The sequence below is a fragment of the Muntiacus reevesi genome, chromosome 15 (genome assembly GCF_963930625.1).
Source record: "Muntiacus reevesi chromosome 15, mMunRee1.1, whole genome shotgun sequence".
NCBI lineage: Eukaryota > Metazoa > Chordata > Mammalia > Artiodactyla > Cervidae > Muntiacus > Muntiacus reevesi.
Genome location: NC_089263.1, coordinates 1591098 through 1735276, shown reverse-complemented (window position 1 = coordinate 1735276; position 144179 = coordinate 1591098). Strand labels below are relative to the sequence as shown.

At 38.3% G+C, this 144179-nt stretch overlaps 1 protein-coding gene across 5 annotated transcripts; it reads left to right on the top strand.

Annotated features, from left to right (window-relative positions):
• The first annotated feature begins 50740 nt into the window (after positions 1–50740).
• On the top strand, positions 50741–143751 carry UBE3A (ubiquitin protein ligase E3A). Of its 5 annotated transcripts, none has more exons than XM_065906848.1 (13): positions 81042–81105; positions 83626–83745; positions 86985–87029; positions 87283–87391; positions 112385–112689; positions 119248–120494; positions 128588–128732; positions 131261–131466; positions 132043–132207; positions 133639–133794; positions 133890–133963; positions 140683–140826; positions 141833–143751. In XM_065906848.1, exons 5-13 carry the CDS (start codon positions 112500–112502, stop codon positions 141951–141953), a joined length of 2448 nt encoding a protein of 815 aa, XP_065762920.1. In that variant the 5' UTR covers positions 81042–81105; positions 83626–83745; positions 86985–87029; positions 87283–87391; positions 112385–112499; the 3' UTR covers positions 141954–143751. The 5 variants fall into 5 exon arrangements, with proteins under 5 accessions (XP_065762919.1, XP_065762920.1, XP_065762917.1 ...); XM_065906845.1 differs by lacking the exon at positions 87283–87391 and adding an exon at positions 85292–85487; XM_065906844.1 differs by lacking the exon at positions 87283–87391.
• The last annotated feature ends 428 nt before the right edge of the window (positions 143752–144179 follow it).

The window sequence follows — 144179 nt, the reverse complement described above, 5'->3', positions numbered from 1 at the left end:
CATATCTCGACAGAAGCCCGAAAGTGGCTCCAAGGACAGACCCCCACAGAGGTCTTAGATGTACAAGGATAGGTGCAAGAAGCAATGCCAGAGATGAGGCCTGAATGGAATTTCAATTACCAGAGAAGGACAAGGAGCCCTGACCAACTGCCCTTCTACATGGACTTTGCGCTGGAGCCTAAAAGCCCACTAAACTAGAATGATAATCCAAAACCAGATGAAAGCCCCACCAATTTCTATGAAAGTCTGTGCAAAGCACTCTGAACATACACCCAGTTTGACCTTGAGACACCTGAGAATCAATGGATGATTAACACTGCCTCTGTGGCTCAATCCTGTGCAGACATTTGATGAAAGCTCCAAAAGCTGTAAGGCTTCACTGGGATGAATGCCACACAGCTCCTGAAGGAGGCAAACAAGATCTTTGTAAACTGGAACCACAAAGCTCAAAGAGAAGCAGAATGAAGAATGAAGCAGAGAACAGCCCTGCTAGCAGCAGCACTGGGGAACCCAAGTCCAGTGAAATAGACTGTTCTCTCACTGAAAGGGGATGCCAAGAAGAGACCCCACTATGCCAGTATGCCTATTGCAAAGAGGCTGGCCACTAGAAGAATGAATGCCCCCATTGCAGAGGGACGTCTGAAGGGTTGAAGAAGTTCAGTCAACCCAGCAAGGAAGGTACTAGCCTGAGCCAGTTGTCCAAGACCTTATCGACCTGGCTGGAACAGAACTGGACTAGGGAGGACGGGGCTCCCTGATCCTTGGGCCCCCAGGAGCCTCTGGTCATGATGAAAGTAGGGGGCCAATCAATTACTTTTTTGGTGGACACCAGAGCTGAACACTCCATGGTAACCACATCCGTTACTCCCCTCACAGGCTGAACAGCAACTGTTATAGGGGCCACAGGGAACATGGCTACCCATTCATTTTGCAAAGCCCATTCATGCCAGCTAGGGGGCCACCTAGTGACTCATGAATTTGAACTTACCGGAATGCCCCATTTCCCTGCTGGGCAGACTACTGACAAAGCTGGGGGCACAGATCACCTTTGTCCCTGGGAAGCCAGCAAGCCTCACCCTGGGGAGCCAATCAGCTCTGATGATGGCTGTAACTGTGTCCAGGGAAGATGAATGGCACCTCTATTCCTCAAGGAGGGAACTAATAAATCCCACCAACCTGCTAAAAGAATTCCCTGCTGTCTGGGCAGAGAAGGGCCCCCAGCTTTTGCCAGACACCAAGGGCCCATCGTGGTGGACCTGAGGCCAGCAGCCATTCCTTCAGACAGAGACAATACCCAGTACCACAGGAGGCACGCCTGGGAATTCAGGACCACATCCAGCACCTCTGAGATGCCAAAATCTTAATTGAGTGTCAGCCTTCCTGGAACACTCTGCTCCTACCAGTCAAGAAGCCTGGAGGGAACGACTACTGCCCATCCAGGACCTCCGCGCCGTCAACAATGTAGCTATCACCGTCCATCCAGGATCCCAAGCCTTTACACTCTCCTGAGCTCTTACCCTCTCAAGCAAGCTGGTTCACCAGCCTAGGTCTCAAGGATGCATTCTTCTGCCTCTGGCTGTCACTGGCCAGCCAGCCCTTGTTTGCCTTTGAGTGGGAAGACCCACGAACTGGGAGAAAGGCACAGCTGACTTGACCCGACTGCCGCAAGGCTTCAAGAACTCACCTGCCCTGTTTGCTGAAGCCCTGGTGCCTTTCCGAGAGAGACTTTGAACTGTATCTTACTCCAGTATGTAGATGATCTGTTGCTAGCCACTCTCACTCAAGGGGACTGCTGGAAAAGCACCAACGCCCTATTGGCTCCACTCTCCACCTCAGGATACAAGGTGTCATGGAAAAAGGCTCAGATCTGCAGACAGGAGGTCAAGTACCTTGGATTTGTCATCTCATAAGGGCATTGGGTGCTCAGACATGAGAGGAAGCAAGCCATCTGCTCAACACCTTGGCCAAGCACTGAGAAGGAAGTCTGTGAGCTCCTCAGGGCAGCTGGATTCTGCCAGATACGGATCCTGGGTTTCTCTGAGATTGCCAAGCCATTGTTTGAAGCCACAGCAGGGTCTGGTAAGGACCTCCCAGAGTGGGGGCCTGAACAGGAAAAGGCCTTCAGGGAGATGAAGAGACCCTTGACTGGCGCTCTGGCATTAGGGCTGCTGGATGTGACATGGGACATGGGACTTCACACAGGAGAAAAGTCACACTGCACTGGGGTCCTCACACAGAGAGCTGGACCATGGGAGCGCCCAGTGGCTGCCTGTCCAGCAGCTGGATCCTGTGGCTGCAGGATGGTTGCCATGCCTCTGGGCATTAACTGCCACTGTGTTACTGGTCAGAGAAGTAGATAAGCTTACTCTGAGACAAAATATAAATGCAAAAGTTCCCCATTCTGTTGCTGCGCTGATGAAGAGCCATGGGCATAAGTGGCTGACCAACACCAGGATGACTTACTATCAAAAACTGTTTTGTGAAAACCCACGGGTCCAACTCGAGACTGTGCAGACGCTGAACCCCGCCACCTTCTTTCCTGTGGTAGCGGGAACCCCTGATCACATTGCAAGGAGGTCATAAGTAAAATTTACTCAAGCAGGCAGACATTCTCCTCCAGAACCCAGAACTGAAACTGTTTACTGACAGAAGCAGTTTCATCCAGGATGGGCAGTGCATGGCAGGCCATGCCGTAACAATAACTGATGAGATAGTGAAGGCTGAGGCCTTGCCGCAAAGATGGTCAGCACAACAGGTTGAGCTGTGGGCACTCATGCCAGCGCTAAGGCATGCTGAAGGAAAGTGAGCCAACATCTATACTGACTCAAGGTATGCCTTTGCTACTTTGCATGTTCATGCAGCCATTTATAAAGAAAGGGGACTACTGACAGAGGTGGGTGGGGGGCAGGGAGGAGATAAAAAACAAAGAAGAAATCCTTCAGCTGTTAGAGGCAGTCTGGAAGCCTTCCCAAGTGGCAATCATCCACTACAAAGGCCATCAAAGAGGAACTGATCTAGTCAGCAAAGGCAATCGGTCAGCTGACCAGGCAGCCAAGGAGGTGGCAACCCAACCGAGCCCCGCAGTGTGCCCCGAGTCAATCTTTAAGGTCCTCTCAGCACCAGAATTGCCTCCGTCCCTGAGATACACCAAGGAAGAAGATCAAGGGGCTTTAGACGAGGGAGGAACAAAACGAAAAGAGGGCTGGTGGAAGTTCCCAGACCAAAGACTCTTTGTGCCCAACAACATAGCCGTCCAACTGGTGAAACAACATCATCGGACAACTCGTTTAGGAAAAACTGCCCTTGAGCCACTAAGTATTTCATTCCTAAGCTCCCAACTCTGTGTGCCCAGATCACTGCTAAATGTGTAACTTGCATGCAAAACAACACCAGCCAAGGATCAAGATCCAACTCAGGAGGGTAGACAGCTGGGACACAGCCCTTTGAAGATCTAGAAGTGGACTTTACTGAAGTCAAGCCCCATAGGGCTATAAGTATTTACTTGTGGTAGTCTGCACCCCTCGGGAGGGGCGGAAGCCTACCCCACGTGCACTGATTGGGCATGAGAGGTGGCCAAGGCCCTGCTAAGAGACACGATCCCAAGATATAGGCTGCCTCTCTCCATGGGGCCTGAAAACGGCCCAGGTTTTTTGTCTGAGATAATCCAGACTTTGTCCAAGACACTGGGATTCAAATGGAAGCTTCACACCCCTTACAGGCCACGGAGCTCAGGGAAAGTTGAGTGCATGAATCGGACCCTCAAGACTGCCTTAGCTAAGCTCTGTCAGGACACCCAGTTACCTTGGGTCAACATGCTACCCCTTCAGTTCAGTTCAGTTCAGTCGCTCAGTCGTGTTGGACTCTTTGCGACCCCATGAACCGCAGCACACCAGGCCTCCCTGTCCATCACCAACTCCCGGAGTTTACTCAAACCCATGTCCATTGAATCAGTGATGCCATCCAACCATCTCATCCTCTGTCATCCCCTTCTCCTTCTGCCCTCAATCTTTCCCAGCATCAGGGTCTTTTCCAATGAGTCAGTTATTCACATCAGGTGGCTAAAGTATTGGAGTTTCAGCTTCAACATCAGTCCTTCCAATGAACACTCAGGACTGATCTCCTTTAAGATGGACTGGTTGGATCTCCTTGCAGTCCAAGGGACTCTCAAGAGTCTTCTCCAACATCACAGTTCAAAAGCATCAATTCTTCTGCGCTCAGCTTTGTTTATAGTCCAACTCTCACATCCACACATGACTACTGGAAAAACTATAACCTTGACTAGACAGACCTTTGTTGGCAAAGTAATGTCTCTGCCTTTTATTATGCTGTCTGGGTTGGTCATAACTTTCCTTCCAAGAAGTAAGCATCTTTTAATTTCATGGCTGCAGTCAATACCCCTAGCCTTGCTCCAAGCCTGTTGTACCCCAAAGTCCTCAGGCTATTATCCCTTTGAGATCTCATATGGAAGAATATCCCCAGTGATAGGAAAGCTCAAGGGAGACCCCCAATAACTAGCTGACCTGGAGATGTCCCGACACCTCCAGGCACTGGAAAAGTCTTCTGCCATCTCACCCAAAAAACCTTAGAAAGGACACCCATTCCTTTGGGCAACTGGACTCATCCCTATCAGCCAGGAAATGAGCTATGAGTTAAAGACTGGAAAAGGAACCACTTCAGCCAGTTTGGACAGGCCCTCACATGGTTGTCCTGGCAACCCCTACTGCTGTTACAGGTGTCACCCCCTGGATCCACCACACCAGAGTCAAGACGGCAGCAGCTTCCTGTGACATAAACACCCGGAAAGCAGTTCAGGACCCTGAAAACCTCCTCAAGGTCCGGTTCCAAAGACAGCAGCCCTCATGCATGAAGTATGCTGAGCCCTGCTCTAGTCACTCCACAAGCTGACTAGTCAACGCACGGCAGAAACTTGAGGATTCTTCAGCCCTGCTCCAGCCACATGCCAGCAGCTGGCTGGGTAACACATGGTGAAGCTTGAGGATCTGGCTATCAAAATACCAGTGGACTTTCATTGTCAACCCCGGCCGACCCTCTCCCTAATCGGTATCATTGCTGTATTCTTTGCTACAGCATCAGCTTCAGCTGCACTCCAGGACTCGAATTTAGGTCAGAGGCTGCTGTTAGCTTCTGTTACTGCACTATAGTGGGAAGCCTCATTCTTATCAGATATCTCTTATAATCAATCCTTCCTACTAACCAAACTACTCACAGTATAGCTGATATGCCCCTCACAATAGGTTCAGTTGCTATGGCCACGGCAACCCAAAGATCAGGAGGAAAACTTTTGCTAGTGTTCAGTTATCTGTTATGGTGGGCTGCTTTGCAGTCTTTTGGTGTTCCTTGCTGTAACAGATGGTGCCACTCCTTACCCACCATGTACCTGTTGGCAATACCTCATTTAGCCAACAATTAGATCACTGCATTAGGGAAAGCCACTTCTATGGACAGACTACCTACTGTCTCCATAACCACCAAACATTTGTCCAAGGACGCAGCCAGAATGCTGTATCTGCTATCCTGCTCTTCCCCCAGGTAAGCCTGTCCCTGCTCCTGTTACCTTTCCCCCTAAAAACCCAGCTCTGGCCCAGATGTTTTCTTCTCCCAACACCGTGGCATTGCCTTTATGTCTCTGTGCCTCTATCTGCCCCCAAATGTCATACAAATGTTATGACTTGGAACAAGTTTTTGCCTGACAAAAAGATGGGAAGACCTACTGCACAGGGAAAATAGTGTCGATGGGGCTAGTTGGACCAAACTTGCCCCAGAGTTCCAGGCCCTGCCTGTTGGAAAACTGACCGAGACTACAGGCCACTACCAAGAATAAAATCGAATGATGCTTACAATTTGGACCCCGACCTGCATCAGATTCTCAGTAGAACTCTGCGGCTGCTGCTAAGTCTCTTTAGTCGTGTCCGACTCTGTGCGACCCCATAGACAGCAGCCCACCAGGCTCCGCCGTCCCTGGGATTCTCCAGGCAAGAACACTGGAGTGGGTTGCCATTTCCTTCTCCAATGCATGAAAGTGAAAAGGGAAAGTGAAATTGCTCAGTCGTGAGCGATTCTTCACGACCCCATGGACTGCAGCCTACCAGGCTCCTCCATCCATGGGACTGTCCAGGCAAGTGTACTGAAGTGGGTTGCCATTGCCTTCCCCATCAGTACAACTCACCGCCTCCTTAAAAATCACTAACCCCCAGCTGGCCAAGGATTGTTGTCTTTGCCTATCCTTGGAGGCCCCACATTATTTAGCTACACCAGTACCATTAACTAATGTGATACTGATGGGACCTCCAACAAATTCACGTGTACCAGAAGAAATGTTGAAACCACGCCCGAGGAAGTTGTACTAACTCTAAAGTCCCCTGAGTGCTTTACAGAAAATGGAAGGACAGTTCCAGAAGGCGATTTAACTAAGGACCAATGCAGTCAAGTCTTAAAAGAAGAATGGCCCACTCATCCTCCCACAAGCACAATATGGAGCCGTCTCCACCAAGGGCTTTTCTTTATATGTGGAACAGACGCCTATTTATGCCTACTAGTCAATTGGAGGGGGATCTGTACTTTAGCTTTCCTTACTCCCCAACGATCAGACTCTCACTGTTCCTCTGGCAGCACAGACACGATCGAAAGGAGCCATCCAGCTCATACCCCTACTGGTCAGTCTGGGGATAATGGCTGGAATAGGTATGGGGGTAGGAGGAATGGCCTCATCAGCCACCTTTTACCATAAATTATCCAGGGACTTGACAGATGCTATTAAGAGAGTCCCTAAATCATTAGTGGCCTTGCAAGATCAACTAGACTTCCTGGTTGCAGTGATATTACAACATAGGAGGGAGATGGACTTACTGACAGCTCAGAAGGACAGACTCTGCCTCTTCTTGAACGAAAAATGCTGTTTCTATGTAAACCGAACAGGAATAGTTAGAGATATGGCCCAGCAGCTAAAGGAACACATTACAAAAAGGAGACAAAAACTAGCTGATTCCTGGAACGATTGGAATGTTATCAGGAGTGGAGCATCGTGGCTTCTCCCTTTAAGCAGTCCTCTCTTCATGCTCTTTGTGGCACTCTTGTTTGGCCCTTGCATTCTCAATGCAGTTACCTGGTTCATAACCTTTTGGATTGAATCCATAAAGTTACAAATAGTAGTAGCTCATTACAGACCCCTAAACAATGATGAGCTCAGTATGTCCTCCTAAAACGTGAGGTGATGCTTTCTACAATGAGTGACAGAAGCATCAAGAGCAGGGATTGAAGAGGAAAAGTTAAAATTTACAATAACTTCCTGCTCGTTCTGCTTCTGTGACTCCGCTTGCTCCTCACAAAGTCTGGATCACGTAGGTCACATAGTCTCAGAAAATGGAAACTTTCAACAATGCTAGGAATTGAAGCTTATCTCACTCACACTCGCCTGCTTTTGCAATTGCCTAACCCCTGTAATCCTGCTTAACCAGCCTGTCCGTGTAAAGGTCAGGCACCCCACCTCCCTACCATACCCCCATCCTAACTGCTGTTCCAACATAGGAGCACGAAACCCCTCGTTTAAACCAAGTCATTAACAGTTAGTGTTGTCCACTGTAGTCTAATGTCATACACGGTCTATAAAGCTTTGTAACCCCTTTGTTGAGGGCTCAGAGCTTGGAGTGGTAACTCCTCTGCAGCACTGTTTCTGCAGAACTGTCATATGGGATCTCTGTGCTCACAGGGCCTACCCCCAACGACGGCCTCTGCCACTGCTGCGCTCATGCTCCCTGCCAGTCAGTGCAGAGCTGTGAGGGGGACTGGAGCTCTCTCCTGCCTCTGTGTCCCTGTGTGCTACCAGCCACCCGTTCCGGCAGCTCTGCTTGTAGCTCTTCCTGCAGCCTCAGGCTGCCTCTTTAGTTTGGAATCCCATCACTTTGCTCCATATTGTTTCCTGAATAGTCCTAACTCCAAACTCTCCTTTTAACCTGTCATGATTATCACCACTTTCCTCATACCTCTTCTCCACTCAACAGTCTGGGCTTCTTAATTACCAATGTTTGCATCTACATAATAATTTCATATCATAAAGAAAAAAATTAATATTCAATCATTTTGGACCAAATACAGTTGGTTTTTTTGCTGTTGTTGCAAAGATCATCCTGTCCTCTCTGCAATACCTTTACTGATTTAAATAACTTAAGGACCTGGAGAAGCTCTGCTATAAATATGCTGTATAAATTGTATGGGTATTATGCTTGTCTTTCAACTTAACTATTTAACATGCTATTGTTCATTATTGAATCATCCAGTTTGAGATATTTTGAAACTGTTTTATCAGGTGCATACATGTTTAAAACTGAGATAACAAACTGGTATGTTGAAATTTTTGCAGAAGCAGTGACCTTTCGGGCTTCCCTGGTAGTTCAGCTAGTAAAGAATCCGCCTGCAATGCAAGAGACCCTGGTTCAATTCCTGGGTCAGGAAGATCCGCTGGAGAAGGATAGGCTACCCACTCCAGTATTCTTGGGCTTCCCAGGTGGCTCAGATGGTAAAGAATCCGCCAGCAATATGGGAAACCTGGGTTCGATCCCTGGGTTGGGAAGATCCCCTAGAGGAGGGTATGGCAACCCACTCCAGTATTTTTGCCTGCAGAATCCCCATGGACCAAGGAGCCTGGTGGGCTACAATCCACGGGGTCACGAAGAGTCAGACACGACTGAGCAACTCAACACAGCACTGCAGTGACCTTTCCTATCAAATAATATAAAAATAGGGTTTAAGACATAAGTATTAGTGGGATTGGAGAGGGTCACTAGACAATGTGTCTTTTTCATTCTTACATTTTCAACTTATATTGAAAACTTTTATTTATACATCCATGTATTTTTTCACTGTAATTTATTTCACTTACATTTATTTTATTATCAATTTGAACCTATATAGTAGACAAATGCCTTGTTCTGCAGAGATCCACTCTCATATTAGAATGTTCTTTGGGGAAATCCGATCTAACAAAATTTGTTTTTACAGTCTGTGTATTATTTTATTTCTCTAACACATTTTTCATTATTTTAATTTATGTCTCATTTTGAGGGGGTATTGATGATTGCATCTCCTCCACCATCCAAAGGAAAAAAAAAAATTGTTCTTTCTTTTAGAAAGTGAATGTCACTCAATTGTGTCTGACTCTCTATGACCCTATAGACTATACAGTCCATGGAATTCTCTAGGCCAAAATACTGGAGTGAGTAGTCTTTCCCTTCTCCAGGGGATCTTCCCAGCCCAGGAATTGAACACAGGTGTCCTGCATTGCAGGTGGATTCTTTCCCAGCTGAGCCGCCAGGGAAGCCCAAGAATCCTGGAGTTGGTAGCCTAATCCTTCTTCAGGGGATCTTCTTGACCCAGGAATCAAACTGGTGTCTCCTGCACTGCAAGCAGATTCTTTACCACTGAGCTATCAGGGAAACTGGGAAGAATTTTAGCACATATTCAAATATTTCAGACTCTTCACTCCTTATGCTGGTAATACCTAGATTTAAAATTCATAGTCATTAAGATATAGTTTTTCTTTTTCTGTGATCTCATTTTTAAGGATGATAAATTTTACCGAGAATGAAATCATTTGTTCCCTCGTAAATCTCCTGTAGCATCTCCTAGACATTTCTTTCCACTTATACAAATATTTCCCGCTTGTTTCCAGTGCGGATCTTTGCCAAACCTTCCAAGACCTTCTGTGTCAGGGAGTATCTTAACATATCTCTGAGTCTGAATGACAATTTATTTGAATATAAACTTTTAGGTGCTAAATTGTTTCCCTTCACTATGGGGAATATCCTACTTCACTGTCTTCTTGAAACGAGTTGATAGTGAAAAACAAATGATGTCAATCTGATTCTTGGGCCCATCTGAGGTTTTCTTTTTTTTTTGTCTGTGAAGTCTCTAATTTCTTTGCCTTTGATATCTTATGTTTTACTATAATGTATGTACATGAATGCTTTCTTTAACTCTCTTTGAGGGCACACTATGAGGCCTTTGAAACAAAGATCTTTCATCTTTATTTGATTTAGGAAAATTTATTTCCCATCATTCCTTCAAATATTTCCTCATCTCCATTTATATTTTCTCTTTCTGAGACTCCTATTATCTGGACATTGGCACTTCTATTTCTCTCCTCCATACATGTGTATGTGTATATATATATATATTTTTAATTGGAGGATAATTGCTTTACAATGTTGTGTTGGTTTCTGCCATACAACAACCTGAGTCAGTCATAAGTATATATATATATAAATATATACATATATGTGTATATATATATATCCCCTCTCTCTTGAGTATCCCTCCCACCTCCACCCCCCATCCCACCCCTCTAAGTCATCACAGAGTATCAAGCTGCGCTCCCTGTGTTATATAGCAACTTCCCACTCGCTATCTGTTTTACAGAGTAGTGTATATATGTCAATGTTACTTTCTCAATATATTTTTTAAAAAACTTGTTTTGGTTTTTCTCTTGAAGAGATTTCCTCAATCTGTCTCCTCATTCATTAACTCATTCCTCAGACATATCCCATTTAATGTATTCTTTAGTGTAAGTATTATTTTTTATAACTAATATTTCTGCTAATTTTCAGACACTTTTATTCTTGTTTCACGTTGCCAATTTTGTCTTTTGTCCCACCGAGTAGATTTTTTTTATTTATTTATTTTTTAATGAAGGATAATCGCGTTACAGAATGTTGCTGTTTTCTGTCAAACCTCAACATGAATCAGCCATAGGTAAACATATATCCCCTCACTTTTGAACCTCCCTCGCACCTCCCTCCCCATCCCACCCCTCTAGGTTTATACAGAGCCTCTGTTTGAGTTTCCTGAGCCATTTAGAAAATTCCCATTGGCTATCTGTTTTACACATGGTAATGCAAGTTTCCATGTTACTCTTTCCATACAGATGTCTCTGATGGAATGATTGAAATTGTTCTTCATTCGTGTGTATAACTTAATGTCACTTCTGGGGCTTAGGACTTTTTAACTTAAATTCCTCTTCCTTATCATTTGTTCACAGACTCCATCGATAATTATGAGCATCCACCTGAAGCCAGGCAGTCTCCTGGGTGCTAAAGACACAGCACATGGAAGAGACAAACTTTCAGCCTCCATAGAACCTGCGATAGAGATGGGAAGATAAAAGTCAAATAATGAAATAATGGAAATATAATGGAACTAAAATAATGGACATTATGGATGTAACTTATAGTAGTACTATAAAAAATATAATGGAAATTATGGATGTAACTTAGAGTGGTACTAGAAAAAATGTACCAGAGAAAAGAGGTAGAAATAAAAGTGTGTGGGAGGAATATGATTTTGATTTTTACAAGCCAGGGGAGGCTTTCCCTATATACACTATGAGGTGATTTGCTCATTTTTTCACCCTAGTAAGTAAGGTTGGTCAGACAAACTGCTTATTTTCACTAGATTTAAAGACTGTGCTTTATTCATAGTAATTTTACATATTTGTCGGCAAAATACGGCCCTTGAGCCAACAACTTGTTTCCTCAATGTCTATGAATGTTCTAATTCTACAATGACAGAAATAATTGGGACAGAGATCAGCTGGCCCAAAAGCCTGAAATATTTACTATCCAGGCCTTTACAGAAAAATTTTGTTGATTCCTAGCTTGGATGATTGATTTTCAATTCCTTTGTATTTAAAGCCATTAATTATTCTTTTAGCTTTGCTTTAGTTGCATTTAGCTGGCTTTGATATGACCTACACGTTACCACTCATTTCAAACTATTTTTTAAGTAGTCACTATAACATATCCTTTTGAAGAAGAAAATGGCAACCCACTCCAGTCTTCTTGCCTGGAGAGCTCCATGGACAGAAGAGCCTAGCAGGCTCCAGGCTATGGGGTCACAAGAGTAGGACATGACTTAGTGACTAAACCACCATACTGTATCCTTTTAGTCATTTATTTAGACATGAGTTGCTTAATTGCTAAACTATTAAGGATGTGTCTATTTATCTTTCTGTTCTTTATTTCCAACTTAAATTCAAAGTTGTCAGAGTGCACATCTTGTTTTTTAATTTATTTGAATTTTTTTTTAAGATTTAATTTAGGGACCAGCATATAGTATGCTTTTATTTTTCTTTCACATAGTATACTTGGTAACTGTTCAATGTGCACATAAAAAGAAATACTGATATGCAGCTGTCAAGTACAGTATTTCACATAGATAAATTGCATTAATTTGATTAATTATGTTTCTCAAATGTTTTATATCCTTGGTGATTTTTTGACTGTTGTTGTAATACTTACTGAGAGACAAGTATTGAAATCTCCAACTGCTATTATATGATTTTATATCAGTTTCTTCTCCTAGTTGTGTTAATTTTGCATTATATATTCTTTAGTTATTAAGTACACATAGATGAAACATTAAGTGCAGAAAATTTTAGGATGGCTACCTGTTTAGTTGATGCTTTTATTATTATAAAATGTTTCTGTTTGCTTCCTTTTTGTGTGAATTTTTGTCTTAAAGTCCATTAATTTGATATTACATACAAATTATCATCTTTCTCTTGGCTACAGTTTATATGACATATTTTTTTTCTATTCTTTAACTTCCCATTTAACTGTGTCCTTATATTTAAACTTCTTCTCTTATAAATAGCACACACTCAAGTCTTGGTTTTGTATCCAGTGTGACAATCTCGGTCTTTAAATAGAATGTTTAGTAATTCATACATGATGCAGCTAATAAAATAAATGGGTCTAAGTCTCCAGTGTTGCTATTTATTTCTATCAATACTATCTGTTATATGTTTCATACTTCTTTTCAGCAAGCTTCTTTTGCATTAAACCTATTTATTATTATATTATTCACTTCTATTGCTATTCTTGAATATTTTAGTAGTTACCTAGAGATTCAATATTGGAGAAGGGAATGGCAAGCCACTCCAGTATTCTTGCCTGGAGAATCCCAGGGTCTGGGGAGCCTGGTGGGCTGCTGTCTATGGGGTCGCACAGAGTCGGACACGACTGAAGCAACTTAGCAGCAGCAGCAGAGATTCAATATGAATCCCTCATTTACTTCGGTTGACCTTAAGGGAGTTATTTTTACCACATTCTGAACAGTGTAAAAACTCTGTAACAGTTTTAATCCATTTAATATTCTCATTTATTGTGCTATTGTTGTCATATATTTTTACTTATTCTGCATGAGGTTGGCCAATCTTTTTCAATTTGTGGGTTGATAGCTTTCAACACAGAGAAGGCAGTGGCACCCCACTCCGGTACTCTTGCCTGGAAAATGCCATGGATGGGGGAGCCTGGTAGGCTGCAGTCCATGGGGTCGCTAAGAGTCGGACACGATTGAGTGACTTCACTTTCACTTTTCACTTCCATGCATTGGAGAAGGACATGGCAACCCACTCCAGTGTTCTTGCCTGGAGAATCCCAGGGACGGCGGAGCCTGGTGGGCTGCCGTCTATGGGGTCGCACAGAGTCGGACACGACTGAAGCGGCTTGGCAGCAGCAGCAGCAGCAGCAGCTTTCAACAACTTGAAGAAATTATTGCTATTCTATTTTCAAATGTTCATTCTGCTTCATTTTTTTTTCTTTTTGGCTGGAATTCACATTAAACATAAAGTAATTAGTTGCCCATTTAAATTATTTGATTACTTATTTCGCATTTATTTCATGCTCTCTTCTTTATTTCCACTCTTCTTCTCTCTGAACTTTAGTTTGATATATTTATTGACCTATTTTCAACTGTATTGTTCCTGTCTTCTGCTATGTCTGATCTCCTCTTACATCCATCCAATGAGTTCTAAATTTTAGATATGGTATCTTTCATTTCTAGAATACACATTTCCAAATATACATATACATATATATACAGGTGTCACAGTGGTAAAGAATGTGCCTGCCAGTGCAGGAGGCCCAAGAGATGTGGGTTTAACCGTTGGGTGGGGAAGATCCCCTGGAGGAGGAAATGGCAACCCACTCCAGTATTCTTGCCTGGAAAATCCCATGGACAGAGAGCCTGGTGGTCTACCATCCTTGGTGTCACAAAGAGTGACCCACTGAGCACACATATACACACACAGATACACACACACACACATATTTGAGTTTCAGGTCTCTGTTGAAATTATTCCTCCTATAGTTTCAATTCTCTGTTGAATATCTTCAATATTCACGAATGTTGGTCTTTTCATCTCTTACTTAAAATATATATATATATTGATCATAGATTATCCTCCCAGCCTCTTCAGAAACTGTAAAATTTTTCCATCTCCTCAAACCTAGAAATTTTTCCCTTTGTAAGTTTTGAACTTATCTGTTATTTTACCCTGTGCAGAGACAAAATCTGGCCAATGTCATAAGGCTCAAAATCTAATCCAGTCATCTGTTTATTGAAGGTCTCTCTAATGGAATATAAACCATGAGACCATGGGAGATTGGGAGATTCCATTCTGCCTTTCAGGCTCAAGTTTCCAGCCGCATACCTTGCCTCATAAATCAGCAACTGTCCTGTGAGGAAAACCGATATATGTGTCAATTAGGTTGGATTTGCTAATTGTCTTATTCAAATCTTCTATATGCTTATCAATTTTTGGTCTCCTTATTTCATCTTACCGAGAGAAGTATATTAGCATATTCCACTCTTATTGTGGATTTGTCGACTTATTTTTTACCTTTGTTTTTGCTTTATATGTTTTGAAGATCTATCATTAGATACAGAACTATTTAGACCATCTCTGCCTTCTGGGTAGCTTGAAATTTTATCATCATGAGGTATCCCTCTTTATCTCTATTTAGGATTTTGCCTTAACATTTATCTTCTCTGGTGTATGGTGATATTAGCTCTCTTTTCATTAGTGTGTATGATTTTTCCATCCTTTAACTTTCTTCTACTTTCTTTTTTTTGGTAACTTTATCTTTAAGATAATAGGTAATAGTTAGGTTTTATTTTGCTCAATATGACCATTATTTCCCTTCTCTGAAACATTTGGTCTATTTTCATTCATGTATTCACCAATGAAATTATTTTTGTTCACCCATCTTTTATTTCTCTATCTTTCTGCTTCTGTTTTCTCTTTTTACTTGTATTCTATTGATTAGCTTTATATTTCATGTTTTACTCTAAATTTTGAAGCTTTTTTCTACTGTCCTATAAGTAGTCATGATGGAAATAATCCAGCCTCCTTGCCTTATAACTTATTTTTTTGTTTCTGTCATTTTTCTGGGTTCCATAGGAATTGTGGAATGCATTAACTCCATTGACCCTCTTCAATCCTATAGATATTGTTGTCATGTATTCTATTTCTATACATATTTTTTAAACTACTAGATTTTATTATTTATTTATTAATTCATTATCCATTTAGATTTGCCACTTGCATTATATTTAAATCCTTCCTAAGGATTCTAGTCATCACAATTAAATTTCAGGCTTAACATTTTATGAAATGTCTTAATTTACTTATTTTTGCCTATATATATGTGTGTGTGTGTGTAAAGTTCCACCTTCAGGGTCTCATCTCAAAGCATGGTGACTCCATTCATGATAGGCCCCAGGTTCTAACTTTTGTCTCCTGGCTCACAAGTCTTTAAAATAAATGATGTTTATTTTCAGTCACTTCTGGTATAAAAGGCTCCCTGATAAGAAGTTCCAAGTGCTAATTTTACCTCCCTAGATTTCTGTTTATTCCAAGATACTTCTCAACTCTCTGATGCCTTCAAGAATACACTCTTCCACTGGAGAAGAATTTGGGGAGACAATGAAAGGGGTTGGAGATTATCAGAGGAAGCTAGGGAGAGAGCTTCTGGTGGGCTGCAGAGTGTTGCTTCCCACTCCACCATAAGTCAAGAGACAAAGCTTAATGTGTCTCCTCAGAGTCTCAAAGAGTGACCTGGTAGCTGATTGCAATGCATTGAGTTATGTTCCCTCCAAAATGAATGTTGAAGCCCTAAGTCCTAATACCTTGGTGTGTGACCTTATTTGAAAATAGGATCATTTCAGATATGACTGTTAAGATGATATGATACTGGAGTAGAGTGGTCCTCTGATCCAATATGACTGTTGTCCTTATAAGAAGAGGACCAACTGAAGACAGAGACACAAAGGAAGAGGTCATTTGAAGACAGAGGCATAGACTGAATGATGCTGTCACCAGCCAAGGATCACCTGGGGCCACCAGAAGCCCAGAGATTTAAGGAACTGTCTTCCTTTAGCAGCTTCAGAAAGAGTATAGCCCAGTCAACATCTTGACTTTAGATTTCTAACCTTCAGAACTGTGAGAAAATATTTTTTTATTTTAAGTCACTCAGCTTATGGTACTTTCTCATAGTGACCCTAAGAAGCTAATATGTCAATTCATATCTAAAAATTTTTAAAGGGAAACTAGTTGACTAGCACTCTGTGTGGCAAAAAAAAAAAAAAAAAAAAGCGTGACTGGATTGGATGACAATCAAGCCAATATTTTTCAGGGAAGAAAATGGATAAACATTTACCAGGGATTAGGCATGAAGCCACAGTTAGAACTGGACAAGGATTAACAGACTGGTTCCAATAGGAAAAGGAGTACATCAAGGCTGTATATTGTCACACTGCTTATTTAAATTATATGCAGAGTACATCATGAGAAACGCTGGGCTGGAAGAAGCACAAGCTGGAATAATGATTGCCGGGAGAAATATCAAGAACCTCAGATATGCAGATGACACCACCCTTATGGCAGAAAGTGAAGAGGAACTAAAAAGCCTCTTGATGAAAGTGAAAGAGGAGAGTGAAAAAGTTGGATTAAAGCTCAACATTCGGAAAACTAAGATCATAGCATCTGGTCCCATCACTTCATGGAAAATAGATGGGGACATAGTGAAAACAATGTCAGACTTTATTTTTGGGGGGCTTCAAAATCACTGCAGGTGGTGATTGCAACCATAAAATTAAAAGATGCTTACTCATTGGAAGGAAAATTATGACCAGCCTAGATAGCATATTAAAAAGCAGAGACATTACTTTGCCAACAAAGGTCTGTCTGGTCAAGGCTATAGTTTTTCCAGTGGTCATGTATGGATGTGAGAGTTGGACTGTGAAGAAAACTGAGTGCCAAAAAATTGATGCTTTTGAACTGTGGTGTTGAAGAAGACTCTTGAGAGTCCCTTGGACTGCAAGGAGATCCAACCAGTCCATCCTAAAGGAGATCAGTCCTGGGTGTTCATTGGAAGGACTGATACTGATGCTGAAACTCCAGTACTTTGGCCACCTCATGCAAAGAGTTGACTAACTGGAAAAGACCCTGCTGCTGGGAGGGATTGAGGGGGCAGGAGGAGAAGGGGATGACAGAGGATGAGATGGTTGGATGGCATCACCGACTCGATGGACATGGGTTTGAGTAAACTCCGGGAGTTGGTGATGGACAGGGAGGCCTGGCATGCTGCAATTCATGGGGTCGCAAACAGACACATCTTCTGTGATTCTATCCATGTGGTTTGAATGGTAGCTTCCATTTTCATAAAGATCCTATTCTGTTCATCACAGACACAAGACATGATGTAAAGCAATCGTTGTATTTTATAGTCCTGAAGCATTAAACTAGGACATGGATTTGAGACCTGAATTAGGATAATCAGGGACATTTTTCTGTGATTTTTCAAACTGAACCTCAGATAAAGGATTTCCGATTTCCCTTCAGAAGTAGGTGTCTACGCCAGTCAGAATGGCTGCTATTCAAAAGTCTACAAGCAATAAACGCTGGAGAGGGTGTGGAGAAAAGGGAACCCTCTTACACTATTGGTGGGAATGCAAACTAGTACAGCCGCTATGGAGAACAGTGTGCAGATTCCTTAAAAAAGTGGAAATAGAACTGCCATATGACCCAGCAATCCCATTCCTGGGCATACACACCGAGGAAACCAGATCTGGAAGAGACATGTGCATCCCAATGTTCAACGCAGCACTGTTTATAATAGCCAGGACATGGAAGCAACCTAGATGCCCATCAGCAGACGAATGGATAAGGAAGCTGTGGTACATATACACCATGGAATATTACTCAGCCATTAAAAAGAATTCATTTGAATCAGTTCTAATGAGATGGATGAAACTGGAGCCCATTACACAGAGTGAAGTAAGCCAGAAAGATAAATAACAATAGAGTATACTAACATATATATATGGAATTTTAAAAGATGGTAATGATAACCCTATATGCAAAAAAAAAAAGAGACACAGATGTATAGAACAGACTTTGGGACTCTGTGGGAGAAGGCGAGGGTGGGATGTTCTGAGAGAACAGCATTGAAACAAGTATACTATCAAGAGTGAAACAGATCACCAGCCCAGGTTGGATGCATGATACAGGTGCTCAGGGCTGGTGCACTGGGAAGACCCAGAGGGATGGGATGGAGAGGGAGGTGGGAGGGGGGATCGGGACGGGGAACACATGTAGATCCATGGCTGATTCATGTCAATGTATGGCAAAAACCACTACAATATTGTAAAGTAATTAACCTCCAACTAATAAAAACAAATGGGAAAAAAAAAAGTAGGTGTCTAATCCAGTATTCATTTTCCTCTCCATGATGGAAAAGGACAAATATATTGTATTGCTATGGGGTAACTTTTGCCTTTTTGCAGGTCTCGAAGTTGTTCAGTTGTTTTTTGCTGTTGACAGTTTACGCACTTGTTACTAATTACAGCATAGAGCTCTGGTAAGGATAATTTCATGTTGTTGGGTCCATACCCATGCTGGCTGATTGTCGATGAGTCCACTGAGGAAGCACTGAGGCAGCTGAGGAGAAGGGAAGACTGACTTCTGCAGAGCGGGTTGCTGTGCTCCCCAGGTTGTTGACAGCTGCTCCTGTGCTAGTTATCAATTTACTACCTCTCAGCTCCAAATTTACTCTTTTTTGCATGCTCTATGAAAATGGATCTGGCCCCTTTAAATTTTCTTTCTTTCTCTTCCTGTTATTTGTTTTTAAATTAAGAAAGATTTTTTTTTTTTTTTTTTTTTGCATTCTGGTGCATGGTGAGCTTTGCCAATAAAGGAAAGGGTATTGAAGAGATGTTTGGGGAGGACAGGGGCCTCGTGTGCTGACTTGATAAGCTCCTGCCCTGTGTGCAGCTTCTCCTCTCTCCAGCCCCTTGTGGTCGGCAGCCAAGCAACTAAAATCAGCATCACTCTCCATTAGGCTGTGCCTCTAGTGAGACACCCTTCCTGAAGAGCAGAAGTTCCCATCGCCACAGCACCACAGCAGTTCTCTGCTCTCCAGGGAACCATGGCCATGCCATCTCTGACAAGGTCTGCATCTCAGCTTCCGAACTCTTCCTCAGCCCAGGTTAAGGAGATCTCTGTATCCAGTATCCCTGCATTCTACAGTCTTCTCTTTATCTCCAGTTAGCCAATCTCTCATTACATCAGCCCTCTATATAGTTAATTGCTCTTTACACTAAACTTTCTGTGTTCTAATTATTAAATGGATTCTCCCTTGATTGGACCCTGACTGACACACTGCATCAGAAGTCTCTGGCCGCATTGACCTGGGACCCTAATATGCTTGCAATGTAGGCATGTTGTGAGAGTTCTACCCTCACACCAAACGATCTTGTTACCAATGTATCCATGTTGTTCCTTATAAGTCCCCAGTCATCTAGCTGTCCCTTAGCCACTGTGATTGGCAATCTAAGTAGAGGAACAACTCAATGAACCACTCAAGCTTCTTTTCACCTGAAAGATTTATTCCCCACTAGTCTTCAAGGCCTCACTGAAGTAGAGATGAAGAACTGCAATGATTAATCATTTCTAGGTGGTGAGAGTATTTCATGCAGACCAACTGTGTATTATTGTTGTCTAGTTGTGACCCCATGGACCAGGCTCCTTCTGTGCATGTGATTTCCTGGGCAAGAATACTGGAGTGGAAATTTTATCCATTACCAGGGAAGTGGGTTGCCATTTCCTTCTCCAGGAAATCTTCCTGACCCAAGAATCAAATCTGTGTCTCCTGTATTGCAGTTGAATTCTTTAACTCTGGGCCACCTGGGAAGCCCCAACTGTGTATGAGGCTCAGACAAACTGGTAATGGTAAAAATCTCCATAAGGCCACAGGTGAAAGTTGAATGAGGATGGCAGTGTGTCAAGAATTGGCCTCCTGGCCTCAATTGGTTTGATTGAGGCAGTTAATCAAGCAACTTAACAAACTTTCATGGCCTGCTTGAACTGCTTGTCCTGTAGACCACTCACACAATAATAGTGAAGTCGCTCAGTCGAATCCAACTCTTTGCAACCCTATGGACTGTAGCCCCCCCAGGTTCCTCTGCCTGTGGGCTTTTCCAGGCAAGAATACTGGAGAAGGTTGCCCTTTCCTTCTCCACGGGATCTTCCCGACCCAGGGATCAAACTCAGATCTCCTCCATTGCAGGCAGACTCTTTTACCATCTGAGCCACCACCCACTTGGTGGAACTTTATTGCTCAGTGGTCCAGGTAACACCTAGTAGAGGAAGGCTACTCAGAATGCATGGACATTTGATGTCATATCTACCTAAGCTCAATTACAAGAGAACTCTTCCTGGAAGGGAAATATTTGCCAAAGAGGACCTAGCTTTATTTCAAAACCCTGGGATCTTTACCATGATTTTCTAATTGTGACTTGTCACAGACTTCATGTGGTAAGTGAAGTAAAAGTCTTTCAGTCATGTCCAACTCTTTGCAACCCCATACAGTCCATGGAATTCTCCAGGCCAGAATATGGGAGTGGGTAGCCTTTCCCTTCTCCAGTGGATATTCACAACCCAGGAATTGAACCAGGATCACCTGTAGTATCTAGTCAGTCACAGGCACTTCAAGCTTGACTGGACCCATTGACTCTTATAGACTAGATGGCAGAGATACTTTCTTGAAGCTTGCTTCAGCTAAAGAGCCTTCTCTTGCCCAAGATCACTAGGAGCTGGCAGTCTAATAGACTCCCCAGTAAACTGTTTGAAACAGCATGCCCAAATGCAGCATATGTTGCCTCTAAAACCCAAAGAAGCCCAACAACCACTCTTTCATCTTAGCCCTTCCAGTTAGGAGACTCTTTTCAGAAAAAGTAGTTAGCCAATAAACATATGAAAAGATGTTCAGTCTCATTAGCAATCATAGGAATGCAGTGTTACAACAATATATAACTACTACCCTGCCAACTTGGCAAAAATATTTAAGTATAAAAAAACAAAAATTTATAAAGCTGTAGACAAATGAGTATTTTCATACTATGCTGTGGGGAATATAAATTGGTAAATTACTTTGAAAACTGTTCATCATCACCTAGTGACATTGGATACATAACACAACCTATGAATAAGCAATTCTACTCCTGGTTACATATCATAGAGAAACTCTTGCACAAGAAGTTTGTAACAAAGGGCTTCCCTGGTGGCCCAATGGTAAAATATCTGCCTTCCAAAGTAGGGATCACAGGTTCAATCCCTGCTCATGTAACTGAAATTCTACATGATGCTGGGCAATGCTCTAGGGACCATGCAATAAGATCCACCTTCACGCTGCGACAAAGACCCAGTGGAGCCAAAATAATTTTTTTAGAAAAGAAGTTTATAACAAGATATATGTATAAGAATGTTCATGGTAGCTTGTTTGTTATAATAAAAATGTAGACAATAACACAATTGTAAATCAACAGTAGAATGGTAAGTAAATAATACAGGTACAATGGAATAACACAATTAAAATAAATGAAGCATAGATGTCATGTTTAGTGCAGTAGGCAGAATTCTAAGATGGCCCCAAGATTCAAAACCCCTGCTATACACACAGTAATCCCCACCACTTGAGTGTTGAAGGGACTTGTGAATATGATGGGATAGTCACTCCCTTGATTATGGTGTGTAACATGAGTCCACTGCAGCAGACTGGTGAGAGATTCTCCTGCTGACCTTGCAGAAATGAGCTGCCATATTGTGAATGGAGTGACACGTACAGCAGTGATATAAAAACTGAGAGTAGTCTCCAGTTAGCAGCTCATTAAAAAGAGAGAGAGAGAGAGAGAGAGAACCTCAGTGCTATGACTATAAGGAGCTGGATTCTGCTAATAACCAGTGAGTGTGCAAGAGGATTCTGAGTTTCAGATGAGGCTGCAGCCCTGGTTGACACCCACATGCCAGCCTGGTGAAACCCTGAGAAGATGACTCAACTAATGCAGATGGTCTGACCCATGGAAACTATGCAATAAGAAATGTGTGTTTTTAAGCCATTAAGTTTGTGGTAATTAGTTACAATGCAATAGAACACTAATGCATTAAGGTGAAGAGAGAAATCACAAAGCAAAATATATAGTATGATTTTATTTATGTAGTGTTCAAAATATCATGTATATTCCCTGGAAGCCCTATATGGATAACAAACCTATAAAGAAAAGTAAAGGCATGATTGTCATTTGCATGCTAGTGCTAAGTCGCTTCAGTCGTGTCCGACTCTGCAACCACATGGACTGTAGCCCTCCAGGCTCCTCTGTCCAAGGGATTCTCCAGGCCAGAATACTTCAGTGGGTTGCCATGCCCTCCTCCAGGGGATCTTCCTAACCCAGGGACCGTACCCACGGCTTCTATGTCTCCTGCATGGACAGACAGGTTCTTTACCACTAGCGCCAGATGGGAAAAGTCAGCATAGTGATTCCCTCTAGCGTAAAGTGAAGGTTTACCATTTGAGAAGGGCATGTGTGAAACTTCTAAGGGTCTAACATTAGTTCATACATTACCTTGTGTAGAGCTTACATGAGGGTCACTTTCTTATCAGTGATGAAACTGTGCTTATAGATTTTATATAGTTCTCTGGCGGTATGACGTATTCAACAAATACAAATTTTAAAAAACAAGAGAAGGAATGGAGGGGAAAATGAGGTAGGAAAGAGAGAGAAGGGGGTGAGGCAGATAACCATTCTAGGAACAGAATTGAAGTCACCATCTGACTAGACCTATGATAATCACAGTGTCACTCTTTAATATCCATCTGATTTTTGCACAGAACAGGCAAGTTAAGTGGGAGATATGATAGAAATCAACACTTCTGTACCTTTGTAGGGTATTGGTGGTAGCACTAATCACCAACATTCCCATTGTAGAATGGTATTAATTTGTTTGTTTGTTTGTTTTAATACAGGGTAGGTGCATAGCTTAATAGAACCCCACTTCATGGATCACAGAGCTGATGTGAGGATCCTGCCAGATGAAAAGCATGCCCATTATAACTGACATTCAAAATCCAGAAAATTAATCACAAGATGGTTTGTGGGCCTATTGGACCTACTGAGAAATGATGCAGCTGGTGCTAACAAGTCCCCCTTCTGATTGTGGCATCATGGTGTTCTTTCTGGAAAGTATGTTGTCTCTATTGAGAGGACATCAGTCAAGCGTTGTTTAACCAGAACCAGAGTTGTACTGATCAAAAAAGGCATAGTGGACTACACACCTATCTCAGTCCTTGTACTTTCTGTGTGTGTGCTAAGTCACTTCAGCCGTGTCTGACTCTGTGCCACCCTATAGACTGTAGCCTGCCAGGCTCTGCCAATGGAATTCTCCAGGCAAGAATACAGGAGTGGGTTTCCATGCCCTCCTCCAAGGGAATCTTCTTTCTAATTAACCTCTGTTAAGTGTCTAAATGTCTATGTAGACCTAACCATTCAAATTTCTACTCTAGCTCTTTTATGAAAGACTTATCTTAAGTTAGACTTTGTAAATGTCACCTAGGAGACTTCTTAATGATATGGACAAAGAATCTCTCATTTCATCACAGTCTTTCTTTCAATAACCACTTACATCCAGTTGACTGTAAGACATCATTTAAGTAACTACTCGGTCACTAGCTGCCATGGACTACTGTCCCATTTTCTAACAGTATCTAGATTCTAACTGCCTTCAAACCAGTCACTTCAGACACTAGTACCAGATTTCTGTCTCTTTGAGGATCTTTTAGGATCAATTCTGTGTCAGTAATAGTTCTCAGTTGGAGACAGCAGAATACACTGTAACCAGTTTAGGCAGGTGTGTCAGAGTTTCCCTCCACTGTCCTCAGGCTCGATGGTTTGCTATCCAATTCAAAGGACTTCAGAAAAGCCATGGTTATACTCATGGCTATAGTTTATTATAGCAAAAGAATACAGATTATAATTAACAAAGGAAAAAAGGAGATGGGACAAAGTCCAGGAGAAACCAGACACAGACTTCCAGATGTCTTCTCCAGTGCATTCACATGGGGGTGTGCTAAAGTCTACCAGCGATGACATATGACAACACATGTGAAATATTGCCAACCAGAGAAACTCATCCAAATGTTGGCGTTCAGAGTTTTTACTTGGGGTCTTCATGTAGACATGTCAGAGAAAGCAATGGCAACCCACTCCAGTACTCTTGCCTGGAAAATTCCATGGATGAAGGAGCCTGGTAGGCTGCAGTCCATGGGGTCTGGAAGAGTTGGACGTGACTGAGTGACTTCACTTTCATTTTTCACTTTCATGCATTGGAGAAGGAAATGGCAACCCACTCCAGTGTTCCCTGGAGAATCCCAGGGATGGCAGAGCCTGGTGGGCTGCCGTCTATGGGGTCACACAGAGTCGGACATGACTGAAGCGACTTAGCAGCAGCAGCAGCATGTAGACATGTAATGCAGAGTGTTACAAAGGCTCAGAGATAATTTCCCAGGGTTCCACTCAAGGGCTAGTCTTGAAGACAGTCTTTTCTTTAGAATGTGCAAGATTCGAACAACCCAGGTTTGTTGAGGGAAACCATTCCTGGCCAGCAATTCAATTCAGTTCAGGTGCTCAGTCGTGTCTAACTCTTTGTGACCCCATGGGCTGCAGCACACCAGGCCTCCCTGTCCATCGCCAACTCCCAGAGTTTACTCAAACTCATGTCCTTTGAGTAGGTGATGCCATCCAACTATCTCATCCTCTGTCGTCCCTTTCTCCTCCTGCCTTCAATCTTTCCCAGCATCAGGGTCTTTTCCAATGAGTCAGTTCTTCGCATCAGATGACCAAAGTATTGGAGTTTCAGCTTCAACATCAGTCCTTCCAATGAATATTCAAGACCGACCTCCTTAGGATGGACTGCTTGGATATCCTTGCAGTCCAAGGGACTCTCAAGAGTCATCTCCAACACCACAGTTCAAAAGCATTAGTTCTTTGGCCCTCAGTTATCTGTATAGTCCAACTCTCACATCCATACACAGCTACTGGCAAACCACAGCTTTGACTAGACAGACCTTTGTTGGCAATGTCTCTGCCTTTTAATATGCTGTAATTAAAAGTTTATAAAGAAATATTGCAAAGATCACAGTGAACTCAGAAGGGATGAAAGGCCAGCCTCTATCTAGGTTGTGTTTCTGTGAACATTTCTCAGAGCCATATCATAGAACTGTCCTGCTGTCCCAGACAAGACTGTTTTTGCTACAAATAGAAAGTTATCACTGTAGAACAGATAGAACCTAAGTCCCCTTGCACAGAAAGACAAAAGCCTGAGGGATGTAAGACTGCTTCAATTCCACTTTGGCGAAGTAGAATTCAAAATGTGAGAAGACATCAAAAGTGATGAACGGGGGGCAGCCATTAATAATTAATGGTAGATATTCTTTGAAGTGGGCTGTGGTTGCAGGGGAACCTAAGGGACGAGAATAAGAGTGTGTCTGGATAATCACCATTTAGGTGATTTACCAAATCATCTAAAGCATTTGGTAAAAATTCAGATTCCTGAGATTATCTACGACCGACTTGCGTGCTTCATCGCTAAGTCAGATCTGATTCTATGCAACCCCACGTACTGTAACTGCCAGGCTCCTCTCTCTGTGGGATTTCCCAGGCAAGAATTCTGGAGGGGGTTGCCACTTCCTCCTCCAGGGGATCTTCTCAGATCAGGGATTGAAACCACATCTCTTGTATCTCCTGCATTGGCAGCGAAATTCTTTATCACTACTCCACTAAGACCTGCTGAATCCCAATCTATGATGCTAAAGCTCACCCATTCCCAAATATTTTAGTAAGCTCCCTTTGTTAGTTTAGTACTACAGTGCTTGAATTTCTGACTTCATAAATTCCCTGCTTTCTTTCATATATGTATAGCAAAATGATAAAGCAGAGGCAGAGCAGCAGCAACTTACTGCCAGAGATAAGCTGGGAGTGGAGCTACAGTATGCAACAAGGCCAGAATGACAGCAATTCTTGCCCTCCAGGGGTACTTTGGTATTGGCCAATAGATCACAATGTACATAAAAGAAAAATACAGGTGCAATCCATGAAGCAGTTTTTTTTTTTTTTTTTTTTTTTTTTTTAGTATGTTTGATTAGTTTATTTACTTTTGGTTGCCCTGGGTCTTCGTTGCCGCTCGTGAACTTTATCTAGTTGCGGTGAGTGGGAGTTTCTCTTTCTGCAGTGCACAGGCTTCTCATTGTGGTGGCTTCTCTTGCGGCGGGGCATAAGCTCTGGGCACAGCGACTTCAGCAGTTACAGCAGGTGGGCTCAGTAGTTGTGGCACATAGATTTTAGTTGCTCTGTGGCATGTGGAATCTTCCCAGACCAGGGATCAAGCCCATGTCCTCTGCATCGGCAGGCAGATTCTTATCCACTATACAGAAGTCCCATGAAGCAATTTCACTTAATCTGTATCACAAAAGGAATTCTTAGCTGGGGAACAAATACCAGGAAGATTCAAAATCCTTTACCAAGTCCCAAGTTGTAATTAGTTCACAGACCCAGAGCCCCTTGAATGAAGTGGAGAACCTTGAGGAAGCAATTTCTGATAATATCATGAGTACTAATAGTGATTTTATTCTTCCTAACATTTCCCAGTCTGAGTTGTAGCCAGTTAGAAGTCCAGTTGTGTGCTGGAGAATGAGAAAAACCCAGGTCTTCTGTGGACACTTCGAACTAACTCTGTGGTTCACTAAACAGGGAGGAAACACAAAGGGTAAAAAGAAAAGAAGATTTTGAGCCTATGTCAGTCAGTTCAGTTCAGTTCAGTCTCTCAGTCGGGTCCAACTCTTTGAGACCCCATGGGCTGCAGCACGCCAGGCCTCCCTGTCCATCACCAACTCCCAGAGTTCACCCAAACTCATGTCCATCAAATCTGTGATGCCACCCAGCCATCTCATCCTCTGTCGTCCCCTTCTCCTCCTGCCCCCAATCCCTCCCAGCAGCAGGGTCTTTTCCAATGAGTCAACTCTTTGCATGAGGAGGCCAAAGTATTGGAGTTTCAGCTTCAGCATCAGTCCTTCCAGTGAACACCCAGGACTGAGCTCCTTTAGGATGGACTGGTTGAATCTCCTTGCAGTCCAAGGAATTCTCAAGAGTCTTCTCCAACACCACAGTTCAAAAGCATCAATTTTTCAGTGCTCAGCATTCTTCACAGTCCAACTCTCACATCCATACATGACTACTGGAAAAACCATACCTTGACTAGACGAACCTTTGTTGGCAAAGTAATGTCTCTGCTTTTAAATATGCTATCTCGGTTGTTCACAACTTTCCTTCCAAGGAGTAAGCATCTTTTAACTTCATGGCTGCAGTCACCATCTACAGTGATTTTGGAGCCCAAAAAAATAAAGTCTGACCCTGTTTCCACTGTCTCCCCATCTATTTCCCATGTAGTGATGGGACCAGATGTCACGATCTTAAGTTTTCTGAATGTTGAGCTTTAAGCCAACTTTTTCACTCTCCTCTTTCACTTTCATCAAGAGGCTCTTTAGTTCTTCGCTTTCTGCCATAACAGTGGTGTCATCTGCATATCTGAGGTTCTTGATATTTCTCCCGGCAATCATGATTCCAGCTTGTGTTTCTTCCAGCCCAGCGTTTCTCATGATGTACTCTGCATACAAGTTAAATAAGCAGGGTGACAATATACAGCCTTGACGTACTCCTTTTCCTATTTGGAACCAGTCTGTTGTTCCTTGTCCGGTTCTAACTGTTGCTTCCTGACCTGAGCCTATGTCAGTGGTTCACAAACACAAGCTAAAGTTATTTTCCTGTATCTTGAGCATATGATTGGACTAACCATCCTTAGCAATTGTCAGAATCCTCAATTAGCTCCCTAATCAATGGAGCAAAGCATATTATTGGAAGAAAGACCAATGGAAACTATGGAGCTACTTCTTTAACAAAACAAAAATCCACATCCCTGTGAAATTTCAGATTATACCACATCCAAAAGCTTGAAATATATAGTAGTTGGTGATTCATATCATATCTCCAGAGATCATATAGGTCTTAAAGAATGACAGCATATTACTATAAACTCAATCAAATAATGATTATAATCACAGTTGCGACCCCAGGTATATTTTCTTAACCAGAGCAAATAAATATAGTCCTTGGTTACTGGTACAAAATGATGAATCTGGAAGATGATAATTTTTCTGTCTCAATGACCAGAAAATATCTGAATGAATTTACTGTGCCTTGCAGAACACTGAGACTCTGTATTCCCTTACCTCAGGGCTACACAATCTCTACAATTCTGCCAGAACAATGTGCAACATATTTGCTTATCTTAGCATTCTACAGGAAATCATCCTTGTCTGCTACATTGATGATATTTTGCTGAGAGAGACTGGAAAACTGGGAGTGGCAGATACCAAAGATGCCTAGGGAAGGCTCCTGCATTGCAGGCAGACGCCTTACCCTCTGAGCCAGCAGTGAAGCCCATAGAGATAATTGAGTAGATCATATAGGGAAGATACATGTTCTCAGTAAAAAACTGTAAGCCATGGTAACTCTTGAGTAAACAGCAAATAATATTTATCCTAGTCTGAACTTTTCCAATTATCTTAACTTCTTGGCTCTGAAAAAGACTAAATGCTTGATAAGGGAACTTCAAGTGACTTCACGAACTGAAATTTCCATGGTGGACTTTTATTTGATCTATCAAATTGTAAAGTTGCCCATGCCCAGCTCTACTCCATCAGAAAATGGAAACAGTTTATATAAAATCAGAAACCTGACAAATTAATCTTCCTGCAGACAATAGCTATGAACTCTAAACAATAACAACAACAACATTGAAATGCCTAAAGGCTCTGGAAACTGAACAAACACATGTAGATTTGAGGAAAGAGCTGAAATTGGGAACACGGGACCTGAAGGGAGAGTTCCCATGTTTCACAAGTTTGCCCTGAGATCGGCCACAGTTAGGGAGATGGCAATATGAGGAAGGTAAGATTTGATAGAAAGCTTCCTATCTTCTGGGGAGAGGAACCAATGAAAGGAGACCAAACTAATCAGGGTCATCAGAGAATAAGGGGGATCCTCATGAATAATAAAATCAGAGAAGATGAATCCCAAACTCCATTTTTGAACTCAGCCAAACTTTCTTGCTGATCACTGAAACATACATGGATGAAGCAAACTGAAATCACTGTGTACATGCTCCCCACATCAGCTATGACAGTTTTCAAGTTGAGTCAAACCGAGTTAAATGTCTGCATAATTCACAACAGTATTGCATAAGCCAGAGTCTCCACTACATGTCTTCCTAAGGTCCAGAGCAAAATATAAAACAATTTGATACATAAATTACCAGGAAAATATGACTTGGCCTCAGGGGAAAATAAGTTGACTGATGTCAAGCAGAAACGACTCAGATATTATCAGTCAAGAATTTAAAACAGCTATCGTACCTTTGCTCAGTGAAGCAAAGGAAAGTACGCTTGCATTGAATGAAAAAAAATTTTTTAATTAATTTTTCATTAAGAAGAAAACTTTAGAACTGAAAAGTATCTGAAGTAAATTAACTACATGGGTTTAATAGCAGAATGGAGATTCCAGAGTAAAGAATCAGTGAACCTGAAGATAAATCAGTAGAAATCATCTAATATGAAGAAAATAAATGGAATAAATTAGAAAACAAATGAACAGAGTTTCAAAGAGATGAAGGGCAATTTCAAAAGGTCTAATAAAAATGGAGATAAATGGTGCTCTTGAACTGGAAAAATTAATATTGTTAAAATGAACATGCTACCCAAAGTGATCTACAGATTTACTGCAATCCCTATTAAAATGACAGTTTTCACAAAACTAGAACAAATAATTCTAAATTTTATTTGGAACCACAAAAGACCTGGAATTGCCAAAGCAACTTTTTTTTGCACAGAAGAAATTCAATGAGAGGTAAAGTGATAGGCAAGAAGTAGATTTATTAATATAGGATGCTAGTAAGGGATACTGGAGGTGGAAACGGCAACCCACTCCAGTATTCTTGCCTGCAGAACCCTAAGGTTGGGGGAGCCTGGTGGGCTGCCGTCTCTGGGGTCTCACAGAGTCAGACATGACTGAAGAGACTTAGCAGCAGCAGCAGTAAGGGATACAAGCAAGCAAGTGGGGTTGTGCTGCCTGCCATAGCAATCTCGAGGGGGAAAAAAAAACTCTCCCAGACTTCAGACTATACTAAAAGCTACTGTAATCAATATAGTATGGCATTCACACACACACACACACACACACACACACACACACACACACACACACACAAGGGAACAGAGCAAAGAGCCCAGAAATACACTCATGCACCTATTGCCAACTAATCTATAACAAAGTAAGCCAGAATATACAATGGAGAAAAGACAGTGTCTTCAGTGAGTGGTCCTGGCGCACACTGGACAGCTACATGTAAAACAAATAGCAACCCATCAACAACTGACTGGTTTAAAATGTATATATACATATATATACACACACATACATGGAAAAGAAAAGGCAAGATATACCCATTTGAATGCAGATTTCCAAAGAATAGCAAAGAGAGATAAGAAATGCTTCCTCAGTGATCAGTGCAAAGAAATAGTGGAAAACAAAAATGGGAAAGACTAGAGATCTCTTCTAGAAAATTAGAGATACAAAGGGAACATTTCCTGCAAAGATGGGCTCAATAAAGGAACAGAAATGGTATGGACCTAACAGAAGAAGAAGTTATTAAGAAGAGGTGGCAAGAATAGACAGAATTGTACAAAAAAGATCTTCATGACCCAGATAATCATGATGGTGTGATCATTCACCTAGAGCCAGATATCCTGGAATGTGAAGTCAAGTGGAAGCATCACTATGGATGGAGCTAGTAGAGGTGATGGAATTCCAGTTGAGCTATTTCAAATCCTGAAAGATGATGCTGTTAAAGTGCTGCACTCAATATGCCAGGAAATTTGGAAAGCTCAGCAGTGGCCACAGGACTGGAAAAGGTCAGTTTTCATTCCAATCCCAAAGAAAGATAATGCCAAAGAATGTTCAAATTACTGCACACTTACACTCCTCTCACACACTGGTAAAGTAATGCTCAAAATTCTTCAAACCAGGCTTCAGAAATACATGAACCATGAAATTCCAGATGTTCAAGCTAGTTTTAGAAAAGGCAGAGGAACCAGAGATCAAATTGCCAACATCTGCTGAATGATCGAAAAAGCAAGAGAGTTCCAGAAAAACGTCTATTTCTGCTTTGTTGACTATGCCAAAGCCTTTGACTGTGTGGATCACAATAAACTGTGGAAAATTCTTCAAGAGATGGGAATACCAGATCACCTGACCTGCCTCTTGAGAAGTCTGTATGCAGGTCAGGAAGCAACAGTTAGAACTGGACATGGAACAACAGATTGGTTCCAAATCGAAAAGGGAGTACATCAAGGCTATATATTGTCACACTGCTTATTTAACTTATATGCAGAGTACATCATGAGAAATGTTGGACTGGAGGAAGCACAAGCTGGAATCAAGATTGCCGGGAGAAATATCAAGAACCTCAGATATGCAGATGACACCATCATTATGGCAGAAAGTGAAGAAGAACTAAATAGCCTCTTGATGAAAGTGAAAGAGGAAAGTGAAAATGTTGGCTTAAAGTTCAACATTCAGAAAACTAAGATTATGTCAACTGGTCCCATCACTACATGGGAAATAGATGGGGAAACAGTGGAAACAGGGTCAGACTTTATTTTTTTGGGCTCCAAAATCACTGTAGATGGTGACTGCAGCCATGAAGTTAAAAGATGCTTACTCCTTGGAAGAAAAGCTATGACCAACCCAGACAGCATATTAAAAAGCAGAGACATTACTTTGCCAACAAAGGTTCGTCTAGTCAAAGTATGGTTTTTCCAGTAGTCATGTATGGATGTGAGAGTTGGACTGTGAAGAAAACTGAGTGCTGAAGAATTGATGCTTTTGAACTGTGGTGCTGGAGAAGACTCTTGAGAGTCCCTTGGACTGCAAGGAGATCCAACCAGTCCATCCTAAAGGAGCTCAGTCCTGGGTGTTCACTGGAAGGACTGATGCTGAAGCTGAAACTCCAATACTTTGGCCACCTCATGCAAAGAGTTGACTCATTGGAAAAGACCCTGCTGCTGGGAGGGATTGGGGGCAGGAGGAGAAGGGGACGACAGAGGATCAGATGGCTGAATTGCATCACTGACTCAATGGACTTGAGTTTGGTTGAACTCTGGGAGTTGGTGATGGACAGGGAGGCCTGGCTTGCTGCAGTCCATGGGGTTGCAAAGAGTCAGACACGACTGAGCGACTGAACTGAATTGATATATATGGAAAAGAAACAGAGTGTTTCATATATATATATATGATATACATATATGTATGTAATATGTATAGATATGGATACATATATCCATATAAAGATAGTTCTAGGCTGAGGACCTGAGCCACTGAGGTATTAATACAGTCTCACTGTATACGCAAAATGAAGATTCTTCCTTACTAACCTAACCCTAATTAGGTACTGCTGATGCCACTTGCAGCCTCAAATTCTCCTGATGCTGTGCAGTGCTTAGTCGCTCAGTTATGTCAGACTCTTTGCAACCCCATGGACTGTAGCCCGCCAGGCTCCTCTGTCTACGGGGATTCTCGAGGCAAGAATACTGGAGTGGGTTGCCATGCCCTCTTCCAGGGGATCTTTCCGACCCAGGGATGGAACCCAGGTCTCCCACATTGCAGGTGATTCTTTACCATCTAAGCCACCAGGGAAGCCAGTACTTGTCTCCAAATGCCTGTCCCCATGCACGTATCTCCTCAGCCCAGCATTGTGGTGAAGAAGAATATTACGGTGCTTTCTCAGAGTATTTCTCTCAGGAACCCAGGCATGCCCAAGTCCTGCCCTACCAATCTCCCTTACTTGAGTACTACTCTCCTACTGTGGTAATCAACTGTCAAATCCTAACTGAAAAAAGAATTGTAGTGTGTCTTTATTAACATATCTACATGTTCCTTATAACTCTCAGTATAGATTCCAACAAATGCTATATCAAAGCACGAAGCTTAGTCCTTTATATATAAACTCCTGGGACCAGTTTGGTCAGGCTACAAGCAAGAAAACATAAAAGCAACCATATACTGAGAATGAGATGGCTGGGACTCCAGAGGATTCCCAAGTGAATGTATATACCCTGGCAAATGGAACAAAACATAGAGAGAGAGAAGAGGAGACAGAAACACCTTCTAACATTCAGTGACTCTGCCTACCAATAAAAGTAATCTAGTAATTCTGAAATACTTTTTGTTCTCATGTCTCTTTACTGAAGTATAATTTACATATTATGAAATTCACTCATTGTAAATGTATAGTTAAAACAATTTTTAGTAAATGTACACACATATGCAAACATAACCACAATATAATTTTAAAACAATTGCATCACTCCATGAAGTTCTCTCATGTCTGTTTGCAACTTACCCCTGCTCCCACTCCCAGCTCTAGGCAGCCTCTGATAATCTTCCATCTCTTCAGTTTTCCTTTTTCTAGAAATTTTATACAAATGGAATTATACAGTATACAGTGTTTTCTATCTGGCTTCTTACACTTTAGCGCAATGTTTCGACATTTATCCATGTTGTATGTAGCAGTAGTTTGATCCTTACTGTTGATTAGCATTCTGTTGTACAGATATACCAATTGATGGAGACTTGCATTGCTTCCAGTTTTTGCTATTATGAATAATGCTATATAGACATTCACCCACAACTATGGGTGGGGATGTATGTTTTTCCTCCTCTTGTATAGAGATCTAGGAGTAGGCCCGGCTGCTACTGGGGTAGTTGCCAGAACCAGCGAGGGGGTCCCCAGAGCCTTTCCCCACCTTCCCAATTGGCTCCGTTATTTGCTCTTCAGAGAAGCGCGGCCTCCCTTTGCACTCGAGCCCTGGCAGGTGGAAGCAGCTTGTCTTGGACTGGACTCTGTCTTCCGCAGCACGTGTGGGGTTTGACAGACCAGCCTAGAGCCACCACACCTAACGGGCAAAGGCATCGTCACCAGAGCAGGGCAAATGCCGAGGCAGGTCGGTCGGCAGAGCGCAGGAAGGCAGGGCCGAGGCGCGGCCCCCGGCACGCGCTCAGCCAGCACCAGCCACCGGTCAGACACCAGGTCTGCTGCCCGTGCCCGGCGCCCGCTGAGATGACAGCCCCCGTAAACAGTTACCAGGAGGCCGCTCAGCGTGATGCCCTTCTCACAGCCCCGCAGAGGTGACGCAGTTTCACAGGGCAGCGTAAGTATTCTTGGAAAGGTGGCATTTATGACAATGGGACGTGGTGGCCTTTGGATTCTGCTGGAGACAGCTGGGGAGAGACATTGCTGAACCCCAGGGGTGGAGTCTGATTTCTGCCCTCATGAAGGTTTCCTGGCAACTGGCTTTCAAGAAGCAGAACGTCAGAAATGCTGTCGCTTGAGGGTGACAGAGGCGGTCGGACTGGGCCGTCACGTGCCTGCCCTAACCCTCTGAGGTCATCATCGGGTCCAGCAGCAGAATGGTCAGAGCGCCCCAGACCTCTGCCCTCGCCTCCGCGGACTAGCAGGAGGTTCGTGGCGTAGGTCAGACACAAATTCCGTGCATATTTCAACCCACTGCTTCCTATCCCCGCGGCGGTGTGGGGAGGGCTTGATTCGGAGGACAAGCCTCCTGAGAGCAGGGACTGGCTTAGTCAGCCTCATGCTCCTCACTGACCCCGTGCCTGGCACTCAGCGGCTTCTCCCTAGATGCTGGCTTTCGAATCAATGCCCCATGAAAGAGAACCCAGAAAGTCTGCACAGCTAGATCCCCTGTTCACCCCAGGCCATCGCTGGTCCACATGCTTGCCTTTCTGGCAGCTTCCCTTAAGCCTGCTGTCTCTGAGACACCGGCCTCATCCCCCAACACTGGCGGGCTGCCTATACCGCGCAGCGTTGTCCCCAGCTCCTGTCCTCCAGGTCGTTCTGCCACGGCCCCCTCTACTGTGAGTGTCTGTGTCTCATGGCCCCTGGCACAGGCTTAGGAACAAGATCCACGCCCAGTAAATGTGAGGGGCCGAAGCGAGTGCAAGCAACTTAAATTTCAAGAAACATGGGAGAATGCTGCACTTCACACGTTCCTTCTGCATGCCAGATATACGAAGGGCAGCAGAATATGCCACCCCAAAATAATTATTTTGATTATTTTGAACTGCAGGCAGTTGAGAAGCGGATAAAAGAAAAGGTCTCCATGCGCTCCATGTTTACCTAAAAGTAGGAAAATCCCATGGATGGAGGAGCCTGGTAGGCTGCAGTCCATTGGGTCTGGAAGAGTTGGACACGACCGAGCAACTTTCCTTTCACTTTTCACTTTCATGCATTGGAGAAGGAAATGGCAACCCATTCCAGTGTTCTTGCCCGGAGAATCCCAGGGACGGTGATGCCTGGTGGGCTGCTGTCTATGTGGTCGCACATAGTCGGACACGACTGAAGTGACATAGCAGCAGCAGCAGCAGGACCGAAGTTCAGAAAGGTGTCCCTTTACCCCTCTCTACCAGAAAAGACTGAAGTTAATCACTGGAAATACCTCTAGACCCTTACCAGCTCAGAGATGGCACCAGAGGAATCTACCTAACAAATTTTACTAACAAGACTTTGTCTTTCATAGGTTCCCACTCTGTATTTGCCTTCCCACAATTTGCTGGTGTAGAAATTTAAAATCCTTTTCCCTTTTTTTTGCCACTTCTCAAAGTGTGTTGTTCTTTTAAGATACTGCAGAACCTAAGTTGTAATCATCCCTTTGAGTTACCCATCACTGGTGCTCCCACGTATATGTGCAGTGCACATTACTAATTAAACTTCTGTTTCTCAAAATGAAAAGGAAAAAGAAATCTAGGAGTAGAATTGCTGAGCTATATGATAAGCTCATGATTAACTTTCAAGAAAATTCCAAACTACTTTCCAAAGTGGCTGTGCCATTTTATATACCTACCAGAAATTTTTCCACATCTTGGACAATGCTTGATATTATCAACTTTTGTGACTGAAGTCATCCTAGTGGGTGTGATGTGGTATCTTTTTGTGATTTTAATTTGAATCTCCATACTAATTATGTTCAATATCTTGTGTTAATTAATTATTTGAATATTATATCTAGTGAAAGGGCTATTCAAATATTTGGTCAACTTCAAATTGGATTGTCTATCCTCTGAGTATTGATTTGTAAGAGTTCTTTATATGTTCTGAATATGTCCTTTATTAGATATATAATTTGCAAATATTGTCTCCAGTCTGTGGATTTTCATTTTACTATTTGTATTTTGATAATATTTTGAAAAAAATTATGATGCTCAATTTATTGTGTTCTTTTATGGATTGGGCTTTTGGTGTTGTCATACCAAAGAAATCTTTACAAAAATTTTTCTATGTTTTCTTCTAGAAAGTTTATCATTTTAGCTCTTATATTTAGGTCTATGATTCATTTTCAGTTAATTTTTGTCTATGTTATAAGGTAAGAGTATAGTTCACGAATATCCAGTTGTCCCAGCGTCATTAGTTTAGAAGACCATGCTCTACCCCATCGGCTTGCTCTGGCACTTAGTTGGAGATGAGTGGACCAGAAAAGTAAATTTATTTGGAGAATCTCTATCCTGATTCATCTGTCTATAAATCTAACTTTATATTAACACCAAACTGTCTTATTTACTTTAGCTTTACTATGAAATTTAAAATCATGTAGTATAGAAAAGAACAAACAAAAGAACCATTTTTCAAAAAATTATTTTGGCTACTAATTCCACATAAATTTTAGAATAATTTTATTTCTACAAAAAAAAGTTTCATTGCGTCCACAGATTAACTTGAGAGAGACTTGAAATCTTCAGAAGATCGAACCTTCCAATCTATGCACATGGTATATCTCTCCTTTTATTTAATTCTTGTTTAATTTTTTTAACAATGCTTTGTAATTTTCAGTGTATATCTTGCACCCCTTTTGTTAAACTTATCTTAAATATTTTATTCTATGTGAATTTTAAAACCAGCCTGCCAATTTACACAAAATAATGCTGGTATTTTTGAATCACAATTACATTGAATATGTACATTGGTTTAAAGATAATTACATCTTAAAAATTAGTCAACTAATACATAAAGATGCAATAAATTTTATTTATTTAGAACTTTAATTTCTCCAAGAATTGTTTTGCAATTTTTTTATTGAGGAGTAGTATATCTCTTATTACACTTACTAAGTATTTGTTGCTTTTTCAATACTATAGTAATGTTTAAATTATTTTCATTTTCTAGTTTCTTATCACTAACATATAGAAAAAACATTAATTTTTATATGTTGGCTTTGTTTCAAACAATCTTGCAAAACTCCTTACTAATTCTTAAAGTGGGCTTATAGATTCATTTGGATTCTCTTTATTATAGCAAAATATATAATTTTGTCACCTATGAATAATAATAGCATTACTTTTTCCTTTCTAATTTTTATGCTATTTTTTTCATCTTGCCTTATTTCACTGGCTAGGACCTCCAAGAAAATATTGAATAAAAATGAGAGTGAAAATTCTTGTCTTAATCATGATCTTGAGGGAATTCTCTTAGTCTCTTGCCATCTAGAACAATTTTGTCTGTACCTCCTGACCAATCAGCTAAGTTATTTGTTATTGCTCATGAGTCCATGTGTATCCATACCTTCTCTCTCCACGAAAAATGGATGATGTACCACTCAAAGCTCTACCCACTGAAAGGCTTTCCCCTACCCTACAAAACTGGTTTTCATTTTCTCATCACATGAACATCACAAGGTGACCCATTGTGAATCAAGTTCAGATCTTTCTCTTCTTTGTTAGATGGTCATACAGAACAGTTCACCAGGTCAAAGGTGTGAGCCAAGGGAGCAGGGACAGAGCAGCAGTGGTGAATAACGCAGGAATGAGAAACGGAGGTTCTTTCAGTTTATTGGTGATGTTTAGATCTGCTTCAGACTGATCATGGATGTAAGTATCACTGCCACTGTTGGGATGAATTCATGCTAGTCCTAGCTGGTCTTATGACTGTATTTGAAAAAAGATAATATGGAAATAAAAGAAGGCCGAAATCTGTATGTTGAAAAGGACCTCACTGTGCTGAACTTGGAAAACTGGTCATCTCTAGATCCTATCCTACTAAAACTTTGACATTAAAAATAAAGAAAAATCTGGAGTCCATGCTAAGAGTCAAAGTTTCTTACAAAGGACAGAGAATCCAGCTGTCATGAGATTTCTCCAAGACAATGAAAGTACAGAAAGAATGGAGTGACACATACATGAAGATCACAGATAAAACGTGGGGGTGTCCCTGGTGGCACAGTGGCTAAGGCCCCATGCTCTCAGTGCAGGGACCCCAGGCTCCAGACCCGCTCAGGGAGCTGGATCCCACCTGCTGCATCAAGGATCCCATTGTTCTGCAACTAAGACCAGGCACAGCCACATAAATAAATAGCCTAAATAAAGTTTAAAATTAAAAAAAAAGATAAAATGTGAACCCAGGAACTTTTTTATAGCCTATCAAGTTGTCCTTTCAACATAAAGCTATAGGAAAACAGTTATAAACATGAGCAAACTCAGGGAATACTGTATGCTTGATCTTTTCTTGAGGGATTTACTAAAGGACAACCTTTACTAAACCAAGATATAATTGAGGAAACATCAGTAAAAATACTCATTATAAGATTCAATGTATTTAATTATAGCTGTAACCCTAAAACCAACTGCTGACTAGATGTAAGAATAGTATGTAAAAATGTTATTACAAAGTAGAACTAACACCATTTTTAGAATAAGAAGAGAAGGAAGAGAGAAGAGGGAAAGTAGAATATGCTCATTTATTGTAATATAGACAATAGGTAGAATTCAAAGGATACTGCATAGCTGATGAATCAAATAGTAGAAATCTCAGTAAAAGACCCCACGGAGATTATATGCAGTATCGGTGTCAAGTATCCTCTATCAGAATGTTGTTGTTGTTCAGTTGCTCAGTTGTGTCTGACTCTGCACCCCATGGGCTGCAGCACACCAGGCTTCCCTGTCCTTCACCATCTCCTGTAGCCTGCTCAAACTCATGTCCATTGAGTCAATAATGTTATCCAATCATCTCATTCTCTGTTGTCCCCTTCTCCTCCCGCCTTCAATCTTTCCCAGTATCAGGGTCTTTTAAAATGAGTTAGTTCCTTGCATTAGGAGGCCAAAGTATTGCAGTTTCAGCTTCAGCATCAGTCCTTCCAATGAATATTCAGGGTTGATTCCCTTTAGGATTGATTGGTTTGATATCCTTGCTATCATAATTTATATTTCTTAAATACCTAAAGAAATAAACTTAGCAAATACAAAGAAACAAGGAACAATAATAAGGATATACTTATATATATATATTACATATACATATAAATGTATGTGTTGTTGCTTGATTTCTATAAAAGGAAACTCAGGAAAGATACACTTAAAAAATAAAAGTGGCTACTTATAGAGAGTGGTTGGGAATGGGGCTGAAGGGATGGGAATTAGAGTGAAACATCTCCAAGTATGTCTTTTATGTAGTTTTGATATTTGAAACATTAAAATGCTTACATATTTAAAACTAATGTAGATGAAAGAATCAAGCCCTAAAATTTCTACAGACAGAAACAAAAAAAATAACTATGTATCACTAATAAGAATTAATTCAAGAAACTTCTGGGCATAACACTCTGAACATCTTTATGGAAATTTAGTTTAAGGACTGAAAGAACTGCAAAGAAATCTGGAACTTAGTACATTTGTTGTTGATAGTGGTATTGGTCATTTGTGTGTACTGTAAGATAGAGAATGTGATAAATTTATTGGGTTCTCATTGTGGCAAAAGAGAAATAAATATGAAACGAGAGAAGATGTGAAAGAACTCAGCATTGTTGGATATGAAATATCATTATGCATATATATATTTCATAAGCATAGGCATTGAGATGCAATGACTAGCGCCCACTTTACTAACAGGAACCAGGTTTCTGAGAAATGACTGAGTCAAAGTCTGGGACAGAAGAAGTGACCCACTGAGCCAAAATCAAAGATATGGTCAGACTGATAAGCACATGTCAAAAGTATACACAATTGACTTCAGGAGTCTGGACTGGCCAAATCTAGGACAATCTGAGCACCAAAAAGAATAATGATGTAATGTATTATGCTGTATGGAATAAAAAGAGGAGCTATGAATCCACATTAATACTAAACAAAAGTGGTGGTTAGGAGGACAAGTTCTTCTTTACTGAAGGAAACATCTAATATACATAGAAGGAATGGAGGAAAAATTATGATTATACAGCCATCAGTGTAAAATTCATTCAGACAATGATGCTGAATAGTGGGTAAAATATTGAAATATCTAATTTTCAAAATATCACCACTCAAATAACTTAATTATATACTTGCTAGTTGCCCATACTGGATGCTTGATTGACAGTAGGTTTATCAACTTTATTGTCTCCCTCCCCTAATTTACTTCCTTACTTCCCTAATGTTTTTTGGGAATCAGTTCCCAAAGATACTCAGTTCAGTTCAGTTCAGTTCAGTCACTCAGTCGTGTCCGACTCTTAGCGACCCCGTGAATCGCAGCACGCCAGTCCTCCCTGTCCATCACCAACTCCCGGAGTTTACTCAAACCCATGTCCATCGAGTCGGTGATGCCATCCAGCCATCTCATCCTGTTGTCCCCTTCTCCTCCTGCCCCCAATCCCTCCCAGCAGCAGGGTCTTTTCCAATGAGTCAACTCTTCGCACGAGGTGGCCAAAGTAGTGGAGTTTCAGCTTCAGCATCAGTCCTTCCAATGAACACCCAGGACTGATCTCCTTTAGGATGGACTGGTTGGATCTTCTTGCAGTCCAAGGGACTCTCAAGAGTCTTCTTCAACACCATAGTTCAAAAGCATCAATTTTTCGGTGCTCAGTTTTCTTCACAGTCCAACTCACATCTATACATGACCACCGGAAAAACCATAGCCTCAATCAGATGGACCTTTGTTGGCAAAGTAATGTCTCTGCTTTTTAATATGCTATCTAGGGTGGTCATCATTTTCCTTCCAAGGAGTAAGCATCTTTTAATTCCATGGCTGCAGTCACCACCTGCAGTGATTTTGGAGCCCAAAAAATTAAAGTCTGACACTGTTCCCACTGTCCCAAAGATACTACTTGTACCCAAATAATTTCATCAAGATCTGTTTCTGGGAGAATCCCAAATTAAAACAGTTTCATCCACTCACCCACTCATTCATAAGCATCTATTGAGCATTTATATTGTGTTAGGCACTGAGCTGCCCAGGTGGTGCTAGTGGTAAAGAACCTGCCTGCCAATACAGGAGATGTGGAATTGCTTCTGGGGTTGGGAAGATCTTCTGGAGGAGGACAGGGCAATTCCAGTATTCCTGCCTGGATAATCCCATCGACAGAGGAACCCGGCGGGTTACAGTCCGTAGGATTGCAAAGAGTTGGACACGACGGGAGCGACCTAGCACAAGCATGAGGCACTGAGCCAAGTCCTGACCAACATGTTGTATCTTAAATCATTACAATATCAGCAGTTTTATAGATGAAAACTTGAAGTTTAAAGAAGATGAGCAACTGGCCCCAAATCACACAACCAGGGCTGAGTACTGCAAGGGAACTGGGGCAGAGCAGGCTGGCTGAGGGTTTCAGAAGCCCTGTTTGAACTGAACAGTATGGAAAAGGAGGGACAAGGAGCTTTCTGTTCAGGTAACAATTTAAGTATACTCTTCTTACAATACTTTTAGGAAGCAATGAATAACAAGTGATGACTGAAAAATTGAGAAAACATTTAAATGAAACATATTTTTGAAATTAAAAAAATTTGTCTTCTGGGAAAGCAGACACATGTATGCACGCACACACACACACACACACACACACACACACAACTGGATTTACACCCTAGCTCCATGAGATTTAAGGCGTGGAACATCAACATGTTACTTATTTTAAGTTCAATTTCCTAATCCATGAAATGCATATCAAAGATTGTTGTCAGAATTATTATGATTTATTTAAGAAACTAGTATTTAATGGGTGCACAAATGAAATTTGTGGAAATAAATTCATTTTAGCAACTTTGCATTAAGTACTGAAATAACAGTTGCAATCAGTATCATGCTTAGCAGGAATTATTAGGTTGGTGCAAAAGTAATTGCAGTTATGCTTTGTTGAACTTTGCTGTTTGATATTGGAATACATTCTTAAATAAATGTGGTTATACTTAGATTATTTTAATGCACATTTTTTGCTTTATGCTTTTTTGTTGATGACTTATTACTTGTTGTGTATTATATATGTATTTTAGACTTGGGAAATGTTGATAGACAAAAAGCAAATTTGAGCAATTTTCTTATTCAATTTCAAAATGGGTTGTAAAGCAGCAGAGACAATTTGCAACATCAACAACACATTTGTCTCAGAACTGCTAACGAATATACAGTGCAGTGGTGGTTCAAGAAGTTTTGCAAAAAAAAAAGAAGTTTTGCAAAATAGATAAGGCCCTTAAACATGAGAAGCACAGTGGCCTGCCATCAGAAGTTGACAACAACCAGTTGAGAGGATGGATCATCGAAGCTGATCCTCTTACAACTAACTACAAGAGAAGTTGCCGAAGAACTCAATGTCAACCATTCTAAGGTCATTTGGCATTTGAAGCAAATTGAAAAGGTGAAAAAGCTTGATAAATGGGTGTCACATGAGCTGACTGCAAAAAGTCATCCTTTTGAAGGGTTGTCTTCTTTTATTCTATGCAATAACTAGAGTTTCTTGATTGGATTGTGATGTGCTATGAAAAGTGGATTTCATATGACAATCAGGGATGACCAGCTCAGTAGTTGGAATGAAAAGAAGCTCCAAAGCACTTTCTAATGCCAAAAAATGTGGGTTTTTTGCACCCAAAAATGGTCATGGTCACTGCTTGGTGGTCTGCTGCTGGTCTAGTCAACCACAGCTTTCTGAATCCTGGTGAAACCATTAGGTCTGAGAAGAATGCTCAGCAAATTAATGAGGTGCACCGAAAACTGCAATGCCTGTAGCCAGCACTGGTCAACAGAAAAGGCCCAATTCTGCATGACCAACACCCGACCACATGTCACACAACCAACATTTCAAAATTTGAATGAATCGGGTTATGAAGTTTTCCCTCATCTTTTATATTCATCTGACCTCTCTCCGACTAGTTCTTCAAGCATCTTGACCATTTTTGGCAGGGAAAATGCTTCCACAACCAGCAGGAGGCAGAAAATCCTTTCCAAGAGTTTGTTGACTCTCAAAGCATGGATTTTTATGATACAGGAATAAGTTTATTTCTTGTTGGCAAAAATGTGCTTGTAATGGTTCCTATTTTGTAATGGTTCCTCATTGTAACGGCTCCTATTTTGATTATTATAATAAAGATGTATTTGAGCCTAGTTACAATAATTTAAATTACAGTCTGAAACTGCAATTACGTTTGCACCAATCTAATAAAAAAGAAGCATATAAAATATTTCAAGTCATGAATAATATCTATATTACTATCTTATAAAAACTTTGTCTTTTTATATTATAAGGATGGTTTACTGTCACAAAACAAAACTAAAAACAAAAAAAGAAGGCACGTTTTGTTTCAAGCAATACCAAAAAAAAAAAAAATCCAATAGTAAATTTTTATCATTTTGGTAATTTTGTATTCTGTTGTTAGAGTCAAGCAAGAATAAAAAAATATTGCTTATCAATTGCAAACTATATTCATGATTCTTACCTTGCTAGATATTTTTAGTTGAGGTTCCCCCCCCAAACCTGTGAGTACAGTTGTCTACACTATTTTTAATAACAAAGATTTAATTTTACCAGTGGTTTCCTTTGATATAAAAAATTACTAGAGTTCCTGTAAGAATCAGTATGATATATCTTAAAAATGGTATTAGAGACATGAATTCAATGTGAATGCAGCAACCACCATTCAAACAAACTCCTATTTTCCATCTACTCTCCAGTTGGGTGGGGAAGGCAAAAAGACTGAAAAGACCACAGTCAAAGCATGATTTAATGACTTCCAGGCTCTTGCTTGAATGACTTCTTAAGTAGTCTTAAATATACCTGCAGTTAGGGAAAATTAGTGGTTGAATAAGTTACAGATTTAAGAGAATTGTGTAAGTTGGGATGTCCCTGGTGGTCCAGTGGCTGGGAGTCTGAGCTCCCAGTGCAGGCTGCCCTGGTCAGGGAATGCACGTGCTGCCACAGAGACCCCGCATGCAGCAACTAAAGATGGAAGAGTTGAGAGCCGCAAGTAAGACCTGACACCATCAGATAAATTTTAAAAAGAATTTTGTAGGTTATCTTGTTCACTATCTTATTTTTATACATAATACTAAGGTCCTGAAAGTTTAAAGACATATACTGTTGCTTACTTAGTTGCTGGAGTTCACAAGTTAGAACATCTTACAATAAATTTATTTGCCTGATTTTTCTGTCCCTACTAAATTGTATAGGCAGACAGCTCTGCACCTTCTATCTCTGCTTAATACAACTGAAAAGTAAAATATGCAAAGATACACTACTTTACCATACATTAGCTCATTCATTCAAACACTTTTTAAGCATGTGCCAAGTTTCAGCTACTGAGATACACACTGGGAACAAAAAGGAAGTCAAAGGCAGTCTCCTCTCTCAAGGAACTTGAGTGGAGATAGAACTGTAAGCACAGCACAGCACAAATGTGAAAAGTGACATGACAGGAAGAACTGGTGTGAGTAACAATCCCACCTGAAAAGGTTAGAGAGACTTCTCAGAGGAGGTGCTTGGACTTGTTTACAAGAACAAACTTCAGGCAAAAGGGCTCCAGATGACTCTAGAGTTTGTATCACTTCAGGAAGTATCCATGAGGGGAGTGGAAAGAAATAGGGCTAGGAGGCAGGCCCCATCTCCAGTAGGCCTTATTCTTGGAGTTTGAACACTTTCCAGAAGGCTATGAAGAGCCACTGATATATTCAATCAAGGGAGCAGTAAGATTCACGTTTCTTTAAAAAACATTCCATCTACATGTATATGTATGGCTGAGCCCCTTTGCTCATCTGAAACTATCGCACATTGTGTTACACGTATAGCTAATTGGCTCTACTTCAATATAAAGTAAAAGTTAAAAAAAAATTCCACGATGAGGAGCTTTTTTCCCATCCAGGAAAGTACTGTATCAACACTGTGTTGGGGCTACGATAATAAAAAGGTATGTCCCTGCACTTCTAACCCTTCTGAAGCTTATATTCAGGTTCAAGTAAGAAACACTAAGGGTGTAAATTATAGTAGCAGCAGTGGAAGGAAATGGATGTTATAATAATAGTGATATTATTGAATGAATAATGAATGACAATGAGTAACAATCACAGTGACTACTACCATTTATCGAGCACTTCCCATATGCTAGGCACTGAACACTTCACATGTACTGTCCCTGTTCACTCTCCACAGTAGCCTGATGAGGCTACTACCATTTTCCCTACTTCACTGATAAGGAAACAGAGAGATTAATTGAATATTTAATTAAAGTCTTTATATTTGGTAAGTGGCAATACTGAGATTTCCATGGGATAGTAAAAAGTTCACCTTTACTGAGCTTATACTACGTACCCACTCATTCTAGGTGCTTTTACATATATTAAAATAACATTTAATCCTCATGACAATCCCATCTTACAGATGAGAGGCCCAAATCAGAGACGGGTTTATGATTTTAGTGAGCATTTTTGCAGTTGCTAATAAATTGTGAGCCTACGCTCTTAACCACTTTGCTATGGTACCTAATTCCAAAACCAATGCGTTAAGGCACATATAACTTTGCCTCCTAATTGCCTGCAGAGTGAGGAAGAGGAAGGAAAAGGATTACTAATATTACGATTGGGGACTACCACAGATGGTGGAGTCATTAATCAAGTCAAGGAATGTAGGATGATTTGGTTCCATTCAACCCTAACTACAGATGCCGACATTCAGCTGCTTCCTTGATTTCTTCATTTGGATATAAGGATACAGTCAACTGCAGTGAAAGGTATCTAGAGTAACCATGGCTTATTACAGGGTTAGGAACTGTCTCACACCAAGGTTCACACTGGTATACAAGCTGTGACTCAGAAAATCCTTGGGGCCCATCCTATTGCTTGAGCTCACAACCCTACCACACTCCAATCACCAGAAATGGACAGAGAGAAAGGAGCATCTCATTTCTTTTAGAGTATGATCTCGAAGTTGCTCACATCATTTCTGCTCACATCCCACTAGCCAAAACAGTGACACGGCTACACCTAGAGAGTTTATTATAGGAAACCATGGATCTGGCCAGGTGTTCTACTATCACGGATGAAGAGGAGAGTGCACTTTAGGGCCTAACTAGCAATCACTCTGTACTGCAGACATACAGGCATCTCAAATGTAACATTTAAAAAAACCAATTCCTGCTTATTCTTCCAAAACCCTCTTTTCTTCACAATTATCCACATTTCAGTGAATGATGGAAAATGGGGCACCGTCAGCAGTTTGATTTCAGACGTGAATGAATCTGAGATGAATGTAGAACATTCAGTACAAATTTCCAACAAGGGGCTGAAGATACACGTCTGAAGTTTCTGAGTGCGGTCAGTGTCCAAGATCCAGACTCGGATTTCTGACTTACATAAGTGATGCCTGGCAAGAATCTGCCTGCAATGTAGAAGACCTGGGTTCGATCCCTGGGTCAGGAAGATCCCTGGACAAAGGAACGGCAATCCACTCCAATATTCTTGCCTGGAGAATCCCAGGGACAGAGGAGCCTGGTGGGCTACAGTCCATGGAGTTGCACAGAATTGGACACAACTGAGCAAGCACTCATGCATGCACACAGAATATACATAAACAGTTTTGTGAGCAACTGTGTAAAAATGTTGGGTTAAGAGTATCAAAAGCAGAGGAGACTAGCATTCTGTAAAGATTTGAGGAGTGATCTAAGACACAGGAGAAGAGGATGGAGATCTCAGCATGATGGAATCACGGGAGCAGTTTCCAGTAGATTAGCAGTGTGGAAGGTTGCAAAGAGGTCAGATACCATGAAAATTGAAAAGCAACTTTTAAATTTGGTCATTATGCCATTACTGACATAAATACAAGCAATATATATATATATAGTAAAATGGGAGCAAATACTACATTTCAGTAGTTGAAGAGGGACTTGAAAGCAAACGGCAATCTGATAGCTCTTTCAAAATGAACAAAGAGGAGAATTAATGAATAGGAGAAGGAATTAATAGAAGAGGGATTAAGTCTTAAGACGCACATAACTCTCATATACATTAGCTCTAGAAAGGAAGGACGGCTCATGCTTTAAGAGAAGATCAAGGGGAGTGCAAATTTGGGTAATCTGTAGGAACAAAGGTGAAGGCGTGAAGGAGTTTATGCCTGGAGTCTGTAATGATAAATGATCACTACTGCTAGCACTAAGCACTACAATTTGCTGAGCACTTGTCCTGTCAGGCAATGTTCTTCACAGAATTTTGCTACAACAGTGTTTCTTAAATACAGAGTTACTCATATACTGATAGCCTAGTCTTTTTCTATAATTGTGTGTGTAACATTTTGATGTAACCTAAATATAGCAACAGTAACTTTCATCCCACTGTATCTGACCATTTTTTGTTCCATTCTTTCGGCTTCCTCCTGATCCCAGAGGCATGCCAGGGAATAAAACATTGTCTATGCATTTTGATTCATCTATTGTGACTCACATCAAAAAGAAATTCTGAGCACCAAAACAGCCATTAAAAAAAAAAATTCATCAGCAATCTAGAGCAAACTGTTTCATAAAAACTGTTGGATTATTTTGAAAAAAAAATCATTTTACCAGTGTGATTTCCTCTTGGACAGTGAGTTTTTGAGGGCAAGGATAGGGATTGTTGATCTTTCATTGTTTTCAGAAGCCTGGCACAGATCTCAGTAAACAGTAAAAGTTCAAAGTTTGTTAAAGGAATTAATGAGCTACGTGAAAAACAAACTGCTCCTTTAACTTTACATTAAAATGGGAAACTTAGAAACTAGTGGGTCTCATTTTGCGTAAAACAGTCAAACAAATTTATTACTTAACTTAGTAGGTAATAAGTTGTTTTCCTGGGAAAACACACCTGAAGAAAAATATGGGTCTGACGTGGGAAAAAATTTGTTCATAAAAACTGATATATATGGAGATGGAACACTATTAGGATCCTAAGGATTCCTGAGAAAGTTCATGATGCTAATTTCTACCAGCAAAATTTTGAAATTTGAAAATGAACAAGGCAAAGAGCACAGTGGGTTTTTGAAATAAGTCTGACACAGGTAAGAATGCCTATTTAATATTAACAAGCTAAAAGGGCTATATTTCTCCAGATTTCAAGTAGGAATTGGGGTCCTTTTTGATCTTAGTAAAGAATCAGCATTTAAGACATTTAACTAAGAGCAGATTTATTTCTCTTGTCTTTAATTTTTGGGAACTCAGGGTTTTCTGCCATGTTTGATATACTTATTATTTTTAAAATTACATTTCATTTATTTAATTTTTACTTAACAGGAAACAATTGCTAAAAGAACCTTCACATGCTAGATATTGTAGTAATATTTTAATAGCATCTTTTAAAATTTTCATTTGCCTATTTTGATAACATGCAAAGATAAATCTCGACAGTAATTTTAACTAGTGTGGCCCATAAAACATAACTTAAAGTTTACAAATGTGAATCTGTAATGGAAAGAAATGAAAAAAGAATAAGGAACGAAGTTAAAATTGGACATGATTTAACACTGTCGTTTATCATTAGTTGTTTCAGAATGGGCTTCCCTGGTGAATGATCCCTTAATAATTTAAAATTCCACTAGATTATTTTTCTTTTTTTGTTGGGAAGCAGTATGTGTGTGTGTGTGTGTGTACATATATATATATATATATATGACTACATAAAACAGATGGTCTAAGAATGACAGTTAAATTCACTATGTATGGCTGTTAATAGACAAAGTTTGAATACTAGATGAAAAGGATGTCATATAGTATTTTATGGACTTAGCAGCGAAAGCTGCAAACCTTAAGACTTAATTGTTAGTGACCCCATTATAGCTTTGTTAGTCAATGTTTCAGAGCCCTAAATCAAGACGCACGGCTTTACATGGATTCAGTCAGATCAGAATTAGCCTGTATCCAGTTGGCATCAATCAAGGGGCCACTTTCTCTTTATCGACAATCTACGGAATGTCAAAATTGCAAAAGACAGACTTTTACCTTCCCGTAAACTAGTGACACACCGTTTGCAGGCAAAAGTCCTAAGCAGATGACCTTGGTCCCTTGAAAGAAAGCTGATCCGCACTCTCGGCCTACTACTGCAATGTTTACAAAAGAAGCTCAGAGCACAAAGGGGTCGGGGTCGGCGACCTAGAATATGAAGGGCTCTGTCCTACTGCGAGGTTGGCAGCTACCAAAACCGCTTGGCGAAACTTCGGAAGCTATTTCCCAACAAAATCGGAAACGTCCAACTTCAGGCACGCTCCCTGGTTAGATAGCCCAAGGAGCTCGCCAACACTCCGGAGGGTTCCAGGGGATGTCCCAGGTGTACCGCCTGCTTTCTGTCAGGGAACAGACTGTAGGGGCTTAAAAGAGGAACTGGCCCTCTCCTCGGTGCAAAGATGGCGACCGACCCTAGTGGGGCTGCGAGGAGCAGCCAGCAAGCCACTTCCCTTTCCCAGCCGCCTTTGCGCTGCGACGACGGCAAGCAGGAGGGGGGCGGAGCCGACGATTTGGGGCGGAGCAGAGCGCGGCGCCCTCCTGCGCGCGCCCCGGGCCCGCCCCGCGCCCCTGCGTCCAGGCCGGGAGCCCTCGCCGGGCCAGGCGGTGCGCGCTGCCTGCCGGGATACTCGGCCCGCCCAGCCAGTCCTCCCGGCTTGCGCCGCGGCCGCGAGATCCGCGTTTTTTCCAAGATGGTGGCGCTCGGCTCGGGGTGACTGCAGGAGACGATAGAGCCCGACTCGCCTTCGCTGGAGCATCGATACAGCGTCCTCCGCTCGCTCGCGCACCCCGCCTCTGCGTAGCCCTCCGCTGGCTCGGGCCCTCGCCATCCGCCGCCGCGCCGACTTGCGCTTCGCTTCTGCCGACGGGCGCTGAACCCGCGGGCGGCGGCGCTTCCCTCGGCTTCTCCGAGCCCCACAGGCGGGCCCCTCGGCGGTCGCTCCGAGCCCTGCAAGCGGGTCCTGTGACCCCCGGCGCGGACGGACAGCGGCGGAGCGGCGGCGGGCGACGGGCGCGGGGCTTCCTGCGGCCGCTGCGCCCCCTTTCCCGGTCTCGGACTCCGGAGAACGAAGCGCGGGTCCCGCATGAGCGCCGGCGGTGGCGGCAGCGACAGGGAACGAGGCGGTGGCGGGCGGAGGCGGTGGGCGAGGGCGACGACGACCAGCGAGGCGGCCGCTGCTGCGGGGGCCGCGGCTCAGGCGCAGGGGCGACGACAGGTCAGTGAGGCCGAGGACGGCCTGCGCCGGGGAGGACGGGCCAGCGGCGCCCCCTTTGTCCCCGCGGCCGCCCGAGTGCCCTGCGGGGCCGGCCCCGGCGAGGGCACGGACTCCCGTCGCCTCCTGGGCGGGTGCGCGGGGCGCGCGGTCTGGAGAGGCCGGTGCCAAGACTAGGCCTCTGCCCGCCGTGGAGGCCGCCGTGACTGTCAGTCCTGGCTGGGCGCCGCCGGAGGGAGGTTTCGTCGCCCGAGAGGACGCGAGCGGGCCCGGGGCGGGGCATGCGGGCAGTCGGTAGGTGGCCCTCTTCAGAGCGGGCTCGTCCCGCCGGCCTGGGCCTCGGGCTACGGGCCCGCTGGCCTTCTCCGCCTTAGGGGAGCCCTGACTCGCGGTTTTCGGGGTTTGGGCCTTACGGGTGAAGAAATGTTTAGACGTGTGCTTTGGCCGGTTGGGGTTTTTTGGGGGGTGGACTCTTGGGGAGGGAGGGCGAATGAAGTGGTAAATCAAGCCCAAGGATTGTGTCCACAGAACTCATCGCGATTCTGAAATTAAACCTGAGCTACTGGGTTTGCTGGAGACATTAAATGCAAACCTGCAAGTCCCCCCCCAACTCCCCGCTTTTTTTCCAGTTGTGAAAATAAAGGGACTCGTAATGGTGTTGGAGGGTTTTGCTGCTAATGCGACAGACGTTTTAGTCCATAAAATTGTTAAAAGTAATTTTAATATGGACTCTGTTTGGTTAGTTTTAGGATCCTTGAAAGATAATTTACTTCCTGAATTTTTTAAAAAAAATCTTGTGGACATGTTAAAAAATATTACAAAGCCTGTTTGGTATTATGTTTATTAAGTGGCTAGGGTGCTGCTGAAAAGGTAAACTAATGGCACATGGGATTTACAGTCCAACGTTACCGTCCATCAATCAGAAGGGAATTCGGGTATCACCCATAATTTCAGATCATTCCACTGTCTGCAATACTGAAAAAAGGAAATTACTCCAGATTTTTGTCGGGGGTGTCGGGGGGAGGCGGAGAAGGGAGGTTGAAATGGAAATGACCTAAACTTCAGAAGTGCAACTGTTAAAAAGTTACCTGTGAGATGCACTTGAGGTACCCAGTAAATCATGTCAAATGAATTGGACTAGAAGGTTGAGAAGTGTTTCTCACACTTCTTGACTAGTAAGTATACCCTTACCTAAGAGATTGTTTTGTCAACCACGTGAAAAAGTTTAGAATTTAGGTAGATAAAAAGAAGTGGAAATAAATTTAGAATTTGATCTTGCTTGTAAATCTGAGCTACTTATCACATTTTTATTGAAATGAATATTAATGATGATGCTGATAAAGCCCTAAGAATGACCAGAACCTCCTTAAGCTGGTAATCATGACAGAACAGAAACAGGAAGTGGCTTCAAGAACCAATGATGTCTGTTTATAAAATTACAATGTAAACTATGAAAGTTTACTTTGAAAGTTTACTATGGAAGTTACTGTGTCAGTATTTGCTAACTAGCATTAATGTGCTTAGTAGCATGTACACCATCCTCTTGACATTGCTGGGTTACTGAGGAGTTTTAGCTTTACACAGAGATACAAATTGCAATATTGTAATTCCTTTTCACAAGTTTTATGAGCTGCTTTTCTTTCATATTTCTTATATTTGCAGGGTTTTTTTTTTCATGTTTTAAAAAATAACTTATGTAGTTAGTCAGAAGTGAAAGGAAAATACCTTGTCATCCCACTTGCCCAGTCCATTTAACAGGATTTGTTGGGTACCTTACTGGTGTCTCTAACACGTAGCATTTAATCAGTTTTATTTCTCACACCATAGATCGTTTCTAAACAACTCCTCCACTGCCCCTTCCAAAAACAGTCCTCTCTCCCCTTAAATATTTGGAATAATTTATTGTTTCTCTCAATATGCAGTCAGTGGAATAATCCAAAACTTTGGATCAAAACCTAAATTTTTCAGCCCAAGCCCTTAAAATGGTACTTACAAGTAAGTCTGTTTTCTTAAATGATTTACTTGTCATGTTCTTCAGTCATGTTTTGCTCTTTTGTTTAGACCTATACTTGTATAGGTCAAAATGTAGAAACATGACATTAAATAGTAATATGCAGGTATTAAAAATTAATTTTCTCATTTTTGTGAAGACAAATTTTCAGAAGTAATTTTTTTTCAGTTAAAATGCTTGGGTAAACTCTTAGATACTCTTTTCATGATGATTCAGGACAACAAAGCTTTGGCTGATTTTGGCAGGCCATGCTCTCTCTCCACTACAAATATAAAGTATAAAAACCAAAGACCTTATGGTGTGTATAGTGAAAATAGCTTTGGAATTAGATCCTACTTTTGATTCTGGCTTTCCCTCGTTGTCTGACACTTGACAAGTGGCTTAATTTTGAGCTGCAAGTTTTGTCATCTGTAAAATGGGATGGTGAAACTAACTTTAGAGTTGTGAGTATTAAAGTATGTGAAATGCCCATCACATAGGCACATCGAAGGATTATCCTTTGACATCTTCCTAATCAGTTTTTCTGAATGTTCTTAAATCCCCTTATCTATAGTGGACTCTAGCATATTATCTTCTACATTGTTTTTCTTGCTCACTGGTTTTGAACTCAGTCTTTAAGGGCAAGGACTCCTGTTGTTTACCAGATTATGGGTGACTTAGTTATCAGTAAATAGTTAGCTAACATTTATTAGGCATCTACTGTGGCTACTCTGAGCTGAGCTAGGTGTAAGGACTATAAAGACAAAATTTATGTCTCTGTGTTTTGAAAGTGCATAGTCCTAGTGACATCCTCCACGTAACACCATGTTTTGTGAAAGTCCGTCAAACAATGGAACTCCATTCTCCTGGCGCCCTTCTAATCCTTTGGCAGGTCTGTGGACTCAATGCCTCCTACTCCCAGCTCTTATTCTAAAGAATATTGCTACACTCCTTCCTTTATATACTGTCTGTCCCATGTTAGATTCTTTATATTTCGGTCCTAATCCTCCACTCAATATCTAGCACGTAGTGTGAGTGTGTGTATATGTATAAAGAAAATAAACTTAACTTTGGCAGTTGCCTGTATACACTCTGGTATTTTTCTGAGATGATTGTCATTCTGTCATCTTGTTATAAATTCATAGGAGTTGTAGGCTTGAAAGCGAAAGTCACTCAGTTGTATCTGACTCTTTGTGACCCCATGGACTATACAGTCCTTGGAGTTCTCCAGGCCAGAATACTGGAGTGAGTTATGAGTTAGCCTTACCGTCTCTAGGGGATCTTCCCAACCCAGGGATGGAACCCAGGTCTCCCATATTGCAGGTGGATTCTTTACCAGCTGAGCCACAAGGGAAACCCAAGAATACTGCAGTGGGTAGCCTATCCCTTCTCTAGGGGATCTTCCCAACCCAGGAATCCAACTGGGGTCTCCTGCATTGCAGGCGGATTCTTTACCAACTGACCTATCGGGGAAGCCTGTTGTAGGCCTGAGTGGGGCTATTCTTGTTTTATACATGAGGAAATTGAATTGCAGACTTTAAAATGATTTTCTTAAAGTCACCAGGTGGCAGAACCAGGGCACATTTTGAACGTCTGGATCCTACTTCAGGACTCTGCATACAATGGTACCTTTTTGTCCTATCTGTTTGGAGGAGTGTTAAACTTTGCTTTGAGAATACTCACCCACCTTTTTGCAATTACATGTTTTCTATGATACTAGGAGAATATCATACCATTAGTAGAATATCACTGCCCAGGTGGCATAGTGGTAAAGAATCTTCCTGCCAGTGCAGGAGACCCAAGAGACGGGGGTTGGGAAGATGCCCTGGAGTAGGAAATGGCAACCCACTCCAGTATTCTTGCCTGGAAAATTTCATGGACAGAGGAGCCTGGTTGTCTGCAGTCCATGGGTTTGACAATATGACAGCACACACATGATATTAGTAGAAAACAACCTTCAACAAGATGCCTTTTCTGACCATAGCAGTTACTGGAGGAACTGGGACTTTTTCTTCTACTATAGGAAATGAAGAAAAATTACAGTAAGTGGAAGTAGTGTTAATCTACAAGCCTATATCCTATGTTCAAAATGTGCGATGTTTGAAATACTTAAAAGATTCTGTTTAAACAGATTTTTAATGAGATGACTTATTAATAAATACATGATAAATTTCTTTGCTAACTTTTTATTTAATCTCAGAAATGTCTCTTACAGTGCTTTGATCTAAGTTATCTCTTATCTTTAACATGTAAATAGCATTATGGGTAGGAAGTTAAAAGAAGATCATTAAGTATAGGTCTATTTGAAAAAGAAAGAAGGCTAGTATTTTTTTTTTTTGACTACTACATTTTGCACATGAAATTTAGCTGACACTTATTACTGCTTCATTCTAAGTCTTGTGACTGTGAACATCCTAAAATTATATATGAAATTCTAAGTACTTCAGAGTCTCCACAGGTTCTATGAACAGAAGCCGTGAAGAACCGTTGATGTGGAGGAAGAAGCGCTAACTTTGGTGTCAGAAGATCGTGGGTTCATTCTTCTCTAATTTCCTAGTGGGCATGAACAAGCCATTTAGCGTTCAAAGCCTTGGCTCTCCTGTCAAGATACTTGCTTTGTTTCTGAGGGTTATGATTTTCAAATAAGATCATTTTCGAAAAAGTAGATTCATAACCACCAAGTGATTTTATAACTGAGTTAGTGATTTGCTGAGAAAACAAATTGATTAGTAATGGACAGGTGATTGGAACGTTGGTATATTTTCGTGTTTTCTCTACTTAAATTTTTAACCTTTCCATAGAAATATTATTTGGGGAAGTACTTAGTATGAGAATTTATATTTAGTAATACGTTAGAAATAAACAGCAGATCTTAATAGTATTGCTAGTCCAGAGTCAAATCACTTCTGTAATTGCTTTACTTTTGGCCTCTTACTGATGTGATGAATAGCAAGTGAATTATGAGGTTAACCTGAAAGAAAAACTTTGGGAGACGGGATCTCACTGTGCTTTGCTCAGTTGTTCTGTCCCACTCTCTGCGGCCCTTTGGACTGAAGCCTGCAAGGTTCCTCTGTCCATGGAATTTTCCAGGCAAGAATCCTGGAGTGGGTTGCCATTTCCTATTCCAGTGTTACTAGAATTTAGTAAGATTATTCCTGAAGTTCAGTTTTAGGAAATCTGCTGGAATCTTCTGTCATATGTGGATTGTAGAAGAGAATCCTATGTAAGACTTCATTAATTAAAGTCAGCATCTGTGCTGCAAATAAAGCACGAAAGTGGTGGTATAGGTGCTCTAAACACTTACACAAGTAGGATGAAACTCTTCCTTCAGTGAAACTCTTGGCTAGCCATTGTGGAGAATACTTTTCTTCCGTTGTGTTCCGGAAGTTGATCTTCTGTACCTTTTGGTATCAGTTGAGGTTAGTCAAGCACAGATCCCTTTATGTTACAGAAATAAAACATGAAACTTTTTTTGACCTCTTTGTGGTTTGTAGGCTTGTAGCTCTTTTTTAGTTCTTAATAGGTACCCTTTTAATATAGTTTCAGTAATGCAAAATTTCACATTTAAGCAAAGTAGTGCTGCACACAAATTATGTAGCTAGAGGCTGAATTAAGATGCTGCCAGTACTTTACCCATAATTTTTCATTTGATAACTTTTGTCTCCTTGTATCAAAAAGAACAGGTTATCCATTTCAAGTTTCTAATAGGATTCTACCTCAGCAGCCTCCCTCTTTTTTGTTTCTGATTTGGTTGTGTTGGGTCTTCATTGCTGTATGGCTTCTCTAGTTACGGTGTGTGGGCTCTGGAGAGTGCAGGCTCAGTAGTTGTGGCACATGGACAGCAGCCTTCCTCTTGAACATGAGAAGGTACTCTTAGAATTGCCCTTATGACCTGTCAGAATGGCTATCATCAAAAAATCTACAAACAGTAAATGCTGCAGTGGGTGTGGAGAACACTCTTGCACTGTTCATGGGAATGCAAATTGATACAGCCACTATGGGGAACAGTGTGGAGATTCCTTAAAAAACTAGGAATAAAACCATATGACCCAGCAATCCCACTACTAGGCATATACCCTGAGAAAACTAGAATTGAAAAAAGACACACGTGACCCAGTATTCATTGCAGCCCTATTTACAGTAGCTAGGATGTGGAAGCAACCTAGATGGCCATCAACAGATGGATAAAGAAGCTGTGGTGTATATGTACAATGGAATATTACTCAGCCATAAAAAGGCACACATTTGAGTGAGCCCTAATGCGTTGGATGAACCTAGGGCCTGTTAGACAGAGTGAAGTAAGTCAGAAAGAGAAAAACAATTATTGTATACTAATGCATGTATTTGGAATCTAGAAAGATGGTACTGATGACCCTATTTGCAGAGCAGCAATGGAGACACAGACGTTGAGAACAGACTTACTGATGTGGCTTGTGGGTGGGGGGCAAGGAGAGGGTGGGTGGTGTGGTGGGGAGAGTAAGGTGGAAACATTATTACCGTAGGTACACAGCCAGTGGGAATTCTCTGTGTGACTCAGGGAACTCCAGTGGGGCTCTGTAACAACCTACAGGGCTGGAGTGGGGAGGTGCATGTATTTATCCCAGGAAGATGAGTTTTTAACCTTTTCTAAAACAGATATTTAAGTGGGAGGGGCATGGGTCAACCTATGGCTGATTCATGTTGATGTTTGATAGAAACCAATGCAATACTGTAAAGCAATTATCCCTCAGTTAAAAAAAAATTGCCCTTGTGAAATATAGCCAATATGCTAACTCATTTATTTTTATAGTCCTTGTGATGCAGAGTATATCCTGAATTTTCCTTCCAGATTAAACATACAGACAGTACAGAGAATAATATGATGATGATGTGTGTACCACTCTGTATGGACAAGTGTCACATTTTGTCACTTCTTTGTACTCTCCAGCACCCTTTGTAAAAGTGATGTTCTTTATATTCTTCTCAGATGATTGCTCTAGCACTGTAGATACCACTACAGGAATTTCTTCATACTTTCCAAAAAATACTTTCTTATCTTTTACATGTAAAGCATAATTCTGTTCTTTGGAAGGGAAAGGATGAGACGCTCAGCAGTAGGTCACAGGGAGAAATACAGGTTAATTTCCAGCTTATTACCTTAGTATTTTTTCTCAGAAATTCTGGTTATTTTGCCTTGTGTGTATTTGTCAATATTGATAACCTTAAGGTGTGCCATGAATAAGGATACTAAATATTTACCTTTGCTAATAAGTAAAGTTTTTGTTTTCAGAATTAGAAACAAAATTTTTGAGCAGCTGTTGTATTTGACATGTATACTGATTGATAAACCCTATTTCACACAAAGGATAATTAGATAAAATTTTTCTTTCCTAGTTTTCTGAGGTAAGTTGTATTCTGTGTTGGTGATGGAAAACTATGCTGTTAAAGATAATCCAAATGTAGAGCTCTTTAGAAATGAGAGACTTTCCTAATTAGTGAAGCTGCCTCATTCATATTCAATTTTTTATACATTTTGCTGTGGCTATGAGAGAGTTTCTGTACTGCCCCCTACCCCTGATTCATATATTGAAATCCTAACACCCCGCCTAGCCTGCTCACCCTGCTGCCATTGTGATGGCATTAGGTGGTGGGGGCCTTCGGGAGGTGATAAGGTTTTCAGAATGGAGCCCTTCTAATGGAATTAGTGCCCTTTGAAAAACTCAAAAGAGCTCCTTCGCTTTTTCTGTCATGTGAGGCTATAGCCAGAAGACCATCATCTATGAAGCAGGAAGCTGATTCTCGCCAGATATCAAATCTGTTGGTGCTTTAATTTGGACTTCCTGGCTCCAGAACTGTGAGAAATAAATTTCTGTTGTTTATACACCACCCAGTCTATGGTATTTTGTTACATAAGCAGCCTAAATGGACTAGGACATATTAAACATGTTTAAAGGATAGAAAAGGAAAATAGAAAATTAAATGGATAAAATTGGTAGCTAACATAGGGTTATATTGTGCTTGGTAAAATGGAACTGCTTCTTAAAAGTTGATACAATGTTGAAATTGAGAACACTTAAGTGTAATAGAAAAGCTGAACTGATGTTAGACTTCTATGTACATAAAACTAGATTTCTTTTATTTCTTTAATTATTACCCAGTGTAGTATATTTCAAATTACCTTCAAAATGAAAAAGCAAAACCTTAGGGTTTCATTTAACTCAGTGAAGAGTCAATCTACTTCCTCCCTCTCAAAATTCTTCTTTGATCTTTTGGGTAGATCAAAGGTAGGGAGGGGTGAATTTAAAAATAGGTGGCTTTCAGTTGGAAAATAGGTAGGTCACTTATCTCAGCTGAAATTAAATGATTTATTTACTTATGGATTGAAAATTCGACATGAACAGTAAATACTTGCTCTCTTTTTTCTTCATGTAATCTTTTAGATATTTGTAAGTATTGGATAAATGAACTACTTTATAGTTAGTTCAGAACTACTTTTAGATAGCTCTTGGGACTAATGAACTCTAGGCTTCAGAACTTTTAAATAATTTTAAGTAAAGATGAGCTAGAGATCAGCCTGGGCTTGGGCCAGAGAACCACTTCACTGCCTGTGCTTACCCTGAATTGACAAGGCATTTCTAGGAGGGTGTGTGTGTGCGCGTGCACCAGATTTTGAGAAATTAGAGCTGATCACTCTTCAGCCTACTAAGGTTTTCTTTCAAACAATTAAGATCTAATTCCTGTATGTGCTTGTTTACCTACCTACTGTGTTTAAAATGGCAGTAATTTACAGTAGTATTTATTTTGTGTTCTTATTCTGACATCTTTCCTTCGTTCTTTTTTATAAAGGAAACAGGTTGGATTAGGTGATCTCCAAGGTAATTTTCAGCTTGGATATTATATGTTCACTTTCTTCTTTTTAAAATATATGTGTATATTTTAATTAAAAACATTTAAAACACAGAGTAAATAATATAGGAAATACTCATTTACTCACCACTCAGAACTATAAATTATGCAAGTCTTGATCCTTTGAGAAACAAATGCACTCTTACATATTCACTTGTAGCTACCTCATGCCCAAGTCCTATTCCATTCTCTCTTTACCCAAGGTAATAATGATTCCAGGGTTCTTGAATTTCATACCCTTGTTTATACTTTTACTGTATTTATGTACTTGTATCTGTGAATAATATATGTGGTGTTGGATTTTGTGTTTTAAAATTTTTGCAAAGTGGTATTGTGTGTATCTTTCAGTTGTTGTTTTTTTTTTACTTTTTTTTGGCATATGTATGTTGATACATGTAGCTGTAGTTTATTTAGTTTAACTGCTGTATGGTACTCCATTGTACAATATATCAAATATGTGTGTCTCACTGTTAATGGATATTTTGAGTTGTTTCCTTTTCTGCTGCAATGCTGCAGTGATCATTTGTACACATTTCTTTGTGCATGTATTTCTTTATAGAAAGATTTGTGGAAATGAAACTGCTGGGAAGTACATTGTGAATATCTTTACTAGATATTGCTAAATTCTTCTCTAAAATGTCAGCATATGCTTATCAGCAGTATATGAACATTTCTTTTTCTAGTGTCCTAGCCTGTACTTGAAATTGTCAGATTTTAACATTTTTGCAGATTTGATGGGTGTGAAATGATATCTCATTTTAATTTTCATTTGCCTGATTTATTAATTCTGTGTGCTAGATATATGGATATAAATTTTATTACTCTTTTAAATGTTTCATGAGTTAATGTTTTAAAAGGAAAAAAGATAATGTTATACAGCATTTATATTATAAAGATCTTGGAGATCGTCTCATCCAGCATTCTTAGTTTATAATGCAGCCAGGAAAGTTAAGGTTAGTCATTAGAATAATAATAACATAGAAAATGGTACTTAATATCCATTATGATATTCTCTTCTGGGGTATAATATCTCAGTTTTTGAATTGAAGCTCGAGTCTTTTTATGATTTCTGTTTTTATTGAATTTTAATTTTTAAATTTAATTTAAAATTTTAATTTTAATACTGTCTGCTAATCACTGAGAGGTTTTTGTTATTTATCTTTTTGCATTTAGGTCAGTCTGGGAGGGAGTTAGCAATCAGGTTTTTTTTGTATGAAAAACTAGTATCAGCATTAAGCACTGGATTCTTTTCTCATTAATTTTCTTTAGTATCACCTGCATCAGCTAACAAATGTTTGGGTTTGGTTTTAATTTCTTTATTTTCTTTAAGCACTGTTACTGCATTACTTTATTTCAAATAACTATATTAAGCTTTGAAATCTGTGAGTCAGAATTTACTCTTTTTATTTTCAGAGCTGTCTATTTTTCTTAGACTTTCATTCTTCCATAATCCATAACATATATGGAATTATGTATTTCATATATAATTCCATATATATTCCATAATATATATGGAATAAAATATTCCATAATAATTTAAAACCAGTGTATCAAGTTTCTTTGAGGAACTGCATTGAATATTAACTTGAGAATTGTCATAGTGTACATTGCCATTTATTTGTTCTTGTGAATTTTACAGTTTTCATAAATTCCTTTCACACTTTATTGAATTTATTCGTAGATATTTGGTCTATGCATATTTAGGATTTTTTTTTTTTCTATTACATTTGATCATTGGTGGTGTTGATTTTGTAGCCATTAACTTGGGGGACCTTCCATCACTACTAATAGTTTGTAACTCTTTTAAATTATTGTAAGCAACTGATTCTTTCTCCAGTGATCTTTTAAAAATACAAGTCTTATTTTGTTACTGTTTAAAATTAAAATTATTTTGTGACTTTCTGTTGCTTTTAGAATAAAATGGGAACCCTTACTTGATCTACAGTGTCCCAGTGAGATCTGTATTCTCTCTGCTTCCTCGGATTTGACTCACATTCTCCTTTCTTAGAACCATCTAACAGTACTAACCTGTATTCAGTTTTTTGAGCTATCCAACCTCCTTGTTGCAAAACTTTTGCCCACTGCATTTCAGTCTGCTTAGACTGTGGGCAAGAATCCCTTAGGAGAAGTAGAGTAGCTCTCATGGTCAACAAAAAGAGTCAGAAATGCAGTACTTGGGTGCAATCTCAAAAACGACAGAATGATCTCTGTTCATTTCCAGGGCAAATCATTCAGTTTCATAGTAATCCAAGTCTATGCCCCAACCACTAATGCCAAAGAAGCTGAAGTTGAATGGTTCTATGAAAACCTACAAGACCTTCTAGAACTAACTGGAATGCAAAAGTAAGAAGTCAAAAGATACCTGGAGTAACAAGCAAGCTTGGCGTTGGAGTACAAAATGAAGCAGGGCAAAGGCTAACAGTTTTGCCAAGAGAACGCATTGGTCACAGCAGACACTGTCTTCAAACAACACAAGAGAAGGCTCTCCACATGGATATCACCAGATGGACAATACTGAAATTATATTGATTATATTCTTTGCAGCCGAAGATGGAGAAGCTCTATACAGTCACCAAAACAAGACGAGGAGCTGACTGTGGCTCAGATCATGAACTCCTTATTGCAAAATTCAGGTTTCAATTGAAGAAAGTAGGGAAGACCACTAGACCATTCAGGTATGACCTAAATCAGATCCTTTACAATTATACAGTAGAATTGACAAAAGAGATTCAAGGTATTAGATCTGATAGATAGAGTGTCTGAAGAACTGTGGACGAAGGTTGGTGAATTGTACAGGAGGTGGTGAGCAAAAACATTCCCAAGAAGAAGAAATGCTAAAAAGGGAAAATGGTTGTTTGAGGAGGCCTTACAAATAGCTGAGAAAAGAGAAGGGAAAAGCAAAGGAGAAAAAGAAAGATATACCCATCTGAATGCAGATTTTCCACAGAATGCAAGGAGAGATAAGAAAGCCTTCCTCAGTGATCAGTGAAAAGAAATAGATGAAAACAATAGAATGGGAAGGACTAGAGATCTCTTCAAGAAAATTACAGATACCAAGAGAATATTTCAGGCAAAGATGGGCACAATAAAGGACAGAAATGCTAGGGATCTAACAGAAGCAGAAGATACTAAGAAGAGACAGCACTAAGAATACACAGAAGAACTGTACAAAAAAGATCTTCATGACCCAGATAATCACAGTGGTCTGATCTCTCACCTAGAGGCAGACATCCTGGAATGCAAAGTCAAGTTGGCCTTAGGAAGCATCACTACGAACAAAGGTAGTGGAGGTGATGGAATCCTCAAAGATGATGCTGTGAAAGCTCTGTACTCAATATGCCAGCAAATTTAGAAAACTCAGCAGTGGCCACAAAACTGGAAAAGGTCAGTTTTCATTCTAATCCCAAAGAAAGGCAATGCCAAAAGATGTTCAAACTACTGCACAATTGCACTCATCTCACATGATAGCAAAGTAATGCTCAAAATTCTCCAAGCCAGGCTTCAACAATACATGAACTGAGAACTTCCAGATGTTCAAGCTGGATTTAGAAAAGGCAGAGGAACCAGGTATCCAATTGCTAATATCAGTTAGATCATTGAAAAAGCAAGAGAGTTCCAGAAAAACATCCACTTCTGCTTCATTTACTGTGGTAAAGCCTTTGACTCTGTGGATCACAGCAAACTGGAAAATTCTTCAAGAGATGGGAATACCTCACCATCTTACCTGCTTCCTGAGAAACCTGTATGCAAGTCAAGAAGCAGCAGTTAGAACTGGACATGGAACAACAGACTGGTTTAAAATTGGGAAAGAAGTACGTCAAGGTTGTATATTATCACCCTGCTTATTTAACTTATATGCAGAGTACATCATGTGGAATGCTGGGGTGGATGAAGCACAAGCTGGAATCAAGATTGCAGGGAGAAATATTAATAAACTCAGATATGCAGATGACACCACCCTTATGGCAGAAAGTGAAGAAAAACTAAAGAGCCTCTTGATGAAAGAAGAGTAGAGTGAAAAAGCTGGTTTAAAACTCAGCATTCAAGAAATGAAGATCATGGCATCTGGTCCCATCACTTCATGACTCATAGATAGGGAAAGAAGGGAAACAGTGACAGACTATTTTCTCGGGCTCTAGAATCACTACAGATGGTGACTGCAGACATAAAATTAAAAGATGCTTGCTCCTTGGAAGAAAAGCTATGACCAACCTAGACAGCATATTAAAAAGCAGACGTTACTTTACCGACAAAGGTTCATAAGCTATGGTTTTTCCAGTAGTCCTGTGTGGATATGAGAGTTGGATTGTGAAGATACCTGAGCACTGAAAATTGATGCTTTTGAACTGTGGTGTTGGAGAAGGCTCTTGAGAGTCCCTTGCGCAGCAAGGAGATCAAACCAGCCCATCCTGTAGGAAACCAGTCCTGAATATTCATTGGAAAGACTGATGCTGATATTGGAGCTTCAATACTTTGTCCACCTGATGCGAAGAATAGACTCATTGGCAAAGATCCTGATGCTGGGAAAGATTGAAGGTAGGAGGAGAAAGGGACGATAGAGGATGAGATGGTTGGATGGCATCAGTGACTCAATGGACATGAGTTTGAACAAGCTCTGAGAGTTGGTGATGGACAGGGAAGCCTGGCATGTTGCAGTCCATGGTGTTGCAAAGAGTTGGACATGACTGAGCGACTGAATGAACTGAACTGAGTATACAGTTATCTAGCAATTTTTATTCATCCTTTTGGGCTCAGCTTAAATATTACTCAGGGCAACCTTCCTTGAGAATCTTGTTGTATTTACTAGTGTAGGACTTTCTTGTATGGTATGGTTATTGAATTCTGCTTTTCGTCAGTAAGTACTTATCTCATCTGATACTAAATAATTACTTTTGAATTGAAGATTCAATGAGAAAAATCAATTTTTTTTTATTGCAAATTCACGCATTTGTGAGTGTTGGACGAATGTATGTTCGTATACTAACTGATCAGAATTGCATTTTTTCCCCTCCAATTAGAGAAATATTACGATAACTGCTCAAAAGAAAATTTAATTAGGCTACAGTCGAGTATTTTACCCTACATTAATCGACAGATGTGCTCGATGTTTAATCTTATGTCCTTCAAGTAGAGATGGTCTTTAGAAATACAATTTTCTGTCTTTTAATAAATACAGTCTAGTTCACTTAAAATTATATTTTGTGAAATTTTAAAGCATTTTGAAGTTAAATTAGAAGCTAATGGTCTATTGTTATTCTTAATTCAGATTTTAGGAGTTTAGCTGCTACATTTGATAGGTGAAATGTAATAAACTGAAAATATGTGTTCATGATAATTTCAGGGAAAGTCCACCTACCTTTAGTTCTTTTAGTATATCGCATTATGAATATTTTTTATCTGTGCTGAATACTAATGTGATTTTCGGTTTTATTTTAGATTAAGTTCTACGTAAGATTGAACTCAGTTTAACTGTTGTGCAGATGAAAATTTCAAAATACTAAGTCATTTGTACTGTGTGTGTGGCACATTTGCTTCTGTTTTCAGATCATGGAATTTTTGACTGGAATAAGTGATTTATGATTAAAAGCTAGGAAATTGAAATAATTTTGGTAATTTTGAATTTCTAAAGGGTCTCTATAAATGACATTTGAGATCTACACTGAGATAAGATTCTCTCACTGCTAATAAGTCACGTAATAATAAACACTTAGATAAACATTGGTGAAATGGCATTTTAATGTTGGCAGATCATGAGTTTTGTTCACCTTATATAGTTTTTCAGGTAGGTAAATAAGCATAGTTTCTTTACTTTTGGAAGTGTTCACAGAACCCAGAGGGGGGGAGGGTCAGGGGTCACATTAGAGAGTTCAGTTCTCTTCCAATTATGTGATTTTGATCTGAAATTCTACTCCTGTATATATAAATGTCACTGTATAAAACTTGATTTGCCAGCATGGCCTCAATTCTAAATAGGTTATTCCTGTAAATCATAAAATCAGAAATTCTAGCACTTTAACATTTCCAGAGAGCTCCTTAATATTTCATGGTTGGTTGCGCATCCCCTCAAATATTGGTGTATAGAATTATTTTTGAGAATAAGGAAATACAAAAAGTAATAATGTATTTTTTAAAGTATAAAAAAGTGAGTTTCCTCTTCCTTTCTTATTAGCCAATTCCAAAACTTAGCAGTTGTTAAATTTAAGTGTAGAAAAGCATCACAACACCTGGTGAATACCAAACAAATTAATTGTAAGTACAGGTATTTGTAGTGGTTTATAAAAGTCATTGCATATACCTTATGTAATTTCCAACTTTTGAGATAATTCATGTGCCATAAATCTACCCTTTATAGTGGGTTTTAGAATATTCAGTTGGCAACCATCACCGTTATCTATAAATTTTAAAACATTTTAATTGTCCCAAGAGAAACCCTATACCTGTTATTCGCCATTCTTTTCCTTCATTCCTGTCATTTGCCATTCTTTCCTTCAGCCCCTGGCAACCACGAATTGTCTGTCTTTGTGGGTTCCCTGTTCTGGATACTTCATATAAATGGAATTGTATGGGTGTGTTTGTGTATGGCTTCCTTTACTTAAATATTTTGAAGGTTCATTAATACTGCATTGTATGAGTATACACATACTGTTTATTCAGTCATCAGTTGATAATTTTGGATTGTTTCCATTTTTTGTTTATTATGAATCATGTTACGAATATTCACATAGAAGCTTTTATGTGGACATACATATTCATTCTCTTGAGTACATAACTACGAGTGAAACTCTTTGGTCTTAACTGTGTTTAACATTTCAGGGAACTGCCAAACTCTTCCAAAGTGGCTGCACTGTTTTACAGTTGCATTAGTAATGCATGAGAGTTCATTTCTAATTACTTACCCTGCCAAACCAGTTGTCTCGTGGATGTGAAGGTGTCTGTGGTTTTGATTTGCATTTGCTACATGACTAACAGGGCCTACCAAGTGACACTAGTAGTAAAGACTCCACCTGCCAATGCCAGAGACGTACGAGACACAGGTTCAGTCCCTGGACTGGAATGCTGCCTGGAGGGGGCATGGCAACCCACGCCAGTATTCTTGTCTGGAGAATCCCATGTCAGAGGAGCCTGGTGGGCTACGATCCATGGGGTCACAGAGTTGGACATGACTGAAGCGACTTAGCACATGTGCATGCACAGATGACTAACATTTGTACTGATTATCCATCTTTGGAGATCTATTTAGATCCTTTGCTATTTTAAAATTGGGTCCTTTTTCTTTTTATTGTTCTAGGTGCACATCCCTTATCAGATAGGTGATTTCTAAGTATTCCCCCCCCCCAAAGTTGTTTTTTCAGTTTCTTTTTTCCTCTGAGGCATACAAGTTAAGTCCAGTTTACTATTTTCTTTTGGTGTTACTTAAGAAACCATTGCCTAACCAAGGCCGTGCAGATTTATAACTGTTTGCTTCTGAGAGTTTTGTATTTTTTGTAGTCTTAGCTCTTACATTTTTGTTTGTCATCTGTTTTGAGTTAATTTTTGTGTATGATGTTATATGAAGTAAGGGTCCAACTTTCTTTTTTTCCATGTAGATATCCTATTGTCCCAAAACCATTTGTTGAAAAACCTGTTCCTTCCCACTGAATCATCTTGGCACCCTTGTTGAAAATCAGTTGGCCATAAATGTAAGATTGTATTTCTAGACTCTGAATTCTCTTCCATCCATTATATCTGTTCTTCAGCCATTCACACACATTCTTGATTGCTGTAGATTTGTAGTAAATTTTAAACTTGAAAAATGTGAATATTCAAACTTGGCTACTCTCTTAGCTGTCTGTATTCTCTGAATTTCTGTGTGAATTTTAGAGTTAGCTTGTCAATTTCTGCTAAAACAGGAACCAGGATTTTGATAAAATTTGTGTTGAATCTCTTGATCTCTTTAAGGAGTTTTCTTGCATTAATATTTTTCAATTCATGAACATGGAATGTCTTTAATTATTTATTTATTTTAATTTAATTATTTTAATTTATTATCATTTTATTTTTTAGGTCTTTAATTTTTTTGTTTTGTAATTTTCGTTGTACACGTTTAACACTTCTGTTCAGAAAGAAATGTATTTTGTTTATATTTCTAAGATTCATTCTTTTTGATATTGAACTACTAATGAAAGTTCTAAAATTTTATTTTCAAATTGTTCATTGCTTGTGTATTTGTTTTCTGTACAACTTGGTTCCCCCCCGCCCCACCTTAGCAATTTATCATAGAAATCTTTTCCATGTGAGTGGTCACATATGCATCTCTACTCATTCATTTAGCAAATAGTTTTTAAGCACCTCTTGTGTTACAGGCATTTTTCTAGATGCTAGTAGAGACAGCAGTGTACAAAATCCACCAAAGCTCCTGTTTTGATGGACTTTTGCTTAGTAGGGAAAGAGATCATAAACAGCAAAAACAAGATAGGTAGAATATATTGTGTGTTGCAGTTTGTATGCAGTTGCAATATATTGTACTTTTAAGGAGAAAAGGGAGTGGGAGATGAAATATTTGAGAATGCAGGGGGGCAGTGCAAACTTTATTATGACCAGAGAAAACATCAGTGAGATGGTGACTTGAGTAAAGAACTGAAGGGGATGAGATAGCTAACTATATGGATAACTGTAAGTAAAGTCGCTCAGTCATGTCCGACTCTTTGTGACCCCGTGGACTGTAGCCTACCAGGCTCCTCTGTCCATGGGATTTTCCAGGCAAGAGTACTGGAGTGGGTTGCCATTTCCTTCTCCAGGGGATCTTCTTGACCCAGGGATTGAACCTGGGTCTCCAGCATTGCAGACAGACGCTTTTACTGTCTGAGCCACCATGGAAGCCCATGGATAACTGAGGGAAGAGCATTTCAGACACAGTGGGTAGTGCATAAGGAAACAGTGAGGTGGGAGAGTGCCTGGTTTGTTTGAGAAACTGCGAGGTGACCGGTGTGGCTTTAGAAAAGTAAATGATGGAGATCAAGTCAGAAAGGGGAATGTAGGGCACATAGCATTTGGTCGTAATAAGGAGTTTGAATTTTACTTTTGAGTGAGATGGGAAGCCCTTGAAAGTTTTTGAGCAGAGTGGAAAGTTCTGACTTATGTCAGAAGATCCCTCTGGCTGCCATGATTAGTGTAGATCGAAAGAGAAGGGCAGAATCTGGAGGCCAGTTGGTAGGCTGCTACAGGAATACACGTAAGAGGTGATGATGGGGGCTTGGACAGGGTGAGGCCGATGAGGTTGGTGAGAAGAGGTTGAATCACTGATACCTGCTGAAGTTCTAGTCTGTAGGATTTGGTGATCGGTCAGATGTTAGTGTAGAATAAAGGGAGAAGTAAAAGATGACACTGAGGTTTTGACTAGAACAACTGACAGAATGGAGTTGAACAGTACTTTTTAATTATTGCATCAAATCTGTGTATGCTATCACATACCCACATAACTACAGATAATTGAGATTTCTCTACTTTGTATTTTATCACTGATTTTTTTGTTAAATACAGTATGGCTATATGAAAGTTATTTATTTATTTACTATTTAGTTATCTAGTGAACATTTGCATATTTTCCAGTTTTAGGCTGTTGTGAATAAAGGTCCTCTTTGCACATGTGTCTTTTGGTATGTGAACATGTTTGCATTCCTCAGATTTAAAGGCCTTAAATTGGAATTACTGGGTCATGTGCTTCCTAGGTGGTGCTTGTGGTAAGCTGCCTGCCAGTGCAGGAGACATAAGAGATGTGGGTTCGATAGCTGAGTTGGGAATATCCCCTGGAGGAGGTATGGCAATCCACTCCGGTATTCTTGCCTGGGGAATCGTATGGACAGAGGAGCCTGGTAGGCTACAATCCATAAGATCGCAAAGAGTTGGACATGACTGAAGCTACTTCGTATGCACATATTAGTTTTATGTTTAAATTTACAGAGAACTGATGAACCTGTCCAGGTGGTTATACCTTTATGCGTTCTCAGCAGCAGCAGACTAGAGTTCAATTTCTTGCACATCCTTGTCAACATTTGATACTTTCAAATTGCAGACATTGATGGATGTGTAGTGGTATCCCATTGCAGTTTCTTTTCAACTGTAATAAAATATGCATAACATAAAATTTATCATTTTAACCATTTTAATTGTGCAGATCAGTGGCATAAAGTACATTCACATTGGGCGACCATCACTCTTAACCCATTTTTGAAACTTGTTTGTCATTCCAAACTGAAACTCTGTCCCCGTTAAACAGTAACCAGCTAATTTCTTCCCTTACCTCCAGTCTCTCTTCTACTTTCTGACTGAATTTGGCTGTTGTAGGTACTCATGTAAATGAAATCATAGACGATGTTCGTCTTTGCTTTTGGTTTATTCCAGCTAGCATGATGTTCTCAAGGTTGACTCATGTTACATCATATATCAGAATTTCTATTTCAAAGCTGAATAATATCCATTGTGTCTATATACCACATTTTGTTTAATCATTCATTCATTGAGACTTGAATTCCTTCCTTCCTTTGGCTATTGTGAATAGTGCTACTATAAACATGGGGTGTAAAAATCTCTTCCAAGTCCCTGCTTTTGTTTCTTTTGGTTATATACCTAGGAATGGAATTGCTGCGTCATATGGTAATTCTGTGTTTAATTATTTTGAAAACCAATATACCATTTTCCATAGCAGTTGTACTGTTTTACCTTCCCACAAGAATTCCAGTTTCTTCACATCTTTGCTAATACCTTGCTAATGTTATTTTTAAAAAGAAATTGTCATATAATGGGTATGATGTGTCATTGTTATTTTAATTTGCATTTCCCTGATTGATGATATTGAAGTTTTCATATATTTATTGGCCATGTGTATATCTTTTTGTGAATATCCAACTAATTTCATTCTTTTTCTTTTCAGGCTACAAGTTCTTTTTTAGACAGGCATGTGTTCTATATCATTACTGATTTGGGGGCAGGGTACTTACTTTATTGAATTAGTGAAAATGAAGTTGCTCAGTCGTGTCCAACTCTTTGTGACCTCGTGGACTGTAGTCCATGGAATTCTCCAGGCCAGGATACTGGCGCGGGTAGCCGTTCCCTTACCCAGGGGATCTTCCCAACCCAGGGATTGAAACCAGGTCTCCTGAATTGCAGGCAGATTCTTTACCAGCTGAGCCACAAGAGAAAAGCCCAAGAATACTGGAGTGGGTAGCCTATTGCTTCTCCAGTGGATCTTCCCAACCCAGGAACTGAACTTGGGTCTCCTGCATTGCAGGCAGATTCTTTACCAACAGCTATCAGGGAAGCCCTAATTAAGATGAAAGTAGTGTTGAAATGTTTAACTATAATTGTGAACCTGCTATGTTTTCTTTCAATTCTGTTCCTTTTTGTTTCATGTATTTTCAAGTTCTGTTATTAGGTGCATTCACATTTAGGACTGTTACATCTCCTTGATGGACTGATTCTTTATCACTAAGAAATGTGTCTCTTCTCTTGGTACTGTTCCTTGGCCTGAAGTCTGCTTTGTCTGGTGTTAATAATAGCTACCCCTCCTTTCTTATGATTCGTGTTTACATGTTTCTGTTTCTTTACTTTCAACTTACATGCGATTATATTTAATAATGTCTTTTATAGTTTGTAGTTGCATCCTTTTTGATTGTTTACAATCTCTGCTTTTTGAGTGTTTGATCCATTTATATTTATTTTAATTGTCAATATGGTTGAGTTTAAGAGTATCAGGTTACTGTTTGTTTTTTAGTTGTGTTATTTATACTACTTCCCCCCCCCCCCCACTTCCTGCTTTCTTTTGGATTAAGCATTATTTAGAAGTCTTTTATCTCCAGTATTAGCTTGTATCTCTTTTTTCCCCAGTTGGTTGCACTAGTATTTACAGTATGCACCTTAGTTTATCACAGTCTGCCTTTAAAATAAGACCTCTTGGAGTACAGGAATTCTAGAACATTATAAATTTGTTCACCTTTCTTCATCCTTTTTTGCCATTTTAGTCTTCTGTTTTGCTTTTATGTAAGCTATAAGTTCCACAGTAGAATTTCTGGTTATTTCCTTAAATAGTCAGCTGTTATATAAATAAGTTTAAAAACCAGGAGCAATATTCTTTGATGTTTTTTGTTCATGTTTTCATTTCATTTCTTTTGTGTAGATTTTTTTTCATGAACCCAAATTTCTATCTGACATTATTTTCCTTCTGCTTGAAAAAATAAAAAATTTCTAGAGCACTAAGTCTGTTGTACCTTATTTAATGTCTTATATCTATCTATCTGTTAACTTGATTATTATTATTTTTTTTTTTTTTTTGATGCTTTTCAAAGTTTTGTTTTGGCCAGAAAGTACGGGATTTTCTGTAATTTTATAGAAAACTCCAAATGAACTTTTTGGCTAACTCAGTAAATTGCAGATGTTAGAATATCTCATCCTTAATTTTGTCATATATAATAGTTAACTAAAACTTATGAAATGTATTATTATTAATTTAGTGTATTGCACTTAACTAAAGGTAGTATATTTTTCTGGTTATCTGTTGGTACCTAACAGATCACCCCAAACTTAGTGTACCCCAAACATCTGCAGTTATTTATTTTGCTTATAAAGCTGTACTTTGGACAGAGATTGGCCAGGATAGCTTGTCTTGGCTTCCCCAAATTGGTTGTTTTGTTTTATACTCTTAACAACAATTACAAGTTTCTAGTTGCTCTACATTCTTTTTGGGACTCTCAGTTTTTTTGACATAGCCATTCTAGTCGATATATAGTGTCTATCTTAATATTTTGAAGGATATTTATCACTTGATACATAACTCTAGATTGACATATTTTTCTTTCCCCATTTGTTTCTGATGAGAAGTCTGTGGTTGTACTTAAGTTTCTTCCCCTGTTCATAAAGTCTTTTTCCCCCCCTCTGGTCTGGTGTCTCTTATGATATTTTCTCTTTATTCCTGATTTTCTTTGTCTGTTTATCCTGCTTAGGATTTATTGACTTTGGGTATTTGTTTTTTTTGGTTTGGTTTGTTTTGGTCTGTGTGCTTATGCTTTCATCAAATTTGGAAAAGTGTCAGTCATTATTTCTTCACATGTATTTTCTTAAAGTCACTTCTCTTCCTTCTACATTGTTTTCCAGGAACTCTGGTTATATGTATAATGTTAGATTATTTGATAATTACATTCAGATCATTAACATTTTTAGTTCTTTTTTTGTCTCTTTCTGCTTCCACTTACTTTGTCTTGTATTTTACTGTTTTTTCCCCTTGCAGTGTCCAATATTTGAGATGATTTATATATTTATGTAAATATTTTATATTTATATATATTTACATACATTATTTTGTATTTCTAAAAGTTTCATTTTCATATATCCCTTTGAATCCTTGATCATGTTTATAATATCTATTTTAAACGTTCACATCTACTGATTCCATCAGTTTTTTCACTTCAGGGTCTTTTGACTGGTTTTTCTGTTGGTTATGGGTCTTGTTTTCCTGTTTGTAAATTTAGTGGTTTACTACTGGATACTGAATATTGTAATATTCTGTTGTTGAGTGGCTGGATTTTGTTGTCTTTTCGAATGTTAAATTTTGTTTGGGCAGCTAGCGAAGTAACTTGCTCAGCTTGATTCCTTCAAGGCTCTGTATCTAGAGTGTATCTAGAGAAGGCTTTACTTTTGGGTTGGTAGCTACTAGAACATCATGGCCTTTCTTAGTTTTCTACTAAATGTTCGTAAATGTCTATGAAATGTTCTCAGTGTCATCATGTTCTCTTCATTCTGCTTGGGAGGATTTAGGGATCTCCCAGTCCTGTATGAGCACCAGGAATATTTCGGCTCACAGCTCCTCTTTCTTCAGCTTCATGGAGTCTTTCACTTTATTCATGCCAAGTTTAGTATATAATGACAGACTTGAAAGAACCCTCAAGTGGCAGGCTTTTGGAGACTTTTCTCTGCTTAGCTCCCCTCTCTGGCACTCAGTCTTACTAAATATCCTGCCCATTTCAGCCTACTCAACTTTGACCTCTTGCTTCACACCCCAGTGAGACTGCTGTCCTCTGTCCGGGTTTCCCTCCATTGACTCTAGCAGAAAGTTGCCTTTAGGCAGAAATTCAAGCATTCAAAGGGTTCACCTTAATTCTGTTTATTCTCATGGATCATAGACTCACACTGCCTGGTACCCAGGGTCTGAAAACATGTTTTTTTGTGTATGTTGTCCAGTTTTCTTGTTTTTGATAAGAAGCAACTGTTAGATACTTTTTGAATCTTTCTCTGGACTTACTTTCTGTTTCATCTACATTTATTTATCAAGTGCTTGTAACCATACTGTGCTTTTTCAAATAAATTTTTGATTCAAGTATGATACACATACAAAAGCATATGAGTGTGCACATAGGTTGTTGAACTTCTACACACTGAGCACATAGATGTAGCCGGCATTCAGATCAGGGAATAAGATCAGTTCCTCTGAAGCCTCTTGTTCTCTCTTTGTCATTAATTCTCTTTCCCCAAGAATAACCAGTATCCTGACTTCTACTAGCATAGATTAGATTTTCCTGTTCTTATATTTTACGTAATTAGAAACAATCACATTTAGTTGTATCTGACTTATTTCACATACCGTATTTGTGCGATTTATCCACAGTGTTGGTTGTCGTTGGTTGCTTATAATTTCTGTTTGATACAGTTGACCCTCCAGCAAGGTATGGGCTAGGGGCGCGCATCCCCTGCATAGTCAGAAATCTGCACGTATAACCTTACAGTGGGCCTTGCAGACTTGGCAGTTCTGTGACTTCAACCAACTGTAAATAGTATTACTATATTAGTGTATTTTCTGAAGAAAAATCCACATCTAAGTGGACCTGCATAGTTCAAACTTGGGTAGTTCAAGGATCAGCTATATTTTGTTTTTCATTCTACTGCTGATGGACATTTTAGTCATTTTTGGTTTAGGGTGACTAAGACTGTTGTTACTCTCAATTTTCCACTAAATGTCTTCTAGTGAACGTGTGTTCTCATTTCTGTTTGATGTACCTAGTGGAATTTTGAAGTTATAGGATATGTATACATTTAGTTTTAGTAGATAACTATCAAGTTTTTTTGAAGGGGTTGTATCAACTTTAATTATACTATTTAATAGTAAAGCTGGACGCTTTAGTCCCTGGTAGAACAAGTTCTATGGAAAGAGAGACGTTTCTTTTAGAAAATGAAATTTTCTTGGTGATTCTTACATCTTTGCGCTTCAGAATATACTTTCGTTAAATTGACTTGGGGTAAATTTGTGTTAGTTTGGAATTAAGGGATACTCTTGTTTATTCGTCCATGAATTGCGTTTGGAACTAGTTCAGAATCCTTTGTCAGGCCATGAGCTTTACTCTTTTTTTTCTTCCCCCTTGTAGAGGAGAAGTGTAGAGTCAAGAAAACAGCCCCCAATACGATGAAAGTAAACATGAAGGAGATGTGCCTTTCCCTCAACCAGCTTATGATTAGAAGCACTGAGAAATGTATGCAGATAGCTATAATATATAAAATAATAAACTTAAAAGAGAAATTAATACAGTATTAGGACTATGTAGTAAATGATTATTTACAGAAGAGGTTAGAGAATTGTGTGGTACAGTATTTAAAATGAGTATTTTTTTAACAGGGCATAATAGATGGGTGAGAGATAAAGGTTAGCAAAAGATGGAGAAGTATTTTGGGGTAAAGTGTTGTGAGAAACAAAAGCATTGAAGTCAGAAATAAAGATGGCTAGTAAGCAACAGTTAGACCTGGGCATGGAACAACAGACTGGTTCCAAATAGGAAAAGGAGTACATCAAGGCTGTATATTGTCACCCTGCTTATTTAACTTATATGCAGAGTACATCATGAGAAACGCTGGGCTGGATGAAGCACAAGCTGGAATCAAAATTGCCGGGAGAAATATCAGTAATCTCAGATATGCAGATGACACCACCCTTATGGCAGAAAGTGAAGAAGAACTAAAGAGCCTCTTGATGAAAGTGAAAGAGGAGAGTGAAAAAGTTGGCTTAAAGCTCAACATTCAGAAAACAGATCATGGCATCTGGTTCCATCACTTCATGGCAAATAAAAGGAGAAACAATGGAAATAGTGAGAGACTTTTATTTTCTTGGGCTCCAAAATCACTGCAGATGGTGACTGAGGCCATGAAATTAAAAGATGCTTACTCCTTGGAAGAAAAGTTATGACCAACCTAGACAGCATATTAAAAGGCAGAGACATCACTTTGCCAATAAAGGTCCGTCTAGGCAAGGCTGTGGTTTTTCCAGTGGTCATGTATGGATGTGAGAATTGGACCATAAAGAAAGCTGAGCTCTGAAGAATTGATGCTTTTGAAGAAGGTGTTGGAGAAGACTCTTGAGAGTCCCTTGGACTGCAAGGAGATCCAACCAGTCCATCGTAAAGGAGATCAGTCCTGAATGTTCATTGGAAGGACTGATGTTGAAGCTGAAACTCCGATCCTTTAGCCACCTGATGTGAAGACCTGACTCATTTGAGAAGACCCTGATGATGGGAAAAGTTGAAGGCAGGAGGAGAAGGGGACAACAGAGGATGAGATGGTTTGATGGCATCACTGACTCGATGGACATGAGCTTGAATAAACTCTGGGAATTGGTGAGGGACTGGGAGGCTTGGCGTGCTGCAGTCCATGAGGTCGCAAAGAGTCGGACGCGACTGAGCGGCTGAACTGAACTGAAGTATGTGATAGCCAGTAATCCAGTGATAGGACTAGATCATCAAGTACCTGGTAATGATGTCATACAGTAGGCAGTAAGGGTGGGACTGGTAGCAGGGACTTCGTATGATAGTTTGAAATTTATTCTGTGGGCATTGGGAAAGCATAGAAGATTTTGAGTATGAGAGTGATATAGCCAAATTTGGTTTTTGAAAAAGATTATTCTAGCAACAGAGTCAAAGATAGAGGAAAACGGGAAATCCTGTGGAGTAATGAGGGTCTGTAACATGAGACTGTTGGTTTGTATTGGAAAAAAAAGGATACAAGTGAAATTTCAGAGAAAAAGTTTACAGGATTTTGGTATAAATTAGAAGTGTGCAAGCATCTTTTAATTTCATGGCTGCTACCATCTACAGTGATTTCAGAGCCCAAGAAAATAAAATTTGTCACAGCTGTGGTTTTTCAAGTAGTCATGTATAGATGTGAGAGTTGGACCATAAAGAAGGCTGAGTGCCAAAGAATTGATGCTTTTGAACTGTGGTGTTGGAGAAGACTCTTAAGAGCCCCTTGGACTGCAAAGGCATCAGAACAGTCAATCCTAAAGGAAATCAACCCTGAATATTCATTGGTGCTAAAGCTAAAGCTCCAGTATTTTGGCCACCTGACGAGAAGAGCTGACTCATTGGAGAGGACCCTGATGCTGGGGAAGATTGAGGGCAAGGGGCAACAGAGGATGAGGTGGTTGGATGGCATCACTTACTCAATGGACATGAGTTTGAGCAAACTCCAGGAGATAGGAGGGACAGGGAAGCCTTGTGTGGGTGGGGCACAAAGAGTCGGACACGACTTAGTGACTGATCAATAATGGAAGGAAGAAACATGGTCTTTAGAATCAGACAATTTGATCTTAACCTTATATTTACTAGTTAAGTGACCTAAAACAAGTCATCTCAAAGGAGATGTTCCTCTTTTGTAAGATGTTTATCCTGAGAAGTATATTTTGTGAACATTTTCCAGCAGTGGAAGTATAAAAACGAATTATGTGTGTGTTCTCTGAAAGGGTGGTCTAGTCTGAGAGAAGAGGCTGGACTGGCAGATTTTTTCCAAATCATGTACAGTTTCATCTGAAATGCTACTCTGGAACAAAACCAACAGCAGAATAATTGGGGGAAGTGTTGGAGTGTGGGGGAATTTCTGAGATAGAATTGATAGCAGTGGATTAGTTTGTTGTACTAGAAAGGGCTTCTCTTTAGAATATGACTCAGTTTTCTAATTTGGATGACTGGACTGGTAATGGTATCATTACTTCCCCTGATTTTTCTTAATATGTCTGGGATAAACATTATTCATGCCTCAGTGCTCAGTTTATATGTTACTTTATAAAGAACATCTTTACTTTTTTCCCAGACTAAGTCAGGATACTCTATTTGTGTACTTAATATTGCAGTTTCTTTTTCACAACACTTAACTGTGCATTGCAGTTACCTACTTTATTGTGGTTTTTATTGTTTGTGCCCATTTCCCCCATTACATGGAGTAAGAGCAAGTCTAGTTTCCAATTCTGGGGAAGGGGTCACTAAAACTTTATTTATAGACTGAATTTTGAATTTAATTTTTAAATTAATTTATTAATTTTAACTGGAGGCTAATTACTTTACAATATTCATAGTGGTTTTTTGCCATACATTGACATGAATCAGCTGTGGGTGTACCTGTGTTGTCCCCCATCGTGAACCCCCCTCACACCTCCCTCCCCATCCCATCCCTCAGGGTTGTCCCAGTGCATCGTCTTTGAGTGCCCCACTTCATGCATCAAACTTGGACTGGCGATCTATTTCACATTTGGTAATATACATGTTTCAATGCTATTCTCTCAAATCATCCCACCCTCACCTTCTCTCAGAGTCCAAAAGTCTGGTCTGTATATCTGTATACAGGTATCTGTATATCTGTATATCTTTATCTGTATCTGTATATCTGTATATCTTTATACAGATATCTGTATATCTGTAAGAACATGTCTAGTTTCTTTACCAGTATGTCTTCATCCACTTGTAGACCTTCAAACATATTTTAAAATTTGAGCTATAATTGATATATAACATTGTAATTAGTTTTAGGTAATAGACATTCTTTGAATGGTCTTTAGTATCAAACTGTACAGTGGTTGGGCTAAATAAAAACGAGGTGGGGAAATAAAGAATGGCACCATTTTTTCTTGTTTTTCACCTTTTTTTTTTTTTTACACCATTTTTCTTATAATCTGTAATTAGCAGGACAACAAGAGTAGGAAGAGTAGGCACATCAGGATGGAGTGAGGTTTTTTTTAAATAATTGAGTTTGATTTTATATGCTAATGAAACATCCCAAGTGCATGTGTACCATTGGTAACTGAGAGTAGCAGGCTTATGACTCAAGAGATCAAGGCTTAAAAGGTGTAAAGATGTGAGGGATCTTAAAAGATGTTAGGGATGCTAAGTATATAGAGGTGATAGAGGAACAGGTGCTGACCTTGTCCAGAAAATTAATTTAACCTAAATTAAATAGCCCCTCTTTTTATGTCAAGAAAAGGACTGTTGATGGAAACTTAGAGGCTATGGTTGGGGAGTAGGAAAATGAACTAGCAGAAGACTTAGTTCCAGTCAGAGGTAGAACACGGACAGATACAGCATTATGGAAGCCAGGAGGGGTGAGAAATGGTTAGCATTGTGAAATACTGCAGAGAAAAAGTAGGATTAAGAGGTCATAAGATTTAGGATATAAGAGACTGATGATGACTTTTATAAGAAAACTTGCAGTATGTGAAAAGTTTTGTATGTTAGCATCTGAGCTAATGGTCTTTCTGGTGGTTAAAGGAAGGTAATGGTACTGTAAAGAGTTAATGGAGTTGAGGGAATTATGTTGGAAGTACTGTAAGAAAGTAATATTTAAAAATTTTAGTTTAACTGCAGAGTGAACTAGAATGAGGAGAACCTGAAGGCAGGAAGATGATGCAGGAATGTTACTGGGAACAGTCTTTTGTTGAGAAATTTATGAATGTACAAAGCTGAATGAGTTTGTCAACAAGTAGCTTTCCCATAAATTTAAGACACTGTAAACATGGCATAAATGAGAACAGACTTGCTCAGTGGCTGTAATGAAAAAATGATAGAAAAAGTAGTCTGGAGATTAAGTTTGTCCTAGGGTTACAAGGAGGTGAAGGAAATAGGCTATTGAAGAGGAGATAAAAGACATGACAGACGTATTAATAATATATATGCACCTGTGTAGAGGGAGAAAAAGTGAGAGTAGGCAGATGGACTGTTTTAAGGATAAAGGAAAATGATAGCAGGACAGGTGGATACAGATTCATGTTGACATTTCTTATTTTTAGATGCATTTCTTACTCTTTGATTTATAGTGAGCCCTCTGTTGAATATAAAGAAAAGAAAGGCACTAGGTGTGCTATAAGAGTGCTAATGGTTAAATTTGCAGAGTGCAACTAGCATTTTTAGTGCTTACAGTTTCTATTACTTATTCTATATCTTCATAGTTTTGGTGTATTTCTTCAATAATTATGTGTTCCTAATCTTCTAAGGCAAAGTATCTCAAATTGGGGTATGTATATCACATGAAATACAGATCCCTATATCCCCATTTTATGTACTGAATCACAGTCTCTGGAGGTTGAGATCAAGTAAGTACCTGCATTTTTTTTTAGAGATTCCTTAGGTGATTGTATTATAGAAGAGAGTTTGAGACTCAGTCTGTTAAGATCTTAACATTTGATTAATTTTAAAAACAGTAATTATATGCTGCTGCTGCTGCTAAGTCGCTTCAGTGGTGTCCAACTCTGTGCGACCCCATGAACTGTAGCCCACCAGTCTCCTCTGTCCCTGGGATTCTCCAGGCAAGAACACTGGAGTGGGTTGCCATTTCCTTCTCCAATTACATGCAGTATATTCATTTTCTCATATCAACCTTTAGGATGCTGGGTGGGTTTCCTAACTTGGTGGGTGACTTGGTCTCTTCATATGTAGTAAAAGGAAATGTATTTTTAAAAAAAATTTCAGTTCAACTGAGACGTGCTCTGATTGTGTACAAATGAGATAAGAATTTACAGTGATTATTTGGATCCATGTTAAAGCCTAAAGACTTCAAAAATTTGTTTTTTGATAAGAGAAGTTTTGATAGATAGATTAAATGTTTGATTTAAGAAATAATTGCTACCATACATTGAGGCCCTGTTATGCTCCAGGCAACATTGTCTTACATACTTTAAAGATATTTTCAGTGATACAACAGCCTGACACCTAAGACTCCCAGGACACTTCCCAGCTGCTACTCTGAGGTGGTTGGGCAGATGCTCTTGTATGTACCTAACATAGCAGATGCTCAGCATGTAGAACTTAGTTAAAAGCTTAACTGCTGTAGGTGTCTGAAGGAATTCGAGACACGCACTTAAACAATGGTCATGTATTTTCAGCCCTGTTCGAGAGAGAGGAGTCAGGAAATGCAGAGCAGTAAGCTGTGTGGCTGAAAATGGGCTTCACGGTTCTGCCCAACTACCTGTCCACACATCCTGGCAACAATTCTTAGGAGCGTTTGTCTCTTGATATGTTTTGAATATTCACAGATATTACAAATGAGTTTGCTTCTGTAATTTTAGAGCATTTTTTTTCTTTGAAAGTTGTCTATTCGGTTGTCTGTGTAAAAAGAATTGAGTGAGGTGTTTTATGTTTTAGGTTAAAAATCTGTAAGAGCCTGATTTTAGAATTCACCAGCTCCTCAGAAGTTTGGCGAAATATGGTATGTTTCTGTTTTATTTTTTTGAAAGTCAAAATTGCATGAATATCTTAATGTCTTGATTAGAATAGTGATGGATGTATTCAGCAGATTTGGGTGACTGCCATTTTTAAAGGATTATGCTGCTAGGTGCTAAATCACCATGCTGCCAGGTAGACTGTGTGAGGGCTCCAAGTGGGATTCAGAAAGAAATTTAGAACAGGTTAGTGTGCTAGGAGAGGTAAAATAATTGCATAAGAAGATTGAGGGGGTGAGTTTGGCTGTTAGGCTATGAGTTAATAACAGCTTCCATTTATTGGGCTTTTTCTATGTGCCAGACACTGTTTTGGACAAAATATATGTTTGTTCATCCTCATGACAGACCTCTGAAATAGGTACTACTGTTACCTTAGTTCTATATATTGGGAAACGGGCTTGGAGAGGTTAAGAAACTTGCCCAAGATTTTCCATTGAGTCAGGGACCAAACAAAGCCTTGTATCCAGACTGACTCTGGGAGCTGTTTGCTCTGTTGAGCACTGGACAATGAAAAAGGAAGTCTAGAAGAGAAAACTTGCCTCAGTATTTTTCACAGAACGTGTAGCTCTTTAATGAATTAATTCATCTCAGTTAATCAATTAAAAGGTATTTTGACTTTTTCGTTTTTATGTGTTACAGGTTAGAAGGTTAGACTTGGATCTTTTAAATCCACATACACTATTAGTCTTAAGAAGACCCCAGAGGAAATACTATTTGTTTCAGGGGGCACATTACCTCTTTTCCAAATGACCTCAAGAATCTTCTAGTTGTTATTAGGAAGCTTGTAACGTGATAGGAAAATCTAGGAAATTTGACATCTTCCAGGGATTATAAGTCCCCTGTATTTAGGCATACCTCAGGGTGTTTGAGGTTCAGTTCTAGACTGCTGCAGTATGGCCAATAAAGCTGATCGTGTGAAGTCTCTGGCTTTCCAGTACTTATGAAAGTCACACTCACAGAGGCTTGCTACAGTCTGTTAAGTGTGCTGTAACATTATGTCTAAAAAATAGTGTACACACCTTAATTAAAAAATACTTTGTTGATAAAAAAAGTGCTAAACATCTTCTGAGCCTTCAACAAGTTGTTATAGTAATATCAAAAGTTACTGATCATAAATCATTGTGACAAATATAATGAGGAAAAAATGTGAAACGTTGCAAGAATTAACCAAAATGTGACACAGAGACATGAAGTGAGCAAATGCTGTTGGAAAGATGGCACCTGTAGACTTGCTAGAGGCAGGCTGCCACAAACCTTTAGTTTGTCAGAGATGACACACATTATTTGTGAAGTGCAATAAAATGAACTATGTCTGTATTGGAGCCCCCAAAAGTTACTTATGTATTCTTTGGCCAACTCTTACCCTTATCTAAATTTGAAACCCAAGTTCGTAGGCTGCAGAGTTACGGGTTCAAGCATTGATGGTTCATCCTTTAGTATTCTCAGATAGCTTCCTATTTTATAAATGTCAGGGGTCTTTTGTTTCTATCTCCTGATTTTCTCATCTTTCCTTAGATGACTTTTCAGGTTTGGCCTGGATATATAGTTTGGTAGGGAAATCATCAGGAGGAAAAAGTAGTTGCAGGACATGAACTCTTGATTCTGGGATATTCCTGATGTGTATCTTTGCCAGAATTGCAGTGTGATTAGGATGCCTGATAAATCGTGAACCGTGATAATCAGGACAGTTCAGCTAAGGCCAAGTAAGGGGATCAGAAGATACTAGGTTGAGGGAGAAAAAAATGATTTTGTGTTTTGCCATTCTCTCTCATGAAATTGAATGTTAGTGGATTTATGACTGATAAGGAGAATATAATATTTGTGAAATACCCAAGGAGTTTTTGCTAATGTTAGCTTACCCTATGGAATAAGTAGGAATAGACTTGATGTGTGTGTGTGTATGTTTGTGTATAACTATTTCATTAAGCATTTGACTACTGGGAAAACTCTATTACTGTTAGTCCCATTTAAACTATTATAATTGTGGATTTTCAATTTATATTTTAAATCTTTGCTTACTTACATATATTTAAATCATGAGGCTCTATAGCAAAACTAAACAAAATCACAAAATACTAATTCTGGTTAGGAAGTCAATATACCTAGGTTTTAGTCCTAGTCCTGGCTTCAACACTAATACTAAAATCTTGGGCAAGTCAATTAATCACTCTAAGGCTGCTTCGTTTTTCTGTTTTTTAAAATTCTTTTCTATCGTACCTACTCAGTATAGGTTAGAACCAAAGTTGTCTTGAGATTTAAGATACTGTTGACCAAAGTGCTTTTGTAAACTGTGACACTTCATAAAAGTACAAGATTATTGTCATGTTTTCTCAAGTGAAGAAATAGTTTAAGGAAAAAGTGCTGGAAAATAGTCCTTGAAAGCATTTCTATAATTATTCTTCTGATGAATGTTGCATTGGCACCTAATTCGAACCTGTGAAGATTTTTTTTTAACAATGAATTGAGTTTATAAAGTGTTCTAACTAAAGATTTGTTTAATTTGTTAGAGTTATTAAACCTACGCTCAGATCAAGTTAGCAGCTAGACTGGTGTGACAACCTGTTTTTAATCAGTGACTCAAAGCTGTGATCACCCTGATGTCACCGAATGGCCACAGCTTGTAAAAGGTAATTTTGAATGTTATTTTACAGCCTTTAAAAGGCTGCCATTGTAAAATACATGCTGTTAAAAAAAAAAAAAGGAAGAAAATGTATAGTTGGCAGGGATACTGACTACTACGAATAGTGACCTGCTTCTCCATTTAATCTCCTTCCTAAAATACTTTGTGCCTTTTCCCCAGACCTGTCTGTATGAATAAATAGGAAAGTATTTCTAAAAAATTCCAAGTTTTTAAATGTTTATTATGAAGATTTAAAAAAAAAAACTCTGAAAAAAGTCTTAATATACATTTTAAAGTATGCTTTTCATGTGTTGAGAGTTTTAATAACAGTGGTATAGTGTTCTGTCCAAGAGAGTTACAGTGGAAGTTAAAGGAGGGGCTTGCAGTCCAGAGAAGCTGCACCTCATAAAAATCTTTCTTGTGATTTGTTTTTCTGACAAGCTTTAGGTTAATCTAAGTCAGTACTTTCTGGGTTTCTTTCATTTGTGTCATGTCCTCATTTTGGTAAAATTACAACTGACTCAATGGATATGAGCTTGAGCAAACTCCAGGAGATGATGGACAGGGAAACCTGGTACGCTGCATGCAGTCCATGGGGTTGCAAAGAGTTGGACACGACTGAGCAGCTGAACAACCAGATCCTTACTTCCCAGCATTTGACAGTAAAGAATAAAGACTCTTCAGGGGCTAAATTAAAGCTTGGAAGCTATTGTTAGATCTTAGGTATTTTATTTATTCATTTATTTTTTGGAGTTTTGGAATTTTTCTCCCCAGACTTTAAACTTACTTTGTGTTTGGGTGTAGCCAGTTAACAACGTGGTGGTAGTTCCAGGTGAACAGCAAAAGAACATACATGTATCTGTTCTCCCCCCGGAGCTTATATAATCTTTATAATTTTGACTGTTTGGATCCTAACTTTAGGATACTCTTTGGTAAACTATTTAGAATATTACAGACAGAATACAGTAAGCAGAATGACCAGAAATTTATACAGGCAGATACTATTACTTATTACTCACTATAAGATAAAAAGTGCTTCTTGTAGTTCAGTGTATATTCATAACCTTTTCCTTGATTAAAAAACAGTTTCTGTTTTGAGTGAAAAACAAATGCACTGTGTTTAAGAGTCTTAGGGTAGATTGTTTTAAGGTAATCTTCAATTTTTATTATTCTTTTTTTCTTCTTGAATTGATTTAAATTACTTGGTTTGACTTTAAAATGGTTTTGGTAGTTACATTAATATATGTTAATATTAAATGATGCTTATGTTTACATAGTCTCTTGTTTAGGGAACAGACTTTGAAAATTAGAATGTAGATACCATTTGATGTATTTAATCTCTGTTCCATTTCAGAATCTCAAAACTTTACAGTTACAAATTGTACTTCTGAGACTTGGATTTGTTTTTCTTCTTGCTTGCGTCTTACCTTTTTGCAGTAGTTTAATTTCCCTGTCAATGTGTCTTCATTTTTCCCCCCTCTCTTTCCCTGTTAATTTTGAAAATTTTGCCGCCTACGTGTTTAAAAGCTTCTAATCTGCCTCTCTTCCCTTAGAGCCAGCAGGTTTATTTTTTGTTTTGCAAGCCTGCTCTGCCTCCTTACAGTATGACATCTGATGCTGGAGGGTCGCACTTTCAAAAATGAGTCAGCTGGTACATGGGGTTATCATCACTTTTTAGCTCTTCTGTCTGAGAGATACACGTTTGGAAGCAATCTTGGGGTACTTACCCACAAGGCTGCTGGAAACCAGGTGTGTCACAAAGGTGATTTGCTTGCTCCCTGGGGGAGAGGGTGGAGTGAAATTTTTGGATCTGTGTCACTGCCAAGTCACTGCCACCTCCAGCATGCCCCAGGTTTTAGTTCTAATATCATTTTGTGCAAAATTGAAAATGTGAATATACTGCAGAGAAGATCTAAAATAAATACTTGAGCTGCTGGACTCTTACATTTTTTTGCATTCTTTTCCTTGGACCCCTGCAATGAGGGATAATTTTGAAAGTGATAAAGAAGTGAGTTTTTTAAAACTGAGATATATGGGAAACACTTTTTCTTTTCTGGTGGCTCCAAGTTTAAGATTCTTTTATTAAAAGTTGTTTGGAATTTGAAGTCTCAAGTCAGTGATAAATTTACAAATCAAGTCCTTGCAATATCAGTTTGAAAATTTAGCTTTTGACCTCTAAAAAATGTTTTACCTATTCTGTGAGTTGAAAGTGTTAGAAATCAGTATTATGTTGATTCACCTTAATATATGTTGACTGATGCTAGTTATAAAAGTGAATAGAGTAATAGGAATTTGTTTTTTTTTTAACATGTTGGGTGGGGTAGGCAGCATTGGTTCATGCCCCAGAATGAAAATAAAAGACTTCTTACTGTCTTAGAATTTTGAATATTTCTACTTAAAATAGTAGCAGTATATTGAAAAAGTAGAAGAAAACTGGCAGCTGTTTATAACTGAAGTCAATTCATAGTTATCCACAGCAAGATTTTTAATACCCTAGAATACAGTTGACAGGTATACATGCTGCCAGTGTATTTTCAGGAACAGCTACTTTTGTTGAAATAAAGTAATCATGATCAGAATGGTAAATCAGACTTTAGTGTCTCAAAATTTATGAGGCTGTTAGGTTTAAATTTGTATTATCTACAGCAGAGATTGGCAGACTTTTTTAAAGGGACAGGTAATAAATACTTTAGGCTTTGTGGGCCACCTGTCTGTAAGTTTCTCAGCTCTGCTCTTATAGTGTAAAAGTAGCCGTAGACAGTATATAAATGAATGAGCATGCCTCTGTCCCAGAACAAGTTTACAAAAACAGGCGGCTGACCCAGGCCTTAGTCATCCCAGGCAGTAGTTTGCTGATACTTTATCTAAAGTTTGGGACCACGAATACCAGTGAATACCTTTGGTATTGTGAATAACTGATACTTGGCTGTAGATGGCTTCATAGTTGTGTGTTTTTATTATAAATATTTGACTTTGTAAATAATTATGATTTGTTACATTGGTTTGTACATCTAAATAGTGTTTAGTTTCCTTTCCTTAAGAAAATGAACTGAATTTTTATTAGTCTAGCCCTTACGATAAATGTGTTATATGGCAATCTGATCTGATCACTTTTTTCTCATGTTGAACTTTTAAAATTGTTAACCCATTAAATCTTGTTTTCAAATTTGTCTTCCAAAATAAAATGTTTGCTCCTTTTCTGAATATGGTATATTTTGCTTAACTTTTCTCAATTGCATTTTACAGATCATCAGGAGAACCTCAATCTGACGACATTGAAGCTAGCCGAATGTAAGTGTAACTTGGTTGAGGCTGTAGTGTCTTAAGTTGCTCTAGATTGCTTTAAATGGTATCACGTTTTTTGAAAACAATTTCCAGTAAAAGGGAGTAATGCTTTAGAAAGTAAATTGGAAGATAGGAATACACTTGTCTGATTTTCCCTACCAAATAAATACCTCTAAATCGTGGTAACATATTACTAGATTTCTACTTCTACACAGATAATTGCATACCCCTGGATTCTTACATATTTTTGCTCCTCTAGAAGTTTTAGTCTGTTCAGTGTGAAAGACCCGGAAGCACATCATTTCATTCATGGTGGTAGAAGGATCCCAGGATGGAACATGAACGTAAAGAAGTACCAGTGTACTCAGGTACCTTGATGCAATAGGGACCTAATCCACATGGCAGAAAACAGGGGTGATCAGGGAAGGCTAAGTTAAGTCTTGAAGAGTGACTGGGAGTTAGCTAGCACATTCTAGGCAGAAGCACGAGCACTTACAGAGCCGCATAGTAAATGTAGGAAACAGTAGGCAGTTGAGGATTTTTAAATTATAAACTGAAAGGTGGGAAACTAAAGGAGATGAGACTGGATAAAAAGGACTAGGTGCTTGCATGCTATGTGAACGGCCTTGGCTGTCTCTTGTAGGTATTTGGGAATCAGTAAAGAATTTGCTAAGTAGGGTAACCTTCTTAGATATATATATTTTTAGTAACTTTGCTGGCAAGGAAACAGGATTGAAGATAAATCATATGGTAGGATGACCAAGTTTTAGTCAGTGAAAGCCTAAATAAAGGCAGTAGTATATTAGAAATTCAAGATAAAGTTTTCTGGTTTAAAGAAAAGTCTTTAGAAAGTGAAGTAGGTAAGGCTTCAGTGATTAGTTGTGATAATATAAGAAATTTAAAAGTTTAAAATAACTAGAGATGGTGATTATTGAATCAGGGCTTTAAAGTAGTAAGGGTTGGAATGAAGAATATAGGTATAGGGATTTCTCTTGAATAAGAGCAAAGACCCTTATGAAACTAGAAGAGGAAGGTAAGGATGAATATGTGATATTAAATGTATTGGTAGTTAAGAATGGGGAAGTCAAAGCCATTGTGCCTAAACTGTCAATTTTCTTAGTAAATTAGGTCAGCTACACCACTGTGTGCTTCTGGAAGAAGTGGTTTCATTGTTGATTGAGCTTGGGACATACAGACTTAAACAGCAGATTTCTTTCCTGAAAATTGTGAAAAATCCTTTAAAATGATATACATTGTGCATCTCCAAGAAGGAATTATAAAATGTATTTTTCAAACATATGTGTCGATGTAACTTAAAATTTTTGTGTGTGGTAAAATACACACTACAAAATGTTCAATTTAGTGGTAATTAGTTACATCTATATTGTTGTGCAGTGATTGCCACCATCATCTCTGTAACTCTCTTCATCTTGCAAAACTGAAACTATTGTCAGTTTAAAAAAATCACTCCCCATTCCACTCTTCTCCCCAGGCCCTGGCAATCACCATTCTACTTTGGTTTGGACAACAATACCTCATATACTCTGAGTGCCCACAGTATTTGTCTTTTTGTGATGGGCTTACTTTACTTACATTGCATGATATCAAGGTTCATTCATGTTGTAATGTATGTCAGAATTTTCCTCCCTTTTAGGAACTGAATAATCTGTTGTATGTATGTAACATTTTGTTTATCCATTTATCTGCTGATGGACATTGGTTGCTTTTGTTTTAGCTATTGCAAATAATGCTGCAATATACGAATACCTTTCCGAGACCCTGCTTTTATTTCTTTGGGTATATGCCCAGAAGTCAGATTGCTGGATTATATGATAGTCATGTTTTTAATTTTTTGTGCAAGAAACCTTCATACTGTTTTCTAGAGTGGCTGTACCACTTTAACATTTTGACTACATAATGCACAAAGGTTATAATTCCATACATTTTCAACGTTTGTAATTACTTGGGGTTTTTTTTTTTCCTTCACTGTAAGCCATCCTCATAGGAGTGAGGGTATATTTCTTTATAGTTTTTTGACCATGTAACTTTTTAAGAAACATTTTAAAGTAGTTTTTGTGGAACTTAGAGTTTGGTTAGGGGATTTGAAAAGACTGAAAACTTGGAAAGTTCTTGGGGAAAATGGGTGAAGTGGATCAGATATTGAGAGTCTCGTGCTAACAGAGTACCCAGCTGAGATGAACTTATCCATACTTGCAGCTTGACGACTTTTCTGTAATAGCTAGAAGATGCATGGTGTTTCACCACTGACTGTTAGAGCAGATGGGAGTGGCATGTGTGTAGAGTGTTAACATTGGAGTAGTTGAATTTACATGTCATTGGTGATGGCCACCGTTGGAAAGGTTGTGGTGCCAGATGGAGATGTTGGGTTGGTTATAAAACGCCTGATGGGTCAAAAAGATAGTTTAAGTGAAACTGTTACAAGCATAGATGATGATGATCAGAGCCTCAGGTAGTGATTGGCTGAAACTGAGAGGAGATGAGGGACCCTCAAGTTAAGAAAGTCAAGTATTTTGGGAGCTTGAGGGTTGGGATAGATCATGCATAAGCATTGAAGTCACAATGCCAGTGATATAAATGGGGCAAAATAGAGGCTTTAGTATATGGATGCAATTTACCAGAAAGTTTCTAAGTATAAGTTGTGTTTGTATTGTGCTTTTTTTTTTTTTAAACAGGGGATGGGCATTATTTTTAATAACAATGAATAAGAAGGATATTTGAGTTGTCTTTGGAAACCTCATTTAAAAGAATTATAAGAAATGCATTTGGGGGCGTTAGGTTTCAGTGAAAGCTAAGAGATTGAGAAAACATAAAGCAATTGAAGATATCATGAATGTATGTCTGGAGATCTTGATGGAATAGGTTAGATGGATGCATCAAGAGTAAAGAATGAAAAGGAAAGATGAGGCTTGTGTTTTGTAGCATGGCAAGAATGTGAGGTGTAATAGGATGTTTATTGTGAAGTTTCAGGTGAGACTCTGCTGTTAAGTTCTGGTTGAGTTTAGCAAGGTACCATGCTGTTGCCCATTGTAAGGTGGAGTAACTGGAAATTAGATCTACCACGGTGTTTGGACAAAGATTTCTAAGCTTCTGGCCATAACTGTGAGACTGTAGCTCTAAGTTTTCATGTCTGCCGCAGCTTCTCAGATTCCTGTGGCTGTGCAAACCGTAACTAGCCAGTGGTGTAGTACGTCTTCTTCTGCCTTAAGCTTGCGGGTCTTGATTTACAAAAGAGGTGATGAAGCATTCTTGTTTCTATCTAAGAATTAACTAGTGTATTTTATTAATGGCAACATCTCATATTTATTAAAATATGATTTTTTTTTTTTTTTTACCACTTTGAGATATATTTGCATTTGATACCCTTTAGGGAACACCTTGAGTACATTTTAAATAATTATATAAAATTAAAGAATATGTGTGTTTTTAGAAATTCTTAGTGTCACCCATTTCCTAGAGCACAGAAAAACAAAGTTTTTAACAGCTGCATGCTAATTTATAGTTTAGCCTCGAAATAGAGCTGACACAATAACCCAGGTCTTTTTATTCAATCATATAATATACTTGGATTTTGTTTAAATTCATACACACCATGTAGTAGTCTTTTTTCATATACTAATTTAGACTCTTTGATTTTCTTAATGATTTCAAAGCAATTCTGGTAACTTCAGATTTCTTGTCTTTGGTAGTTACTCCACAACGTTATCTCTAACACTTCAGCTGTGTTTTTAGGTATATAATTAAGACTGTAAAGGGAACCAAGGGTAAGTGTATCAAGTGATTTATGGTTCAGTATTTGGAAATCCTATTTTTTTTCTAAATGTTGTCATGACCAAGGTCTTAGTCCTCAGGCCATAGTCCTTAGGCAATAATTATCTATTCTCTATAGATAAGAACTTCATAGGGCTCCCCTGGTAGCTCAGCTGGTAAAGAATCCACCTGCAATGCAGGAGACCCTGGTTTGATTTCCTGGGGCAGGAAGTTCCCCTGGAAAAGGGATTGGCTGCCCACTCTATTCTTGGGCTTCCCTGCTGGCTCAGACAGTAAAGAGTCTGCCTGTAATACAGGAGACCTGGGTTGGGAAGTTCCCCTGGGGGAGGGCATGACAACCCACTCCAGTATTCTTGCCTGGAGAATCCCCATGGACAGAAGACCCTAGCGGGCTACAGTCCATGAGGTCACAATGAGTCGGACATGACTGAGCAACTCAGCACATAGTAAGTACATCAACTATAATGTAAATGGAAATAGCGAATTGTTATTGGATCAAAAATAGAAGTTTTTAAACCCTGTTACTTACGCTCAAAACCTTTCAAAGGTTTTTCTCTCAGGGTAAAGTCCAAGAGTCTACAAGGCTCTATGTGCTTCCTTTCACTTTTGTGACCTTTGTATTTTCTTTTGCCCATTTTTATCCTCACTTGCTTTAATTTATGCTCTTGCCCTTAGTGATTTGGTGTTCTTAAGATGTGTGCCTGTTTTCTGTGATGTGTGCCTGTTCTCTCTGATAACCACATGGCTTCCTTTCTCATTTGCTTAGAGCTCTCAAATGATCCTTATCAGAGAGACCTTCCTTGACCAACTTTTTTCAGAGTGGTCATATCCTGTCTTCCCTATTCCTTTTCCCATGCTGTATTTATCTTTATGGGATTTAATGTCATTTGACTGGTTTCATATTGATTTCTCTGTTGTCTGGCTCATTTAATACCAACATGGAAGTCTAATGTTCTTTAAATGTGTTACGGTGTGTTTTTTGGCCCAGACTGTCATCTGTTCCATGTGAGTTTGAGAAGAACGTAATCTGCTGTTGTTGGATGAAATAGTCCAGAGATGTCAGTTGTATCCAGTTGATTGATGGTGCTCTTGAGTCCAACTGTGTCCTTAATGATTTTCTGCCTGCTCCATCTGCCCATTCCTGATAGAGAGGTATTGAAGTCTCTGACTATAGTAGTGGATTGCTCTAGTTTTCCTTGTAGTTCTATCACTTTTTGCCTGAAGTTATTTGATGCTGTTGTTCGATGCGTACACATTAAGGATTGCGATATTATCTTGGAGAACTGACCCATTTCTCCTTGTGTAATGCCCCCTTTTAGCCCTGATAACGTACTTTGTTTTATTTTTAACTGGAGGATAATTGCTTTACATTGCTGTGTTGGTTTCTGCCATACAAGGTGAATCAGCCATGAGTATATGTGAGTCCCTGCCCTCTTGAACCTCCCCAGCCCCACCCCATCCCACCCCTCTGAGTTGTCACAGAGCAGCGCGGAGTTGAGCTCACTGTTAGGCACCAGCTTTCCACTAGCTTTCTTTTACATATGGTCATATATATGTTTCAGTGCTGCTCTTTCAGTTTGTCCCACCCTTTCCCCCCTGTTGTATCCACAGAGCTGCATCTCCATTCCTGCCCTGCAAATAGGTTCATTAATAACAGATCTCTAGATTCCGTATATATGCTTTAATATATATTTGTTTTTCTCTTAATGACTTTACTCTGTATAACAGATTCAAGGTTCACCCACCTCACTATAACTGACTGCAATTTGTTCCTTTTTATATTTGAGTAATATTCTATTGTATATGTACCACTACTTCTTTATCCATTCATCTGTTGATGGACATCTAGATTTCTTCCATGTACTACCTATTATAAATACTGTTGGAATGAACATTGGTGCACATGTATCTTTTTTAATTATGATTTTCTCAGGGTATGTGTGCACTAGTGGGATTGCTAAATCATATGGTAATTTTATTCCTAGTTTATTAAGAAATCCTATTCTTCATAGTAGCTGTATCAATCTACATTCCTACCAATTGTGCAAGAGAGTTCCCGTTTCTCCACAACCTCTCCAGCATTGACTGATTATTTTTTGAAGATGGTCATTCCGACCGCTGTGAGGTGATACCTCCTTGTAGTTTTGATTTGCGTTACTCTAAATAATGAGTGGTGTTGAGCATTTTTTCATGTGTTTATTGGCTGGCTGTTCACCTTGTTTGGAGAAGTGTCTGTTTAGATTTTCTGTGCATTTTTTGATTGGGTTATTTGTTTTTCTGCTATTGAGCTACTTGAACTGCTTGTATATTTTGGAGATTAATCCTTCGTCAGTTATTTCATTTGCACTTATTTTCTCCCGTTCTGAAGGTTGTCTTTTCATCTTGTTTGTGATTTCCTTTGCTGTGCCAAAACTTTTAATTAGGTCCCATTTGTTTATTTTTGTTTTCATTTGAAATTAATATAGCTACTCTTGCTTTCTTTAGATTATTGTTAGCATGGTATATATTTTTCCTCTTTAATTTATATGTGTCTTTTATAAAGTACAGATAATGTATAATTGGGTCTTGTTTTTTGATCCACTCTGACGATCAGTGGTAAAGAATCCACCTTTCAGTGCAGAAGACATAGGTTCTATCCCTTAGTCAGGAAGATGCCCTAGAGAAGGAAATGGCAACCCCTTCCAGTATTCTTGCCTGGGAAATCCCATGGACAGAGGATTCTGCTGTACTTCAGTCCATGGGGTTGCAAAAGGGTCAGATCCAACTTCATGACTAAACAACAACAACAACATATATAAATACATGAGGAGATGCACACACACATATGTACACACAGAAGTATTCATAAACCAAATACATAGTTGATATTATTTTAAACAACTTGTATGTCTTAGATTAGTTAAGATTAAGAAAAATAAAAGGTTTTCTTTTACTTTTCACTTATTTATCAGTGCTTGTCCTTCTTTATGTAAATTTGAGGTTCCAATCTGTATCATTTTCCTTCTCTTTAGAGAATTTCTTCTAACATTCTCGCAAGGCAGGTGTGCTGACAACAAATTCCCTCAAGTTTTATTTGTCTGAGTCTTTATTTCTGCCTCACTCTTGAAGAATTTCACTGAGTATAGAATTCTAGGTTGGTATTTTTTTCTTTCTCCATTCTCCCCATCCCCCTTAGTACTTAATATATTTCATTTCACTTTCCTTTCATGGTTTCTGAGGAGAAGTCAGATATAATTCCTATTTTTGATATTTTGTAGGTGAGGAATTTTCCTCCTCTGACTTCTTTCAGATTTTTTTTCTTTATCTTTGATTATCTGTAGTTTGAAAATGATATCCCTAAGTGTAGGGTTTTAGAGTGGGCATTTTTCCTGGTTGGTGTTTTTTGAGCTTCCTGGATCTACAGCTTGGTGTCTGATACTAATTTAGGGACATTCTCAGTGATTGTTTCAGATATTTCTGATGGTCCTTTCTTCTTTTTCTAGTATTCCCATTGTGTGTGTTACACTTTTTATAGTGTCCCAGAGTTGTTAGTCTTTGTTCTCCTTGCTATTTAATTTTTGAATATTCTATTGATAATATCTAAGTTCAGAGATTCTTTTCTTAGTTGTTTCCAGTCTACTATTAAGCACTCAAAAGACATTTAAAAATTCTGTTACAGTGTTTTTGATCTCTAGGTTTGTTTGTTTTGGTTCTTTCTTAGGATATCCATCTCTGCTTACATTTACATGCTGTCTACTTTATTCATTGAAAAGATCATATGGTTTTTCCTTTTTAGTCTATTGATATGGTGAATTACCAAGCCTGCAGTCCTTCGATAATCCAACTTGTGTGTTAGTGATTCACTCAGTTGTGTCTGATTCTTCGCAACTCCCATGAATTGTAGCCCGCCAGGCTCCTGTCCATGAAATTCTCCAGGCAAAAACACTGCAGTGGATTGCCGTTCCCTTTTCTAGGGGATCTTCCCTACTCAGGGATTGAAGCTGGGTATTCTGCATTGCAGGCAGATTCTTTACTGTCTGAGCCACCAGAGAAGCCCTGCATTATTCACTGAGTGAGTGAGTGAGTGAAGTCGCTCCAGTTGGGTCCGACTCTGCGACCCCATGGACTGTAGCCCACCAGGCTCCTCCATCCATGAAATTTTCTAGATAAGTGTACTGGAGTGAGTTGCCATTTCCTTCTCCATTCATTAAAGCTTAGTAAATTGTATATTAACTAGCTCTTCGTTGGTTTAAATTCCTGGTATGCTAATTCCAACATCTCTGCCATTTCTAATTCTTAACGCTTGCTCTGTGGTTGCAAATAGTGTTTTTTGCCTTTCAGTATGCTTTGTAATTTTTTCTTGATAGCTGGACATGATTTCCCAAGTAAAAGGAATTGCTGTAATAGGCCGTCAGTATGGGATTCCCTGGTGGCTCAGATGGTAAAGTGTCTGCCCATGATGTGGGAGACCCGTGTTCGATCCCTGGGTCGGGAAGATCCCCTGGAGAAGGAAAGGGCAACCCACTCCAGTACTCTTGCCTAGAAAATTCATGGATGGCAGAGCCTGGTGGGCTGCAGTCCATGGGGTCACAAAGAGTCGGACACAACTGAGCGACTTCACTCACTTACTCACTCAATGTGATAGTAAGGCATAAGCCGAAAGGAAGCATTTGATAATATCTCATCAGGGTAAAGTATTTTTGCCTGAGGACAGGCCTTGGTAAGAAGAGAGGGCACTGGTATATCTCAAAATGGTTCCTTTCTCTGCCCCCCTGCTAGAAGCGTGAGAGGAGTTTTCTCAGTGCTGGCTCTGAGAACCTGCTCAAGCTCCTTGGGGTAATTCTCATAAAAACTCTGGGGGCTCCCTTATGACTGGCCCCTCCCCCTGGAGTGTTTAACTCCAGATTTTCTCAAGGCCGAGCCTCTGGGAGTTTGTCATTACAGTTAAGGTTTTTCTGTCCTGTCACAGGTTCCTGCTTGTGGGTCTCTGCTTCAGTAAACTATGACTCCCTGTATGTACCTGTCTCTCAGTGTCAGACACATTTGGCCTTATGTGCCTTCCTCGTTTAGGGATCCAAGAAGAGTTGTGGAGTCCTTTCGTCTCTTCATCTTTTTATTTGTTACTGGACTGGAGTAATTACTTTCTAGCTTGTGGAACCAGAAATCAGAAGCTGAGATGTAGCTTAGGTGCTCTTTTGTCTGTGGAGTGGAAGAAAATGTTTATATACAACTCCAAATTAAATATATGTGTATAAAAACATTTTTGGATTAAATAATGTCTTGAAATACATTCTGAAGTAAAAGATACAAAATAAAGATAGCTCTTCTGTTTTCAGGATTCTCTCCTATGGGTTCTGATACCATGTTCTTGTTCTCCAGATAGAGCCTTTGCATATACTTTTGTGTGCCTCTGATACTCCTAAGGAACTGGGAGGTATCCTGATACCTGTTTGCCTTTGTGGTTAAGTACTAGAAAAAAATAGTTAATTGACACTGCTTTCTAGACAGTATCAGGAGAGAAAATGAAGAATCCTTACTGAGGTTCTGAAATTTGCTAGGTTCTGGGAATGTAACTGTAGATAAATGGTCAGATCATGTGTCTCAGGGAGCTTACCATGTAATTAATAGGCACTTATTATAAAGTGTACTGAAAATAGGTACAGGTTACTGTGGGAGCAGCAGTCATGATCCTGAAATGATACTAAGCTGAGTCTTTAAATAGAAGGAAACATGCTACTGGTTCATGCTAGGGATGAATGCCTCTGACGGAGTCTTCTCAGAAGGCATAGTGAGCACACAACCCTGCTATTTTGTTGAAGTACTCCAGCGAAGCAGTTTTTAGGGTCAGTGCAAATTTGTGTTTTATTTATTATGTTGTACATGTCCTTTAAAGATTTTAAGAAATGTTAGAATAGTTTACAGTCCTTCTCCTAGAATACTTTGTGAGGATTAAAGGCCATAATGTGCAAAACCCACTCACTATCTTAATGAATTTTTATTGTTATTGATGTTTCTTGCATCAGTTTCCTCTTCTTTCCTGCTACTTCTTCACTCTTTGTCTGGTCTCTAATAGTAGTCATTACCTAACTAGATTGCGTGCCTCCAGTTTTGCCAATTTTGGTCCTAGTTTAAAACATGGAATTTATCATAAAGGCAGATTTGACTTAGTCATTGACTTACTTAAAACCCTTTAATGACTCCTGCTGCAAATGTTCTTATCTAGTGGTTTATGAAAAGTGTGTGAATATTCTGAAACTTCTTGCCAGAGTAAGTATATATGCATTTTTATGGGAAGAAAGTTCCTGACCTTTGTGAGATTACTTCTCTGCTGGCTAAACTCTGCATTCCTTATCGTGTCTTAGAAACCCTCCTGTAATCTGCCTGTCCCTGCCTTCGCTTAGTCTTTGAGCCCTCGCTTGACCTGTGTGCCACTGAACTGCATCCAGTGGTCTTCTGCCTTCACGCACTCATTTCTCTCTCATCTGAAACAGTCTTCCCACCCTCAGTGTCATCTGTTCCCCAGTCATTCTTTGCAGTTCATCTTGGCCAAGTTGCCTCTTTTTATATTGCCATGCCTCCTGAGTCCCTGTGATGTTAAAAATCTTCGGGGTTCCCCCCTGCCCCCCACCCCTTAAACAGTTCCCTGACGATAGAGCCCATAAAAAATAGCCATAAGACCTGAAATAATAGTTCTATTTTCTCAGGCAGAGTTTGAAATATACTGAAGAAGACATTTGGAAGTCATCAGGTATTGCTAAAGCCTTGAAAGATGAAAGTGTCCAAAGAGAAATATCTAATGACTCGTCCCTGGGGAGTATAAGCATTTCTAGATTAGGAAGGGAAGTATCTGAAGAATAGCCAGAGAGAAAGGAAGTCAGGAAATAGTGTCCTGAAAGCCCATAGTCAGTAAATTCCAAAGACCTACATTTCTTAGCAAGGTTACATAAATTTGATACACAGTTTTAAGTTTGATATAGCCCCATTTGTCTATTTTTGCTTTTGTTGCCTGTGCTTTTGGTGTCATATCAAAGAATTCATTGTCCAAATCTCATGTCCTGAAACTGTTTCCTTATGTTTTCTTCTAGGAGTTTGGTAGTTTCAGCTTGTATATTTAGGTTGATCCATTTTGCGTAAACTTTTATATTGTATTGTATAAACTAAGGGTCCAGCTTCATTCTTTGTGTGGGGATATTCAGTTTTCCCAGCACCACTTGAAGAGACTGTTCTTTCCACATTGTGTACCTTTGGTACCTTTGTTGAAGATGATTTGACTGTTATGTTCTAAGGGTTTATTTCTGGATTCTCTGTTCTGTCCCATTGGTCTGCATGTCTTGTCTTTATACCAGTACCATGCTGTTGTGGTTACTGTAGCTTTGTAAAGATGTTTTAAAATCAGGAATTGTGAAGCCTCTGGCATTGTTTTTTCTCTTAAGATTATTTTTGCTATTTGGCATCCTTTGAGATTCCATATGAATTTTAGGATTATTTTTTCCTATTTCTGAGAAAATGTCATTGGGATTTTGATAGGGATTGAATTGAATCTTTAGATTTCTTTGGGTAGTATGGACATTGTAACAGCACTTCAGTTTTGCAGTCAATGAACGTGGGTTATCTTTCCATTTGTTTGTGTCTTTAGTTTCTTTCAGCCAGTGTATTGTCATTTTCAGTGTACTAGTCTTTTTGCCTCCTTCAATAAGTCTGTCCATAAGAATTTTATTTTTTATGCTGATATGGAGGGGAATATTCTCTTAATTTCCTTTTCAAGTTGTTCATTGTTAGTTCATAGAAACAAAACTGATTTTTGCATCCTGCAACTTTACCAAATTCATTTATTAGTTTTAACAGTTTGTGTGCATGTAATCTTTATGATTTCCTCTGGGCAGAGATGATTTTGTTTCTTCCTTTCCTATTTGTATACTTTCATTGGTTTTATTTACCTGAATGCACTGACTAGGATTGCCAGGAATCCTGTGTTGAAAGGAGAGTAGGCATCGTTGCCTTGTTCGTGATCTTAGAAGGAAAGCTGTCAGTTTTTCACCATTGGGCATGATAGTGACTGTGGACTTTTTATATGGCCTTTATTATGTTGGGATAATTTTCCTTTTGTGTCCGGTTTGACTTTTTGTTATGAAAGGGTATTTGTCAAATGCTTTTTCTGCATCAGTTGAGATGGCCATGTTATTTTTGTCCTTCATTTTGGCAGTTTGGTATATGATATTGATCGATTTTCATATGATGAAACATCCTTAACATTCCAGGAATAAATCCCACCTGGTGATGGTGTATAACTTGAAAGTGTTGTCAGATTTTGCTTCCTAGTAATTTATTGATTTTTGCACCCATATTCATCAGGGTTATTGGTGTGTGTTTTTCTTGTCTCATATGTCTTTCATTTTGGCATCAGGATTATGCTGGCCTTATAGGTAAGTTTGGAAGGGTAGCCTTCTCTTCATTTTTCAGGATGAGTTTGAGAAGGATTGTTGTTAATTCTTCTTTAAATCTTCGGTAGAATTCTCCAGTGAAACTATCTTCTCCTGGACTTTTGTAGAAATATATACTCATTTTTTTAAGGTTATTCAGCTCATTGGTGTATCTTGTTGTTAGTGGTCTCTTATATTTTCTGTCTTTGTGGCATCATTACAACTTATCTTCTTTTATTTCTGATTTTGAAAATTTGAGTTTTTTCCTGGTTTAGCAAATGATTTGATGATTTTCTCGAAATTCCCCCCAAACAACTGTCGTTGGTTAGTTTTTCTCTTCCCTCTGTGCTCTATTTCATTTCTCTGTAATCTTCATTGTTGCCTTCTAAATTTGAATTAGTTTGTTTTTTGGTTACTTGAGGTCTAAAATTAGGTTGTTGATTTGAGGTCTTTTCTCTTCTTTAATGTGGGTGTTTACCACTGTGAACTTCCCATGCTTCCGCTGTGTCCCATACATTTTGGTATGTTATGTTTCATAGTTGTTTCTTTCAAGGTATTCTGTAATTTTTTTGTTTTTTTCTGATTTCTTCTTTGACCCATTGGTTGTTCAGACTATGTTGTTTAATTTCCATAGTGGTTATTCAGTTTTCCTTTTGACTGTGATTTTTTATTTCATTCTATTGCAGTTGGGAAGGACACAGTATGCTCACCATCTTCTGAAATTTGGCTAAAATTGTTTTGTGGCATGGCATGTGCTCTTTCCTGGAAAATGTCTCATGTGCAATTGAGGAAACGCAGGTTCTGCTGTTGTTTTGTGCAGCATGTTTTATTTGATTGTTAGGTCCATTTGGTCTATTATGGTGTTCAAGTCCTTTGTCTCCTAAATGATTTTGTCAGGTAGATAGATATACTATTGAAAGTGAGATACTAAAATGTCCTGCTATAATTTTTACAGTCTGTTTCTTCCTTCGATTCTGTCAGTGTTTCCCTAATTTATTTCAGTGCTCTGCACATATATTTTTAGTTGTATCTTTCGGTAAATTGACCATTTTTTAAAAATTATGTTATGTCCTTTGTTTCTTTTTTTTTTTTTTTAAATTTTATTTTATTAGTTGGAGGCCAGTTACTTCACAACATTTCAGTGGGTTTTGTCATACATTGACACGAATCAGCCATAGAGTTACACGTATTCCCCATTCCGATCCCCCCTCCCACCTCCCTCTCCACCCGACTCCTCTGGGTCCTCCCAGTGCACCAGGCCCGAGCACTCGTCTCATGCATCCCACCTGGGCTAGTGATCTGCTTCACCATAGATAATATACATGCTGTTCTTTTGAAACATCCCACCCTCACCTTCTCCCACGGACTTCAAAAGTCTGTTCTGTGCTTCTGTGTTTCTTTTTCTGTTTTGCATATAGGGTTATCGTTACCATCTTTCTAAATTCCGTATATATGTGTTAGTATGCTGTAATGTTCTTTATCTTTCTGGCTTACTTCACTCTGTATAATGGGCTCCAGTTTCGTCCATCTCATTAGAACTGATTCAAATGAATTCTTTTTAACGGCTGAGTAATATTCCATGGTGTATATGTACCACAGCTTCCTTATCCATTCATCTGCGGGTGGGCATCTAGGCTGCTTCCATGTCCTGGCTATTATAAACAGTGCTGCGATGAACATTGGGGTGCACGTGTCTCTTTCAGATCTGGTTTCCTCGGTGTGTATGCCCAGAAGTGGAATTGCTGGGTCATATGGCAGTTCTATTTCCAGTTTTTTAAGAAATCTCCACACTGTTTTCCATAGTGGCTGTACTAGTTTGCATTCCCACCAACAGTGTAAGAGGGTTCCCTTTTCTCCACACCCTCTCCAGCATTTATTGCTTGTAGACTTTTGGATAGCAGCCATCCTGACTGGCGTGTAATGGTATCTCATTGTGGTTTTGATTTGCATTTCTCTAATAATGAGTGATGTTGAGCATCTTTTCATGTGTTTGTTAGCCATCTGTATGTCTTCTACACCTTATCTTTGACAAAGGAGGCAAGGATATACAATGGAAAAAAGATAACCTCTTTAACAAGTGGTGCTGGGAAAACTGGTCAACCACTTGTAAAAGAATGAAACTAGAACACTTTCTAACACCATACACAAAAATAAACTCAAAATGGATTAAAGATCTAAATGTAAGACCAGAAACTATAAAACTCCTAGAGGAGAACATAGGCAAAACACTCTCTGACATAAATCTCAGCAGGATCCTCTATGACCCACCTCCCAGAATATTGGAAATAAAAGCAAAACTAAACAAATGGGACCTAATGAAACTTAAAAGCTTTTGCACTACAAAGGAAACTATAAGTAAGGTGAAAAGACAGCCCTCAGATTGGGAGAAAATAATAGCAAATGAAGAAACAGACAAAGGATTAATCTCAAAAATATACAAGCAACTCCTGAAGCTCAATTCCAGAAAAATAAATGACCCAATCAAAAAATGGGCCAAAGAACTAAACAGACATTTGTCCTTTGTTTCTTAATGAGAGTTTTTAACTTGCACTTTATTTTCTCATATTATCTGCCTTCTTTTGGTTATCACTTGCATAGTATGTTTTTTCTTTGTTTCACTTTCAGCTTGTGTGTGTGTGTCCTTGTATCTGTAAAGTAACTCTTCTGTATACAGCATTAGTTGGGGTCTTGCTGATCTGTCCATGATGCTAGGTGTCTCACTGTATCTCACTGTGCATACTGCTGATTGAACCCATGGTAGACAAGGCACGAGTGGGGAAGCTGGAAGAAGCTCAAGGAGTCATAGGACTTGCAGACCCGTGTATTCTTCATTCTCGCCTGGCTGGCGCCGCAGCTGAAGCAGCAGACCTGCTGTACTCTCTCCTCCCGTGGCTGGCTCCACGGGCACAGCCGTGACGTAGCAGAAATGCCGCCACTTTCTAGGTGGAGCTCACGTGCTGACAGCACACAGCAGCCTGTGACCAAGCAGTGCCTCATGATGCACATGCATAGTGCGATCAGTGATCTCAGCTGCTGCATGCTCACTGTTTACAAAACCTGGGGCAAAAGAGCCTGAACACGCCGTCTTGGTGATTTACTCTCTTCCCCACAGTTGGGTTTTTCTTTTTTTAATTTATTAACCTATTTAGCCATTCTGTATCTTTTGATTAGGAGTTTAATCCATTAATATTTAAAGTACTGATAGGAAAGGATTTACTATTGCCATCTTGCTAATTGTTTTTTGTATATCTTATAGTTATTTTTTTCCCTTTTTCCCTGTGAGATGTCTTCCTTTGTGTTTTGTTGTTTTTTTTTTTTTCTTATAGTGACATGCTTTGATTCCTTTCTTTGTGCGTCTTTTGTAAGTATTGTCTTTGTGTTTGTGTGCTAAGTCATTTCGGTCGTGTCTGACTCTTTGTGACCCTATGGACTGTAGCCCGCCAGGCTCCTCTGTGCATGGAATTCTCCAGGCAAGAATACTGGAGTGAGTAGCCATTCCCTTCTCCAGGGGATCTTCCCGACCCAGGGATTGAGCATGTTTCCTGTGGCTTCTATTACAGGCAGCTTCTTTACCACTGAGTCACTGGGAAAGCTAGTGTTTACCATTGTGTTCACCATGGTGATTACATATAATCTTACAGTAGTAGTGATGTATTTTAAACAACTGATTATTTCAGTTGCATACAAAAACTTTGCATGTTTCTCCTTTTTGTTATGACATAAATCACACCTTTTGTATATCCGTTAACATATAGCTGAGTTTAAAAACAGTTATTTGTTTGTTTGACTGTGTCGAGTGCTAGCTGCAGCACTCAGAGTCTTTGTCGCGTGTGTCGGATCTTTGGTGGTGGTGCGTGGACTCTTTAGTTCTTTGCAGGCTTGGCAGTTGCCGCATGAGAACTCAGTTGCTTGGCAGCAGACGGAATCTTAGTTTCCTAACCAGAGTTGAACCTGCATCCTCTGCCTTGTCAGGTGGTTTCCTAACCATTGGACTGCCAGAGAAGTCCTTATAGTGGAGTTTTTGTTTTTAATGTTGTTCTAACTCTACCTGAATATAAAGTGATTTACTCATCACCATTGCAGTATTACAGGATTCTGTGTCTATAAATTTACCTTTACCTGAAGGCGTTATATTTTCAGATGCTGTTTTGTCGTGTATCCTTTCACATTTCTTGTAAGGCAGGTTTAATGTTGATGAACTAGCTCAGCTTTTTTTTTATGCTAGGAGGTATTTATATCTCCTTTGCGTTTAAAGTCAGTTTTGCCAAATAATAGTGTTTTTGGTTGGACGTTACTTATTTCCAGCACTGTGACTATGTCATCATACTCCTTTCTGGCCTGCAAGATTTCTGCTGATAAGTGTATTTGTAGTCTTATGATAGCTTCCTTGTGTGCGACCAGGTGTTTCTGTTTAGTAGCTTTCAGAATTCTCTATTTTTTATTTTGCATCTTACTATCTACCTCTTTGGGTTCATCCTAATTGGAGTCCTTTGAGCTTCTTAAAATTAAGATGTCCATTTTCTTCCTCAGATTTGGGCGGCATTTGGCTATTAGTTTTTCATTTAGCCTGCTTCATTCTCTCTTCTCTAGCTGGTATTCCCCAATGCATATGTTGGTCAACTTGGTGATGTTCCATCCCATAAGTCCCTTTGACTTTCTTCACTTTTGTGGGTTTTTTTTTGTTTTTTTTTTTTTGCTTTTTTTCCTTCTGACTCAAGAATTTCAAAGACTCACCCGTCAAGTTCATTGATTTCCCCCCCGCCTTAGGCTTGATCAAATCTGCCACTAATCCCCTCTTGTGAATTTTTCAGTTCAGTTATTATATTCTTCAGCTCTAGAATTTTTGTTTGGGTTTATTTTTTTTTATTTTTTTTTGTTGATGTTCTCATTTTGTTCATGCACCATGATTTCATCTAGTTTTTAATTTATGTTCTGTTGTACTTTGTTTCCTTATGGCAGTTATACTGAATTTTTTTTGTCATTTTAATTTGTAAAACTCTTATCTCTTTAAGGTCATTTTCTAGAACTTTATTTTCTTTATTTGACTGGGTCATGATTATGTTTTTTGTGTCTTGTTGTTGTGGATTTTTCATTTGGAAAACACCTCTCCCATTCTTCATGGACTGGCTTCATAGAGGGGAGGATCACGTCATTCAGTGTAGCTAGAGAATCTTGGTACCTCTAAAATCTTTTAGGGGGTGCATCTTCTCTGGATTTGTCCTTATAATTTCCCAATTGAAGGGGTTTATTATTTTTTTTTTTTCCAAGAGTGTGTAGTCTTTTGCCCTCTCTTGTGTCTTTCCGTCACACTTAAGGTTCTCTGGGGCTGCAGCAAGCCAGACCTGCCTTTTGTTTTCCTCAGCATCCAGTGTATGCTGGTGCCAGTTCTCTGAGTTAGGCTAGACAGAAACTAGTCCCTTGTGCAGCCCCTTGAAAAACTGGAATGTTGGACATAATTCTTCTCTCTCTCTTTTTTTCCCCCCCTTATCCAAGGGTGATGCTGCAAGTTAGGCTTTTCATCACTGTTGTGAACTGTGCTACTTGGGGAGAGGTTGAGGCAATTGATATGGAATAACTTTTCTTACACATTTCTGGCTAGTTTAGTCTTTGAGTTTGCTGGGTTTACCTACAGCTTTCTAACTGGTTTTGGAGGTCTTAAAAACATTTTAGCATCACATATAAGTCAGAGTTTTGTGGGGGAATTGGTCTGGTGCTTCCTTTTTCTCTTGCTGGCTTAGTTCTGGTTAGTTTTTTATGTTTTCTCAGATGGTTTAATGATTGTACAGTTCAGTTGATGGAGGAATATACCTATGGGTTTATTTATCATCTATACAAAACTAACTTTGATATATATTAAATAATCTTTAGTATAAATTAAAAGATCTGTCTTAATAATTTTTTCACCCTAACACTGAAAGAACTCTAGGTGTTTTCTCAGCAGTGTATATTAAATCTATTATGTTTTAAAGTATCTCCAAGGTTTTCTGAGCTCGCTAACAAAAAGATTGTTTTATAGGTGATCCAGCTATCTAGAATTGCAAAGTAGTCAGCCAGCCAGCCAGATCTTTGTCACAGAAATTACAGCATATTGCCTGATCCATGGTAGACACGCAAGTGTATAATTAGTCATGGAACAAGTTTTGTCTTGATTGTCTTTGAATCAGAAGCAGAAATCAAAGACCATATTTCATGATCATCACAGAATTAGTAGTTGTTGTACAGTAATCCCAACATGTGCTTTGTATTCCTTTCCCTTTCAGATCTTAATTGGAGGGAGATGGATGGATATATTTTATTGTTTGTTTATTACACTTCACTCTAAAATGTCACGCTGTTTAAAAAACCAAAAGATTTTTTAAGATGAGTAATTTTATATAAATGTTTATTCTACAGTTTCTGTGTATACTGTGTAAGAAACTATTTAGGCACAGATTATAAACCTCAGTAAGAGTACTCAGCAGTTACTGTTAAACATATTTCTAAAGGAAAATATACCAATTAAAGTAAAAACTTTTTTGTGGAAACTATATCTTATTCTGTAGTTAAATGTAGTTGATGGCTGTTTATTTGATCTACTCTCTAAAAAAGTTGCAATGTGGCAACAGTATTTTCCCCGCATGATTTATTTTAAAAATTTACAAACAAGCAGATAAGTTGATGCCATGTGCCTGTCATCTTTATTGTTGTTCAGTTGTGTCTGACTCTTTGTGACCCCATGAACTGCAGCATGCCAGGCTTCCCTATCCTTCACCATTTCCCAGAGGTTGCTCAAATTCATGTCCATCGAGTTGGTGATGCCATCCAACCATCTCATCCTCTGTGGTCCCCTTCTCCTCCTGCTTTCAATCTTTCCCAACATCAGGGTCTTTTCCAGTGAGTCAGTTCTTTGCATCAGGTGGCCAAAGTATTAGAGCTTCAGCCTCAATCCTTCTAATGAATATTCAGGACTGATCTCCTTTAGGATGGACTGGTTGGATCTCCTTGCAGTCCAGGGGATTCTCAAGAGTCTTCTCCAACACTACAGTTCAGAAGCATTCATTTTTCAGCACTCAGCTTCTTTATTGTCTAAATCTCACAACCATACACGACTACTGGAAAAACCATAGCTTTGACCATATGGACCTTTGTTGGCAAAGTAATGTCTTTGCTTTTTAACATGCTGTCTAGGTTGGTCATAGCTTTCCTTCCAAGGAGCAAGTCTTTTAATTTCATGGCCGCGGTCATCATCTGCAGTGATTTTGGAGTCCAGAAAAATAAAGTCAGCCACTGTTTCCACTGTTCCCCATCTATTTGCCATGAAGTGATGGGACCAGACGCCATGATCTTAGTGTTTTGAATGTTCAGTTTTAAGCCAGCTTTTTCACTCTCCTCTTTCACTTTCATCAACAGACTCTTTAGTTCGCTTTCTTCCGTAAGGGTGGTGTCATCTGCTTATCTGAGGTTATTGATATTTCTCCCTGCAGCCTTGATTCTAGTTTGTGCTTCATCGAGCCCAGCATTTCGCATGATGTACTCTGCATATAAGTTAAATAAACAGGGTAACAATATACAGTCTTGAAGTACTTCTTTGCCTATTTGTAACCAATCCATTGTTCCCTGTCTGGTTCTAAATGTTGCTTCTTGATCTCCATACAGGTTTCTCAGGAGGCGGGTATGGTGGTCTGGTATTCCCATCTCTTGAAGAATTTTCCGCAGTTTGCTGTGATCCACATAGTCAAAGGCTTTAGCATAGTCAGTGAAGCAGAAGTAGATGTTTTTCTGGAACGCTCTTGCTTTTTCTGTGATCCAGCAGATGTTGGCAATTGGATCTCTGGTTCCTCTGGCTTTTCTAAATCCAGCTTGAGGATCTGCAGGTTCTGGGTTCATGGACTGTTGAATCCTTGCTTGGAGAATTTTGAGTACTGCTTTGCTAGCATGTGAGATGAGTGCAGTTGTGTGGTAGTTCGAACATTCTTTGGCTTTGCCTTTCTTTGCAATTTGGAATGGAAACTGACCTTTTCCAGTCCTGTGGCCACTGCTGAGTTTTCCAAATTTGCTGGCATGTTGAGTGCAACACTCTCACAGCATCATCTTTTAGGATTTGAAGTAGCTTAGCTGGAATTCCATCACCTCTACTAGATTTTTTCATCTCATTTGTCATCTAGATTCTGCTTTTATTATTTACATTGCTTTGTCACATATCTCCCCTTCTACTTTTATTCATCAATCCATCTTTTTATCCCCATACATTTCAAAGTCACTGACATCCCTTTCCCTGAAGGTGAAACCATTCTTAAAAAGATTTCTGCAAAGTTTTCTAGAGTAACTTGCCCTCCACATATGATTTATTCCATAGAACATTTACTTGTAGGACTGTGTTACTGATTCGTAGAAATAAAATAAGTCAGTGGAAAGTACTGCTTGTTTTAAAAGTGTAAGTAATGTTAAGAGTCAAGAGCATTGAGAGCACTCTCACTAGATGGTTTTACAGGATTTGATAAGAAGTACCTTTTATAAAAAGTCAGTATGTTATAAAGTACTTGGTTTGTTTTTTGCATAGAATAAAAGTAAGATGTAAGGAAATTATAGAAAGTAAGCCCCAACCCATCTTGGGATGGTTTTGAATGACCCATAAGATGGAACCAGTAGGGAAAGCACCTTTCTTCATATCTTTCCTGTTTTCTCATTTTCTTCCTCCTCTTTCTCTCTCCTTGTCCCTTCTTTACCTTTCCTTTCCTCCCTCCCTCCTTTCTTCACATTTGAGGGAGTTACACATTTTATTGCACTGATTTGCTGATTGAAAAGAGTGAGGAGGCCACATGATTGGATGGAAGCCTCACTGGAGGGCACAGTCTCTAAATTAAGAGTTGGGAAATTGTTTCTGTCACGTGGTGTTTATTTTAGTCTCTGCAGGCTAGACTACAATCTCTGAAAACTACTCAACTATGCTGCTTTAGTGTGAAAACAGCAGTAGGCAACATGTAAATTAATGAGTGTGGTTATGTTCTAAGTAATACTTTGTGGATGCTAAAATTTGAATTTCATGTAATTTTTACATGTCACAAGATGTTATTTTTTTAACTGACTTTCTCAACCATTTAAAATTTAAGAACAATTCCTAGCCTACAGAGCTTTTAAAAAAAGAGGTGACAGATTTGGTCCATGATCTTTGAATTGGTAACTCTTAATATATAGGGATTAATCTTGTACAGGTTAATTACCAAAATGTCATTATTAGCGTACACATTTCCCAATGTTGAGACCTTTTTATATGCTCTTAATTAGATGGGGATACAGAATTGTGTACAGGTAATTCCAGGTGTCAGTGAAGTGAGGGAAGAGAAAAATGCTTGGTATGGTTGATCCCACTGATAACATGGAGATTCTGGCTTGGCCTTTCAGTCTTGTCTCATCAGTCTAGCTGCTATTTCTAAGTCTTGGGGCAAAGAAGTGGATCAGATAGAGGAGCCTACTCTTAAATCTATTCTCAATGGTATTAAAGGCCCAAGGTTTGGAGTCAAACCTGGGTTCAGATCTCTTATAAAATGTGTGACTAGTTATGTAACTCCTTTGACCATAATTATAGACTTTTAGGATGGTAGTAACAATTATAACAGTAACAGTGGCTAACACATTGTGCTTACTGTGTGCTGTGCAGTGTTCTAAGGACTTTGTATATATATAGTAACTCATTCAGTTCTCACAGCCACAATAATCCTGTATACCATCATTTTTAAGTTGAGGAAACTGAGACACAGGAGGTTTAAGTAAACTTATTCAGGGTCACATAGTTATTAAGTGGCAGAGCCAGCATGTGAACTTGGACAGTCTGGCCTGAGTGTGAGCTTTTAACTTACAGGGTTTACTATCTTCCAAAGTGAGAGTATCTGTAAAATGCCTAACATGTAGGTCTTCAAAAAATAGGTATGTTTACTTTGCCAAATAGAGTGCTACCTGTTCCTCAAGAAGCTTGTGTTCTTGTGTGATGCCAGATACTCCATAAATATGAGATTCAAATTATGGTTTTTCAGAATACATTTTACTTTTTTCAGTTCCATACTATTTATGGGATTTTTTTTTTCCATAAAAGTTTTTAGTACTGCTATTGTTAAGAATTGGAATTGAAATGTATCACCTTCTGTAAGACAGTATAGTAGACTTAGACTCTGAAGCCGGAAGGCCTCTGGACTCCTGTTTTTATCCAAGTTCTGCAGTTATGCTGTGTGACCTTGGATACATGATTTGACTCTGTGTCCCTTTTTTGGCTGTAGACTGACAGTAATCCTCAGAGTTAGGAACTCAGATGAGATAACCTATGTCATAGTGCCTAGCAGTGTGTCCAGTATGTTACTAGCTATTCAATAAATGCTTGTACTTGGCTCACCTCCCTGTTACAGATTTAGAACTGAAAGGAGCCTTAAAGATTGGAAACTGAGGCTCGATAGTACAGCTACTTTGAGACTTAAAGCCAGTTTTCTGATTTCTCAGTCTTGTTCTGTTTTTAGTGTTCACACTTGTTTGTGCATTGCATTCAAAAGCATTATGTATATGACTTTTTTTTTTTTAAAGGACAAAACCTAACATTCTTATTAAAAGTAGCTAAATTATTTTTGGTATTTTGAACTTTGAAACTAATCTTCAAAAAATCATATTGATAATTTAGTAAACCTGGAAGCCATTCAAATCATATATATGAAGTTTTAAAACCACTAACATTTCCCCATTCATATTCATTAATTTTAAATAAGTACTGTTATAGAAAAAATAACTTACAAGCAACATGATAGAATAATTTTAAAAACCCATCCAATCACATTCAGAAAATGGCTATTAACACTTTGAAGTAAAAATGGCTAATTATGACAGTACTTTGTGACTGACTTTTACAATTAAAAGATCAATTAATGATCTATGCTAAATTCAGATCTTGATAATTTTTATTTATTCCATTGTGTGGATGGTTATCAGTTCCTTTTAGTAATCTCCTATTTTTATGGTATGTCAGTTTTTCCCCAGACTTTATAGAAACATCGTATTTTGCAAAGCTGTCCTATTTCACCAAAAATGGGATCTTTGGTTCATATGGTTGATCCTCATATTCACTTTTAAGACTTTTGATGCCTGTTAATAATTTACTTCCAGAAAGAAAATGCATATTTATTTATATTCTCACTAAGGAAAGCTATTGCATTTTTGAAGAAGCAGCAAAGTGTGGCATAAATCTTACAGATCCTTTACTTCTCTTTACATGTTGTCACTTTAATATTTTGCACAGTGATATATTTGGAATAATACATTTTAATTTTCAGGAGTGGAATTATTTATAACTGCATATAATAAGATATTTCAAGTCATGTTCATGCAGTTTTTAAGAACATTTTGTGGGTTTTTCTATTTTCCTCTGTTTGCATGTAGTGAGTGGTAAATTTGCATGGAACTTCTGAAAAACATAGCAGCAGAATGAATTGAATGGGTTTATTACTGTTTGTCACTTACCTTGATAGTTTAGAGGCAAAGTCCTACTTTTGAGACAAAATTGAACTTACTGATGTGTCTCTTATTTGTCTTCTTGTGAGTTCCGTTTCTCATGATTAACAAGATGTATCTCACAATTAACAAGATGTAAACTCTAATACTGTTTGCCATTTAGTCCTTCATGTTTGTGAGATAATTGTAAGAACATCGTAAGAATTAAATTAGGTAAATTATTTTTTCTAGTTATGATTATTTGATGTTTTTATTCCTACATGTATATTTGGAACCAAAAGGAATAGCTATGAATTATGATTTTTTTTAATCCAGTAGACTACTCAAAGTTATGGTTTTATAGCATCAATAGTAGTAGAAGTATATAGATCTTAAGATTTGAATAAACAGTAAAGATAGAAATCTAGTCCAACTTCTTACTTGATGAAATAACCCCTTCTTCAGTATTCTTGCTGGGCTTCCCTGGGTGGCTCAAATGGTCAAGAGTCTGCCTGTAATACAGGAGACCCGGGTTAAATCCCTAGATCGGAAATATCCCCTGGAGAAGGAAATGGCAACCCACTCCAGTTTTCTTGCCTGGAGAATTCCATGGACAGAGGAGCTTGGTGGGCTACAGTCTCAGTTCAGTTCAGTTCAGTTCAGTTGCCCAGTCGGGTCCAACTCTTGGTGACTCCAAGGACAGCAGCATGCAAGGGCCTCCCTGTCCGTCACCAATTCCCGGAGCTTGCTGAAACTCATGTCTGTTGAGTCGGTGATGCCATCCAACCATCTCATCCTCTGTTGTCCCCTTCTCCTCCTGCCTTCAGTCTTTCCAAGCATCAGGGTCTTTTCCAGTGAGTTGGTTCTGCAGCCTACAACGAGTCAGCCTGCAATGAGTCTATGAGTTGCAAAGAGTCCAACATGACTAAGGGACTAACACTTTCGCTTTCACTGACCTTGCTAGGTCTTCTGGAACAGCAGTAATGAAACATTAATTCACATACGTTAAGCTCACAAAGTAAGAGGGATATAAGATTTTGCTCTAAAAAGAATTTAAAATATTCAGTATTCCCATGGTGTGGTATTAATGAGGTATTAATAGTATTAATGGTACCATGGTATTGAGGAAGGTTTAATGACACCTTTTGGGTTCAGGGTAGTATGTTTTGAACCACTTTCTTGCAATATAATACAAGCTTTGAGTATTTTACTTATAAATATCTTTAAAAATTCTTCATATAGTGAAGGAGGGGCACTTTTTTGTTCCACGTAGAAGTTCTGTGTTAATCAAGTATTTACAGACTGTTAAAACAAAATGGGGATTATATAAAAGAAAGCTGGAATGGTACTTTAGACTCTTCATTTTCTTAGTGTTAATTATAAAGTGATAAAATACTAAACCTCTTAGCCACAAAACTTTTCAGCTGTTGTGCTAAACAATTAAAACACATCAAACAAGCCCCACTCACCATACCAAAGGAAAGCACATTCTATGAAAACAGTATTTTGACAAACATTGGTATTCATAGGTCTTAGGAAATAGCTATCAAATATTTCTCCAGTTAAAGGTTTTGTGTAAGTAGTGCATCTCTATTTCTATACTTCATCTTAATATGCAAGTTTATTACTTCAGTGCTTGACTAACTTTTGCCTTGCTGATGATCTGTTGAGCTTTGTACCTGAGAGCTGTACTAATCACTGTGCTTATTGTTTGAATGTCTGGTACAGGAAGCGAGCAGCTGCAAAACATCTAATAGAACGCTACTACCACCAGTTAACTGAGGGCTGTGGAAATGAGGCCTGCACGAATGAGTTTTGTGCTTCCTGTCCAACTTTTCGTCGTATGGATAACAATGCAGCAGCTATTAAAGCCCTCGAGCTTTATAAGATTAATGCAAAACTCTGTGATCCTCATCCCTCCAAGAAAGGAGCAAGCTCAGCTTACCTTGAAAACTCTAAAGGTGCCTCTAACAACTGCTCTGACATAAAAATGAACAAGAAGGACGGGCAAGGAGCAAGAGATGATTTTAAAGGTAAGTTGTTCTATTTTTAATTGAGAATTTTTTTTACTGAAAACCAAATTAGAGATTTTCAAGATGTGTGAGGTGTTGCTGTTGTCGTTTGCTTAGGACATGTTTATAGTGAAGTGAAGTCACTCAGTCGTGTCCGACTCTTTGCGACCCCTTGGACTGTAGCCTACCAGGTTCCCCCATCCATGGGATTTTCCAGGCAAGAGTACTGGAGTGGGTTGCCATTTCCTTCTCCAGGAGATCTTCCTGACCCAGAGATCGAACCCCAGTCTCCCGCATTGTAGGCAGACGCTTTACTGTCTGAGCCACCAGGGAAGCTCATGTTTATAGTGGAATTGATTTTTATGTGGAAAAGGGCAGAACTAAATAATATAATTGAGTTAATGATTTAACTCTTTCACTATTCTTATGGTCTTCTAATTAGAAGCAGATTATATTTCCAAAATATATTGTATATTTTTTTGAAATTATATTTCCAAATTCCTTTCTTAATGGATTGATTAGAAATATTAAATGTTTTCCACTAGGAAAAATGTGTTATGTAGTAGTTGATCACTTAAACTGGGCCATGAAGTCAATTAGCTATTAGAATAGCTGGCCTAAGTATCTGGAATGTGTTTTGGAACCTGAGCACTATATAGCAGATGGAGCAGAAAGAGGAATTTCTATTTCTGAAGACACTGCAAATGTTGTAATAGTTACCTGAAGAATAATGTTTTTCCTTCTAATTTATTCTTTCCATATCATGCTTACCTTCTCCCAGGCATTTAGCACACTCATACTGCCAAGAATCATTACCTAACAATGGTAGACTCCAGCCAAGCTTTACTTTGCTGTCTAAATAATCCTGTATTCCAAAACTGTTAATTTTTTTTTCTTTTAATCACCCAAGCTTTCTTTCTCCCAATGAAGGCAAATCAGTATTAGAAGCAAGCTAATTGAATTTCTGAATGAATGACAGCTCTGCCCAGAGGTAATTCTGTTTTAAAAGAGGAAGCTTTTTGTTTAGGATGTATATAAGTTAAATTTCTATAAAGTTTTCAGTAACGTTATTTGAATCAAGTTTAAATTAATTAGTGAAATGTAGTTGTGTTACAGCTTCTACTCGTTTCCACAATAAAGCAGTTCTTATAACTTTATACAACTTTGTTGTGTGAATATTTCTATTCTATGAATTAGTACACGCCAATAATAAATAAGGGAACGTTGTTAATAACGTATAATGTAAAAGTTAGGGCTTCCCACATAGCTCAGTCAGTAAATAAACTGCCTGCAATGCAGGAGACCCGGATATGATTCCTGGGTGGGGAAGATCCCCTGGAGAAGGAAATGGCTGCCTACTCCAGTATTCTTGCCTGGAGAATCCCATGAACAGAGCAGCCTGGCGGGTCTGTGGGGTTGCAAGAGTCAGACACGACTGAGCGACTGAACCACCACCACATTATGTGCATTTTCCCAGTAAGTGTGTATCACAAGAACAGCAGTCACTATGAATGTAGGGTGTGCTGTCAACAATTGAATGCAACATGCCATTGGGGGTTATGATACAGGATGGGTGTACCCATCTTCTTTTTGGCTATGTGCTTTATCTTAGAGGTACTTACTGAGTACTTCTTCCCAGTCTTCCTGTACTGTTTAAGCTCAAATCTGTATAATTTAGCAGTTTGTTCTTCCAGTCTGCAACACTCTTCTTCCCACCCCCTTTTTCTGGCAACATTTGTATTTACTATCATACGTTTCTACTAGGAATTATGAATGCATCAACGCCACTAGTATTTTTGAGTGTTAATTATATTTGCTGGCTCTAGTTTCAGTTTGGGGTATCGAATAGTCTACCCTAAACTCTGATTTTGCATGAGAATTTAAGTATAAAATGGTATAGATTAAGAGTATTATTCAAATATACATATCATAAAATATATATGTATATCATACAAAAATGTCTCAATTATTGTTTTCTCAGTAAAATACCTCATTTTATTGATACCCAAATGTTATGAATGTTTATATCTCAAAATGCAGTGTCTTTTTAACTAATTTATACTTATGTCTGAAAGATTCAGTGTAACATTTTAAGCAGAACACTATGTGGATAAAATATTGGTACTTTTTATGCAGAATTAGAATGTCAGAAACATTTGAAAATGTTCTGAAGGGTGTGACATGTCAACAAAAAGGTGTGTGGGTCTAGAACATTGCTGTCCATAACATAAGCCATGTTTATGGCATGCAAAGTGTTAACAACTTTATGATTTGATGATTAGGAAGCACAGTGTCCTGTGTCCTAACTGGATAGTTATTTATAATAGCTACTTACCATGTATTGGTTGCATATTAAGAAATTAGGATTTTTTTGCATTATCCTAAAAGAACATGTTGTAATTTTTTTTCCCATTAAAATAATGGGAAATACACTCCAGTTAGCAGTTTCACACTTCCCAGGAAAAGATTGTTGAAGTTTAGCAGAAGATGCCTATGTGTTTTTAATAGAACAAACCTAAGGATTTGTTCTTAAAGAGTTGTGGCTGTAAAAGAATGTGTTGCCAGTCTGTATTAAGGACCAAATATTAAATTTGTGGTGTGATAAAAATCTGGTATTTTGGTGGTTCAGCATTTGGAAGCTGTTCATTCACTAATCATTTGCATTTTAAAATGTCTTTTACTCTAAAGTAAATATAAAAGTAGAGGTAAAATCATATTAAGAAATTTTATATGTTGTACAGTACAAGGGTCCATTTGTCATAATGACAATAATTATCTACATGACTAAAATTATCCTCTGTGTAAGTATTTGATGACAAAGCTGTCATTCTTTTGATTAAAGGGATAGATTAAGATTTTTATTAGTAACATTTTTTACCAATATATCTTCTTAAAGTTAATAAACAAAATATATCACTTGTTCTCTTTCCTATAAACGTATCTGAGTATTCAAAATCACAAAAACTATTTGGAGTGCTCCATTTTTATTTCTTCCACAGTTTGATAATTTTTACTAGCCAATATGAAAAGTGGTCTTGAAATGTTCCCCGGTGGTGCAATGGTAGAATATCTGCGTGCCAATGCAGAAAACATAGGAGACATGGGTTGGATCCCTGGGTCAGAAGATCCCCTGGAGTAGGAAATGGCAATCCATTCCAGTATTCTTGCCTGGAAAGTTTCATGGACAGAGGAACCTGATGGGCTAATGTCCATGGGTCCCAAAGAATTAGACACAACTGATCACAGCACATTTTTTTTCTTAATTTGTTAAGGAACAGTTTTATGATGTTACCTCTATAGTTTTTGTTTTCATAATTTGAAATGGTGATACTAGTTAGCTTATTTTATCTACTAATAATTAAATGATTTATTTTTCTACTCAAAATATGAATTAGTCATGTTTGCCTCATTTATCAGGAAAGCAAACCCTCAGAAGTCTACCGATAGACTTCCACTTAGGTCTGCAGACCTGTTTCATAAATCGGTCCCGCAAGTGCAAGTGAGAATTGGAATACTAGCGTTTAGTTTTTGCAGTTTCTTTCATAATGGCATGTCATGATAAAGATTGGTGAATGAATTTGGAATTAGCTAGCATAAAGTGTCGGCCCAGATGTATTAGAGACCTGGAGGGAAGAGAGCAGTTTCAGAGAATCACATTTCAGACATGAAGTGATTTTAGTCCTTCCTTTGGAGTTAAGAGGTAATTACAGTAGAAAATGTAAGTTAATATAGCCATGCAAACTTTTTAAATTATCTTTGCCCAGAGTATTTATTCTTCTCTTTGCTATTGATTTGTAAAGTGAAATTTGGTTTTCTACTGTTTTAAAGGCTGTTTCCACTCATTCCTTTTATTTAATGACCATAGCATTGAAACACTTTTGCTTATGTACTTTCATTTAAAATACATTTATTATTGTATCCCATAATTTGTTGTTATTGAAGTATTATTTTATTGAAGTACTTTATGCAATAAATTGTTGACTGTTAAAACATTTTCTTTTATACTTTGGGGCTTTACCAGTGGCACAGTAGCAAAGAATCTGCCTGCCATTGCAGGGTTCGATCGCAGGGTCAGGGAGAACTTCTGGAGGAGGAAATGGCAAACCACTCCAGTTTTCTTGCCTGGAATATTCCATGGACAGAGGCTGATGGCCTGTAACCCATGGGATCGTAAAGAGTCAATCACGACTGAGCACACACTATCTGATACAAATGCAAGTTATAACAGAAAAAATACTGCTACTGAGGTATATTTCTCAGCTTTGGTAGTGAAAATTTGTAATTATATAGGCTTCAGATAATAGGATGGGTTTTTCTGAGTTTTTTTAACTTGATAATTGATCATGGAATGAGTGAATTATAGTTAATTTTAATTTTCAAGTTGTTAGTTTATTTTTTGTTAGTTGAATTTCATGGGAGTTTTATGATATATGAGGTGTTAAGTCAACAGACTGCATATTGTATGATGTTCCCAAGCATTGGAGTTTACTCCTTTTTGCGTTTGAATGTTTTACATTGTTTTCCTCAGTACCTTCTTTGAAAAGGTCAAACACTATAAAAACTCAGATTAAGTTGCACAAAATAAATCAACATTTGAGTAAGATGAGAACTCAGAGTTTTAGAAAATCATGTGTTAAGATTCATTTTTGTGTGTGGGTTTGTATTTTTTTCTTGCGTAAGAAAAGTGTGCGAGAAGGAACACATGGAGATTTTCTTTTTCTAATGTGTCTCATGCAGTGGCACTCCTCTTAAGTACTCAAGCATTCCATAACTTTCATACTTAACTCTGTTCCTCTCAAGGGAATATACATATAGATTTAAATTTTGTCATTAAGATAATGAGAGTCATAGGGTTGTCTGGTTTTTCTGAAAGACGATAATGGCAGATATAAAAAGTCTAATAGCAAAAGCTGAGAAGTAGGCCTAAGCCACAGTATTTAAAGCCACAGTATTTACCAGAGGGAGGTAAAATGAATTCCAGCAAACTGCAACAAACTTTTTCATGTCTGTAACAATCCATTGCTCCAGATATTTTTATCTAAAAAAATCTTTGAAGTGTTTTCTTTTTTATTTCTTCCGTGATTTCATTAGAATTTTACCTTGTTAGCATTATTGTAACTCTGAAAATGTGTAGTAAGTTGATTTCAGTCTGGCCTTTCATGACCTCCTGTCATTGTTGCCTTAGAATATTATTTCTTTATAGGGAAGAATGGATATAATAGAAAATCTTAATAAACTCCCATGGATTTAAATATTACAAGCTGAAAAAAACAGTGGTAACATCAGTTTAGGGGAGATGGTCATTACTTGTATTTTAAACACTCTGAAGTCAAGGTGGGGGAAGTGAAAGGCTTCTTGTAAGGATCAGCTAGATTGCAATACTAAGTAGACTCCAGAAAGAATGCTATCTTATTACAAACAGTGGAAATTTATTTCTAGCTCGTCCAACAATCATAATATCCTGGATTGGTAGAGTTCTGTTTCACACAGTCATTCAAAGATGGAGCTTTATTGGCAACTGTTATCCTCAACACGATTTTCAGAACCATCCTAGGAGTGTCATCCCATTAACCAGAAGGAGAAAAGTCTTGGCCTGAAAGTAGCACTTATCTCAGAAAGCTGGGAAAAAAGGAGAAAGTGTCCAACTCTGTACCCAGAAAGGAGAGGAAGTAAATTTTGGTGACTACTCGTGGTATGTTTTGGAGAAGGAAATGGCAACCCACTCCAGTGTTCTTGCCTGGAGAATCCTGTGGACGGAGGAGCCTGGTGGGTTGCTCCCTATCTCATGGGGTCCATGGGGTCGCACAGAGTCCGACATGGCTGAGCGACTTAGCAGCAGCAGCAGCAGCAGCGGTGGCATTTCTCTTGTCTGCTTGTAAGTTGCCTTCTTCCCACTCTGTTTTTTAATTACTCTGTAACTGTTTACTGTTCCTGCATAAGATTTATTCCAGCCTATTACTTGGCTGCATATGGCAGTATCTGTCAACTTCAGAGTGTATGGTTAGTGATATATTAATTCTTCTCTGTCACCCACAGAATGGTCACCCTGGAAAAAAAAAAAAAAAACTATAAAAGAAGACTCAGAAAGGAACTGGTTTGGTTTTAGGACATGGGCTGTTTCCAAAAGAAAACTCTGAAGAAAAGAAACCTTTCTGAAAACATTGCCTCAGTTCTAGTCTTTTGAAAACAGTAGTGAAATGAGAAGCCTCTCAGAAATACACTGTTGTTTCTGGTCTACAGTGAGGAATGTGATGAGTCAGCACATGATATCCTTGATTTATTTACAGTTAATGGTGCATGTGAATATATGCCGTCATTATGAAAAGAGTTTGAGCTCACTAAAAGCTGTATATAGAATACAAAAGAATGAGTAAGGTTGTACTCCTGTTACCAGTACATTGGAAAAAAAAGATAAGCATGTTTTGTTTATTGAAACAAGATACTTTTTAAAAGTTGTAAATCACAAGTGGTATTTAGTGTAAAATATTTGGCTATTTTGTTTTCACTAGAATTTATTAAAGCAAATGTGCATGTATGTTATGAAAATAAATGTTCTCTCTTCTCCTGATTTTCTTCTAGATGTGACTTACCTAACCGAAGAGATGGTGTATGAAATTCTTGAATTATGTAGAGAGAGAGAGGATTATTCCCCTTTAATTCGTGTTATTGGAAGAGTTTTTTCTAGTGCTGAAGCATTGGTACAAAGCTTTCGGAAAGTCAAACAACACACCAAGGAAGAACTGAAATCTCTTCAAGAAAAGGACGAAGATAAAGATGAAGACGAAAAGGAAAAGGCTGCATGTTCCGCAGCTGCTATGGAGGAGGATTCAGAAGCATCTTCCTCAAGGATAAGTGACAGCTCACAAGGAGATAACAACTTACAGAAGTTAGGCCCTGATGATGTGTCTGTGGATATTGAGGCTATTAGAAGGGTCTACACCAGATTGCTCTCTAATGAGAAAATAGAAACTGCTTTTCTCAATGCACTTGTGTATTTGTCACCTAATGTGGAGTGTGACTTGACGTATCACAATGTATACTCCCGAGATCCTAATTATCTGAATTTATTCATTATTGTCATGGAGAATAGAAATCTCCACAGTCCTGAATATCTGGAAATGGCTTTGCCACTATTTTGCAAAGCAATGAGTAAGCTACCCCTTGCAGCCCAAGGAAAACTGGTCAGACTGTGGTCTAAATACAGTGCAGACCAGATTCGGAGAATGATGGAAACATTTCAGCAGCTTATTACATACAAAGTCATAAGCACTGACTTTAACAATCGAAATTTAGTGAACGATGATGATGCTATTGTTGCTGCTTCCAAGTGCTTGAAAATGGTTTACTATGCAAATGTAGTAGGAGGGGAGGTAGACACAAATCATAATGAAGAAGATGATGAAGAGCCCCTTCCTGAGTCCAGTGAATTGACACTTCAGGAGTTACTGGGAGAAGAAAGAAGGAACAAGAAAGGTCCTCGAGTGGACCCACTGGAAACTGAACTTGCTGTTAAAACTCTGGATTGTCGAAAACCACTTATCCCTTTTGAAGAGTTTATTAATGAACCACTGAATGATGTTCTAGAAATGGATAAAGATTATACTTTTTTCAAAGTAGAAACAGAGAACAAGTTCTCTTTTATGACATGTCCCTTTATACTGAATGCTGTCACAAAGAATTTGGGATTATATTATGACAATAGAATTCGCATGTACAGTGAACGAAGAATTACTGTTCTCTACAGCTTAGTTCAAGGACAGCAGTTGAATCCATATTTGAGACTCAAAGTCAGACGTGACCATATCATAGATGATGCACTTGTCCGGGTAAGTTGGGCTACTGTTTAAAAATTAGTACTAGATCCAGTATCTAATGATGGGCATGCTGTGATACAGTTCAGTGAATTCATTTTATAAGTGACTTTTTGGGGAGGTGGTTGAATGTATATGATACTATATAGTATAGGAACACATTGACTTTATTTTAAGTACTATACTTTTGTTGTTACCCTGTCCAAGTTTATAAATGTTCCACAAAATATTGATTGTCTTGTATCATGGTAACTCTCTCTTTGAAAAAGAATAAATTTTCTAAATCTTCACAACTAACCCCTGAAGTTTTTTCATTCAGAAGAAGAGAAGTGGATGTTCTAGAGCACAAAGCAAGGGGACTTAAGAGATACCCGATAATAAGTTAAGTCTTAATGGGGAGAAGTGGTAGGATAATACCACACCATGAAATATAAGTGGTTTGTAAAAATCCCATGGTGTAAACTGTGTGAGGTAGATGAGGTGACCCGGGCAGGTTGGAGCATGCTGCTTGTGGGCGTTCCTGCTGGGTCGCCCTGAATATCCCTGTGAGGCACTGCTGGGTGTGAGAGTTTCTTCCCACTTCAATATGCATACAGACTATGCAGGGCCTTAGACAACTATTCCAGGAATCTTATAATTAATGGTGCCTGTATCATCATTCCAGTCTCCCAGATTAAACTGGGAGAATACTGAGAATACATGTACCCTCTTTCAGATAGTGTTGCTTTTTGTTCATTGTTTACCTCCACAGAAAGTAAAAATTTAGTGTCCTCATTTAAGAATATAAGCCTGACTAGAAGACAGAATCCAGTTGCCAATCACATGTACCAACATTTACATTTGTCAGAGGGTTCTTTATCACAGAGTATTGTTGTATTTATAATATTAGGTATACCTGGCATTGCTAGCTGTATTTTATCAACTTCAAGTAAAATTTAATGGCAACTAAAATTAAGATATAGTCAGTCTTACATACTAATAAAGGAAAAGAGCCCATAGCACAGATAACTATAAAGCAATGATACTTATTTCAAAATGTACTTTAGTTTTAGAATTAGATTTGTTTAAAACTGAGAATTTATAAAACTAAATCAGTGGGGAAAGTTGTTGGACATCTTGGAAATTTAAAAGATGCAGAATTCTGTACTTCTCTGTTACTGTGTGTGTGTGTGTGTTTAATACCAAATATATTTCTAGTGTTGAAGATTCTACATTATTTAAGAAACTCAGGCAGTTTTTCACCAGAGACAGGAAAGGGCAATAGTTGCTTGAAGTAATTACCATTGCTGCTCTCTGGTGCCCTTTTCATTTTATTTTAGTGGTTTTGAGCTACACGAATAATAACGTACTGTACTTAATAACTGATCTTCAGGCACCCAATAACTGATTTTCTATAGCTTAGCAGAATGGTAGGATACGGTATAAGGAAGTAATGATGCTTTATAGAAAGCATGTTGAGGTCTGTCTGTGAATTTCCATTGTTAGAACAGAAGAGCAAATCGTAAACTACACGTTTTATCTTTGTCTTCTTGGGGTTTGGGATCAATTCTTTCATCTGCTTCCAGCAAAAGCTATACCTGACCTTTAAAAGCAATGAAATTAACTCTGTAAGACTCAATCCAGAGTTTTAAAAAATTGTCTGCCTTACTAACTGCCTTTCTGAGAGCCTTACTAGATTCTCTCTCTGCCCCTGTCTCATTCCCCTGATACCCCAGTAAAGCGAGATTAAGGACCTACAAAAGTTTAGGTGCTTATTGTATAATTATTTTAATTCTGTTTTAAAAATTAACCTCCAGAATTTTGAGCAAATAATCGTTTTGGTTTATAAGGACTTCCTTTGAGCAAGTGTTAGAGTAAAGTTAACTGTGAGCTTTTAAATTATGCTAACATATTTTTTCCCCCCATATGTTTGGCTTATTATATCAAAGCTAATTAGTGTTCTGGGTAACATCTGTACTTGAATATTACCATTTCAGAAACCCTTTGTGTGAGGCACTTTGCTAAGCAGTAAAGATGTAAAGATGAATCGTGACTGCTGAGGAGCTTAGGGGCACACATTAAACAGATTTTAGTCTCATTTTCTTCCGCTCTTCACTTCTCTCCCTTCCTTCTTCCATCTTTCATAACAGTGTGAAAAGATTTTTTTAAAGCATCAAAGTAGATCATGGAAGTCAAATTGATAATCTGCAGATGTTGAGGGAACGTTCATAGCAGGTGATGTAATACAAGTAGTGTAAGGTGATCCTCTCAGGGTACACTGTAGAAAGTACTGATGGATTTTCAACATCTTGTTCCCCAAGGACCTACTTTGCCTTTTTTAAACCTCATCTTTTTGTATCACAATTTGATAAGCAAAATGAACCTATTGACCACTATCTTGTGTGCATGCATGCTAAGTTGCTTCAGTTGTGTCTGACTCTGTGTGCCCCTGTGGACTGTAGCCCACCAGGCTCCTCTGTCCATGGGATTCTCCAGGCTAGAATACTGGAGTGGGCTGCCATGCCCTCCGGGGGATCCTCCTGACCCAGGAATCGAACCCGTGTCTCTTATGTCTCCTGCGTTGGTAGGAGACACTTTACCACTACTAGCACCACCTTGGAAGCCCAACCACTTTCTTACGACCTGCTAATTTTGAACTACAGAGTACCGCCAGGAAAAGAAGAAGAGATGAGAAACTTTGTGGTGGGTTCAATATTAATAATTAAATAATTAAGGTTATAAGGTCTTAGACTTTTAAGAGCTAAAAGAAGCCTTAAAACCTGTCTACTCAGTTTATAAACAAGGCCTGGAAATTAGTTACTACATATATGGCACTTATTATGTTTTCTGTTGGATCTTATTTGTCAGTTATTAATTGTAAGACTGACTTACTTGAAGGGAGGGGTAGTAGTTTCACTTACTGATTACAGACTTTTTATTTTAAAAGAAAAATAGTATTCAGTGGTTTCATGTACTGTGTAATTCAAAGCAGAGTAGCAGATTGTTCCTTAACTGGAGTTTTTGGAGGAATGTTTTTTGATGACAATAGGAGTATTATTAGTGTTTACAGTATTTTTATCAAACTTAACATATAATTCACTGGTTGTAGGGCACACTGTTATTACCATTAAAAAGAAAAAATGCTGCCAGTTCAGTTTTGAGATGCTATCAATTTTATGTTTTATCCTGGTTTCAGATACATAAAAGTATAAAAATAGAAAAGCAGATTTTAAGAATCAATGAAATATGATAATGTATCAGTAGTCTTTCCACAAATAGATATCAAGATTGTTTAAGAACTACCCCTACACCCTTAAGTTAGTGGAATATTTCTCCCTGGAACTTATTTTCGCTATTTTTTGTTGTTCCTTAGGAAGGAGTACAGTGATGATGTTGTTGTTTAGTTGCCAAGTCATGTCCACCTCTTCTGGGACCCCATGGACTGTAGCCAACCAGGCTCCGCAGTCCATGGGATTTCCCAGACAAGAATGGAGTGGTACATTATTTCCTTCTCCAGGGCATCTTCCCAACCCATGATAGAACCCAACGTCTCCTGCATTGCAGGCAGATTTCTTTACCACTGGGCCACCAGGGAAGTCCCAATACAGTGATAAATAGGCTTAGAACTCAGCTTTCAATTTGAATGAGAAGAGTTCTAATGTGATGAGGTTATTTACAGTATTTTGCTAATACATTTACCTATTTGTATGCTCTTTTATGTTATCTTTTAGGTAATTTGTCATTTTTTCTTAGACAAAGCATCTCCAAGGGAAGAGGATGTTAAAAAAATTTTTAATTACCTTTTATGTTAGGAGATTGAATGAGGGTATGAGTATTGTAGGAGACAGTATTACCATCGGTAAGTTGCCCCACACCGCCTCACATCTGAACAGGAGATGTAGAATTGGATAGGAGAGTCCAAAAAAGATTAAAGTTGAGGACAAATGACTGGACTGCCGGGAGATCATGCTCAATCTCTTCTAAAAATCACTCACCCATTTTTTTTTGTTATTTTTCTTTTGACTTTGCTGGTACTATCTAATCTAGTCCCCAGCATTTTCCTTGATAGACACCCTTTATTATTGTTGAACCAAAACTTGATTCTTTCCTTGTCAGCTGACTACTTTTAGGTAGTCCTTTAGGAGTAAGGTTACTCTGTGGCCCTTCAGGATGCTTAATTGTATCTTCTCCATTCCCTATCTTGTGCTTTGTGCAGTGGCCATTATAGTTCCTTAAGGTTGATTCTAGCTGAAGAGCTTCATGCTTGGTTTATGTCCTGTAAGTAGAAGAGAGTGAAGTAGATCTACGTAGATTCTCAGCACCAAACAATAGTTTAAAGCAGTGAAACTTGTCAGAATCCTTAGTGTTACATGTGAGGAAAATGAAACTCAGATTCTGACCTACAGAAATTAATGGCAGAATTGTAAGTAGAGCTAACGGTTCCTGGTCTCACACAGGGAGATGTGATTATATATTTGGCTCTTACCCAAACATTTATAGTTAAGATAAAGCAACTTCATCTGTATAATTTATAGAGAAATGAAAAAACTAAATGTGTCTGGATAATTTAAAAATCTTATTCTAGTCGATAATTTGATGTGGTAAAGAATCTAATGCAAGAGACGTGGGTTTGATCCCTGAGTCGGGAAGATCTTCTAGAAAAGGAAATGGCTACCCACTCTAATATTCTTGCTTGGGAAATCCCTTGGACAGAGGAGCCAGGTGGGCTACAGTTCATGGGGTTACAAAAGAGTTGGACACAACTTAGTAACTAGACGACAACAAGAAAACCTGTGTATAAAAATAAATGAAGGATGCATATAAATTCTCCTTTTCAGAATGTTCATTGACATATTCTTCCAATTTCCAAATATCCAAATATTCAAGATAGCTTTTGATTTAAAAAAATCAATTTTAAATGATATGTGTGTACTACGTTAAGGAATTTACCTTTGCCATTTAGTTCTTAAGTCTTTTGTAATTGAATAATGAAATAGAGGTGCTTGTTTTAAGAGAAATAAAAATGAATGCAGTCCCTTAATAATGACCTTTGTCAAAATAGTTATTGCTAAATTTTACGTTTTGTGTTTGTTACCACAATCAAACATAGTTTTTGTAAAAGAGACTATTTGTGTCATAAATGATACCATATTTTACAGAACGATGTTGTATATCTGATAATCTAAATAATAATAGGAAATTTTCACCCACTAAATCCGGTTGCCATCTATTTTTCAAATCCTTCTTTTTATGAATATTTGCATTTGAATATATCGATTCATAATATATATTTATTGTAATATATACTTAATGTAAAGAGAAATACAGAAGTGCATAAGGAAGAAAAAAATCACTCAATATTTTTAAAAAGGTTGTTGCTAGTCATTGAGGAGGAATAGAGCATAGTAAAGAGCTTGCTGCCTCAACTAGAATCTCTGTTCTACCACTTAACTGACTAATGAACAAGTTTATGAAACTCATTTCTTCAGGTTATGCTTCTGTAAAATGGGGTTAATAATATTAACAACCTGATAAGGTTCTTGTGAAAGTTAAATAAGTTGATGTATGTAAAGTGCCCTGACATACTAAGTGCTGTATGTTGTTTCGTTGTTAAAGCCGTAATAGTTTTTGTTCTTTAATGGCTGAGTTGTTAAGTTTTTAGCCAAGCCTGAAAAAAACATTTGAGAACTAATAAAATTAATAATTTTGCAGGGAATTTATCTCACTGTTCCATATGCATTTACTTACTTATTAGTATATTTGTATGCTTATTTTTACAAATAAAACTGAAACAGATAAAGTGACCTTACTTTACAATTACCATAATAATAGAAGATGTTGCGTTAAATTCTTTTGGCATTTAGGGTGGGGGATGGAGAGTGAAGATTGGTGGAAATGGAGAGACATTAGTATGTTATTAAGAGTGAAGTTTAATTTGCTTCACTTGTCTATATGAAGTGTTTTGGGTAGAACTAAGACTGGAAAATAGGGCCCCCTGAATCCTTAGAAACTACACCGAATCTGTTAAAAAGTATCAGTTACATTGATAATGGAGTTACCTCTCAGTCACAAATGCTAGTGAGGAAGAGACAGAGGACACATAATTAAATAACAGGTAATTATATTTTTCCACGTTGAAATACCTTGTAATTGATAGAAGCCTGTTTGTCTTTGTATTGTAAAGGTTTACATAAACACTGATACACATTTCTATAACACGTAGGCAGGTGGAGATGAGCAGTGGATTTCATGGCAATATGGAATATTGGCCTGGTGGGTAAACCACATTTGAGCTAAAATGATAATTGTAACTTAGTCCTTGGAATTCTTCATAGCCAGTGACTTGAAACAGATTTCCAACTGGAGCTGTCTTTTTCTCCTAAGTTAGTTTCAAAATTTGAGACTACGGCTATAAAATCAAGTTGAAAATCGTTTGTTAAAAGAGCAAGATTGTTTTAAAAGTTAGCAACATGATGCATTATCTTAAAAATATCACCTGCTCTGGAACTCTTTCTCATGCATTGTTACTTATTAAGCCTTCACAGCTTTGCAGTAGGAATAATACTAGCCTGTTATCTTTTTTTCTTTGCAGATGAAGAAACAGGCTTAGCTGAGCTCTTTGCGAAACTTTAAAGGTTAAAACTTAACATTAAGTGACAGTTGGGACGAATACAGAGTATTTAACTTAATATATCCACAGCAACACTGTCTCAAAAATAAATTATCTTAACGCAAGTTGGCATGAAAGTGATTGTGCAAGTGTTACAGACCACTATTGTACAGAATAGACATTCCTTAAAGATTCTAAATTCACACAATCAGAATCCTGCAGTTGAAGATTTCCAGGAGATCATTTTGGCTTTTGTTCAGATGTTTTTGATTGCAACCCCTAAGATATGTTTTACTCCTGTGCATATTTGCCTGTACGTATAATTGAAACAGAAATTTCACAGAATAGTAGATGCTAGTACTGTGTAATGCATTCTGATTTTTTTCACTTATTTGGTTTGCATTCAATGGATTGAGCTACCCGCTAATGAATTGCATTTGGCAGCTTGAAAAACATTGACCTAGGGCAGCTGATCTGAATCTTGAATTGATGAGACTTTATTTTTTATAGACACATTAGAATGTCCAAAATAGTGATGTTATCTAAACTAATTACTTTAGGACTGACTATAGTATACTTACTCTGATGATGTTTGCATTGCTCAAAACTATTTTAAAGATTCTAGTTGTAATGGTTGCAAAAATCTGAATACCCTTAGTAAATATATTCTATTTTGGCAAATTTAAAATCACTTTGGCAAATAAGATGGATGATCAGTCAGGCATGCTGTTAGTAAATTTCATATACATAAGACAAATTGCAATGTAAATGTTTCACATTAGAATACGGTGTTGATTTTGTGATTAATTTCATAATAACTGAGAGCAATCACTATTATTTGATAGATACAAAAGGCATTTGGTAAAGATTTATAGTTGAAGAAATGTTGAAACTAGGATTTGATAACTGTTAGTAAGAAGTTAAGAGTAAGGATATCAGCAAATATATGCCTCATCTGCTTTCAAAAAAATGAATAGAAAATGTTTCTAATCCATTAAAATGGTAATTTATACTAAAGTATTATTAAGAGACCATAAACTGCTTCCTTAAGTGTATTTTTCTTGATTGAAATTATGTTATTTATGATTTAATAGATAGACTTAATTCTTGAGTTTCTATTCTAATAAAAAATTACGAGTCAACAGTTTTGAGTCAACTTCTGTACTCCTTTGTTTCTCCTGAAATAATTTGAGGCATTTTTGCTATCTTGACTTCTTTCCCCATGTCCGAATCTTACAACCCAGGTTTGTTATATACATAATTAACAGGAAATCTAATTCTGATTTCATTTCAAATCAAGTAGTTAGAAAGTAACCCTTTTAGAATTCTATGCCAGTTTATTTTCCCATTATCTATGAGACTAAATCTTTGCCTTTACTGGCTTTTTACCAGTTTGCTTCCTGTTTCAATTTAAAATATATCAAAAGCATTATTTTTTATTTGCTCCTACCCCTACACTTTATTTTGTTTTCATCCTAATACTGGCTTTCATCTTCTTTCCACTTGTTCCACTCACTAGCTAGAGATGATCGCTATGGAAAATCCTGCAGACTTGAAGAAACAGTTGTATGTGGAATTTGAAGGAGAACAAGGAGTTGATGAGGGAGGTGTTTCCAAAGAATTTTTTCAGCTGGTTGTGGAGGAAATCTTCAATCCAGATATTGGTAAATATTTTAGTGATGTGATCATGGTGTCATATCTTTTTGAATTAAAAATTTATTTACCTATGTTTACAAATATTTTCAATTATGAAGAGCAACAGAAGATTTTGGTATGAGTTAACTAGAATCACAGATAATAACTGAATTTGTGGGCTTTTGGGATTGATCCTGCATCACTCATTCATTCAAGTTCTTATTTAGATTACTTAGCAAAATATTTTAATATAGGAAATTATCTCTTGGGTAAAAGAAATTGAAGACATTTTAGAATGATACATTAAAACAGTTGAAGAAATGTTTTGCTCTTTTTCAATCTAAAATGCTCATCACCCATAGCATTTCTGAAATAAGAGTATCATAGAATAATGGTCTGAAGACTATTGAGAATGTCTCACAAGTGTATCATGCTCAAAATTTGGGTGTACTGATTGATAGCAAATTAATTTGGTTTATTTCCTACAGCATTTCTTGGGCTTAATATTATAATATTTTCTCACTTTTTGGACTCCAGAACCCTTTTTCCATCCCACATCTAGTAGCTTTTGCTTTCCAGAAGAGTTTTCATTGAACACGATTTGGGAGAGATTGATCTATAAATATAAATGTCAGTCTGAAAGTGAAGAATTTGGGTTTCACTGATAAACAAAATAATAGAGTTGGCAAAGTAGAACAGGAAAAAGACAGCAGCTTCCTGGATACTATACTCTTGGATAATTCTGATCTGATTTAATTTCTACAGTATAAACCTTGGTTACTGGGGTTGCTTACTTTTAAAATCGAATGCATGACAGTTAGAGGAAAAGAAGTCCTCTAAAGGTACCATCATAATTGTGAAGAATGTGGCGTAGAATAATGCACATCATTTCCTGTTGACTCTCAGTGTGTACACTGAATTGACTTTTCTGTATTTGTTGTTAGTTTGCTTATAAATGGAAGTAGACATTTTGACTTCATGACATAAACATAGTTAAGGTAAGACTTAGTATTTTAGCTAATATTTTTTAATAATCTGAAGATTATGTCATTTATATATAATTTGCTCAAAGTAAACTTAGATATATAAATCGGTGCTGTTTTTGAGATAGAAAATTAATATTAAGCTTCATTAAAAACCATGGTGTTTTTGAGATAGAAAATTAATTTAAAAGCTTCATATCTTTGGTGAACTTTAGCTCTAGGTCTTTATGTATCTAAAAATGTTAAACCTTAGTTATAAAGTATATTTACATTATATGCAGAAATACTTTTAAGAAAAAACATACATTAAACAATTCTGCTTGAGAGTGAAGCAATTAAAATGATGACAATAGAAATATCAAAGAGGAACATTTTAGAAAAGCCACCCTTCATATGGAGCTTTTCTCGTAGGGACCTGAAGATAAATGTACCACAAATGGAATCTCTTGGACTTTTAAGATTATCATCTTTCAAGCCCAAAGATGAGAGTAGTGGCCTGTGTAATTTACATTCTCATTAATTTATAGTTTATAGCTTTTGAGTCCAAGCACATACATTTGTGATATTTCTTCAGATTTATTAACTACAATTATTTTTAACTGTTCTGGTCCAGTTAATACCATATTTATAATTAAATGAAGTTTTTAGCACTTCACTAGATTTTGTAATTTTGGTCTGTAAAAAAAAGTTGGATGTAAACTGAGATTCAAGTATAAATTAGGTAATTTATAAAGCTTTATTTTGTGAACATTAAGTTGCATTAGAAAAATGTCTTAAATTCATGTTCTTAGGATCAAGGGGACCCTTTAAATTTCCCTTTATATTTAACTTCAGCTAGATGTCAAAATGAAGAAACATTTTTAAAGCTTTTTTAAAAACTTAAAAACTGCTTGATTTCTTAAAAAAAAAAAAAAAGTTGATTTCTAAAGTTTATTCTATTGGAACTTCCCCCTCTTTCCTAGATTTAATTCTTAGTTTTGTTTTACTTTTTGACTCACAGTTAACATGTGTATTAAATGGCTTTGGGTTTTGGACATAATCTTAAGTTTATCAAGTTTGCCTGAGTTTAAGTACTTGGCATCTTTGTTAAAAAGGTGCTTGAAAAACTTCATGGAACCATTATGCAATTTGGAAGAAAAAAGTTTTTTGCTATGAAATTCAAAATTGTTTTTTAAAACAGTACATATGGATTAAATATGTTTTAATAAGTGAAGCATTTTCAAAATATTCTTTTTTTCTTTTGCATTTTTCAACCATTCAGTGGCAAAAATATGAATGCAAGTTAATTTCTGATTTGTGTTAATGGAAGATTAGAGAACTTGAATTTAATGAACAGTTTTCCTAACTTAGAAAATGCCAGCAGAGTGGCTTATTACTTTAAATATATGCTACACAATTTGTAGCATTCATGTGTATTTGAACTTTGTTTTCTCAAGTCCTGATGTAACAGAAAAAAACCCTAATGCAAAATATAATTATTTTATATTTATTTTTGTATTTTATATGTATAATTATTTGTTCATCTGTCTAATATAATATGAAAGTAATGCATTCTAAAAAATCATTTCTTACAGGTATGTTCACATATGATGAATCTACAAAGTTGTTTTGGTTTAATCCATCCTCTTTTGAAACTGAGGGTCAGTTCACTCTGATTGGCATAGTACTGGGTTTGGCTATTTACAATAACTGTATACTGGATGTACATTTTCCCATGGTTGTCTACAGGAAGCTAATGGGGAAAAAAGGAACTTTTCTTGACTTGGGAGACTCTCATCCTGTAAGTCTTGTCATTTTTTATTCTTTTAGATTTTATTTAAAAGCAAATATAGAATTTAATTTATATAAAATTTTTAAAGCTTTGATTTGAAATCTTTGTTAATATTTATACCTAGTAAGATAAACTTGTTTTATTATCTATCTGAAATGCCATAAACACTTAAAAACTTGAAGGAGAACTTGTTACAAGCGAGTCAGCTTTGCAGAGGGAAGGTTGATTCTATAGAAAAGTGTTTCCAATTTTTTTTTTAATGGAATCATGAGATTGTTGGGTTAAGTCAGAGCTGTCCTTAGTCAGGGGCTCTGTTGGCTGCAGCCAGCCCCTCCTTACCCTTGAGATGCCTCTAAGGGTCTCGTTAGAGCAGCTGGTGTGGGGTTTCTCAGCAGAGGTAGGCGTTACCAGTGACTAACCGTCTTTCTTTATGTCTGCATAGAAACTACTAGAAGAGGGGTAATGTTTGTGCTTTAATTCTTACTGTTGGTTTGTTTTTTTAATCTTTTTCCCAAGATGAGTGATACATATTGTTGTATTTTATAGTTCTGTGGTAGCCTTAATTTTTCCTTTTGTGATTGGTAGGTTCTATATCAGAGTTTAAAAGACTTACTGGAGTATGAAGGGAATGTGGAAGATGATATGATGATCACTTTCCAGATATCTCAGACAGATCTTTTTGGTAATCCGATGATGTATGATCTAAAGGAAAATGGTGATAAAATTCCAATTACCAATGAAAACAGAAAGGTAATAAATGTTTTTATGTCATCCTTGTCTTTGTCTCTTTAATAACAGAATTTTAAAGCATATATGTGTGCGTTTGTGCGTGCACTGCTTCACGTTGTGTCCCACTCTGTGCGGCCCTATGGATCGTAGCCCGCCAGGCTCCTCTGTCCATGGGATTCTCCAGGCAAGAATACTGGAGTGGGTTGCCATGCCCTCCTCCAGGGAAAGCACACATGCTTGTAGTTTTTAAAGAAGTTTCTAATGTCATCTGTACAAAGAAATCAAGTAACTAAGTTCTTGTAAATGAAATAGCCACAGTTCTTTAAACCTTGACTGAAGGCTGGTATGACAGCACGTGGTTGGGCACTGAACCCCTCCTAAAGAAAGAGGCCCCGAGTGGGAGATGGTGCCTGGCTCGGTGTGGCTGTGGTGTGAAGCAGGAAGAAGGCTGTCTCTCATGTTAGGCTGTAAGGGGGTAGGAACTAGGGAAGGTCCTTATAACCAAATGGTCAATAATTGCTTCTAATGTACACACAAATACACGTGCCTTAAATAAATATCTGAAAAGTACTGAAGAATAAATATTTTAAAGAAATCAGTTTTGTGTTTTCTGTTGACTAGAAAAGTATGCATCTGGAAACGGGGGACTAACTCAGAATACAACCCAGGGGAACTATGATATATATAAAACCTTTAAAAAGAATGTTTATATTAATACAATTTTTGAAAAAATAATTAAGATGGGATACAGAGTATATCTTCCATTTTTTATTTGGTACAATAGCTTGCTCACCAAGTGAAATACCGATATTTTTGTTGAAACAGAGAACAGTAGGCAGCTTCCCAAATATTCTAGAATAGGAAACATGAAAAACTTCCTTGTTTGCTCATTTCCAGTACATTGCACTCTATTAAAAATGTTAGCGTTTATAAATTGATGTATAAATGGTTTAAATGTTTTTGTGTTTGCATGACCTAATTGAGAGAACTTTAAAATTGTATCAAGGCCCAACTTTTATATTTAGTTTTGTTTAATATAGAAGTTGAAACTTTTGTGTATGTGGCCTCTTTGGTGGCTCAGAGTGTAAAGAATATGCCTGCAGTGTGGGAGACCTGGGTTCAGTCCCTGGGTCAGGAGGATTCCTTGGAGAAGGGAATGGTGACCCACTCCAGTATTCCTGTCTGGAGAACCCCATGGACAGAGGAGCCTGGCCAGGTACAGTCCATGGGATCACAAAGAGTTGAACATGAATGAGTGACTAACACATTGTCTATTAGAGAGAGCTGTGAAATTGTTAAAGGTATTTTCCTTTGTGTGTGTAAAGTTTGAATTCTTAAAAATATTCTTGATTGTGTTTTCTTTGGGAAAATAAAAACATTGTGCAGTCCAGTAGCTTGTATTTTGTTGTATTACGCATCATAAGACATTCTTATGGTTAATGTTTTCTGCAGGAATTTGTCAATCTGTATTCTGACTACATTCTCAATAAATCGGTAGAAAAACAGTTCAAGGCTTTTCGGAGAGGTTTTCATATGGTGACCAATGAATCTCCTTTAAAGTACTTATTCAGACCAGAGGAAATTGAATTGCTTATATGTGGAAGCCGGGTAAGAAAGCAAGGGTTTCCAGAAATATCTTCTGTTGATCTATTGTTTGTAATGGTGTGGTGTAGATGTTAAGACGTGTTTTCTTGAATTTGCAGAATCTAGATTTCCAAGCACTAGAAGAAACTACAGAATATGACGGTGGCTATACCAGGGACTCTGTTGTGATTAGGTGAGGTTCTTAATTCTTAAAAGGAAGAATTAAAATTCACCAAAGGGGTGTAGGCTTTATGCTTTAGACCTTTGCCTCCAGGTTTTATTTCTCAATTAAGCAAACTCACAAACTCTCAATGTATAAAATTAAAAGTATATTTGTAATATAATCACCAGTTCCTATTGCTAATCTTGTGATTTATTTCCTGAATAATGTTTTATGTACGGGGCATGTTTTCTTCTGCACTGGGGTATAAAGTGTCTAATATTCCTAGTAATTCTGTTGCAGTGCGCTTAGTGACAGATGATGATGAAGATAGAACTGCCTCTTCTGAATACTTCTCCTTTCTTTTGAACTCTGGGGAATGTTACTTACCTACCCTATATGAGGCACCTTTTGTGTGAAATGGTATATTCTTTGATTTAATCCTTATTACGTAGCAAGGTGCATACTAGAATTTGTATTTTATTTTGAAGACCTTGGCTCCAGATTCTCACAGGAAGAAGAGATTCCTAGTCTTAACTGTTCTCAGGGAGTTGCTCCTGCTGTGTACCATCTGCTTCTCTTTGCTACTGTCCAGTCCTGAGAGACACAGGCTTCTTCCTCTCCTGCTGAGATGGGGTATAAAGGGACAAATGCCCTTTTGGCTGTCACTGGTAGAGTGAGGTGAGGAAGCATTCCTGGAGGTTGTCTCTGAAGGTTATCACTCTTAAGACTAAAGTATAGGAAGTCTATAATGAGTATCACTTGTATCAAGAAATGAATATTTTATGTTTTATTATTTTCCTTTGTTTTATTTTTCACTTTGGTTTGTGTGAATTATTGATATTTTCTCTGTTTAGCATACCTTTGGTCATTCCTAGTGGCAGTGGTGAAATTATTTACTTTTAGCAGTTATGGTTCTGCTATTTACTTGAAGTTCTAAGAGTTGAAATAGCATGGATGACAACAGCAAAGGGTAACCTCACTTGTGAGTCACAGTTTTATCACAGCACTGTCTCTGCTAGTGATATTATTGATGACAGATAGTTATGACTTTGTGGTATCTTAATGTTTCTCTGAGAATAGTTGAAGGTATCTTGTGCTGCTCTTCATGGAGAAATTATTTTTTAAGTTAAGGTCTTAATTGTATTTCTTTTAGAATAACATAATTCCTACTTGAGATATTACCTTAACATCGTATGTGAATGTTTCTTAAATGTTATGGAATTATGGTTGATTTGAGTGTTGTGTTAGTTTCAGGTATACAGCATGTGTGTTTTTGCAGATTATATTTCATTATATGTTATTATAAGATTGGGTATAATTCCCTGAGCAGTACAGTAAATCCTTATTATTGCTTATCTGGTTTACTTGTAGTTGTTTGTAGGTAATCCCATACTCCTAATTTGGCTCCCCTTCCCTATCCCTCCACCATTATATAAGGTCTCTCTTTATGTCTTGCACTTTTCTTTGCTCTGAATATGATATGATGTAACCATTACTGATTTGTTGTGCTTTGCACTTTGTTTGCATGATATATCTTTTTCTTTTTTCTTTCAACCTATCAATGTTCTGAATTTGAAATGAGTTTCTTACAAATAGCTGAGTCATATTTTTTAATCTACCTTGTCAGTCTTTGCCTTTAATTGTTGTGTTTAGACCATTTGTATTCAGGGTAATTACTGATATGGTAGAACTCAAGTCTGCTATTTGTTTTCTGTTTCTTTGCTCCTCATGGTTCCTTGTCTTTTTGCCTTTTGTGGGTTATTTAGTTACTTGAACATTTTTAAGTGTTTCTTCTTGATTTTGGTGTTCTGTTTTTGTGTGTGTTGCTTAGTACAGTGTTCTTCATGGTTGCTGTTGGTATTTGTATCAACATTTTTTCCAGTGAGATATGGAAACCTTGTTTCCATTTGAATCTGTTACTTTCCCCATATTTAAATACAATTGTCTTGAATATCAGTGATGTTGTAATTTTTCTATCAGTCATCAAATCCAATTTATAAAATTCATGAGAATTATAGTCTGTTGTGTGTCCCTTCGTTTCTGCTCTTTCTGTTCCATCTTCCTCAGAATCCATCTTTTATCACTTCGTTTAGTTAGTATTCAAAGGCAGATCTGCTAATGACTAATTCTTTTAATTTTCCTTTGTCAGAGGGTGATTTCCACTTTATTTCTGACCAGTTTTGTTTATACTGTTTGAAGTTTCTTCTTAAATCTGTATGCTTCTGTCTTTTTTCAAACTTGGAGTGTTCTTAGCCATTATTTCTTGAAATTCTCTCTCAGTCCCACTCTCTTTCCTCCTTTCTATGCTTCTAATGATACCAGTGCTCAGTCATCTGTCACTGTTCCGTGTGTACCTAGGCTCTTAGTTTCTTCAGTCTGTTTTCTCTCTTGCTCAGGTTTTGATCCTCGGTCATCTTGACTGTACTATTGAATCCATCTAGTATTTTTCTCTTGCTATGTTTTTCGGTTCTGTAGTTTGCATTTGGCTCTTTTTTTAATTGTAACTTAAATATTTTGCTAAGACTTAGTTTCTGGTGTTTCAGTTTTGAAACACTAGCACTTACATTCGCTTATAGAATAATTTTTATGATTACCTCATTAAAATCCTTGTCAGTTGCAGTATGTTATTCATCCCAGTGTTTGACATTGGTTGATTTTCTTTCTTTCATGTGATTTTCATAATTCTTGGCTTGACAGGTGATTTTGGATTGTATGCTGGATATTTTGGCTGTTTTATTAGGAGACCCCGGGTCCTATTTACATCTTTTACTTTGGTAGTAAAAAATGAATGGGTCAATACTGTCCTGTGGTGTGGATAGACATAGTAATTATTTCCAGCTCTTTGTTATTGGAGGTCACAGTGGATTATTTCACTAATGGATTATTCCATACATAACATCAAACATCATCAAATTGGGAATTGCTGCTAAAAGTGGGATTGTTGAACTAAATGGTAGATATATGTATGTAGTTTTGCTAAATATTGCCAGATTCTCCACAGAAATTGTGACATCTTGCACTCCCAGTGGTAATATACATGCATATCTCCTTTTCTACAATTTTCCAAACCCAGTGTTGTTCATTTCAGCTGTTTGCCTGTTAATTGAGAAATGGCATTGTGACATAGACAGTGTCACAATTTCTGCGGAGAATTTGGCAGTTTTAGCAGAATCTTTAACTCGGGCCACTTTTGTCAGCTGCTTTCATCCATGTGCAGCCAGAAGCTAATCTTAAGGGACGCTTCTGTCTCCCAGGGTGCCTCCTGCCCCCGAAAGGCACGATGTCATTATGACACTGCCGTTTTGGTCCAACAGGCTGTCCTGTCGCCAGTGCTCTTACCTGCCCTTTTGAGGTGACCCTCAGCCCATGTTGTTCTGCATACCCTGCTTTTCCACACAGCTCTTCCTGGACTCTGCTAGTATGGGCTCAGGTGTATATAAACAGTTTTAATGTAGAACATAACGCTTAATAGGAAGACAAGAATTTTTCTCAGTATTTTCATGATAAAAACTGATAGTAACCCTAACGTTTTAAGTTCTAATTTTTTAGAAAGAGCCAAAGGAACAGCTGACTTTGTCTCGACAACCACTGCTGGTCTGCTACTTCCTTTAGGATCTGCCTCCTCTATTCAAGGGCACCTGTTGGTCTGCCTCTTCAGATGTGGCTGATTCATTTAGGCTTTAGAACACTCCTGAGGAGTGAGGAGGTTTTTTGGCCCTGACAGAGGGCTCTGGGTTACTGCATACTTGCTTTTCCTTGCCAGCCACCCGAAAAGGAATAACCTAAACTGTGGTATGGTTTGTTTCCTTCCTAACGGAGAGATGTGCTTGTATGTTCCATGTTCAGGTTCCTGTTGTATTTTCTTTTTAAGTTGTTTTCTCTAGATGGGTGGGAGGTTTGGGGAGGATATTAGAATGTCAGGGAAGAGAAATGGCAAGACTTTGGAGAGAGCCAAGAATTCTAATAAAGCTGCTAATCTATGTTAGAAATAATGGCATTGCACCAACAGAAATACCAACATTTTGGTAAGAGAGATTGCATACTGGAATACTAGGGTATCAAAAACTAGAATTGTAACTGTGTGTAGGAAGTGTGACATTTTCTGTCAAGATTCTGGAAAGCACTTTCAAATAAATATTAAAATGCATTCCTCAGAAAGCTACTAGAGTTCATCAGTGAATTTGGTAAAGTTGCAGGATACAAAATTAATATACAGAAATCTTTTGCATTGTTATATAATGAAATACAATGAAAGACAAGAAAGACAGATTAATGAAATAATCACTTTTACTGTTGCATCAGAAAGAGTTACATGCCTAGTACTAAACCTGTCCAAGGAGACAACCTATACTCTAAAAACTGTAAGATCCTGATGAAAGAAATTGAAGATGACACAAACAGGTAGGAATACTACATTCTTAGACTGAAAGATTCAGTGTTGTCAAAATAACTATACTACCCAAGGTAATCTACAGATTCAATTCAGTCCTGCCTATCAGATTACTAGCGGCATTTTTCACAGAACTAGAACAAAAGTTTTTAACTTTGTGTGGAAACACAGACCCTGAATAGCCAAAGCGGTCCTGAGAAACAAAACTGCAGCTGAAGGAATCAGGCTTCCTGATCTCAGACTCCAAAACTGTAGTAATCAAAACAGTTGGTATTGGGACAGAAACAGAAATATAGGTCAGTGAAGCAGAAAGCCCAGAGACAGACACCTGCGGTTGGTTAATCTGTGTCAGAGGGACAGGAGTGTAGTGCAGAAAAGACTGTCTTGTCAATAAGTGGTACTGGGAGAATGGGACAGCTACATGTAAAAGAATGAAATAAGAATATTCTCTAACTATACACAAAAATAAACTCAAAGTGGATTAAAGACTTAAGATACGTACTATAAAAATCTTAGAGGAAAACATAAGCAGAACACTCTTTGACATAACTTTCATCAATATCTTTTTGAGATAATGAAAATAAAACCAAAAAGAAGCAAATGAGACCTTAAAAAAAAAAAAAAAAAGCTTTCCCCAGCAAAGGAAACCATAAGCAAAACAAAAAGACAACCCACATAATGGGAGAAAATATTTGCAAATAGAAAAGACTAATAAAGGATTAATCTCCAAAATATCCAAACAGCTCATGCAGCTCAATATCAAAAAAGCAGCCTAATCAGAAAATGGACAGAACCTGAATAGACATTTCTCCAAAGAAGACATACAGATGGACAAAAATCACATGACTTTTAGTCAACATCACTAATTTTTAGAGAAGTGCAAACCGGAACCACAATGAGGTATCACATCACACAGATTAGAATGGCAATCATCAAAAAATCTACAAAAGACAAACGCTAGGAGAGTATGTGGAGAGAAAGGAACCCTCCTACACTGCTAATAGGGATAATAATGTAAATAGTTATAGTCCCTGTGGAAGACAGCATGGAAGTTCCTTAAAAACTAAAAGTAGAGCTGCATATGATCCAGCAGTCACACTCCTGGGCATATATCCAGAGATAACCATAATTCAAGAGGATGTGTGCACCACAGTATTCTTGGCAGCACTGTTTACAAAGCCAAGAAATGTCCATTGAGAGAGGAAATGGATAAAGAAGATACACACACACACACACACACAAAACGTACACACACACAAGAATATTACTCAACCATTAAAAGGATGCAATGATGTCATTTGCAACAACATGGATGGACCTGGAGATGATCACACTTAAGTAAATCAGAGAAAGATACATCATATATCATTTATATATGGAATCTAAAAAAGAAAATGATACAAATGAACTTATTTACCAAACAGAAACATACCAACTGAAACAAGCTTAATGGTTACCAAAGGGGAAAGGTGGGGAAGGGATAATTCAGGAATTTGGGATTAACATACACACGCTGTGTATTAAAGAGAGAATCGACAGGGACCTACCATATGACACAGGGCACTCCACTCAGTATTTCATAGTATCATGAGAAAAGAATCTGAGAAAGGATGGATATATGCGTATGTATACCTGAAACTGTATATGTTAAATTTATGGATACTTTATTATTGAAAGTATAGATTTCAATTGCTCTTTTTCAAGATTGCTCTTAATGAACGTGCATTTTGTTTTTAGAGTAAATTTAACAAGCATCATTATAATGTTGACTTATATCACATAGGTTTTAGGAATGCCAGGGATTAAATTATTCTCAGTATAATTGCATATGATACATATATCAGAATAACCCCCAATTCCCCTTCCACAGCACACATACTATTGATAAAAGTATTCTAGTTTATATAAAAATTGTGTACTTTTGTATGAGTATTTTTAGGTATTTTCTTTTGTTCCTACACTGTATCTGATCTTCTCCCCTTGAAGTTGCATAAGGCATGAGTAGACATAGGACATAGCTGTCATCTTCAGTTCACAGGATTTTGGTTTTGCCTTATATCTTTTGTTTCTTACTAACTATATATTTACAGTTGATGTAATTGTTTCCTTTTGTTGTTGCCAGTTTTTACTGTTGCAGATAATGTAGCGATGAACAGAAGCTTTTATATTTTTGAAAATAGTTTCCTTAAATTTGCATGAGTGGAAGTCCTAGGTCCTAGATCCCCAGAAAAGAACCTACAGGCCCTTGATATTGACCTCCAAGTTATCTCCTATTATGGTTTTAATGCAAATCACAAACTTAAATTAGTGCTAGCAATAATGAATGCCAAACTAAAATTGGTATTTTATCTTTTCTCAGGGAGTTCTGGGAAATTGTTCATTCATTTACAGATGAGCAGAAAAGACTCTTCTTGCAGTTTACAACAGGCACAGACAGGGCACCTGTGGGCGGACTAGGAAAATTGAAGATGATAATAGCCAAAAATGGTCCAGACACAGAAAGGTAATTATTAAATTGTGACTATATACTGAAAACCTTGGCTTCCATATTATTACACATGTGTGATCTATCCAGAAGCTTCTGAGCACATTTGCAGTTTTTAATAGAAATTTCCAAATCACATAAAATGTTAGTTTAGCCAGTACTTTGCTGTTAATGTTCAAGAAAAATTTTAAACACTGGGCGGGTTAAAAATGGCAGAGTTCACTTGATTTGAAATTTTACAAGTTGGTATGATTTTTAAAGTTTTTGATTGAGAATTTTTTAATTGAAAGCCACATTATGTCGTCTATTTAGAAGAGTCAAGTTGAAGTTCACAAGATTGTTCAGCCCTAGATTATGCTAGAACCACCAATTTCGTTGTCCTTATGTTAATCGTGTTTCCTCTATTGTGCAAGTTAACATTTGGTGTGTAGTGGCCGTATGTGAGCAGTAGTATATTTAATAATTTAAATGTACAGAAACATTTCTTTTAGTATTCTACATTATTTAATATTATTTAGTATTATCTATATTGTTTGATATTAATGTAAATTTATTTATTATCAAATCAATTACATAGTCATCCGGGAGTATTTCAAATAAGCAAGGCCCAGACTGAAATTTTGAAACTGAGATCTGAGTATTGTCTCCACTTAATATTACTGTTCAGTGATTTCAGCTCTACAGTGGGGAAACTGACAGTCTGTAGGGTTATTGTGAGAAAATTTAGTTAAATGAGCTCTCAGGATTAAGAACCTATTAAGACAGTATCTGGTATGTGGTAGTAACTTCATGGATGTAATATGTTATCATCAGCCATCATCGTTATTAGCACTGAGTAATTTATGAGGTAAAGACAGACTGCTGTTTGGTAGCTGTATGGCAAAATCACAAAGTTTATCTTTATGACTTGCATTAATGAGTAGTGTGCTTTGCAAACCATCTCAGCGTGTGCACCATCTAACGCAGGACCGTTCAGTGCTGAGCGTGCTTGCGTGGCTGACCTCCTGTCTCTCCCTCTCTCTAGGTTACCCACATCTCACACTTGCTTTAATGTCCTCTTACTTCCGGAGTACTCAAGCAAAGAGAAACTTAAAGAGAGATTGCTGAAGGCCATCACTTACGCCAAAGGATTTGGCATGCTGTAAAAAAAAATAAAAAATGGAAAGAAAAAGAAATAAAAGAAGAAGAAATTTAAAATTTTAATAAGTATAACAAGAGGGATAAAATTGGTGGTGATAGTGTCCCAGTACAAAAAGGCTGTTAAGTAGTGAACCACAGTAGTCACCTATGTCTGTGCCTCCCTTCTTTATTGGGGATATATGGGCTGGAACAGCAGATTTCAGCTACTATATGAACAAATCCTTTATTATTATTATTATTTTTTTTTTTTTTTGCGTGAAAGTGTTACTTATTCTTTCACTTGTATGTACAGAGAGGTTTTTCTGAATATTTATTTTAAGGGTTAAATCACTTTTGCTTGTGTTTATTACTGCTTGAGGTTGAGCCTTTTTGCATATTTAAAAATATATACCAACAAACTATCCTCCCAAGGAAAATATTGCCACCATTTGTAGACCATGTAACCTTCAAGTATGTGCTATTTTTTTTGTCCCTGTATATCTAACTCAAATCAGGAGCTGTATTTTTTTTAAACAATTTGCTTTTGAAACTTGAAGTTTGAAAACAGTGTGATGCAATTGCTGCTGTTCTAGTCCCCAAAGAGTTTTCTGTGCAAAAATCTTAAAATCAATAAAGATGGAAGGGAGAACTTGGAATGTTTAACTGCAGCCCTCAGAACTTTACTTTAGTAACAGCACAACAAATTAAAAACAACTCATGCCACAGTATGTTGTCTTCATGTGTCTTGCAATGAACTGTTTCAGTAGCTAATGCTCCTTCTTAGTATATGGAAGGACAGGGATTTGTTGTTGTTGTTTTAAGTTTATTGGGGAAAAGTGCATTTGGCCAAAAGAAATGATAGTCAAACCCTTTGCAAGAAAGATAAGAAGTTTGTTGTTTATTATAAGCGGAAAGCATGTGAAAGTGCACTTAACTTTTTTATCACCTCCTATCGACCACAGTTAAATAGACAATCCAGAGTCTTCCCTTCTTGTCGTCGTCAGCTTAGCCAGTCAGCCGTTTTATCAAGGCACATGATCAGTGTTGGGACATAGTGAAAGAATGGCTATTGTGCCTTGTTTTACCTAATCATACAGTAAGCAGAGACTTGGAAATGAATGGAACTGTTACTCTTAAGTCCTATTTACTTCGTCTGTCCCCAAAGATTAAAGTTTATTTCAAAAAGTGTTAAATACTACTTTCACGTACTGTGGAAAAGTACAGGTAGATTTAAATTACTAGACATGCAGAAGTAAGTAGTTTCCCCTTTCTAGTCTGTGTCTGTGATGTTTCTTTCTTTTATTGCAATATAAAATAAAAGGATTATGTATTTTTAACTGAGGAGAGACATGTTGATATATCCTTTTACTACAAGTTACAGCTAATGTGCTGAGCTTGTACCTCGATTGTTTTAAGTGACCGTGACAGATTAGTTTGATGATTTGTTTGAAATTGGCAGGAAAAATACAGCTTGCAATCATTGGAAGGGGAAAGAGGATGTCTTTCAGAATTATTTTAGTTCTTTTAGTAATTGAGACTTAACTATTATGTACCATAATGCTAAATAAAACAGTGACATTTTCACCATAATTTAGTGGAAAAAGAAAACATTGCTTTCCATATTGTGATAAGGTAACATGGGGTTTTTCTGGGCCAGCCTTGAGAACACTGTTAAAAGTATGTACACTACCTTGATTCAAGGGACCCTCATGCTACTACAGTCACCGTAAAAGGCCTTTCATTCCTGTGCTTCTTGTGTATAATGAAAGAATACGAGAAATCAAATACTCTGGGGGCTTTTTGTATAATAAATTCGTGAAGAAATTTGTGTTCTTCAGTTCTCAAGTTTTATTATCACTACAGTATTGAAGTTATCCAATTGTAATCACATCTGTGTGAAGTTTTTGAATGGTCATTGAGTACAGATCATCAGGTATAGAATTCATATCAAATAGACTTTTAACAAACAGTTGAAAATAAACCTACCCTTGAAAATATTTTAAGAGAAAAGTTCATTGGTTGTCCAGACTAATTGCTCTCAGTTGCTCAGTATCTCTTTGTCCTGGGCACATTACCACTTCTTTTCTCATTGCCTCCTTTCCACTACTGTCTACAAAAATTTCACTGAACAGTATCTTAAGCAAGAGGGAACAAATAGAAATTTTGACTACAGTGGTTACCCCCTCTATGCCGGATGTTGTGTTATAAAGTACTGTTTCTCCCAGATCACCAGGAAACTCTGGAGGAAATAA

Excerpts from the sequence above, each read along its gene's own strand:
- UBE3A (XM_065906844.1), top strand. The coding sequence starts at position 83,726 with ATGGCCACAGCTTGTAAAAG. Across the intron at positions 131,467-132,042 it reads ACTTGGGAGACTCTCATCCT|GTTCTATATCAGAGTTTAAA; the intron begins GTAAGTCTTGTC and ends TGTGATTGGTAG. Across the intron at positions 140,827-141,832 it reads AATGGTCCAGACACAGAAAG|GTTACCCACATCTCACACTT; the intron begins GTAATTATTAAA and ends CCCTCTCTCTAG.